The following is a 113,560-nucleotide window of genomic DNA, read 5'->3' on the forward strand; positions in this document are numbered from 1 at the left end:
CAGTGCAGCAGGAAGCTGTGAAGTTCCCCGGCCAGTGGGAGCAAGGATCCCAAACTCCCAGGCTCGGGATGGTGCAGGGACACTCACCCCAGGCTGCCCAGTCTCCAGAATTGAGGGCACAGACCAGCCCAAATCCCTGGAGACGGCCAAGCATGGCAGGAAGTCCAATTTCCTCTATTTCATTGTGCTCTGGACTTGTCTTGGATGAGCTGGGGTCTGGGATTGAATTTTGCTCCTGCATCTTGTCAATTTGTATTTTCTATATTGCTGTTTTTGTTGTAGTTTTCTGTGTTGATATTTGTTGATTTCCTATATTAGATAGCTTTATCACTAATACCAAGTTTCCCTGGGAAATATCTGTTCCTCAGAAATATCTTCTAAATGTAGCTGATTCTTAATCTTTACATCTATCACAAGAACCTGCCTTCCTGCCATCTTTATTAAGGTTGAAAATTTGCTATTTGGTTTACCATCTAGTCCTTTGGGCTGTGGCCCCATACAATCATAGTGCTATCATATAAGGACAAAAACTGGTTATAGGGCTCTATTTCATTGTGCTCTGGACTTGTCTTGGATGAGCTGGGGTCTGGGATTGAATTTTGCTAGATGGTAAACCAAATAGCAAATTTTCAACCTTAATAAAGATGGCAGGAAGGCAGGTTCTTGTGATAGATGTAAAGATCAAGAATCAGCTACATTTAGAAGATATTTCTGAGGAACAGATATTTATCAGTACTAGCAACATCTTTGAGGGGTTTAGTTCAGCAGCACAAATGCCTGCTTGGCAAGCACAAGGTCATGAGTTTGATCCTCACTACCAAAAAAGAAAGAAAAGCTGATTATAACATATATGATATCCTGGCTAGTTTAATATTTAGCAGTAACAGTAGTCTCAAGTACAGCCTAGCTGCTCACAAACTGTGGTAACTATTAACCTGATACGTTTAATGACAGGAGCAAAGTCTACAGTTATATAATGAATTCCAACATACACAATATATATCAGGAACTTGTATGCAATGAATTCTCCCTCAGTGGAGTGATTTTACCCTATGGGGGGTGGAGACATTTAGAGGAAAGGGAGACAAATTAGAGAGTCAAAAGTGGTCAAATATAATAGGAGCAAGGCTGGAGAGCAAGGGATGATCACTCAAAGACTGACCCAGTTGCAAAACTGGAGGACACAGGAGAGAAAGAATGAAGGAGAAATGTAGTATTGAAGTGAACCTGAAAGAGAAGAAACAGTGTTTACTCACATGAAAAACAATAAGATATAATTGAAGAGAGAATGAATATAAGTAGATGAAACCCAGAAGAAAGGTAAGAAACTCAAATAGTGAAAAATAAAGAATATAATAATGAAAAAAGTAAAAGAGAAAACAAAAATAATCACCAAAAAACCCAAAGCCCCCAACCAGGCAGAAAAAGAATAACCAATCAGACAAACATGAAAATAAAAGTAGTAGAGTCCTTTGGTGTCCCCTGTTCTATGGTAGTGTCCACGTTAGATCCCAGAAATGTGCTATGTACTCCAGGCAACTTGGTATTTGTGTTGGGTATGGTGCTGATCTTGGCCTCTAGAGATAGGTGCTGAGACTGGTCTTCTAATGCACGAGCTCTCCCAGAGCCCTTTGATATAAAGTGGCATCCCCTTCCTGCTTCTGTTCCACATGCTTCTGGGCCAGAGCACAACACTGGCTCACCTACTTTACCAGCTGCTGGCTTCTCATTGATGCTTTGGACTTTTCCACAGTTCCTGCATAGGCCAGTGTGCCTGCACCACGACCTGCTGTCTCTGTTCCTGCCTAGCTTGGTGTATATGCCTGCACCAGGATGGGCTGTCCCTGTTCCCCCAAAATATTCTTTAATTTGTTCAGAAGTATCTGGGTCCAATCCATCCACTAACATGTTTTTAGGGGGTTCTTTCTCTTTTAAAACTTTGGCCTTTCTGGGCCACTTAGTTTGTGGACTTTTAGTTCCAAAACTTTATCAGTACTAGCAACATCTTTGAAAAGCACAAATCCAAGTCCTCTTGGTCTTCCAGTTGAAGAGACCAAGAAAGCTCGTTCCATCTGCTGCTTCCCCTCCCCTTCTCCCTTCAAATCTAACTAGGTTAAGTTTTAACTTCCTAAAGGCCATAAAACAAAGGCCTGAGGTAATAGCTCCTGACAACCCGGGTCTTCCCTACCCGGTAGCCCTGTCACAAATTGTGTTAATTGCATCAGATTGTATTAGATTGTACCTTCTTCACAAAAGTAGCTTCATTTATATCATAGCAATACCTGTAACTTGGCCTTACTGTAAATGTGTGTCTTCCTTTTCCTCTGGGCAAAGGATTGATATGTTAATCAATGCTCTCCTCTGTAAAGAATTGTAAAATCTTACCTAATTGATATGCTAACCATTGTTGCTCTCTACAAATAGAATGGTTGTGGTGCTAAAGTAAGGTAATTAAGGGTGTTAATTGCTGTTAGACTTTTCTATTCAGGAGGCCTCGTGGTGTGAGTTTCAAAACTATGTGCAGCTCCACCCCCACAGGACCCAGTGTTTCTGGGCCATTTGAGATAAACAGGCTGTTTTCTCAGTCATGGGACAAACGCCCGTTCCTAAGAAGTGCCACCCCTTCTCGGGAGACACCCCCCTCGCCCCACAAAGAAACCCAATCCCTTAAGGACAGCTCACAATCAGCCCAGCTCTAATCGCTATGATTGGCTTCTGTAACAATGCTTGCTTGCTTTGCGGTTTTAGGCCTTAAAAGACACAGCCCTGCTCGAGTACGGGGTTCTCCATTCCCACTTGTTTGGAGGACCCCGTGCGCACGGAAAATAAAACCCCTTTGTTCTTACATGAGAGCTGAGTCCTTGGGGTCTTCTTCGCGACACCAGTCTTACACAGTGACTGGGTCTGTTTTAATTGTGAGGTCTACAACTTCCCCAAATCAAGAGGAACATTCAGTCAGATATTTCTTGCTTGTATTCCAGCTCAAGTTTCCAGTAAACACCTTACTGTCATCCTGCTAGTTCTTGCTTGCATTGACCTTAGACCCCTTGGTGAACTCTTCTATAATGCTGTACTTGTTCATGTCCTCCATAGTGGCAGGGATGAGCAGGCAAGAGGTCCAGGTCGCAAGGGTGCTGGCAGTGGCCGAGTGTTGCATGGAACACTCCATGTGGCTGAAGATTTAAAATTGTGGCTGAAGAGAACAAATTTCCATTAAAATTGCAAGAGTTGGGAAACAGGGATATAACTCAGCAGCATAAGCACCTGCCTGGCAAGCACAAGATCCTGAGTTTGTTCCCGGTACCAAAAAAAAAAAAAAAAAAAAAAAAAAAAAATGCAGGAAGTCTCTACAGAAAGTGTAGTTTAGAAAGCCAAGTTTGTTGATACTATTTTTAGACTTTCTGTTACGAATATAGTACAAATCCTAGACAACAAAGTAAAAAATAATGTCTTTACACACACACAATAATTTTGTAAACATTATTTAATAATCTTTCACTCTATTTTTTTCCTGGTCAAGTTACATGACTTAAAATTCCATATAAGTCTTTCAGAGTAAAGATATGATAGAAAAATAGTTCAACATTAATTTGGAAAATAAATATCAAATGCATATGAAGTATTCTAATTTCCCCTTAAAAACAAAGTACAAGATAACTTCAGACAGACTTAGTTTTTTTTTAATTTAAAAAAAAGCAAAACAGAAAAAAGGTCTTAGTTTTTAAAATACATACATTTCTCAAAAAGAAACTTGTTCTTCATCTTTATTTTTGAAGTTAAAAATTAAGAATTTTTAAGTTTTATAATTTTTTGTTTTATTGTTGATGTTAATCTTTTTTTTTTTGCAAATAAGCTATTATATCTGGACACAATGGCACACCTACTATAACCCCAACACTCTGAGAAATTGAAATAGAAGTTCTTGTGGTCCAAAACGAGCCCCCCCCCCCAATGGTGTCCAAAAATAGGGCAAGACATGTTTTTTTAAAAAAAGCATCGCTGATTTATTTTACCTGATACCAGGGACACAGGGCAGTTGGAGTTCACAAAGCTGTGTAACTGGCTCAAAACTTTCACAGACTTTTTTAAGAAAGAGCAATTACAAAGTGAATGGCTTATGGGCGTAGATCAGGAAATAAGGAAGTCCTTGACCCGCTAAGGAATGAGGAAGACCTGTGTTTCCCTTTGCAGAGGACAGAGAGGTCTATCAGGAATTTACAATCGTCTGTCAACTAATTTTAGCACTCAATTTTAGATAACATCTGTCCTTTGCAGAGGGCAGCAATGATTAACATATCAATTAGTTCAGATTCCCAGGAATTTACAGTCCTTTGCAGAGGGGAGCAATGGTTAACATATCAATTAGGTCACCCAGGAAGATGGCTCATACAGAACAGTGTGACAGTGCTACAGGTAATTTGGTCATATAACTTGGACATTGGCAAACATAACACAAACATAACGAAGCTCTTTTTGTTAGTGTATAACAGAAGAATTGCAAGTTCAAGAGCAACCTGGCCAATTTAGCAACTTGATGAGACACTGAATCAAAATAAAATATAAAAAATAAAAATAGATGGAGATATTGCTCACTGAGAAGGCCCATGGTTCAATCTCCAGTAACAAAGCAGTAGTTACAACAACTAATGAAAAGGCAGCTTTTTCTTCTGTTCAAACAGAAAGCCAGGATTTTTCTTGGCTTCTTTTTACACCTTTAAATCTTGGTTACTTATGGGGGAACTTACATTTTACCACTGAGCTCTGTACTCCAAAATCATCCCAAGTCTTTCAGGATTTAGTGCCTCTCGCCAGGATTCTTCATCCCTCTGCTGTAGGCAGTGGAGCTTAATGGTTAAGCACACAAGGACCACTGTCAGACGCACTTAAGCTCAAATGTCTCACTTCCTGGGTGACTCCTTCAACAGCTGTCTACTTCTCCATGAACTCATTTTTAACTTGAAAATGATGACAGTCCTTACTGCCAGGGTTCCTGTGAGAGCTACATGAGCTCAAGTGGTGAAGCATTTACTACTGACTCTGACCTGCTAACCGCCGCCATAATGTTCATCATGATGACAACCATGATGTGCTCCTGAGCTGTGCAGACAGCCCTGCCCTATTATTTTGGGTCCACGGGGCATGGTTGGCAAGCCTCTCTCTCCTCCTATCCCACCAGAAAAGTGGTTCCTGAATCTTCCCCTACCCCTGTGGAAGAAGGAAGCAGCAGAACTTCTTCCCAAAGCCCCAGTCCCTTTCTCCTTCCCTTCTCTCATAAGCAAAAAGTACAATGACTTGAGTCCCACTCCCCCAACCAGTTACCCTCACCCATGAACCTGAGAGCAGAGGGTCTCCTGGATCTAGCACCCCAAAGCCTGCATTTATGTTTGCCCTTTTCCTCTTTGCAGAGTTAGGGGCTACTCCACATGATGTCTGTAGTACATTAGGCAAATTCACAGTCCACTGACTGCCCTGCATGTCATGATATAACAAAAGAAAAATAAAATTAGCTTAAAAGCCTTAGAAAATAAAAGCTGTTAAATTCAGATATGCACCGAATCCAATTCATCTTAATTCCCAATTTTCAAAGTTCTATTAAATTTATTTCTCATTTGTTGCCTCCTGCCCATTATTTCTATTGAGCAAATGCAAAGCAAATTAATTAGTTTTTTATCTTTTGGCAGGTTTCACAGTACTGAAGGAAAATAAAAGTTTTTTATTGATTTGAAGGTGAATCTGAAGGCTTTCAGATCTATCCTTAAGTCAGTGGATGCTCTAAGGGTTTAGATCATTAAAAATAAAATAAAATAAAGGACTGAAAAAAATTAAAGGTAAAGAACAGCTATCATGTCACTGGAGTCCTCTGGAAAGGAAAATTGAAGTGCTAAAGCTACCAGTACATTGATAGCAGAGTGTAATATAGTGCAAACAGCCTCAGAGAGGGAAGGAGCTGGCTGAGTTCAGGGAAGAGAGAAACACCTTTCCCCAGGTGGCGTGGGGTGGGGTTGCAGTGAGAGTTGAAAAAGGGGATGGTGAAATGAATTTCCTCCTCCCCTTCCTCCCCTTTCTCCTCCTCTTCTTCCTCTCTCTCTCTCTCTCTCTCTCTCTCTCTCTCATCCTTTTACATTTTATAATACTTTTCATGAATTAGGGAGTGTATTACGCATCCATGGACTTTGAGTTTCTCATGATATTTTCTTTGATGGAAAGAACATTAGGAGATGTGACCCAGAATTGTGCTCAAAGTCTTGAGTACAGCCTCTGATGCTCTGCTACTTATTGCTGGCAACTGGTTCCCAAGAAAAGAATGAGAGACACATGGAACAGAATTAAAGCACACAATGAACCTGGGAAGAACAGGAATGAACACTATAGAAAGCCCTTCCCAGACCTCATCACGGTTGGTGAAGCTTTCATTTGTAATCCCAAGGAAAAGTTATTGATATTCTAGCAACTTAATTCCAATCTACCACTTCCAGTGCAACCCATGACACAAATACATATCCAAGATGCTGGGGGAGCCAAGGGAGTCTTAGAGCCAGACAGAATAATGACTAATTGGTACAAAGGTCTTGACCTAGGGCCAAAACGGGATTCGTGAGGAAGGGAGTGGCTCAGGGGTGAGTGACCCGAGAGCAGCATGAAGTACATAAGTGCTGTGAGCTGGGCCAGGGAGGAAGGCCAGAATTCACCTCTGCAATATGCAGAGAAAAAGATATGCAGAAGGTGTAATCTACATGTCACAAATTGGGACAGTAGTGTTGGGGCCAGTGCTTCAGTTTTGATGTATAATTGCAAGTCCTGAGAAGTCATGGCTTTTCTTGAGGCTCATTCTCTGCCAACAGCATGGGATCACTCAGCCTTGCTCACACAATTACTTGAGAGCTACAAGCTGCACTGACCTTTGCACTGTTTTAACAACTACATATCAGCATCTGACTAGACCCATTTGCATTGATTAAAGCCAATTGAGGGGATAAAGACAAAATTTAACCAGCTCTGTACATATCAATACATGGAAATAGGGCCAGGTTTGGCTAAAATGGAGACAATTACTTTTCTTTCAAGAGTCATTCAGGTGGTCCTCTACAAAGCAGGATCCTTCTTAATGATGCTTTCCTGCATTTCTATTGATTAAGAGTCATGAGAACAGAAAGTATTCAGATCTGACTTTGTTCAAAAGTGCAATGTAACATTAGTAAGCATTCAGTTATTTATGACTTAACCTTGCTGTTTCTCAATATAATATTTCATAACCTAAATGTCCACATATGGAGGACTAGTTAATAAAATTATACCTGTATAAGACACCACACAACATATCTGCTTAAAAATCAGGTGTTACTAAGTAAACAGAGACCCTGCAAGCACATGTGAGGGGGAGATAGATAGTTTTAATTTTCTCAGGGTTACTCCTGGAGGGCTAAAATGTTGAATATTCTACTTTTAAGTTTCTGCGGTCTTTCAGTCTTTTTTACAGTGTTCAATGGTAGTACAGATGAGTAAAGGTTAAACAAAAAAGAACCTTATTTATCAAGGCCAGCATAAAATCTCAAAGTTCAATTAAAAAATTTTTACTGCTTCTGGGTGAATTCCATTTGAACTTTAAGCTTGACTTTAAAACTCACCATTGCACTGATTTGTATATTTCTCTATTGACTTACATTTCCAATTTTTCATGTAAAACTGCATCTGCACACAATGTCCTGGGTCAAAGTAGATTGTAATTTACAGACTTGGTGACCTAGTGACCTTTGGAGAAATCACTCTGAATGATCATCATAAAGAGTGACAGAACTGTGGGGAAGGACCGGTGGCGGCTGAAAAGATAAGAAGTATGAAATATAAATGACCTTTATTTTGAGAATGCAGGGAGAGACACCCCAATCCCCTGGGGCATGGCATCTCCACCCCGGGGTCAGCGATCTCCGTGGAACACATGGAGTGAGGCACATAAGTAGCCTCGGTTTGGGGTGGAACCTAAGGGAGGCATTAGGGATACACAGGTAGCCCATTGGTCCTAGGTTTGGTGCCATAGGTAAATTCCCAGGGGCGGGAAGATGGTGTCACAGGTAAATTCCTAGGGGCGGGGGAGAGAGGGGCTTCCTGCTTCCGGTTGAGGCTTTCCTGACTACAGAGTCCGGCCTGGGCCAAAACTCTTTCATATCCCATCTTATGATTATTATTATGAAAAGGGGCAAAGATTTCTCTCTTTAACTACTTACTACTGGCTGAGGGCACTGTACTGGGGTCTAGGGGAGTTGACAGGATGATGGTTAATGCCCAGATAGAAGCTGGTGCCAGGTGTTTTAGCCAGGACAACTTCACTGGTGAATGTATGTATGTTAGACTGGAAAAACAAAGAGACAAGATGTTATGAGGAGACATGGCACTGTCATATTTAAGACCCAGGTGAGGTAGAGGGAAAGGTGCCTTTGATTTAGACATGTTCCACGGTAAGGCAGAATTCTGAAAATTAAGTGTGAGGTTAGGAGAAATGTTGTTATGAGAGGTGATTACTCCCCCATCTGAAAGCATAAAACTTAAGAGGGTAGGTGTGTAAAACTTGTCTCTGGTTTAAGAGTTGAACTGGAAAAAATAAGGGGAGTAGGAAGGTGGTGGCTCTACCAGTATAGGGAAAGTAAGGGCTTAGGCTTTTAGGGATGTCACGTTTAACCAGACAGCTGAGGTAGAAAGAACTACGACAGTCATCACATAGAACATTATGAAGATTATCTTACGCATGATGTGGGAGTCTTTGGGAAAGACTGTCAAGAGTCCTGCTGCAAAAATGATCATTAATAGAACGTAAGAAATTAGGAACCAAAGTGGATAACAAAACATGACTTAGCCTGTTAACTGTGGCTGCAAGGCCTTCATGAAATGGAGACAGGTGGGTGACAGAAGATGAGATGACCACTCAGAGTGATCAGATTTAGGGCTGGAAGGGCACCTCTTAGCCTGAGTGATATGAAACCAGATGGCAGCCTAGCAGCTTTGATTTAGGCATGGGTCGCTGTAATCCGGTTGTATCAGCAGTTTACCTGGTTGTGGGAAAGGCTTTTATGTGTCCTGAAAAAGTATAAACAAAGTGAGAAGACAAAATGTATCTGTCAGTCTTGACCAGGGTTACCTGAGAAATTGGTGAATAAGAAAGGAAGGGGGTGGTCTTATATCACTGAGGAGAGGTCCACCAGTGAAAACAGGTGGAAGCTGCTGAGGACTCAGTGTGTCTAAGTGAGCCTGCATAAAAACAAGGGAGTGAAAGCATTTTAAGATTTAGGACTGGGACCTGCACGAAATAAGCCCTGTTTATAAATGGCATAGGTTGACATCAATAACCCATCATAGAGATTGAGGACTTAATATAGCAGCCTGAAAACTCAGGAAGAACTCTGTATATATGGCCTCTATGTCCACAAATATAGAAAATGTCTTACCTGGGAGTTTTAGTGGAACTTGAACTCTGAGACGGACACCCACAAAGGGGGCTGCTGGCCCTGAGCTCTCTCAGTCTTCGGCAGCAATTTTCTGTCAGTGATGAATCTGGCAGTGTCGACATTTCCTGTGAGGGCTACAAGTTAGGATGGCTTACCCACTCTCTGGTGGCTAGGACAGTTCAGTAGCTCTGGAGTAAGGTCTCAAAGAATGCCAGGATGGGGCACTCTCTTGGTCCAATGCCCTCTGCTGCATTTGAGTGTGGTCCATGGGGCAGGGGGAGCCCAGGCAGCTCTACCTTGTGTAGGTTTACCTGTCTCAGAACTGCAAGTGTTATAAGTTTTAAAATATGAAAAACCATATCAAGATCTCTCTAAGGTTTGAAGGTCAAGTTTTGCCTTTTAATTTGGGATTTAGACTACAGTAAAAGGTATCTGTAGAATTAAATAAGTATGTAGGAGTTTAATATTGGCATTTTAGATTAGAGAGCAGGCTTTATCTGGATGGCATATCGCTTTTAGGGTGTTGCGTGGAATTACATATTTAACAAAAAGGCTTTAGTCTGCCCAAAAAAGGCTTTAGTCTGCCTTTTGTCTTTTGAAGTAAAATCTTAATGGAAACATTTTGCAGTAAAGGTTTACCAATCTTATGAATAAATCTATCAAAATTGATCTAATACTGTCAAGTTTTGAACACATTTAGTTTTTAAAGTTGTTATTTGCAGTAGTATGAACCAAGACAAATAAAGTTTACATCTTCTTGAGCTTTTTACAACTTTTATCTTTCTCTTGAGCCTTTTACAACTTACTATATATCCTCAAGTCCTACATCCTCTCAAGCCTTCTACAACTTTCTGTATACCCTCAAGTAAAATTTACATCTCTTGAGCTTCCTCTCGAGCCTTTTACAACTTTTTATATACCCTCAAGTTTTCTTCTATAACTTACATCCTCTCAAGCCTTCTACAACTTTCTATATATACCCTCAAGTTGAGCTTTCTTTCCTATCTTCTTTCTTTTCAAGCTTTTCTACAACTTTTTATCTTACCAATTACCTTTTTTTTTTTTTTTGGTTTTCAGACAACAGTAAAACTTTCAACAAAACCCTTGTCTTGGAACAGAGCTAGTGGTTTGCAGCAAAAAGGAATTTATAACCTTAGTTGTTAAACAGGAGATCGGTGACAACACAGTATAATACAGGCAATAAGTTTAACATATAACATTACTGGTGGTCTACAGCAAAAGAAATTGATAAATATCTCTTAATTTTAGTTGTTAAAATAGGAGATTAGTCAAGGCTTTGATTGATAAACAAGGCTGGTAAAATTATCAGGTGGCCAGTAACCTTGATTAAATGGTTTGAGAATTGTAATAAAAAAAATAGCCTCTCTTGAGCGGAGCTGAATTGTAAAAAAAAGCATGCCTTGAGCGGAGCTGCCGATCTGCTGCCTATCTGTGCCTGTGTTTAAAGCGGCACTTGTGTTTGGCAGAGGCCTGCCTGGGAAAGGCGCCTGCCTGGGAGATGGAACTCTGAGACAGACAGAGGGTGCTTGTAGAGAGCCGCACCCGCGTTTGGGGGTGGGGGCTGAGATCTCTCTGGCATGCAGCGAGTAGGTGGAACATGCAGAGTGGGCAGGGTGAGCACTGGGACGCAGTGCGCAGCGGCGGGCTAGACTCCCCCAGGAAAGTGTAAGGTGGTGGCAACAATGGTGCACAGGGGAGGGGCTGGGATGGCGCCCAGAAACAAGCAAGGTGGAGGCAACGGTGGCGGGGGCAGTGCTGGCCGCAACGGCGGGCAGGCTCATGGTGGCCACGATGGTGGGCTCACGGCGCAGGGGCTGGCTCATAGCAGCAGTGGGGCTGGGAGGCAGCCCAAGGCCGGGGTTGCTCTTAGAGGCACATGGCCATCAGCCAGACCGATGTGGAGCTGAGTCACCACGTGTAGCCTGAACTGCTTGTGGGGCACATGGATTAGGGTGCGGCATTAAAGCCAAACATGTGCTTGGACCTGAATTGTGGCACGAGAGCCAAAACACCATGCGAAGTTGGGAGGTGGCACACAGGAGCCCAAAGCTGCTTAAAAAGCAGCTTAAAACAGTCCCATGCATATGTCTCAACACTGTCTGGGCTCGCCCTCTACCCCGGTGGAGAATGGGCCAGCATAGAATGGGTCTGCACGGCAGGGAATGGGTTGGCACACACAGGAAACAAAGGGACGCTGGCAGCATGGCGGGGGGGAGGGGAAGCAGGGAGGAAAGGAGACACTGAGAAAGCTCCCAAAAGGCTGCAAGGGAAGACGCTGTTATCTCTTTAAATGTGGGGAGGAGGAGGGATCCTGGAGGAGCCGGAAAGGACACACATTCCCAAAACAAAGATAAGAGAGTTTTGTAAGCTTGTGGGCAGTATGATAAGCCATAGATAGGTATGGTTTCTGGGGAGGGGGACAGGAAGTGGTCACCGAGATAAAACTGGGTGTGGGGTTTAGCTCACAGGGTTACAATCAGATGAGGCAATGGGCTGTGGTCTGCCAAGCTTAAAGTCGTCACTTTGCACCTCAGACCGACAGGTTATATTGGCTCCAAGACTCCTAATAATTGGCCATCACCAATATTATGAGTGGACTTTATGTGGGTAAAGTAACAACTCTGCCATGAGAACTTAAAAAGCTCTAAAGAACGTGAGGGTCTCTCAGTGTGGGCGGTCCAGAGTGGACACAGGTTTGCCCAGAAAGACCCAGCCTTGGGCTGTCCAAAGGACATGAGAGCATCACGAACCCATGCAAAGCGGGGAGAAAATCCACCTGGGCCTGCCCCAGTGGCTATCTCCAGGAGTTGCTCACCTGTGGTAAATTTGGTTGGTGTTGTTTGTGAACTGGTAGTGACAAACTTACAGCTCCTGAGTGTAGAAGTGAGGAATTAATGCAGGATGCAGTCCGGTCCTGGTCCTGAACAGCAGGGGACCCAAAACTGAGAACCAGCCCCAGGAGTCTCTCGTCTGCTGTTCCTGGTCAGGGAACCATATGATAGAACTGTGGGGGAGGACTGGCAGTGACTGAAAAGATAAGAAGTATGAAATATAAATAACCTTTATTTTGAGAATGTGGGGAGAGACACCCCAACCCCCCAGGGCATGGCATCTCCACCCCGGGGTTGTCAATCTCTCCTTGGAACACGTGAAGTGAGGCATGTAAGTAGCCTCGGTTTGGGGTGGAACCTAAGGGGGGCATTAGGGATGCACAGTAGCCCATTGGTCCTAGGTTTGGTGCCATAGGTAAATTCCCAGGGGTGAGAAGATGGCGTCACAGGTAAATTCCTAGGGGTGGGGGAGATAGGAGCTTCCTGGTTCTGGTTGAGGCTTTCCTGGCTACAGAATCCTGCCTGGGCCAAAACCCTTTCAAAGAGCACCTACTTTTAATGAAGGAAAATCTTTCCTATTATAAGGTGACAGGGAAAGTGGACCTAAAGGGGACAAATGAATGAGATAGAGTTTGTTCCCTGCACAGTCTAAGGCTTTGGTTTTAGCTCAGGATGAAGAGAAGATTGAATCATAAACCTGAAGGGCATGAAGGAGAAGCCCCCCAATCCCACAGCAAACCAAAGGATCATAGTATAGCACTAACACTATGCCAAGAGGCATTCTTTAGGTAGCCAAAGGAGTTTAGGAAAAGGCAATAGTGGGGAAAAGTTGTGCAAATAAGGTTCTGAGTACAAGTAAACACCACTTTGGAGATCCTTTGAATAAAAAGGGAGAGTCCAGATAGGAGATAAAGTTGAGATCAGGAGCTGTGGTGGTCTGGGCATCAGTGTTAATAGTGCTGCATTTGTACCCAAGGCTTGGGGAGAGCCACACAGGGCTCATATGCACACTGTCACATGTGGTAGCCGGAATTGCTCTGTGAATCATGATCTACATCTGCTCCTCTGGCTACATATTCTTTATTTCCATTTCAGGTTCCATGGAAAACAGCCATTCACTATGCCTGTAGGACTATTGTCTTGGTCCATTTTGTGTTAATATGAATAGAATATCTGACACTGGGAAGTTTATAAAGAAAGGAAATTAATTTCCCAAAGTTCTGGAGGCTGAGGAGTCTAGATCAAAGAACTACATCTGGTAACAGTCCTTTTGCTGTATCACATGGCAGGAGAGATAGTGACAATGGGGGACAGTACAAACCAAGTCTCTCCCTCTTCTTCTTATAAAGCCACTAACCCCACTGTGAGGCCTCACCCTTCTGACTTCATCTGACCTCACCTCCAAATACTATCAAAGGAACTTAAGGGTTATACATGAACTTTTGGGAGTCATGTTTAAACCATAGCAACTACATCAGAATTTAAGTCATGACTTCCTTGAATATATTGAAATAGTTGGTTTCTTTTTTTAAACTCAAATTACTCTTTGCTAATATTACAAAAATTAAGGGAATCTTCAATTTATCTTTGAATTTTGGTCAATTTTTACATGATTTATCTTCACTTGACATTGCAAAAGCAAAACTTGCCCTCCTTGGCCATTTAATCAAACATTAATCACATAAGAATTCATTTTCAAAAACAAACCCATGCACCAAGAACTCCTGAAAATGGACTTAATTTTAAATTAAATGCCTAACTGACTAAGAACAGTGGCTTTTTTTAAAGAACAGAAGTTCAGAGTGGGCGGAGCAAAGATTGCGGATAGATAACAGCCGGCTACAGAGACTCCCTGAGAGTCAACTTAGAACGCAACATAATACAACATAGGGAGCCCTGAACAGATGTTGGGAGCCGCAGCCCCGAGCCCGGTCGCCTTACTTGGCGGACATGAGGCCTGTAGGAAAGAGCAAAGCCTGAGCTAGATTACCCCTCCCATCAAGTGTGCTAAGATGGCGCTTATCTCCTGCTTCCTGCTTGGTAAACAACCTGCCCTGTAAGATCTCCTGCTTCCTGCTTGGTAAACAACCTGCCCTGTAAGATCTCCTGCTTCCTGCTTGGTAAACAACCCGCCCTGTAAGATCTCCTGCTTCACAACCCGCCCTGTAAGATAGTCTGCCTAGCAACAACTGATGTTAGCCAATCAGCCCGCATCGCGCGCTTTGAACTGATTGGCCACTGTAACCCTATAAAAGTGAGTGCCTCTCCCGCCACGAAAGAAGAAGCAGAAGAAGCACGCAAGGAGCCGCGGAGAGCGGACCGGTAGAGGCTTCGGGACAGACTGTAGGGAGAAGCACGCAAGGAGCCGTGGAGAGCGGACCGGTAGAGGCTTCGGGACAGACTGTAGGGAGAAGCACGCAAGGAGCCGCGGGGAGCGGACCAACAGAGGCTTCGGCCGGGAGGATTCCCGGGGCAGGCTGTACGGAGAAGGAAAATAAAAGAAAAGGTTGTCCACTGCCAGACTTTGTTGTGTGTCCTTCCTGCCGGCCGGGAGTGACACCGACATCTGGTGGCCCGTACGGGGAGCTGATCACCCCCGAGACGTGGCAGTGGACAACGCTCCAACGCAGAGCTGCAAGACAGGTGAGTAGAGGATAAACCTGGGCCCTGGGTGGCGCGCACCTACAGGGTTTGTAGACTCCTCTCAGGCTCACGCGTAAGTGGCGGATTCCTTGGGCCTCACGCGGTGAGTAACATATTAAAAAATGGGAAACATGCTAGGTAGCGGCACTAAGAGTGAGGGTGGTTGCGGGGAAAGCTCTCAAGAGCTTACAAAAGTACGCAGGGTATTTGAGCAGGCCCAGTCAGGGAGCTCCCGAGAGGGGTCCGTCAAGGGGAACAAAGATGCTAAGGAGGAGGACGGGGCTCAAGCCTCGGAGTCGTCCAACTCCGAGGACGAGGGAAGGTTGAATGGTGAGGAGGCCAAAGAGACCAGCTGTCAGGGGCCTAAGTCGCTTGATGGGGAGACGCAAGGCTCTTTCGCTGCGTTGCGCCACGAATTGCGCTCCGCTCAGCTAGGCTTACGAAAAAGCAGAGAGCTTCTGAGAGCCCCCTGGCAGGGGAGGGAGACAGAACCTTCTGCTCCGCCCTGGAACTCGTTCCCGGAAGCGGTCCCTCGCCGCGATGCCGCCGCATGGGAACTCCCCCCTCTTCCGTCAGTACAGGAAATAACGCACAGGCCGCCATTTTCTGTTCAGCCACGGCCGCCATCTTACGATGCTCCGCCACCGGCGGGACGTTATTTCCACAGACAGCTGTGGCATGGGGGTCGTGTGTCTAATGAAGACCACCCGTTCCCAGGGATAGATAGCGGCCCCTATGGGATATATCCTGTACAGATGGCCATGGGTCAGGGACGTAATGTGTGGGAACCCTTTGAAATAAAGCAGATTAGAGAACTTAAAAATGCAGTTACAACCTTTGGGCCGACTGCGCCTTACACCATTGCCATGCTGGAGAACCTGTCTTCTGGGCCCCTCACCCCCGCGGACTGGACTCAGCTGGCAAAGGCGTGTCTGCCCTCGGGTAGTTACCTGGATTGGCGAGCCTGGTACGCCGAGTTCGCTGCCGAACAGGCGGAAAGAAACGCTAACCGAGGGAACCGGGGGTGGAATAGAGACATGCTTATGGGGGAAGGCCAACACGCTGATAATCAGACTCAGTTCCCTGGTGCAGTTTATGAGCAGATCAATACCATTGGGCTTCGCGCCTGGAAGCAGGTGAGTGGTGCCGGAACGGCATCCTTGTGCCTTTCTAAAATAGTCCAGGGCACAACAGAGCCATTCGTTGATTTTGTGGCTCGGATGCAAGATGCCGCCGATAAGATCTTTTCCGATAGGGAAGTGGCTCAACCGCTGGTTAGGCAGTTGATTTTCGAACAATGCACAAAGGAATGTAAGGCAGCAATAGCCCCACATAAGAATAAGGATCTTAACGCCTGGATCAGAATATGCAGAGAAATAGGGGGGCCGCTTTCTAATTCGGGAGTTGCAGCTCTTCTGGCTGCGGCAGTGCAACAAAGGGGACCTCGCGGGCCTAGAGAGGAACATAAAGCCAAGGGGTGCTTCAGCTGCGGGGACCCAGGACACATTAAACGCAACTGCCCAAATAGTGCAGACGCCAAGCCTCGCCTTAAAAATGAAGGATCGTATAACGTCTGTGGGCGATGCAGAAAGGGTCCACATAAGGCAGAGGATTGCAGGTCAGTTTATGATGCTCAAGGAAATCGTATTTGTGGCCGAGGACAGGATAGCACAGCTCCTGCTGCTCCCCAGCCTCCATAAGAGGTTCCAGTACTCCACATGACTCTTGACAAGAGGCCCATGCTTTTGCTTAAGATCAATGGCAGACAATTAAAACATGGTATCCCATACAATCCTCAAGGTCAAGGAATTATTGAGAGAGCTCACAAAAGCCTCAAAGAAGTTTTATATAAACAAAAAGGGGGAGTAAGCCAAGGCCTGCCTCCAAAGGCACGGTTATCTATGGCACTGTTCACATACAATTTTTTAAATTTAAACAATAATAACCGCTCACCAGCTATGGAGCATTCTAGTCCATCCCCTAGCAATAAGGGATGGGTGAAATGGAAAGATGTCCTAACAGGACAATGGATGGGCCCGGATCCGGTAATCAGCTGGAACCGAGGCGCGGTTTGTGTTTTCCCACAGGCACCGGGACGAGAACCACTGTGGGTACCGGAGAGACTGACACGGGCAACAAAGCCCTCGACTGAAGATCAAACCTGCCCTACCGGAGATCCATCACAGACCAACCAACAAGATGAATAGAAATAGCGGTAGCCCAAAATGGACAAAAAGATCCTCAGGCATATGCATGGCTCGCTCGCCTAGCCTACGACCGAGTCTAGGGGCGGTGAGCTTCCCACACTCCTCCTCTAAAAAATTATGACATAGCTGGGTAGGAGAGTCAATGACGGGTAAGAGCGTACTCCCCCGGTGCGACTCAACCTAAGCCAGGCCCTACCCCATCCTGCACGTAAGCCGCTGGACTGTTAGATGCTGCCCAGGTCTAAATTTCTCTCTGAGGGGATTTCTTTACGGAGAGGAAATGAGTGCAAGCTTGTGTGCATCCAGGTTCCGTCCAGTTTGTGCCTGGCCCTAGAAAAAGGACGAGGGCCTCAGGGCCTTGGCAGACCATGGGACGGCCGACCAGGGTCTAAGCCAAGGACCTACGGTGGGCCTACGCATAGGGCATAAGCCTCTGCACCCAGTCCAGGAAGGGCTACGATGCGCACATTCATAAAAAATAAAAAAGGGGGAGATGTTGGGAGCCGCAGCCCCGAGCCCGGTCGCCTTACTTGGCGGACGTGAGGCCTGTAGGAAAGAGCAAAGCCTGAGCTAGATTACCCCTCCCATCAAGTGTGCTAAGATGGCGCTTATCTCCTGCTTCCTGCTTGGTAAACAACCCGCCCTGTAAGATCTCCTGCTTCCTGCTTGGTAAACAACCCGCCCTGTAAGATCTCCTGCTTCCTGCTTGTAAACAACCCGCCCTGTAAGATCTCCTGCTTCACAACCCGCCCTGTAAGATAGTCTGCCTAGCAACAACTGATGTTAGCCAATCAGCCCGCATCGCGCGCTTTGAACTGATTGGCCACTGTAACCCTATGAAAGTGAGTGCCTCTCCCGCCACGAAAGAAGAAGCAGAAGAAGCACGCAAGGAGCCGCGGAGAGCGGACCGGTAGAGGCTTCGGGACAGACTGTAGGGAGAAGCACGCAAGGAGCCGCGGGGAGCGGACCAACAGAGGCTTCGGCCGGGAGGATTCCCGGGGCAGGCTGTACGGAGAAGGAAAATAAAAGAAAAGGTTGTCCACTGCCAGACTTTGTTGTGTGTCCTTCCTGCCGGCCGGGAGTGACACCGACAAACAGAGGAAGAGGAATTCTCTCATCCCAAGAAGAAACTAAGGTGAGAAAAACCAATCAAACATACACTGCCAGCCGGCTGCGCCATCGTGCAGCCCTGAGCACCTTCGGGCCGCCAGCAAGACAGGCCATCCCCACACCCCTGCGCTCCAGGTGCCACCTCCAACTCTGTCGCCAAGGGCCTGCTGGAGGCTGGGGGAGTGGAAAGACTCGGTGCCCACCGGCTGCCCCGGCCCCTGCCACCACCACTGCTGCTGCCTCCCCAGATCCGGGCTGCGTCCTATAGGGCATGAGGAGGAGGGCATGTTGCAGCGTCTTGGGCACCAAACTGGACCTGCTGGGATGCATCACCACCTTTGCACTTGCCACTTGCACAAGGACCCGAGCTCATGGCACCTGTGCTGAGTGGGCCCCCACCACCGGATGCCCCTGAGATCCTTGGGCGGGCATGTGTGTCTTTGATGCTGCCAGGCCCGCATGACGTGAGCCCCACGGAGCTGTCGACACAAACTGAGCCTAGAGAATCTGCTTCTGAAAACACCTCCTCAGACAATAATCAAAAAAAACAGAACCAGAGCTTTACAGTTTCCTCCCATGATTGACCAGCTTCGAGGAATTGGGCCTGCCTGCCTGTACTCTGAAGTCTGGACTGGGCAGCCTGAGATGAGTATCCCCACACCATCCCAAGCCCCTGGGAGGGAGTTTAAGATACCTCAGATAACAGCCAATTGGGGAGGGCAGCAAAACCCCAGTCAGCATGCTTCAGAAAGATGCTAAGCAACACAGAGAGGGCCAGAGACCCCCCCCTCCCTGGACACACCTGTCTAAAAGAAACCAGAAACATGACAAGAGATAGAAATTTTTAAAAACCCACCAGCCACTGACCCTGGAAAAATAAGCCCAAGAGAGATAAATACAGAAGAGAAACAGTGCAGTAATCATGCAATATTAGATACAGCATCAGTGGACATAAAGAAATACCTTCATATATGAATTTAAAACTGTACTTCTGATCCAAGTGAGGCAAGATATAAAAAAGAAGTGGAAGAACAGAGGAACTCAGAAAAGGAAGAGAAGCCTTTGGTGAAGAATATAAACAAAATCTAGAATACATGAAACAGATCCAAAGAGATTACCAGGAAACTAAAAACTCCATTGAAAGCTGGCAAAATGCCTTGACAGAAACTAAAGTTAGCCTTTTGAAACTTGAAGAGAGATTTATGGTGTGTGATCATGAAAGAAAAGATCTCTTAAAAATAACAAGGAACCAGGAAGAAACAATTCAAAGGCTAGAAGATGACAAGAGGATTTATAACTTAAGAATAAAAAAATTGAGCAAAGAAGCAGGAGTAACTACAAATGAACTACAAAGAATATTCACAGATATAATTAAGGAAAGCTTCCCAAGCATAGGAAAAAGAAATCATATCCAGATAAAAGAAGCATACAGTACTCCAGCCACCTACAACCAAAACAGATCTACACCCAGATATATAATAATCAAGATTCCAAGAATCCACTACAAGAAAAGAATATTAAAAGCGGCCAGAGAAAAGAAGCAGATTACCTACAATGGAAAAATTATCAAAATAACAACAGACTTATCAACACAAACGCTTAAATTGAGAAAATCCTGGGGGGAAATAGTCCAAGGCCTGAAAGAAAATAACCTCCAACCAAGACTGATGTACCCAGAAAAACTCTCTCAAAATTAATGGAGAAACAAGGTATTTCCAAGACAAGGAGGAACTATGAGAGTTCATGGCCACCAACCCAACCCTACAAAAAATACTGAAAGACATTCCAGAAAGAGAGAGAGGAAAAAATACCAGGATTTCAGCAACAGTGACAGAGAGACCTCAATATACAGGTCAGACAGTGGAACAGAGTAAAGTGGACAAATAATGGCAGAAGAATAGAATAGCAGAGATGAGGCAGAGACGGTAAGCTATAATCTTTAGTATAGATAGCTCTGATACACTAACAAAAAAAGAAACACAGGCAGAGTAGATCAGGAGACAGGATCCATCAAGATGCTCTGAATAGGAGATATACTCAACCTAAAAGAGGGTTAATAAACTGAGAGTCAAAGATGAGAAAACAATGCTATATGTGACAGGAAACCAGAGAGAAATAGGGGTGACTCGTCCAGCAGCCGCAGATAGATTGAAAAGCTATGACACTTTTGGGCAGTGTAGAGCTACATGGCTGGACGGAAGAACAAGCTTGTGACTTTAGTAAGTAAAGGAGTACAGCTCAAGATCAAGCTCAGGGGTAAAAAGGTTTAGCAACACTCAGATAACATGCTGGCCCCCTAATCTAAAAACTAAAAGAGTTAGTGGGACCCAAAATATACAAAGTGACAGAATTTTTCAGCATGGAAGGGAACCATCTGATAGGATTTTGGTGTGGCTGAAAAAATAAGAAGTATGAAATTAAAATGGACCTTTATTTTAAGAATGCAGGGAGAGACCCCGTGACACTCCAGGGTCTGGCATTACCAGGGTCTGGCATTCTCTCCAGGGTCTGGCATTGTCTCCACCAGACACGTGGTGTGGGGGCATACATGTAGCTTAGGTTTGGGGCATTAGTGATGCACAGGTAGCCCATTGGTATTCATTTCATGCCACAGGTAAATTCCTAGGGGCGGGGAAGATGACCTCAAGATAGAGCCCCTTGGTTCTGCCTCCAAGGCTTTACCAGCTACAGTGTCCCATCTGGGGCAAAATCCTTTCACAAAGCACCCTTAAAAAGGGAAAAGGGAAGAAATGTCTAAAAAAGGAAGGCAGAGGACATTGTTAATAGTGTACAGGATTTAAAAGTCACAGTAATCTTATCACTCTGTTTAGTTTGATTATATTTTGTTCCAATCTGTCTACTCAGATTTGAGGGCACAGACAGCTAACCCAAAAATAGCAGGTTATACCACAGTAACTATCCTTAATTTCCTATTAACTTACACTGAAACCCTGTATTACTTACATTGTCTTACTATGACTGATGTTATTTGAAGCTGGTTTGTTAGACCGCTGTTTAGCCTTGACTGATTTCATTTGAATTTGGTATGCTTGATAGTATCAAGTCTGGGAGTGGAGACAACTACTCTGAAGATGACAAGATGTAAAAGATATCCATTCTGGTTTTGATTATTAACTGCTTTCAAGTCCTACAATATCTTCAAAGTTGTGTTTTTATTAAAATAGCTATGTAATGTTATGTTCAATTATATTATGCCTGATGATGTGGACAATTCTACTGAAAATAACAAGAGTAAGTATAGCTACTATAGATCACCTAATATTATGGTTCTATATGTCTTTTTCATTTCATGTTTTTCTAGGAATTTATTTTGTTGTCTTGTTTTGATATGTTTTTCCCTATAATACAGAAAGGATAGATATACATGTAGAGATTCACACATAGGAAGAATTTCTAAACTACATATGGGAACAGATTATATAATACACGATGTAATGAACGGATGCTCTGAAGAAGAAGAGACACTAAGAAACCCAGTGCTAATTCTGTAGCATTATGATATGAAATCTAGCAATACCATCATTCATTGTTAAGACTGATATTAGTCTAGTCTCTTATGTTCAATTTCAGCATACATAAAGATAAAGACAGCTACTACGAAGAGACTGAGAAACATTATGGTAGACATTATTGACTTCCCCAAAATCAGGTCTTGAAGACCTAAAAAGCCTTCATCATCCTATAATGATCTGATTAGTTCTATAATGTTCAGTATATATTCAATATGTGTGAAGATGGGTATAACTATTTGGAAGAAAACTAGAGAAAAGAAGACAGTGAAGATCTCCAGTGGACTTGCTTTGAAATCTATGTTTCTTTAAATTGTTTCCTTATAAACTGTTTCGTTCTGTTTAATCTTACCTTCTTTAAGATAAAAAACAAGTGTGTAGGGTTGATAACCATATTACTAAGTTCTAGTTGGATCACTGAGCAGAACTGTTTGCAGCGTCATTGTTTGAATATCACTTTGTAAGCTTAATTTTGTAACTCAAGCAACTATTTCTAAGATGCCGGTATATAACTTATCGACTGGTGATTTCTTACTGTTTATTTTTCTGAAATTCTATATTGTTTCTACCCTTCTTATCTGTTTTTTTTATTTAAATAAAAAATAAAACAGAAGGTCAGCAAGGTGTGGTCATTCCTACCTATAATCTCAGCTTCTCAGGAGGCTGAGACAGAAGGAACACAAATTTGAGGCCAGCTCAGGCAACTTAGTGAGATTCTGTCTCAAAAAACAAACAGGGCGCCACACTATCAGCCTAGCCCAGCCTGTTTAGCTGCCGCGCCTGGCCATAGGTCTGCAGAGGAGGAGCTGGGCAGATCTGGGGTGCCCTCACCGGCCTCTCTGCGTGTCTGGAGGACTCTGGATATCTCCGCCCAGACTGCTGGAGTTCCCCCAGGCTTCCAGGTGCAGTGAAGGGGAGAGGTGGGTTTGAGGCTTCCACATCAGCCTCCCCATTCCGGCTTCACTTGGAGACCTGCTGAGCTCCCGATAGGTGGGCTGGCCCACACTACCAGCCTAGCCCAGCCTGTTTAGCTGCCGCGCCTGGCCATAGGTCTGCAGAGGAGGAGCTGGGCAGATCTGGGGTGCCCTCACCGGCCTCTCTGCGTGTCTGGAGGACTCTGGATATCTCCGCCCAGACTGCTGGAGTTCCCCCAGGCTTCCAGGTGCAGTGAAGGGGAGAGGTGGGTTTGAGGCTTCCACATCAGCCTCCCCATTCCGGCTTCACTTGGAGACCTGCTGAGCTCCCGATAGGTGGGCTGGCCCACACTACCAGCCTAGCCCAGCCTGTTTAGCTGCCGCGCCTGGCCATAGGTCTGCAGAGGAGGAGCTGGGCAGATCTGGGGTGCCCTCACCGGCCTCTCTGCGTGTCTGGAGGACTCTGGATATCTCCGCCCAGACTGCTGGAGTTCCCCCAGGCTTCCAGGTGCAGTGAAGGGGAGAGGTGAGTTTGAGGCTTCCACATCAGCCTCCCCATTCTGGTTACACTTGGAGAATTGCTGAGCTACCGACGGGTGGGCGGGCCCACACCATCAGCCTAGCCCAGCCTGTTTAGCTGCCGCACCTGGCCATTGGTCTGCAGAGGAGGAGCTGGGCAGATTTGGGGTACCTGCATCGGCCTCTCCATGTGTCTGGAGGACTGTGGATATCTCTGCAACCAGGGAGGGTCCACAGGTTCCTGAAGCACTGTGGCCTGTGGTGAGTACCCTAACCCGGCTGCGATTGAAGAACTGTGGAGCTTCCAAGGGGCAGGTGGGCGCACAGTGTCCCTGAGGCCCAGCCTGTCTGGAACTGCGGAGTTCTGAGCAGGCAGAGGAGGGCCACTGGTTCTGTAGGCCCAATGGCTTGGGGTAGTGCGGTGCCAGAGTCTCAGTAGCTCCAAACATAGAAGGGGATTTTCAACAGATCCTGAGGAAGCTTTCAAATAACACTTGAAACACAGAAATATAGGAAAATGACAAAATGAAAGACCAAATTACAACCTCAAACCTCCAGCCCATCTCAAGAAACCCTAGGAGCAATGTATATAGAAGAAAATATATCCCATCCACCTCATATATCGGACACAATAGCCACTGAAATTGACAAGCAACTCCAGGAAGCTTTAAAGAAATTCAAACTCGAAATAATCTCCCAGATAAAAGAAGAAATGATAAAAGAAATGAAAGAGATTCTAAATATATCTAAAGAAAACACAGATAAAAAATTGGAGGAACTAAACAAAAAGATAGAATCCCTAGACAAGCAATATAAGAAACAAACAGAATACATAATGCAGATGCACAGAGATATACAGGAAATAAAAAACTCCACTGAAAGTTGTAAAAACCACCTTAATGAAAGCGAAGATAGAATTTCAGACCTTGAAGACAGGATTGCAGCTAGTGAACAGGAAAGGAAAGATCTTTTGAAAATAACAAGGAATCAGGAAACAACAATTCAACAACTGCAAGACGATGCAAAGAAGAATAACATAAGAATGATAGGGATTAATGAAAGAGAGGGAGACAACATGAAGGATGTCAGGAGGATATTTAGAGAAGTAATAGCTGAAAATTTCCCAAGCATGAGATCAGAAACTGACATCAGGATCAGTGAAGCATATAGAACTCCAAACAGCCATAACCAAAATAAAACTACACCCAGACATATAATAATCACCATCCCAGAAATCCAACACAAGAATAGATTATTAAAAGCTGTCAGAGAGAAAAGACAGATCACTTATAAAGGAAAACCTATCAGAATCACAGCAGACTTCTCAGCACAAATGATAAAGTCAAGAAGAGCATGGAGTGAAGTATTCCAGATCCTAAAGCAAAATGATTTCCAACCAAGACTGATATATCCTGCAAAACTATCATTCAAAATAGATGGTGCAATACGATACTTCCATGACAAAGAACAGCTGAAGAACTTCATGAACACCAAACCAACCCTGCAAAAAATATTGAAAGACAGTTTAGATACACAAAGGAAAAAACCACTAAGCAAAGCAAAATAATTAAACAGAACAGAAAGATAAAGATGCAACAGCAGAGAGATAACATTCCTACAATTAACCAGCATTTAACAGTAATAACCATTAATGTAAATGGTCTCAATGCACCAATCAAAAGAAACAGACTAGCAGAATGGATCAAGAAACAAAATCCAACCATATGCTGTTTACAGGAAACCCATCTAACCCAGAAGGATACTCACAGACTGAAAGTCAAAGGATGGAAAACAATTCTTCATGCAGCAGGAATCCAAAAAAAGGCAGGAGTAGCCATTCTGTTTGCAGACAACGTGAACTTTAAACCAACAATGACCATAAAGGACAAAGAAGGTCACTACATACTCGTAAGGGGAAAACTCCAAGAGGAAGAGATAACTATCTTAAATATATACGCACCAAACTCCAGAGCACCCAGTTATATAAAACAATTATTAACAGAAATGAAAACTCAAATTATCAGTAACACAATTGTAACAGGAGACCTTAATACACCATTGACACCAAGGGACAGATCAACCAGACAGAAAATGAGAAAAGAAATAACAGAACTGAATCACACCTGTGAACAAATGGGTTTGATAGACATATACAGAATGTTCCACCCAACAACATCAGAATACACATTCTTCTCAGCAGTACATGGATCATTTTCTAAAATAGACCATATATTAGCTCACAGAACATATTTAAGCAAATGCAAAAGAGTTGAAATCATCCCTTGCATATTATCGGATCATAGCGCTCTGAAATTAGAAATTAATGACAAAAGATACTGCAAAAATTCCGCAAACACATGGAAACTAAATAACACACTCTTGAGTAATCAGTGGGTCACAGAAGAAATTAAAGAAGAAATTAAACAATACCTAAAAGAAAATGAAAATGCAGATACAACTTACCGGAATCTGTGGGATGCAATGAAAGCCATTCTGAGAGGAAAATTTATTGCACTGAGTTCCCACATCAGGAAAACAGAACGAATACAAATAAACAACTTGATGCTACACCTCAAACAGCTAGAAAAAGAAGAGCAAGTCAAGCCCAAAGCCAAAAGAAGAGAGGAAATTATAAAAATCAGAGCAGAAATCAATGCAATAGAGACTAAGAAAACAATCCAAAGAATCAACGAATCAAAGAGTTGATTCTTTGAAAGAATAAATAAAATCGATAAGCCCCTAGCCAACCTTATTTTAAAAAGGGAAGAAAAAGCTCAAATTCATGCAATAAGAAATGAAAAAGGAGAAATGACTACAGACCCAATAGAAATACAGAGGATCATCAACACCTATTTCGAAAACCTCTACTCTCAAAAGTTTGATAACACAGAAGAAATAGACAGATTCTTAGAAGCATATGAAGTACCAAAGCTAGATCAAGAGGATATAAAACTGTTGAATAACCCAATCTCTGCTAATGAAATTGAAAATGTAATTAAGGCCTTACCCACCAAGAAGAGCCCAGGCCCAGATGGATTCACTGCAGAATTCTACAAGAAATATAAAGAAGACCTAATGCCGACACTCCTCAAACTATTCAATGAAATTGAAAGGGAAGCAATCCTTCCTAAGTCATTCCTGGAAGCAAATATTACTCTAGTACCAAAACCTGAGAAAGACCCAACTATAAAAGAGAACTATAGACCGATCTCCCTAATGAACACAGATGCAAAAATCCTCAATAAAATATTGGCAAATAGGATCCAGCAAATCATCAAGAAGATCATACACCATGACCAAGTGGGATTCATCCCAGGAATGCAAAGATGGTTCAACATACGCAAATCAATAAATGTAATCCACCATATCAATAAAGCCAAAAATAAGAATCACATGATCATTTCTATAGATGCAGAAAAAGCCTTCGATAAGGTCCAACACTTATTCATGATAAGAACTTTACAGAAAATTGGAATAAATGGTCTTTACCTCAATATAATAAAGGCCATTTATGACAAATCAACAGCCAGCATCATACTAAATGGCCAAAAATTGAAAGCCTTTACTTTAAAATCGGGCACAAGACAAGGATGTCCTTTATCACCACTCCTATTTAATATAGTACTGGAAGTACTAGCCAGAGCAATTAGGCAAGAAAGAGAAATAAAAGGGGTAAAGATAGGAAAAGAAGAAGTTAAATTATCATTGTTTGCAGATGACATGATACTCTACATAGAAGACCCCCTAAACTCCATTGAAATACTCTTAGATACAATAAATAAATTCAGTAATGTGGCTGGATACAAAATCAATACTCAGAAATCAATAGCATTCCTATACACGAACAACAAAATTACAGAGAGGGAAATAAGAGAAACTGCACTCTTCACATTAGCAAGCAAAAAAATGAAATATTTAGGAATTACTCTTACGAAAGAAGTGAAAGACTTATACAGTGAAAATTATAATACACTGAAAAAGGAAATTGAAGATGATCTCAGAAAATGGAAAGACATCCCTTGCTCATGGATAGGAAGAACAAACATTGTGAAAATGGCCATTCTCCCAAAACTGTTATACAGATTCAATGCAATCCCAACAGAAATACCATCAACATACCTTATAGATCTAGAGAAATCACTCCTAAATTTCATCTGGAACCAGAAGAGACCTAGAATCGCAAAGGCAATTCTAAGCAGCAAAGACAAAGCAGGAGGCATCACAATCCCTGACTTGAAGTTATACTACAAAGCAACAGTAGTAAAATCAACATGGTATTGGAATCAAAACAGAGCCGAAGATCAGTGGAATAGATTAGAAGATACAACCACAACTACGAACACACTCAACCACCTTATCTTTGATAAAGGAGCCAAGCAGGTTCATTGGAAGAACGACAGTCTCTTTAATAAATGGTGCTGGAAAAACTGGCTCTCCACTTGCCGAAAACTAAAGCTAGACCCATGTCTATCACCATGTACTAAATTAAAATCTAAATGGGTCAAAGATCTGAATATTAAAACAGAAACACTAAATCTATTGCAAGACAAATTAGGTAGAAACCTTGGAGACATAGGAGTAGGTAAAGAATTCATGAACAGGACTCAAACCGCACGGGAAATACTTCCCAGAATCAATAACTGGGACCACTTCTTATTAAAAAGTTTCTGCATGTCAAAAGAAATCTCCAGCATAGTGAAAAGAAAACCCACAAACTGGGAAAAGATTTTAGTGAACTCTCTCTCAGACAAGGGCCTCTTGTCTAAAACATATAAAGAATTAAAGAAACTCAGACCTCCAAAATTCAAAGATCCAATCCAAAAATGGGCATCTGAGATGAATACGCAATTCTCAGATGAAGAAATGCAAATGGCAAATAAATACATGAAAAAATGCTCATCATCATTGGTCATTAGAGAAATGCAAATTAAAACCACACTGAGATACCATCTCACTCCTGAAAGAATGGCCAGGATCAAGAAAACCGACAACAAATGCTGGAGAGGCTGTGGGGAAAAAGGAACTCTCCTGCACTGCTGGTGGGAGTGTAGACTGGTACAGCCTTTGTGGAGATCTGTCTGGAGATTTCTCAAAAAGTTGGGACTGGAAATCCCATTTATTCCAGCTATTCCACTTCTAGGCATATTCCCAGAAGAACTGAAAGCATCATACCACAGTGATATATGTGCACCTATGTTTATAGCAGCACAATTTGTAATCGCCAGATCTTGGAAACAACCCAAGTGTCCATCAACTGAGGAATGGATAAAAAAGTTGTGGTATTTCTATACAATGGAGTATTATTCAGCTATAAAGAAGGATCACATTGAGATATTTATCAATAAATGGGCGCAGCTTGAGACCATACTCATAAGTGAAATAAATCAATCTTGCATGTGTGAATACCGAATAGTTTCCCTAATGTAAGTAATGATTCAAATATATAAAAATATGTGGTAATCATGATTCCCCATTAGGTGGCCTTGGAGCCTTATAAAGTTTTCACTCATTAATTAGAAAGGCTTTATTCTGGGCTTCTTGATATGAAAATATTTGAAGCTAGAGTATATGAAGTTTTATCCAAATATTTCAAGGAAAAAGACACTATGGTAACTACTATTAAGTCAGGTTATATGGTGGTGAAGTACTAGGTTGTTGAAACAGTCATGCTGTGACCTCTATTGCTATATTGTTATGTCCTGTTTTATCTCAATCTCCCCCTTATTGTTTTAAAAAAATTATTTAGTCATTTCTTATGTTTGTCTTAATTAAAGAAAAAATTCAAAAAATTAGGATATATAAATAGTAACTCTTTTTGATTTCCTATTAACTTGTTTTGAAGTCCTGTAGTACTCCCACGATCTTGTTTTGACTGATTAGACTCTGTTCCATTCTATATGATAGTATCAAGTTTGAAGACATAGGCAACTACTTTGAAGACAATAAGATTCACTAAGATACCCATTCTGGTTTGACTATTGTCTTCTTTGGAAGCCCTGTAATGTTTACAATGCCTAAGTTTTATTGGTCTTGTTCTCTACTGTTTTGTCCAACTTTATAATATCCAATGAGATAGACAATTCTTTTTAAGGAAACAAGGGACAACGTTGATAACCATTGTTGATAAACTTGTACTCTGTTCTACACCATGTGCTATGTCTATCCTTGGTATTGACTGACAGCTTTGTTTTGCCATATTTGACTGTATTCTTCCCCCCCCCCCAAAAAAAAAGTAATAAGCACTAAGGAGTAATAAAATCCAAAATGTGTAAATTTTGTTATAAAAAAGAGAGGGAAAAAAAAAGAAAAAGAGCTCTAACGGATATAACAGCAAGTGTGTTTAGGGGTGTTAAATAGCTGACTATATCAATGTTTTTGGATCATTGAACACAGCTGTTTGCAGTCTCCCTGTTTGAATGTCCACCTTGTATTCTTTGATACTGTGATTTGAGGAACTATTTTCAAGATGATAATATGTAATCTACTAACAGGTGATTTCTTACTGTTATGTTTTTTTTGTTTGTTTGTTTTGATTTGTTTTGTTTTGTTTTGTTTTTTTGTAGTTCTGTATTACGTGTACCCTTACACCACTTTGGTTTGTTTTGTGTTTTTCTCCTTTTCCTCTTAAATAAATTAAAAAAAAAAAAAACAGGGCTTGGACATGGCTCAGGGTTCCTCAGGTTTAATCCCCAATGCCTTCTTCCCCTAAAGGAGGTTCAATGACATTTGCCACATGTCTCCAATCAGGTCCTGGACTGTACTTTCAGCAAAACTGTCTTTAATTTCAGAGTGTGCCACAGGCTTCATTGGAAAGGATATAAATAATGGAAATGGAGTCTGGAAAACGGCAAGCTGGCTCAACCCTGGGAGCAGCATTCATCAGATCCAACTGCAAAGCTAGGACTTATAAAAAATGCATGCAGGGTTTCTTTTTAAGCATTAACACACCACCACTTTAAATGTTGGTTCTGACTGAGAAATTCTTCTCTGCAGGTGCTTTTTACCCCCATAACCTTAGCAAGTTGCCAGGGCCTCCAGAGACTAAACAAATTGCTAACTTAAAAATTCATTGTAGCATCTGCTCCCTTTCCAAGACATAAAATGTGCTCTATTACGTTTGCTCTTCTGAATCCTGGGACCTTAATCTTTATGGCCTTGTGTGCTCACATGGTGCCATCTCTTGTCCATTATTAATCTACTGGATAGAATTTTTAAAAACACATTACACTCATAAGTCTTCAAATGGGAAATAAAAGTGCCACTAACCAACACATTAATTTCCCAGAAATAAGCAGTATCAGTAGTGATGAAGGATAATATTAATGCACTAGGTTCTTGGGAGGGAATGTGAAGCATTAAACTCTGTAGCTGGCATTTAGCAATAGAGGACAACAAATGGACAGATGATAAGATCCAGCGGCATGAAGTCACTAATAAAAGTCCAAGAACAAGAACAAAAGAAATTCAGTTTCATACAGCTATGCAGATAACATGAAATTATCAAGGATATAGTATAAAGTTGTGATGTTTAGGTAGTACTTTGAACACATAAAAATGATCCATCTGGACAAAGGCCCAGACTTAGTACGATAAAACAAACTGTGGCTTAACTTATCATAAATTTCAAACAGTCAGATAAAGAGAGCTCAGGGACTCAACAGACTAGAACTTAAACAGTCCTAATCAAGATTTCTGATCCTGGGGGCTGGGGATTTAGCTCAGCAGCATAAGCACCTGCCTTGCAAGTGTGCGGTCATGAGTTCAATCCCTGGTACCGATAAAAACGAAAAAAAAAAAAAATTGTGATCTCACTGGGCATGGTGGCACATGCCTGTCATCCCAGCAGCTGGGAGGCTGAGACAAGAGGACCGTTGTGCGTGCAAGCTGCAAAGTGAGCTCCAGGCCAGCCTGAACTGCACAGAGAGACCCTGTCTCAAAATAAAACAAACCAAACCGAAACAGATTTCTACTCTCTCAAATGGGCGTATGGAGAAAGGAAAGAAACTAGTATCAGGGGAAGTAATCAAGCCAGAGAGCAAAGAGGGACGCCTTGAAGGTGATGGAAGAGTACAGATGGAGGTAATTGACACTAATTTATTGTCTAGGTTATGATTAAGAACCATATTTTCTTTTTCTGATTCCTTCAGCCTTGAATGCTTAACCGAATTTTTATCTCAAAGTATTTGTCTCAAATTTAGGGTACTCAGCAGTAAGCAGGAACACTGAAATGACACCCAGGCTTTGGAGGCAGATTTATACTGATGGGCACTGATCGGGATCATATCTAGAATATCAGGCCTTGCTCTCTGGTGGTCTTGGGCCTATACTGGATAAACAAGCAGGAGGTACAGCAGCAAAGTGGTTTGTCAGTTGGAGATCGGTTTGTACAACATGCATCTTAATGACCAGCTATGCATCACAGTGGCCAGCTATTTCTCAGAAACAGGAGCAACCAGAACTGGGACAGGAACTATATTACCTGGGCAACTAAGAAACTGAAATATACTGGCTGGCAGGAAAGGGGAGCATTTTCTGTTACATTTCTCGCCTCTTAGTTTCCTTGGCAAATCTTTGATGGGCACGTTATATGTGATCTGAGAAAAGTCCCACCTAGAATTTAGGTCTGTGTGTAACATTGTTCTGAAAGGGTAATGAGGGAGTTAAATCTGATCTAGAAGAGTATCCATTGTGCCTTGGACACTCACCAAATCTTGGTCAAGTATTTGATTGATTATCCTATTTTCTTGGGGCAACTGTCCATAGATTTTAAGGCAAAAAAAAAAAAAAAAGAAAGAAAGAAAGAAAGAAAAGAAAAAACACAGCTAGCAGAGGACTTCATTCCTAACATAGCTACCTCTACCTGTAAACAGGGTGCACTCAGCATCTGTCAGGAGGACCATTTTTAGAACAGTTTATCCCAGTACAGCACCTGACACCTGGACAGTTAGGTCTTAGTCTAAAGTGAGTAGGTCAGCTTTCTTGATCAAAAAGGACAGTAGCTATTGGAGCATGGAGGCAAAGTGGTGAGGCTATTGGGTGCTGCCAGGGACTGCCAGTCTGAATAAGCAGCAGCCAGCAGCTCCAAGAAATTTGCAGAGTTTCTGCCAGATCTTGTAGCAGAACTTCTGTGCCTTTGCAGCAACTTGAATGTCACTTATAGAAGTGCTTTTTTAAAGAGGAAATAAGTTTTTGAATCTCTGATAGGGTGAGTCCAGGCCAGTTGGCTTTTGAGTCCAGAACTGAGTTTTATCTATTTAAAGGTGAACAGGGGTTGACTGACAGGAGCCAATCAAAGGCAGAAGGCATTTTTTAAGGTCAGGAGGTAGAGCACCAGGTTGTGGGTAGCAGCAGACTGAGGCAACATATACAGAGGGCAATCACAATGGCATTGGCAGCTGGAGATCGTGAACTGGCTTTACAGGCAGAAAAAGTGCACTGTTTGATGCAAGTGGGGTTTTCCTAGGGACAGAGCTCAGTCACCAAAGGCTCAAGCACTGGGGGTGAATCCTTAGTTCATACTTTTGGAAAAGAGTCTCAAAATTTCAGGGTTATGATGAGCAGGCATTTCAGGCTGATGTAGGCACTATTATTCCTCCTGAGGTACAGTCACAGTCAATATCAAGTCCAGGACAGTGGGCCCAAGTGTGGGGGAGGCCTGGTCATGTCACAGGAGAGGTATGGGGCACTCAAGCATGTACAGGAATTCATGTTTGATAAAGTGTCCATCAATCTCACGGTATCTGCATTGGCCGAATTTCTTTCTAGTGAGGGCTCCAGTGGGTAACTTTAGACATGGTTACTGGCTTCTTGCCTCCCTCTTTGAAGTGTGCCAGGAGAGCAGGGTAGTACTGAGCTAAGCCCTCATGGTCCTCTGCCAAATTATGCCTCATTTGGACATACTTAGGGAAGGACTATGTTCACCCAAGCACATAATCAACTACTATGGTGGGGACTTTTGACTTTAACCAGGCTTTGTCCCCATCTAAATTACAGTGATGTTCCTCATTCCTAAACAGGGTCAGGAGTTGCTGACAGCAGACCCTGAGGCTGTGGTGCAGGAGACAAATGAATGTAAGGAGGAGGCAGGTCACACTTGGGGTCCTCAGGAAGAACATAGTAAAGCTTTTCTGTCTTGGGAAGAGCCTGAGAGCCTCTCAGATGGCCTTGTGGGTCTGTTTTCATGACTGAGAGAGCTTTTTGTTGTGCAGGACAGAGGTGCAGAACCCAGGTAAGAGAGTTTTTAATCCCTTATGGCAATTGAATCCAAGTGAGCTGGCTGTTTACCTCAAGATTTTCCCATTGGAAGGGGCAAAAAAAGAGTGTATGGGTTGGGAACTGCAAATTGCAAGGTGATGGTTGCATTGTTGGTGGCAAGGAGATCTTGCCAAAGGGGATTAAGATTCCATCAGGTTGATGTATGGATGGCTTCCTATGATATCTGACAGCAATGGAGGTTGCAGCAAGGCAGCATGGTTGATGGCTAGGCCTGAAGATGAGTCTTTAGTTCATACTTCTAGGAGGACAGTTTTTAGAACTTCAGAATTGCAGTTATCTGTCTCAGACTGATGCAGGTATCATCTTTTTCTTGAGAAACAGTCAAAATTGAAAGTGAAGGGTTAAACAAGAAGCAAGTTGACTGGCTTGGTGACAGGAATTTATATTTGGTGAAACATTCTGCCAGGCTGCAAGTTTGTGCCTGGCAGAAGGGGTGAGAGGCAAGAGTTTCTGCTGCCCTAGTGATGGAAATTTTTTCACAGAGGTAATTTGAAGGCAGAGAGCTCTGTTCCATTGTCTACCAGAAAAGTCACAGGTTTGACCCTGCCTTTTGCAATAACCACAGGCTCTTGGGGGCCCAATTTGATAGAATTCATTCTGTCATATCTATTGAGGTGAGACAGGACACACCTCATTTGTCCAGGCTGACTGTCCAATTTTTCTTCAGTCAAATGTGGAACTCAGAAGGAATTGCTGTCGTCTTGGCTGGGTGTCAGATAATGCCATCTTACCAGGATAGGCATGTAAGCAGAAGACTCTGGAGAGAGGGCCTCTGTGTCCAAAAGCAGGCAGTGGCTAACTGGAACCAGTTCAGTTGGCTGGCAGTAGATGAATTGAGAACCGAGAGTGAAGCTCTAGGTGTTGGCAGTACCTGGGGTGGTTGATGAGAGAGCCAAGGAACTCTAAGGAAGAATAGGCATCTTTTCTTAATGCAAGGAGTGGCTTGGTTTCATTTCTAACTCTATAAAAGAATTTTTGTGCAGTCAGGGACTGTGGGTTTTAACGAATTAGTTTCCATTCTATCTCCCTATAGTGTTGTGTTGTGTACCTTTGAATGATGGCACCACAGATAAAGGACGGGTGCCCCTCAGAGAGAGACTACTCAGATGCCCACCTAGCTGCTTGCCTCAGGGACTTAGGTCTGACTTAGCTAAGGAGGGTGTGAAGCCTCTGTTATGCCATGTGTAGTTCACCATGGAACCACAGGTGAGGACTAATCAGCCACCACGACCAGTAGTTCCCAGTCTTGTTGCATAAACAAAGTAGCCTATCCACTGTCTATTCCACTCACTCACACATTCATTCAGCAGGGACTCATTCCAACCTCTCTTCCCTTGAAGGTGGCCTTAATTAACAAGCACTGACTGAGTTCTTCTTCTGCTCAAACTGAGCAGGACTGACAGACAGATTGCATCCTCCTTCCTTTTGGGTGTGATTCAAATCACTCAAGTGAGGAGCCAGGAACGCTCCTTCAGATTTCCAAGGGACTCAAGAAACCTCAAAGGCACAACTTCCCATCAGGATATGGAGAGGTCCTTGCTCCATCCATAAGGGCCATGACTGGTGGCCACAGAGGTCAGAACAGTTGGTCTTCTGGGCTGGACACATCAGATGCAATGGCAAGTAGAAACATCAAAACAACACTCAGGATGTGGAGACAAATGTATTTACATTGGTGGTCACTAATCAGGATGATTCCCAGAATATCAGATTCTGATCTCTGGTGGTCAAGAGTTTACACTGGAGAGGGAAATAGGAAGTACACAGGTAAAATGGCTTATCCATTGGATTGGTTTATACCACGTGTATCATAGTGACCAGCCACGCATCACTATGACCAGCCATTTCTAAGAAACAGGAGCAACCAGAACAGGACCTATTACCTGGGCAACTAAGAAACTGAAGTATACTGGCTGGGTAAATGTAATACATGTGCATTAAATGGCTGAAGGTTTTGGAAGGGCTAACTCTCCCAAAAATTCATGGATTTTTTAATGGATGTTCTGTTCTAAAGAAATACAACACTTTTTTTGTGCTGGAGACTGATCTTAGGACCTCATACATTCTAAGTAATGCCATACCACTGAGCTATACCTCCATCCCTTTTTTACTTTTTATTTGGAGACAGAGATTTGGTAAATTGTCCAGGCTGGATCAAAATTGTGACCCTCCTGCCTCATCCTGCAGGGATTACAACATCACACCCAGCCCCTTAGCAATTTTTTATTTTATTTTTTTCTTAGCACTTTTTAAAATGCATTCATAGATGAAGGAGAAGATAACAATTTGATTAGATGAGGGTAAAAGACAACTTCTACAACTCTAAGAATTTGGCTACTAACCATAATCCATTATGGATTAAATCAGAAATATGCAGTCACTCCCAAAAGATAATATGATCTACTCTAATTTAATCTTGATATTAGTATATCTGCTGAGAGAATGTGTCACTCAGAATAATAATCACCCTAACACAGGAAATGGAAGCTCCACATTAGCAGTAAGTACACAGCACTGGTGAGACACAAAATCTGGGAACAAGATTGGATCACTATAGAGGTCCTCTTGGCCACATGGTTTAGATTTACACCAGGTATCCCCTTAGCCTGAATAAGAGATCCCTTGGAACCTCTTACATAACTTTACTTCAATTCTGTCTTCACTTAGCAATTCTCTGACTGTTAATTCAGTCTCACAGGCACAGTGAGACTGGAAGGATTCATTAGATGATTAAAATAAATATTTCAGTGACTGGAAAGACATATTCTCCCATCAAAATTAATAAATCAATAATCAGATTTATACACTATTCTCTCCTAAGTTAATATGAGCCATTCCTTCCTTCTTGTCTCTGGAGGTATCCTGTGAAACACTGGCACAGAAGCTTCTAGAACTAAAAATCTAAAATAAGAATCAGATAATGGCAGTTCCACCACCTGGTACTTCAGCTTGGCAGCCAGTCGGTCGGCCCCTTTCACATGCTATCATAAAAAAATCTTGTACAAGTATAAATATCCTGTGAACTTCACATTAGATGATTATGTGAATCAGAAAGCAACTCCATAAGTCAGAAACAAACAGTAAATACATTAAAGCTAAACAAGGCAGACATCATATATATCTTGCTTTTGTCAACTCTAACATAATATCTAATATATTGCAAGAACTTAATAATTTTAATACAAGGAGCATTTTTAAATAAAATTTTAGAAAGGAAAAGATTTTATTGAGATAGCAGGAGGCATTATGGTAACCATTGTTGATCACCTTGTATTATGTTTTTACATTATTTATTATGTCCACCCTTTTGATTTAACTGACTCTGTTCTGTTATGTCACATTTGGTTTTACTCTCTTCCAAAAAAAGTAATAAGAACTGTGGGAGTAATAAAACCCAAAATGTGTAATAGCCATTGTACAAAAGAGAGGAAAAGAAAGTGCTCTAAATGATATAACTGCTTGTATATTTAAGTGTGTAAGATAGACAATGATATTAACTGAGTTTTGTTGGCTCATTGAACAGAACTGTTTGCAGTCTCACTGTTTGAATGTCCACTTTATATGCTTTAATTTTGTAACTTGAACAAATATTTCTAACATGACAATATGTAATCCATTAACTAGTGATTTCCTACTGTTTATTTTTTTTCTGAAATTCTGTATAACTTGTACCCTTTTTCTGCTTTTTTTTTCTTTTTCTCCTTAAATAAAATTTTAAAAAAGATAAAAAAGATTTTTAAAGAAAAAGAATCCAGTGTCTTTCTAAGATTAAGCTACTGATGAAATGTGATGACTTTTCATAAGACAACTACGTCAAGTGATTTCCATCCTTTTGAAGAACTACTCATAAAAACTTCTCGTGAACAGAGAGAACTATGAAAATAGATTGGTCATGAAACTGACCTGTTCATCACAGTAAAAAGCTGTAAAGATACAACCTGTTCCTGCTTATGTTAGCGTCCTACTGCAATGAAACACCTGAGGTAATTGGCTTGAACAGAGGAAAAGTCTATTTTGGCTCTTAGTTTTAGAGGTTTCAGTCCATGGTCGGTTGGTCCTATTGCTTTTGTGCCTATGGCCCATGATGGAACAAAACTGCTCACCTTATGGCTAGAAAGTAAAAGAGAAAAGAGACCATCCTACCACAAATCCCCTGTAAGGTTACTCCATAGTGACCAGAAACCTCCCAACAATCCCTGCTACTTACAGTTTCCAACATCACCCAGTAACACCAAGCAGAGGTTGTGCACCGGGGAACATTCCTGATCCATAGTCCTGCTTTAATATAAACTGACACTAGGTTAAATATCATTATTCTATATGTTTATTATCCTGCCTGGAAGAAAGAAACATCTGAAAATCACACAATCTACAGAACAAAGTTGCAACATAAAATCATATAAAGAGAAAGTGAAAAAAGTAATCCATGAAAAGATAATAAATAGCTACCTTTATGTTGGTCTTACATTGTCTGAAGGAACAGAATGGGAAACTGTAGTAGATAGTTTGGACTCTAAAAGTATCTGTCTCAGAGACGCAGCAAACCTTTCCCACACATGGTAGACACTGCAGGATCATCCGGTATTGCACTCTGTTGACATACCTCAGGCTCCTAGTGGCAAGCTACTCGTAGGTTGTTCTAACTGCAGAGAGTAGAGTTGAAGAACAGCACCTACTAAAATCTAATGAGGATCTTATGCTGTGTGAAAGAACCCAGTCCAAATGCTGTAGGATTCCACTTATCTGCATTACCTAGAGAAGACAGATTTAGGCAAGAGAATGGAGATTACCAGGACTGGGGAGACACCAAGAGTCATTATTTGGTGGCTACTGAAGGCTAACAAAAAAATCCTAGATGGATGGTGGGAAGGGTTATAAACACTGTGAATGTGCTAAATGCCTCTGAACTGTACACTTAAAACATGCCTAAGATGCCCTGTTTTACACTATATGTATTTATGACCACAAAGTGTCTGGTGGGCGACCATTTTCTGGCTAGACTCCGCAGGCTTGGTTTGGATGGGGTGAAACCCACAATCCAAAGACAGCGGCCTCTTCTGTCATCACGTAGGACTGGTGCCTCACAAGTTCTGAGAATTCTTCCTTTATTCCCCATGAACGTACTCTGAATGCCATTCCTTCCTATAGTCGATGATTCTAAAAACTCAAGCAACCATTACAGGTAGGCATTATTGTTTACCAAGCCCTGCTGTGTGCAGCTCTGATATCATGTAAGCCACTACCTCGGAATGAAATTCCAGCTCCTTTTGTTGTGTCCCTGGCTTGACTTTTCTATCTCTCTCTTCTCCAGCCTCAAACTCAGCCCTTGCAATTCTCCATATTGTCCATATCCTTTTCCCCTGCAGCTCTAAACTTAGTGACTCACTCATGCCTGTGCACACAGGTGCGTGTGCAAATACAAACAGCTTTGTTTCACAGCCAACTCTGTCATATTCACCAAGCTTCAGCTCAAGATTCTAGCTTTATCTGATGAACTTTCCTGACCATAGTTTAAATCAGAGTTTCTCAAAGAAGGTTCCACATTAGAATCCCCTAAGGACTGTAAATTCCACAATTTAACTGTCTGTGACCAAGACCAAGGTGTTTTGTTTTTGTTTTGTTTTGTTTTGTTTTGTTTTGTTGCTTTTTAGGGAACCTGTTCAATAGTAAATGAAGACAGCTTCTGGCCTAAAGTGGCTTAATTACCTTTTCCTTAAGCACTGAGGCCCCTAAATGCTTCTTCATGTCTTAATCTGTGCCAGCTTTTATTAGCATTTTTTGTTAACCTGCTCCTCCTCTTTAAAGCTCAAGAGTACTATGGTATCCACAAGGCCTAGAACAATCTATGGAGTAAGGGCTCCATAATGACCTGAACTGTACCATAATTTTGCACCTACTGTTTATGACAGAGACTATTATCCCCCTTTATAAATGAGTCAGCCAAGGTCGAGGTGCTGAGTCAGTTACTCAGTCACACAGCAAGTGAGTAGCCAAGTCAGACCTAGAATCTGGCTCTCTCTGCCCACAAAACTCTACTCACCATGCTATACTGTTTTCAGACTACTGACTACATTGCTTATATACTACTGAACAAATTTGAAATAAAAGCAAGATGAAAAACTAGATGTGTACTCTGCATAACACATGCGAAGATCACTAAATTTCCTAAGTACTCTTGGGGGACAAAGTTTTGTAAGTCTGCACCTCAGATGAATAATCAACAACACACTGCTGAAGAGGCTTAACAACTGTTCTTAGTGGGATATTTATTTCTTGGGACTAGGAACTCTTCTTTTCTTTCCTGTTTACTTATGTTCGGAGACAAGATATCTCTAAATTGGCTGGGTTGGAATCCTCTCATCTCAATCTCCCCAGTATCTGTGTTTACAGCAGTATGCTGCTATGCCCAACCAAGGCTCTCTCTTCCAGATCCAACAGAACCTAAAGTGGGAAACATTTTCAAGGTATTAGGTTTCTAAGAAAACAACAGAAAAAGAAAGTTATGAAAGTTACCCTGTAACTTTCTTGGACAACCATGCCAACGTAGTTGATATTCACCTATCCACTGTAGATACAACCTATAATGCTAGTGTTCAAAATACAGAGAGAGGGCTTCAGACTCCATGTGGCTACTTGTTTTCTACCATGGTACTCACTCTCCCTAAAGGTAATCACAGTGAGCCCACTCCATGGTTCACTAGAACACAGCAGCCACTACAGCCCGGATGCACCATCATGAAACCACCTCCAAGGGTGGAGCTGCATTGCCACCTGCCGCTTGCTAATGTCCTGAGATGAACTTTCCTTACTGCTCAGGAGGGAGCTTGGCTGCCAAGTGCCAGGTGGCATGGGAGTGCCAGATGCTTTCTTCTCAGTTCCCAGCTCCACCTTTCCCTATGGAAAAGGCCAACACTTCTACCCGTGCTTGAACTAGATGGCAAGCACAGAGAGTATGAATCTGTGTTTAAGATTGTGAGTCAGGACACAGATCAAGGTTTTTACAAATGTTCTGATGCCATACTGTAGGATGGGTGACTAGAAAATAAGTCTTTGCATGAATGAATCAAGAGGCTTTTTTATTATTAAAAGTCAGGAACTTTCACAACTATCTCTCCAACTTTGGCAGGATAGTCTTTTGGAAACTTATGGGGATGTGGCATCATTCCCTGGGAACAATGTAACAGACAGGAAGTCAGAATGACTAGCAGCAGTTTTATCCAGGTACCTTGGGTGTGAGCCTACCATTTATTAATCCTGGAAACTTGAACAACTTGTTTAACGTATCTCACCTTTATTTCCTTAATCCAAGAAGGGGAGCGGGGAGTATTTCATCAGGTGAGAGTTAAATGTAAATACAATCTTTATCATGACCCAATTTTAAAGTGTTCAGTAAATCACAGTGTTCGCTGCAACAACCCGCAGTTGTGTTGGTTCCTCTCATTTATCCTGTTCCCAGTAGCCAGCTCCCTGCGTCCCACGGATTCCATGACCTTCACCACTTGCTTACATCTCCTCCACTAATATTCTAAGAGTCTGCGAATGATGAGGGCAGCTGTATAATCAAAATAGTTCTGAAGAAGGAGGGTAGTGAAGTTATTCATGCCTGAAGTTATGTGTGTATTGTTTCAGGACAGAGAAATTTTAGTTATTTAATTTACCTCTTACCTTGATACTAGATATTTGTGGAATTTGTTCAAAATGCACATAATACTGTACAATGTTGAAAATAAGTAGATGAAAGAGTGAGAGACAGAGAGAGAGAGACAGAGAGAGAGAGACAGACAGACAGAGAGAGACAGAGAGAGAGAGAGAGAGAGAGAGAGAGAGAGAGAGAGAGAGAGAAGAGTGCAGATAAAGAGAGAGAACAAGGGACACATCAGCGAGCAAACCCATCCTGGGAACCAGTGCCATGCATGAACCCCTGCAGGACTGGAGCAGCCAGACCCCAACCCCTTCTGGGGCATAGGCTGGCAAACAAGAAGTACCATCCCACAGTGCCACCCACCATGAGCAACTGGCTTATCCAGAGAAACTCAGGTTGTGATGATAGCTATGGAGGTGAAATGCAATTGGATGCCTGTGGTGCTTTGGTGTTTCACTAACATGGCAGGTCTGGGGTCAGTGGTCTGACCATGGGTTCAGAGAATAGCAGTATGCAGTGTGGCATCTAGGAGGGATCTCCTTCTGAGGGTTGTAGGCATTGTTGACTCCCTATGGTCTTGTTTGAGAAGTGCTATATCATTTCCATTGTTCTATTCGGTTGGGTTTTATTCGCTTTTGTTTTGTTTGATTATGTCAAATCCTATGGCAGGAGCAGCTATTTCAAAGATAGCAAGATATATTATGATAGCAATTTTGGATTTACTATTGGCTTGTTTTGATGTCCTTTACTGCATTCAATGTCTTGTTTTTATTGTTTCTATTCTATTCTGTCCTGTTTGATTTTTACTATGCCCAAAGTTATCTGTAGTTATTTTGAAAACATCAAAAGGCATTATGCTAACTATTTTTGATTTTGTGATGTTTTTAGGTCTGTATCTCTTATTCTGGCTTCTTTTGATTGGTTTTATTCTGTTTTATCTTCTTTAAAATAAATTAAAAATTAAAAAAAATTTTAAAAGTGTGCAGGTTCCATTACCAACACAGAAAAGCAATATGTAATCAAGTGCCAAAATCGTATGTCAATATAAATCTTACACACCACCCACTCTTCTAAGCATTTTCTATGTATAGCTGTCTTAATGGTCACCATAAACCCCCCTATTGATTCTGCTGTTGTTACTTTTTACTCATATGGGAAACTGTGGCTCCAAAGAGTTAAATACCTGGCCCAGTGCTTCCTGTGGTAGCACTGACATTTGAACCCTCCTTGCCTGCATTAGCAGCTGCTCTAAGAACTAAGTAATTCTACAGACATCATAGTGAGGCAGCAGGGTAGAGGAAGCATCTCTAACACTGAGATCTGAGTTCTCACAAAGACACAGCAGTGCAATAAAGCACACCAGTTTACAGATTTTCTGATTTCCCTGATCAATTAAACATGCTTTTAAATGGTAGAGGTAGAAGAATATGACATAGAGCTGGCCACTCTTTTTTTTTTTTTTTCCTTTTCTTGTATGTGCCAAGCAAGGACAACAAAGCAACAGAAACTACCCAGAATGTCAGCATAATTTAATAAAATAAATCAACTTAACACCAAAAAAAGTATACACATAAAGGACCTTGTTTATAAACGTAAATAAATTAAACTTTGTGAAAAATACACTGTCCATATTGTTCTCACTCTGCCCAAGATTGGTGAAGACCAACGAAGAATATCAGTGATGCAGGAACTAGCATTTCAGAACCACTCATAACTTCCCCCTGGGATCTGTCCAGGACCTCAATTCATTCATGATCTTTCAGCAGAACTAAGACTCCATTTTTCTTCTCCCTGCAAGGTCTCCAAATTAGTCTCTTGGAAACCTGATGATGTGACCAAATTAGAGACCTCAGAAGGTCAACGAAGAGGGGGCCCAGGCACATGCTCAGGATTTTACCCAAGACATTCACAAATATGCACATATCACTGCAGTGATTGAGATTCAACTCAGTGACATTCATGAGACTGTGATCTCAGTCTCAAATGAAACTGATGAGTGTTACTTTAAAATAACATGAAGTATGTATAGAAGGTTAACAACAGGATGGAAACAACTGGGTAGCATTTTTTTCAAAGACTTGATTTGCTTATAAATGCATGCTTCATCCAAATCCATTGGATGCCTTCAGAGGCAGAAGTGAGCAACCCAACATGTTCAGGGTGTTATATTTACAATAGCTACTGTTTCTATATTTCCATTAGAATGCAATTATCCTGCTTCAGAAAAAAAAAAATAAAGGTCACTAGGTTAATGGAGCTCACCTTTCTTCTGAGCTCATAAATAATAAATCAAATATAATATTTAAAATGAAACCACATCCTATGTATCATTTCTGGTGCTTTTTTCATAGGACCTTTGAGTATATAGCACTTATATATAGTCATAATAGTTGCAGTCCATCAAGTTCACTGGCTCAGTGAGGTACATATCTATTAAGTTGATATCCATCGATACTAAAATATTCAAGAAACTTCTCATGACATTTCCAAATCAGATTACTCTGAATTTGAGAAGTGTATCACAGAATGATTTATATACAGAAAGTCTCATGCCCATTTAAAAAAGACAGATTCAAAAAAATTCCTTTGCTTCCTGAATGGCTTATCAATGGTACTAGTAGGTAGACAGTGGATAATATTTATGTCTACACCGATAACAAAAAAAATATGTCAGGCAAGACACTGCTGTGACTAATTTTTCTAATGAAAAAAACAAAGAATTTCCTACCAGCTAAACAGCTGAACAGGGCTCTCAGGCCAAAAGAATCTAATCAATGCTTTCATGTCAGTCTTCCCAAGGAACCAACTAAGCAATCACTCCACTACCTGGCACATTGAAACTTACAAGGCAGAGAGGGAGTACATGGCCTAAACAGCTCCAGAAAGCAGAAAGCCATTTGTCTTGAGTAATAATAATAATAATAATAACAATAGCTTAGAGTAGCTGCTGTTAGGTCACCATTAACCTCACACTGAGCTTGTGTGTCTAGTGAGATTTATCTGATAAGTATTTTTAAGTAAAAAACTGTTTCCTAAACAATGCAGCACTTACACTGACTTGACATTTTCTTTTAATTTGAAAGACATGTTTGTCATCAACTGAAAGTGATTGTTTTTTATTTAATAACAAAACAGTTACTATGAATTATTCAGTTTTATTCTATCAGGTACTGATCTAACAGGTTGAATTTAATCCTTCAAAACAACTCACAAGCTGTGGGAATTTGTTGTCTTAATCAAGGCCACTGATCTATCAGCCAAAACATCAAGATCTAACATTATTCTACGGGTACAGGTTTCATTAGTATTTATTCTCAAAGTAAAGATATTTGGCTTTGAAATGTATCTAGACTTACTGTAAGATACTTCTTTACTTATTACCAGAAATTTTACATCTGTTCCACATAAAATTGAAGTAGGCCAATTAGCAATCATTAGAAGAGATTTCCTAAAAAATAAAAGCCAATGTGTCTCTTCTAGACAGAGGACTTAATGTCCTCCATTTAACACTGACTCTCACAGATTTTAGTCAAGATTTTAGAGTCCCCCAAGGCTCTTACGGTTGTAAGGTACTTTAAGCTCCTCAACTACTATAATGCCCAACTCCTAACTGATCCCTTATCAAAGACTCACAGCTCAATCTATCACAAAAATTTGGACCCACCTACAGTTCTACATAATTTACAGAGTAAATGCTATGGAAAAATGTTTGAATTTTTTGCAAGTTGTTAAAAATAGGTGGGATTTTGTTGTTGTTTTGATTTTTTTTTTTTTTTTTGGTTTATTTGGGTTTTTTTCTTACTTTACCTTTCCTTTGAATTGGTTACCAGCAAAACATCTGGAATCATCTCTTGTTTGGCATTTCTATGTGCCCTAGTCCAGGGTTACTGATCAGTCTCTCAACCATTCTCTAATTCTACTGTGTTTATTTCTGCAAATATAGTCCCGCCATCATGTTTATATAAATGACAACCCAGTGTATCTCCTCCCTACTTAAAAACCCTCAGAGTTCCAAGCTCATAGAATTAAGTCCAGACTCTTACATACTGTTTCTGATACCATAACTCAGCTCAAGGAACAGTTTCAAATCAGCCTCTATAAATGCTCACATCTCCTAAGACCTGTATACTTAGGGTCTCAGAGTCAGAGCTCTCCAAATCCAATCTGGCCTTCATTAAATACAGAAATGAGTAAGTTTGATCACTAAGCATAAACTGCTTTCTCAGCTTAAATTTTATCCCTTTTGCATATAATCTTTTGCAAGTGTTAATTTCTTTAAAGAATCAAAAGAGTTCTTTCATCCAATAACTGATTACACTTTCATTATTTGTTAATATCACTTCACTTCCAAAGCTGCATCATTGTAACTCATTCTCTAGGTAGTCAATCATTCAAATAAGAATCATTTATTAATCTTATTATTCCTCACATGTTGACAAAAACATATATGTGTCTGTGTGTATACAGAGACAGACTACTATGAACATATGTGCTTTTTCTGAGCATTTTAGCTACTGAAATTCTTAATACTTCAGCAAAATACTATAGCATATTTTGTTATTAACATGACTATATATATGCCATATGTTCCTGTCTTAGAACTGTACTTGTAGCTTCAAATCTGGAGAGAGGGATATTAAAAACATTTTTCCTGAAAAAATGGCTAATTTAAAGCCATTGGTGTCAAACAACCAAAACTTGGGATGCTTTTGCATGTTTTTGGTTTTTGTTTTGAATTTTTTTTTTTTTTTTTTTTTTTTTTGGTACTTGGGATTGAACCCAGGTCCTCAGGTACACTAAGCACACACACTCTACCACTGAGTTACATGTCTAACCCAGAGTACACAATAAAAAAAATTTGTAAACGAAAAAGATAAGATAATATTTATCCCTTCTTCAAGCTCACATAAAATATCAGAGTTGGAATTTTTTTCACACTCATATTATTTGATATGACCTTTAAACAGCTAGCAAGAATCAAATAACATTGAAGTGGTATATGCTTCTGTCTTAGAATTGTGCTTCTAGCTTCAAATCTGGTGAGAGGGAATATTAAAAACATTTTCCCTGAAGAAAATGGCTAATTTGAAGTCATTGGTGGCAAACACCCAAAACCTGCCATCTTGTCCATAAAGACATTTATGTTTTGTTAAGAGGCAAATACCATCCTTTTCTGTACTGACCCCAAGGCAGGGAGGGAACTTAGCTACCTTACCCACTATTGCAGCATCAGTGCCTAGACGGCACTGGGACCAGGAAGCAGGTACTCAATGGATAGAGACTAAGTAAATTTATGAATAAGCCAGAGAAGGCGTTACACACCACAGAACAGAAGGTCTTCACAAAAATGAAGTCCTTAGGTGAGTCCTATTTTACTAACACAAGTATTTTTTTAAGCCACTACTGCTGAACTCATGATATACAACAAGGTTTTAGGATTCGGGGAGAATAATTTAGTGATGATTTGCACACCTATTGAGACATTTTAAAAGACATACACTTGGGGACAGTTTTTTAAATCTTCCACTTCTTCTATTTGTAGGTGTTTACCAGATGGTAGTTAGCCATCTGTTTTATGAAAACAGTGAATTAAAGCATGATGTCATGGTTAAGTTTGACTCTGCCAATTTGATTGGCTTGGGAGCTTCCCACGGAGTTGACTGGTAGAGCATGTTTCTGGGCATGTCCAGGGGGCTCACGGAGATTTGACCTTGGCTACCATGTTGGACCGCTTACCGTACCCTTTGCCTGTTGCACTGTTCCTCTGCTCTGCCTCTCATCCCCCAGGAACTAAGTGGCTTTGCTTTGCTATGAATTTTTGCCATGATGTTCCTGTCTCACAGTCAGACAACCATGGACCAAATCTCTCGAAACCATGAACCAAATTAAGCCTCTCTTAGATTGTGGGTATCCAGTACTGTGTCACAGTGATGACAAAGATGACCAATGCACATGGTACGCTTTATCAGACACAAAAGGCCACCTGAAGCATTTTATTAAAAGCGGATTCTTTTGTACCCCAGAAATACTGATTGGGTAGGTCTAGGGTAGAATCCAAAGATCAATTCTTAAAAACTCTCCAGATTATTTCAAGAGAACTACAATTGAAGAACACTATTTGAGGCTAAGAATGAACATCACTGATTTTATTTTACTTTTGTTGTATTAGTTTCATTTTTGTGAAGACCAGATCAGAATATACTCTGTTGAAATATTGGGAAGTCTGTATAATTTCAGAGTTTCTATTAGTAATTATGCTACCTGCAGTCCTTTCCTAGAAAAACAGCATTTATAATTTCTACACTGCAAAGTAAGCAGTGTTATTGCAGAGAATATCAGCGAGAGAGAAGGTGGCAGGTTTTCACAGTAAGATACCTCATGGCTGTGTGATCAGTGAGAAGGCCAGAATGCTAACGCTTTATCTGTTATGAATTAACTATGATCTGCTATGATCTTGAGAGTTACTTAACTTCTCTTTCCAATTCTGCATTTATAAAATGGTTATAAACTTAGACTTGTATACTTCACAGAGTTTTAGGGGAAAATATGGAACACTTAACAGTAATTTGAATTCTTCAAAAGAAAACTACTTTACAAATGAAGTGTTGGTATTTTGCCCAATTTTGTATAAGTTGAGCAGTATGGAGGAGAGTTGGAAGCAGAAAACTCCAGACTAACTATATCTGTGAAGAAGTTAGCCAGCCACAGTTCCATCAATATATTGAGCCAGAGACAAAGAATTCTGTTATCAACAGAAGGACCAGTAACAGAAGAACCAGCACAACTACAATAGTTCCCAAGTCCCAAGTCCTACAGGGCCAGAGAAGCCTGCGTATGTAGCAAAGTGAGCCACAAGAGACCTGAACGCAGGGCTCCCAGGCTTTTATAACAAGCAGTAAGCAAACCTGTCTTTTGAAAGGAGTCCAGTTGTAATCAAAAGCTCAGTACACTCTCATCTCAGGATTACCAGGAGCTTAAACAACCCTTACAAGTGGCCCAGGGAAAAATAATGGCCAAAGTCCTAGAAATTTTGGCACATGTAGCAAGATGTGTAGGAGCACAAGACATGTAAGTGCACAAGAGATCCATGGGCAACTGTACCCCAACATACTGAGCAGCACAGTGCAAATAAATAAAATTTTAAGATAAACTATGGCTACTTAAAGAGCTATCATGTTCCAAAGGAACTATTTTCCAAATAAGATATAAGACGCAAAATTTCAGTGTTATTTTCACTGCCTCTAGGACGAAAAATCACAAGACTAAAATATGAAGTCTGCTAGCTTTCCATAGTTAACTATAAAATTAATCGATACTAGTTTTTAAGTGATTTCTTACTGTATATTTTTTCTTGAAATTCTGTATTACTTGTGCCCTTTTACTGCTTTGTTTTGTTTTGTTTTGTTTCTCTTTAAATTAAAAAAATAGATACTAGTTTTTAAAAGCCTTTATTGGAACTCCATAGACTTGAAAAATTTTAAAAGTAATGGCCACATTACAGAAATATCATCAAGATAATGGCTGATTTCTGTGAACCACAAATGGAGTATCACAGCTGGATCACTGTGGAATCACAGGAATGAGGCCAGTGATAACTCTGTGATGGAAAACAAAGGAAGAGAGGATTGTGAGAAGGCAAAATCACAGAAGGAGGAGCTCACACGTGGAAGACAAGCACTCCAGGGGCAAACAGTTTGGTTTTCAGGACTCAGATGGATTAAAATAATTACAGAAAATACAAGAGGGGGATTCCACATCCTGTTTTCATTCCTCTGTATTTTGAAAGCATGGAGGAGCCAATCAGTCTCAGCCAGGTTTTGAAGTGCATCGTTTGGTTGCAGATGCCTCTTACACTAATTGGATCACCAGACTCCTCTACATCTCATTGACACAAGGATTACAGGGTTGCTGCTCATTTATTATGCACCACTGTAAGAGATCCATCCATATAATTAACCATAAAATATTCACATGGACCCGTACTCTACTTTTGTATTACACTGTAATCCCAGAACAATTCTTCAATAGCCTATTTAGTAATGGGAACACATGCCAACACTAAGGATGTTTCTTGTGTTTAAACATTTAATTTTGTACTTCCAGACCATCTGAAACACTTGTGAATAGCATCATCCTCTTCCTTAAGATTTTTTCTTGTTAAGTCTATAGACACAACAGCTCCCGTACAACTAACGCAGAAAATGAGTATTTTTTTTTAGATTACAAGAAGAAAGACTTAATATAGTCACATGCAAGAATCATAATGTTTACATAAAAATGCATATAGCTATATAGGTAAATTTTATATTGAACTGCAAGAAGAGGATATGAACATCATTAATTATTCATAAACATATTGATTCATTTTGGTTTTCAGTCTCCATTTAAAAGGATAAACTTTAATAAATATTAATGTCAATTTTCATTGAATGAACTGATGCTTAATGAAAGTAACTCTGAACTAAAATTTCTAAGTATCTATAATTTTTAAGATGGAGCTTCATGTTAATTTAACACTGTTAAACTTTATCCAAAAAGAATCACATACTCAAGGATCTTATATTATTTCTGAGTTGTCCAGAATCTACTAAGAGTGGTTTGAGAAAGAAAAGATTTATTCCAGATATTAGGTAACTTACAAAGTTTCTGAAAAAGTGCATCTGTCAGGTTTTATGAGAGAAACAGATATAACACAAGATAGATAACTGTGGTGTATAAGAAATCACAAGATTGGCTTATGGTGGTTAGCCACAGAGCCTGAGAGGGAGCATGCAGAAGGTGTCTGCAAGCTGGAGGCTGAAGGGTCCACCCCTAGGTTTGGAGCTCCATACAGGGCTCTGCACAAGTCTGCATGAGGAGGCTGATGGGTCTGCAATGGAACCCTGATGAATCTACAGACCCAGAAGGCTGTAGGGTCTGTGCTGGAACGCTGAAGAGTCCCAAGTGAAAGTCTCCCTAGAAGCCAGGCAATGACATCCCAGCTGAAGGCAAAGACTGGAGCTCCTCCAAAGAACCAGCAATCAGTCCTTCCTCGTTTGCCTTTTATTGTACGCAGGTTATTCCTCTCAGGTGGGTGTAACACTCCCACTCATGCCCTCTCTGTGCTCTCTGTGCACAGGCTGAGGATGTCACAAAGTAAGGACCCTGGCCCTCTGCTGAATCACTTTAAACTTCCGACCTTCTCAAGCTAATGCAATGTATCCACCATTACAGTTAGTGAAATTTTTTCTCCTTCAAACTTCCAACAGCTCTGGCAAAGGGCTTGCGCAAACCTCAGAACCACGTTGTCTCCACCAAAATTAGGACATGGGAAACCCCACATCTGAGCAGAGTCACGCAATCTTTGCTCATACCTGTAACAGAAACATTGCTGCCTGTGTCCTACTTTTCCCTGCACATTAATATCAAGTCATGATTTAACTATCAGAATCTCAATCATTATTGCACTGTGTTAACGAGGAGACTGGAACTGGTACCTTTTTTTGTTCAGTTTTGTTTGTAGTCTACACTGAGATGGTGGGGCGATGTTACGAAGAACATAAAAATGTCAGAGTGTGTTCAAAAGATTTTTCTTCACCTAATACATTTTACATCTCTTCCTTATTCTAATGACACATAGATGGATTGTTCAAGTAGTCTTGTCATTTTTATTGTTTTGCATATTGTTTTTAAAAATTTTGTGTCTTTGTCTTATTTTCAGTTCTAGGGACTTTCAGGTTCAGTTGAAAATTCATCACCAAATTACAAAGTTGAAAGCAGAAAGTCTAAATTGTGACCTTTTTGGGGGGTCAATATTCAATTTTTAACAAGTCTTTGTCTCTGAAGTTTTGGAAACTATTCATCATCTACCACTACCTTTCATAGGGGACAGCCAAGACCCAAAAAGGAATTTTTTTGTGTCACTTAGATGGCAGTCTGGCAAAGTTGGAGCTGTACTTCATTTGGCAAACTATGAAATGACCTATTCTTTACATAGTTGAATCTTTAAAGAAATAATTGCTTAGAAAAGGGATAAAGGAAAATTACTATGATGCTCTGCTATTAGCTCAGACTCTTCAATATTTCCGATAATCAAAACAAGAATAGGTCTTATGTGTTCTCCAAATGCTAGCCATTCCTTCACATGATGAATGTTGCAAAATAAGATCTTTTCACAATCATGAGGCTCTGATATGATCCTAATAAAGCAAAAGCTTCTCTGGGGAAGGGAAGGACATCATATACAGCAAGAAGTTGGTCTGTCCCACACTCTCAAACTTCTACTGTGTCAGGCCAAGCTCCAAGATGATAGGGAATTGTTTCAAACCTGGCTTGCCCAATAGAACAGTCAGGATAATCCAAGGGCTATAAAAATGAAATCTGATGGGGTCCAGGAGTCTTGCTTTGAAGGACACTAGAGGTAAAAAGTTCAAATATGCCTTTCTTTTTTCAAAGTAGTAGATTTTGATATGCATTAATATTGCATCGGCCTGCTATTTTTGAGAATGAACTATGATGTGGCTACTAAATCTTTAAAACCTTTGCATTTTTAAAAGTCTAAAAAGGTGGCTCATAACTCATAAAACGTACCTATTTGTGCTGTTACCATTCCACACTGTCTTGGAACCAGCAACACTGATAGAGTGCATACCACCCAAGGGGTGGGTAGTCATCCCCCTCTGCCCATCCTTCAGGCTCAGCCCTATTACTCCATACCCATCCTGTAGAACACTGCCTCTGGTCACAGTTGCTGCCATGCCCCATGCTTTAGGTTGAAGCTTCCACAAAGCCACTGCATCCTCCCTACTCAATACCTGGAGCACTCTCCCTTTATGGCCAAAGTTGGTGCCCTTCTCCTTAAACACAGAACTTTGAAAAACTGGAGCAGTCACACCACTAGCTTCATACCCCAGTGCTTCATCCCCCAGAGACCTGAGACCTCCTGCACAGTGGAACAATCACTCCTGCTCTCTATCCACAGTATCACAGCAGAGACAGTGCCCTACCCTCAGAGACCTCAGGACCCCTGCATTCCACAGCAGTCTCTCTCCCTCCTTTCTGTCCACACTATAGGTGGGGCAACCTCCAATCTGGGCACTCCAAGCCCACAGCACACCACAGCAGCTGTACCTCCTAGCACTTCAGTTGATGTGGCATCTCTCCCCCAAGGAACCCAAAACTCTATTGATCCATACAAAAGCACTTCCTGAGACTGCATAGACATGGTTGCTTTCCTTCCCAGGGCATCATAACCTTCGCTGAACTTTGATACTCTGCCCTCAAAGAGAAACACAGAACCTCCCTTCCTAGGACTGGGCTAGACTGCCAGAATTTGAACTGTGGAGATACCTCTAAAGAATGGAGTTACCACCAACCTGTTCCCTGCCCCAAGAGGCCCAAACCACAGAATTTCCAAGCCTTTCCTGGGTTCCTGCTGCTGCTGTATAGATAGCACTTGGCCTCACAGAACACGGGCAGCTTTCATATTGCACGTCTCAGGATCCAGAATCACAACCACATGGTAACTCATTCTCTGGAGCCTAAGATGTTTACTATGTCCCATTGTTTCTGGGACCCAGGTTACATCTGTGCCCTATTCTCTAGAGCTTGAGCATCTGGAGCACTATTTATGCCACGCCAGTGCTGTGCCTGCGCACCAGGGTCAGAACCACAACCCATCTCAGTTCTCTGAGTTCAGGCTGCTGGGTTGGACCTCAGAGAAGCAAACCCCAGCTTCACAGGGGAACGGCATTTATGCATACTTTAGTGTTATGGCTGCTCCGAAATGTCCATCAAAACTCATATACTACAGGCTCGGTCGCCAGCTAATGAGACTTTCGAGGAAGGAAGTGATTGGATCATGAAGGCTCTAACTTCATCAAGTGAATTAATCCGTCAGAGTGATCATAATTTTATGGCATTATTAGAAACAGGAGATAAGACCTAGTTCGAGTAAAGGATCGTGGGGAGTGATTTTGTCAATTAGATCTGGTTCGTAGCCTTGTCTTCTCTGGCTCTTTTTTTAAAATCTGACTCTGGCTGCCATGACAGTAGCTTTGCTCTCCAGTGCCATTCTGCCATTATGTTGCATCTTACATCAGGCTCACAACAGTGGAACTAGCCGACTATAAACTATGAGCCAAGTAAATGTGTCTTAATTTGTTTATGTTGGATCTTTTGTCATAATGAAAAGAATCTGACTTTGAGAGTGAACCTATGTTTCCATTCCCAGTTGCTACACAAGACCCAGGCCCAAAATTCTGGTGCCACACCTTCTCTGAACACCAGAAACACTGGCTACCAGTGCTACTATGGTTGCCTGTGAGCTACATCAGATACCATATTAAGAGACATTCATTCTACTCTGACTCCCCAGTGTGAGAAAAACAAGAACAGAATGATCTCTAATGTCCTTGCCCTAACAGCCTATGTGGCCACTATCACAATATCATACTCTTGAGACCGAAATCACTGAAGCGCTTATAGTCAGTGCCTGTCGTGATCACAGCAAGCTGCACAGAGACTACACTGCTGTGCCCACTGAGAATCAGTCACAATATCCTGGCCACTTGGTACCCTCAGATCCACGTGCACTTGAAAGTCTTTTATGAAAGTCACTCTGTACAGTTTGGAAGAGATAAACACACCCCCAGATATGAAGATATCCATGCAAGTACTCAAAAAACATGAAAAAGAAAGAAAACATGTTACCACTAAAGGAATACAGTAATTCTCCAGTAACTGACTCCCAACAAACAAAAATTTATGAATCATCTGAAAGAGAATTCAAAATAATAATCTTACAGAAATTCCATGAGATACGAGAGAATGCAAATGGATAATGAAATTATGGGAGGTGACAGAAACAGGAGATGGGACCTAATTAGGAAAACTAAAAGGCAATTCATGGTCTGAATGGCAAACATAACAGAAATAGATATCATTAAAAAGAACCAAACAGAAGTGTTAGAACTAAAAATCCAGTGTATCATGAAAAATAAAATTTAGAGCTTCAATAATGCTGTATATGAAGCAGAAGAAAGAATCTGTGAAGTTGAAGATAGGTCTTTTGAAAAATGACTGAAGTGGGTGGTGGGAAGAATGAAGAAGGCTAAAGATAGCCTGCGGAGCTTGTGAGACATTATTCAGTTAATAAGTATTTGTATTGTGGGAGTATTAGAAGGAGAGAGAGAGAGAGAGAGAGAGAGAGAGAGAGAGAGAGAGCTTATTTAAGGAAATAATTGCTGAAAATATCCCAAGTCTTAGGAAAGATATGGACACCCAAACCCATGAGGCTCAAAGGTCCTCAAATACATTCAATCCAAAAAAGTGCTCTCTGAGGCACACTGTAATCAAACTGCCAAAAGTTAAAGATAGAGCAAAGAAAGCACCAAGTCATATAAAAGAAAATTCTCACTAGACAGTTAAGAAATATCTCACCAGGAACCTTACAAGCCAGGAGAGAATGGGTGACATAGTCAAAGGGCTGAAAGAAAAAAACCTACCAGCCAAAACCAAATACCCAGCCAAGCTGTCATTCAGAAATGAGTAAGAAATAAACTTTTTCATAGGCAAGAAAAGGTGAGAGAACTCAGGACCACTGAACACATCTTATGAGAAATGCTAAAGGAACTTTCCAAGCAGAAATGAAAGAACGGCTATTACTAACATGAAGACATGAAATTACAAAACTCACTGGGAAAGTCAAATATATATTTGAATCCGGAATACTTCAGAACTGTAATGGTGGTATATGAATCATACATATCTCTAATTTGAAAGTTAAAAAACAAAACAGCCAAAATAACTACTCCTATAATCACTGAAATACCCAGTGTAAAATATGTAAATTGTGACATCAAAAACATAAATTGTGAAGAGTAAGGGTAAGGTAAAAGTCTAGTTTCTGTATGTGACACAAATCATTACTAGCTTAAAATACATTATAACTATAAAATATTTTTATAAATCTCATGTGATCATAAAACAAAAACCAACAGCAGATGTACAAACAACAAAGAAAAAGAATCAAAACTTAGCACAACAGAAAATTATCACACCACAAAAAGGTAGAAAAGAAGAAAGAAAGAAAGAAACTATTAAACAACCAGAAAACAATAACACTGAATATGAACAGATTAAGTCTTCAGTCAAAAAACACAGAGCATCTGAATAAACTGAGAAAAAAAGCCAGTCTCCAACTACACTTTGCCTGCAAGAAACCTGTTTAAATTTTAAGGACATTCATAAGCTGAAAGTGACAAGAGAAAAGATAGTCCATGTAAACAGTAAACAAAGAAAACAGGGATGGCCATACTTATATCTGACAAAACAGACTTCAAGTCAGAAGTTGTTGCAAGAGATAAAGATCATTATTTAATAGCAAATAACAAGAGAACATAATCATTATAGATATACATGCTGCCAAGATTGTAGCACCCCACTGCATAATAAAATAAATATTAATGGATGTGAAGGAAGAAATAGATGGCACTACAGTAATGGCAGGAGACTCCAACACTCCACTTTCAACAGTGGTTAGATAATCTAAGTGAATGAACAGGAAATAAATAAAGAAATATTGGGCTTAGCTGTACTTCTGATCAAATGGCTCTCACAGACATATAAAGGACTTTCTATCCAACAATAGCAGAATGAATACTTTTCCCATGCACATGGGACACTCTCCAAACTAGATCATATGTTGGGCCAACAATTCTTGACAAATTTTAGAAGGTTAAAATGATGTCTAATATTGTTTCAGGCCACAGCAGTATGAAATTAGCTAGCAGGTGAAACTCCAAGATAATTTACCTAAGTGTGGAAATTGGACACTACACTTCTGAACAACCACTGAGTCAAAAAAAGAAATCAAAAGAGAAATTTAAAAATACATTTATACAAAGGAAATACAAATATCTAGAACAGTTCTAAGAAGTTTAGAACAATAATTTGCTACAGTGAAAAAAGAATTTAACATTATGCATCAAAGGAACTGAAAAAAATATAAAATTAGACCCCAAATTAGCTAAAAACCAGAAATCAAATAGAAAATCTATAGCATCAATGAAACTTACAATTTTTTGAGCAAAAAATTGATAAGCACTTAGCTAGTCAAGATAAAAGGAGAGAAAACTCAAATAAAATAAAAAATGAAAATAAATTACAACAGTTGCCTCAGAAATGAAAACAATCACAAGGGACTATTATGAACAGTTATGTGCCAACAAATTGGATAACCTAGAGGGAATGAAATAAATTCCTATAAAAACACAATTTAATTTTTTTTAAAATTTTATTTAAGGAGAAAAAGCAGAAAAAAGGTACAAGTTATACAGAATTTCAGAAAAAAATAAACAGTAGGAAATCACTAGATAATGGATACATATTGTCATCTTAGAAATATTTGTTCAAGTTACAAAATTAAAGCATATAAAGTGGACATTCAAACAGTGAGACTGCAAACAGCTCTGTTTAATGATCCAACAAAACTCAGTAATATCATTGTCTATCTTATACACTTAAATATACATGCAGTTATATCGTTTAGAGCACTTTCCTTTCCTCTCTTTTGTAAAATGACTATTACACATTTTGGGTTTTATTAGTCCCACAGTTCTTATTAATTTTTTTGGAAGAGAGTAAAACCAAATGTGACTTAACAGAACAGAGTCAATCAAATCAAAAGGGTGGACATAATAGATTATGTAAAAGCATAATACAAGGTGATCAACAATGGTTACCATAATGCCTCCCGCTATCTCAAATAGAATTGCCTATATCATCAGTTATAATAAAATTGAACAAAACAGTAAAGAACGAAACCAACAAAACCAAAGCATTGGAGACATTACAGGTCTTCAAAAGTAGATAATAGTCAACCAGAATGGGTGTCATAATGAATCCCACTATCTTCACAGCTGTTGCCTAAACTTTCGAACCTGGTACTATCAAGCAAAACAGAATAGAGGAACATCAGTCAAAACAAGATGGTGAGAGCAATACAGGGCTTCAAATCAAGTTAATAGAAAATCAAAGTGGGTTACTATAATATATCCTGCTATTCTTTCATTTATTTTTCCCTTAAATGGATAAAAATAAAAAAGTAAATAATAAAATGGAGATTGAGATAAAAGAGGACATAACAACAAAACAGCGCAGATCCCAAAAAAAAAAAAAAAAAAAAAAACCCACAATTTAATTAACTGAGTTGGGAAAAAATACCAAAGCATGAAAGATCAATAACAAATAAAGAGATTCAAGAAAAAAACTTCCCTACAAAAGAACTCTCAGCTCAGATGGCTTCACAGGCGAACTCTTCCAACATACAGAAAATGACTTCCAATACTACAGCTCTGTCAAAAATCAAAAGTAAAGCGAATACTTCCAAATGTTTTATGAGGTCAGCATCATTGATCTAAGTCAGACAAAGATATCAAACAAAAAAGGAAACTATAAGCCAATTTCCCCAGTGAATATTGATATAGAAGTCCTCAATAAAATATTAACAACTGAACTCAACTACACATCAAAAAGATTATAGATCATGATCAATTTGGATTTATCTTTGGCATTCAAGGCTGGTTTAACATATACCGATCAATGTGACACATCACATTAACAGAATGAAAGATATAAATCATAAGAACATCTCAATTGACACAAAATGCATTCATAAAGCCCAACATCTTTTCTTAATAAAAATCTCCATAGTTTAGGTATATGAGAAAAGTTACTCCATATTTTTAAAAATGCACATATGAAAACCTCACAGGTAACACCATGAAGGGGAATACTTAAAGCTTTCCCACTAAATCTGCTATAAGATAAGGATCCTATTCTCACTATTTCTACAGAGCACAGTACTGGGAATGCTACCAAAAGCAATCAGACAAGAAAAAGAAAAGCTATCTAAATTGGAAAGGAAGAATTAAAATTATTACCATGTTGCAGTAATTTATTTTAAAATTCTCCAAAATTTCATTTAAAAAAACCATTAGAAGTCAGGTGTGGTGGCACACATCTATAACCCCAGCACTTTAGAAGAGCGAGGAGAGAGACTGCAAGTTGGGTTCAACCTTGGCAACTTACTGGCTTACCAACATCTTGTCTCAAAATGAAAAATGAAAAAGAGCTGGCCTGTAGCTCTGGGGGGGCTCTGGGCTCAAGCTCCAGTAATGCAGAAAACAAAACCCATTATAGCAAATAAATAAATGAAATAAAGGCACAGAGTACAAAATGAACATACAAAAATCAGTCACCTTGAATACACAGATAATGAATAATGATCTAACTGAAAAAGAAAATTTCTAAACTGTTGGGAGCCGCAGCCCCGAGCCCGGTCGCCTCACTTGGCGGACGTGAGGCCTGTAGTAAAGAGTAAAGCCTGAGGTAGATTACCCCTCCCATCGAGCACGTTAGTTTCCTGCTTACCGCGTAAGCAACCTGCTCAACAATATAGTCTGCCTGGCAACTGATGATGTTAGCCAATCAGCTTGCCTTGCTCACTTTAACATGATTGGACACTGTATCCGTATATATACTGGTGCCACCCCTGGGGGAGAAGAAGAAGCCCGGAAGTAGAAGCCCAGAAGGAGCCGCGGGGAGCGGACCAAAGGAGGCTTCGGCTGGGAGCTATCCCAGGGCAGGCTGTACGGAGAAGGAAAATAAAAGAAAAGGTTGTCCACTGCCAGACTTTGTCGTGTGTCCTTCCTGCCGGCCGGGAGCGGACATCGACATTTGGTGGCCCGCACGGGGACTGATCACCCCCGAGACGTGACAGCGGACAACGCTCCAGTACAGAGCTGCGAGACAGGTGAGTTGGGGATAAGCCTGGGCTCTGGGTGGTGCGCACCTACAGGGCTTTTAGACTCCCCTCAGGCTCACGCGTAAGTGGCGGATTCCTTGGGCCTCACGCGGTGAGTAACATATTAAAAGATGGGAAACATGCTAGGTAGCAACACTAAGAGCGAGGGTGGTTGTGGAGAAAGCTCTCAAGAGCTTACAAAAGTACGCAGGGTATTTGAGCAGGCCCAGTCAGGGAGCTCCCGAGAGGGGCCCGTCAAGGGGAACAAAGATGCTAAGGAGAAGGACGGGGCTCTAGCCTCGGAGTCGTCTGACTCCGAGGACGAGGGAAAGTTGAATGGCAAGGAGGCCAAAGAGACCAGCTGTCAGGAGCCTAAGTCGCTCGATAAGGAGTCGCAGGGTTCTTTCCCAGTAATTCAGGGTACCACAGAGCCATTTGTTGACTTTGTGGCCCGAATGCAAGATGCTGCCGATAAGATATTTTCTGATCCGGGAGTGGCTCGACCGCTGGTAAGGCAGCTGATTTTTGAGCAATGTACAAAGGAGTGCAAGGCAGCGATAGCTCCTCATAAGAACAAGGACCTCAACGCCTGGATTAGGATATGTAGAGAGATAGGGGGGCCGCTCTCCAACTCGGGAGTGGCTGCTCTCCTGGCCGCGGCTGTACAGCAGAGGGGACCTCGCGGGTTAGAAGGGGAATGTAAGGCTAAAGGGTGTTTTGCCTGCGGGGAGCCAGGACACATTAAACGTCATTGCCCAAACAATGCAGATGCTAGGCCTCGCCCTAGGAATGAAGAACCATATGTTTGTGGGCGATGCAAGAGGGGATCACACAAAGCTGAGGAGTGTAGGTCGGTCTTTGATGCTCAGGGCAACCGTATTTGTGGACGAGATGTTAGAGGGCCAAAAAACGGCCAGAGGGGGCCCCCTTCACAGGCGGGCCCCCGCCCCAGAGACAGGACAGCTCAGGATGGCAGCCTTCAACAAGGGCCACCCCTGGGTCAGCAGGTGTGGACCTCAGTGTCGCCTCCAGACTTATATTAGTGCCTGATATGGGTGTTCAAGTGGTTGAAACCACCTTTAAGGGACCGTTACCCGAAAATTCCGTGGGTCTGGTGATCGGGAGATCCTCCACGGCCCTTCGGGGTCTCATAGTAGTCCCGGGGGTCATAGACTCAGACTACACAGGACATATTAAAATTATGGTTCAATCTCTTGTGGGTACTATGGTAATCAATAAAGGAGACAAGATAGCGCAGCTCTTGCTGCTCCCCAGTCTCCACAAGAGATTCCCCTCAAAGCAGAAAATTAGAGAAAGTCAAGGTTTCGGTTCCTCAGGGGAAGTCTTCGAGGGACTCCATATAATACTTGATAAAAGGCCCATGCTCTCACTTAAGGTCAATGGCAAGAATATAACAGGGCTCCTAGACACAGGAGCTGACCGTTCCATTATCTCTAGAAAGGATTGTCCCTCCAACTGGCCCACCAACACTGCAGATAACACGCTGCAGGGCCTGGGGATGGTGTCAGCTCCTCAGGTTAGTGCTTCAACCCTGCTCTGGTGTGATGAGGAGGGTCATCAGGGCCATTTCCAACCATTTGTGTTACAGTTGCCAGTGTCTCTATGGGGAAGGGACATCCTCACTCAGATGGATGTCACGCTTACGTCAAACTGCTCCCCCCAGGCTAAGGATATACTCAGGAACCAGGGATATACCCCCGGCAAAGGCTTGGGCAATGCCCTACAGGGTCGGACATCCCCAATACCAGTAGAGAACAAAAAAGGTAGGCAAGGGCTGGGTTTTTCTTAGGGGCCGCTGAAGAAGCTCTCCTACCCACTTCGATCAAAATCACCTGGAGGTCAAATGATCCGGTTTGGGTACCTCAGTGGCCCCTGCCTAAGGAGAAGCTATTAGCCTTGTCAGAAATAGTCAGTACACAACTTAGATTAGGACACATTAAGCCGTCAACCTCCCCATGGAACACCCCCATTTTTATAATTAAGAAAAAGTCTGGCAAGTGGAGGCTGCTCCATGATCTAAGGGCGGTCAACGCGCAGATGCAGTCCCTGGGGGCGGTCCAGAGGGGGCTGCCAGCTCTCTCAGCCATCCCTCAGTCCTGGCCAGTTTATGTTATAGATCTTAGAGACTGTTTCTTCTCAATCCCTCTGCATCCAGAGGACACTCATAGGTTCGCCTTTACTTTACCCACCATTAACCAAAAAAGCCCTGATCTCAGATACGAGTGGATAACGCTGCCCCAAGGTATGGCCAACAGTCCCACTATGTGTCAGATTTACCTTGATTCCCTACTGGCCCCCCTACGGAAATCCTTTCCCAAGATAAGATGTGTGCATTACATGGACGACCTTTTGCTCAGCGGCAGGGACCCAGACATGCTAAATAATATGCTCGGCCAGTTGGTCGAGGCCCTGAGACAAGCTAATCTGCATGTTGCCCCCGACAAGATTCAGGGAGGAGAAATGGTGACCTACTTAGGCGCGAAAATCTCCCCTATGCTAGTCTCTCCACAGAAGGTCACCATTAGGACGGATGGCGTTAGGACCCTAAATGACATGCAAAAGCTATTGGGAGACATTAATTGGATTAGGCCATATTTACATATACCAAATTCAGATCTCAAACCCCTGTTCGACCTTCTAAAGGGAGACCCAGATATAGCCTCCCACAGGAGGCTCACTCCTGAGGCAAGAGCTGCCTTACAGAGAGTGGAAAAAGCCTTAGGTGGGGCTACCTTACACAGAATTGAACCAGGGCGACCCTTTGATGTCTGTTTGCTACAGACTAGTCTACAGCCCACAGCGGTGATTTGGCAGAAAGGACCATTACTGTGGATACACCCTAAGGTCTCACCTGCAAAAGTCATAGAGCATTACCCGGAGGCAGTCGCTTCATTGGCCCTTGAAGCGCATGATAGAGCTGTCCAACATTTTGGCTCAGGACCACAAGCCATCCGAGTACCCTATACCGCCAGCCAGATCAAGACCCTGGCTGCCTGCATAGATACATGGGCCATTCTGAGATGTGTTTTCCATGGGGATATAAACAATCAATACCCTAAAGACCCTATCTTGTCATTTGTCACTCAGCACCCTATAATTTTTCCAAAGGTTACTGCCTCTGAGCCATTAGTCCCAGCAACTACAATATATACAGATGGCTCCAAGACGGGGATAGGCGCCTATGTGATCCTAGGCAAGCCCCCGGTTACCATACAATTTGAACCTGATCAGCCTCAGGTGGTAGAACTACAGATCGTTAAAATGATTCTTGAACGGTTCTCAGAAGCCATTAATATTGTCTCCGATTCTAGGTATGTGGTCAATGCTATGCAAGTGCTTGAGACTGCCGGTTTAATTAGATCCACTTCCACAGTGGCTGGGCTGTTCCTGTCTATCCAGACATTGCTTCAGAACAGACACCATAAGGTCTTCACCACCCACATAAGAGCACATACATCCCTGCCGGGGCCCATGGCACAGGGGAATGCGGCTGCTGATACTGCCACTCGCCCATTATGGATTTTTACCTTACTAATACCAATCGAGCGAGCCCGTGCCTTCCATGATAAGTTTCATGTCAATGCCAGGACACTAGCAAACCATTTCCATGTTTCCAGAACAGATGCACGAGATATCGTGCGACTATGTGACTCCTGTGCCACATACAAACCTGCCATACCGATGGGAGTAAACCCTCGAGGTTTGATCCCTGGTGATGTTTGGCAGATGGACATCACACATATACAGGAGTTTGGGACTCTTAAATATGTTCATGTTTCCACAGACACCTGTTCTCACGTCATATTCGCAACAGCAGAAACAGGTGAAAAAGTGTCTAATGTGATCAATCATTGCCTGGCGGCTTGGGCCGCATGGGGCAAACCAAAAATATTAAAAACTGATAATGGACCAGCCTATATAGGCAAAGCCTTCAATGAGTTCTGCAAAATGATGGAGGTTCAATTAAAACATGGTATCCCATACAATCCCCAAGGTCAAGGAATCATTGAGAGGGCTCATAGAAGCCTCAAAGAAATTTTACAAAAACAAAAAGGGGGAGTAGGCCAAGGCCTGGCCCCAAAGGCACGATTATCCATGGCACTATTCACACACAATTTTTTAAATTTAAATAATGATAATTGCTCCCCAGCCGTGGAGCACTGCAACCCTTCCCCCAACCATAAAGGGTGGGTGAAGTGGAAAGATGTCCTGACAGGACAATGGATGGGCCCGGATCCAGTGGTCAGCTGGAACCGAGGCGCGGTTTGTGTTTTCCCACAGGAATCGGGACGAGAACCACTGTGGGTACCGGAGAGACTGACACGGGCGACAAAGCCCTCGACTGAAGATCAGACCTGCCCTACCGGAGATCCATCACAGACCAACCAACAAGATGAATAGAAATAGCGGTAGCCCGAAATGGACAAGAAGATCCTCAGGCATATGCATGGCTCGCTCGCCTAGCCTACGACCGAGTCTAGGGGTGGTGAGCTTCCCACACTCCTCCTCTAAAAAATTATGACATAGCTGGGTAGGAGAGTCAATGACGGGTAAGAGCGTATTCCCCCGGTGCGACTCAACCTAAGCCAGGCCCTACCCCATCCTGCACGTAAGCCGCTGGACTGTTAGATGCTGCCCAGGTCTGAATTTCTCTCCGAGGGGATTTCTTTACGGAGAGGAAATGAGTGCAAGCTTGTGTGCATCCAGGTTCCGTCCAGTTTGTGCCTGGCCCTAGAAAAAGGACGAGGGCCTCAGGGCCTTGGCAGACCATGGGACGGCTGACCAGGGTCTAAGCCAAGGACCTACGGTGAGCCTACACATAGGGCATAAGCCTCTGCACCCAGTCCAGGAAGGGCTACGATGCGCACATTCATAAAAAATAAAAAAGGGGGAGATGTTGGGAGCCGCAGCCCCGAGCCCGTTCGCCTCACTTGGCGGACGTGAGGCCTGTAGTAAAGAGTAAAGCCTGAGGTAGATTACCCCTCCCATCGAGCACGTTAGTTTCCTGCTTACCGCGTAAGCAACCCGCTCAACAATATAGTCTGCCTGGCAACTGATGATGTTAGCCAATCAGCCTGCCTTGCTCACTTTAACATGATTGGACACTGTATCCGTATATATACTGGTGCCACCCCTGGGGGAGAAGAAGAAGCCCGGAAGTAGAAGCCCAGAAGGAGCCGCGGGGAGCGGACCAAAGGAGGCTTCGGCTGGGAGCGATCCCAGGGCAGGCTGTACGGAGAAGAAAAATAAAAGAAAAGGTTGTCCACTGCCAGACTTTGTCGTGTGTCCTTCCTGCCGGCCGGGAGCGGACATCGACACTAAACAATCTTACTTATGATGGCATTAAAATTTTTAGGAATAAATTTGATCAGAGATAGAAGACTTGTACATTAAAACTTCAAAAACAGGGCTGAGGATTTAGCTCAGCAAGCATAAGCACCTGTCCAGCAAGGGCGAGATCATGAGTTTGATCCCTGGTACCAAAAAAAAAATTTTTTTTTCAAAAACATTGATAAAAGAAATGAAAGCTACAAATAAAGGGGCAGGTATAATATGTGATGGATCAGAAGAGTTAATATTATTTAAATGTATCAAATCAATTTGTAGATTGAATACCGTCTCTACCAAAATCTCAATAGCATTATTGGTGGAAATGGAAGACAATTTTAAAATCCATGTGGAATCACAAAATACCCTTAATAACCAAATTATGAGAAATAAAGTTGGAAGCATCACATTTTCTGATTTAAACATATAACAAAACTACAGTGATCAAAATAGTATCTTATTGGTATAAAACACAGACATCTAGACCAGTGAAACAGAACAGGGAGCCAAAAATAAGTCCAAATGTATGTGGTCAACTAATTTTCAACAGTGACAACATGAAGACATCATGGAGAAAGGGCAGTGTTCAATAAATGGTGCTGGAAATGCTACAACAAATGATACTCAGAGTTTGGAGGCAGATTTATTTATGTTGATGGGCAGTGATCAGGATCTTTCCCAAAATATAAGCCTCCTCTCTGATGGTCTAGAACTTATATGGCATAAACAAGCAGAAAGTACAGAGGCGGAATGGATGGTCTACTGGGGATTGGTTCTTACAGTATGCATCATAATGACCAGTTTTGCCTCACAGTATCCAGCTATTTCTAAGAAATAAAAGTAACAGGAACTGTAACTAGAACTATTACTGGGCAACCAACAAATTGAAGTACACTGGCAGGGGGTGGGGTGGTGATCTTCAGAGATAGGAAACCTAGATATCCACATGTGAAAGAATGAAATTGGACCCTTATTTTACACTACGTACAAAAATCAGCCTAACATGGATGCATGACCTAAATATAGTATCATAAAATGTAAAATTCTTAAAAGAGAACATAAAGACCTCTTGGTCCTTGGCCATGGCATAATGTTTGGGAAATCACACCAGAAGTTAAGGCCACAAAAGCAAAAGTAAATAAATAGGCTAACATCAAACTAAAAAAAGCTTCTGCACAACAAAGGAAGCAATCAAAATGAAATGGCAGCCTGTAAATTGGAAACAGTATTTGCAAACTATATTTCTGATAGAGATTAATAATCAGAATTTATGAAGAACTCATACAATTCAAATAGTGAAGAAACAGTCCGATTTTAAAATGGGTTAGATATCCAAAAAGACATTTCTTTTAAGAAAACAGAAAAATCACTTACAGGTATATGAAAAGGTGCTCAACCTCACTGATCATCAGGGAAATAAAATAAAAATCACTATATCACTTCACACCTGTTAGGATGGCTATTACCAAAACATGAGAGGGTAACCAATGTAGGAAATGATGTCAATAAAAGAGAATTGTTATATATATTGTTGGTGAAAATAGATCCTGGCATCAGCCATTGTGGAAAACAATATAGAAATTTCCAAAGAGACTGAACACAGAGCTACTATATGACTCAGCAATCCCTCTTCTGGTCATATAACCAAAGGACATGAAATCACATAATGACATCTGCATTTCCATGTTCATTATGACATAATTCACAACTGGTATCATGTACCCCAAATCTATGACCTTAGCCTAGTCATAAGAAAACATCAGACAATTTTAAAGAAAGAAGTTTAAAAACATTTAACCATTCCTATCCTAAAGTGTCTAGGTAATGAAAGACAAAGAGATAAACTGTCGGGGACAGATGGCTGACTAATGGAGGAATGTCAGCTAAAGAGTTAGTATACTGAGCTGGATCCTGAAACAAAAACATGAAGTGGAGATACTGGAAAAATCTAAATAGTCCATAGTTCAATCAATAGTATTTGTGGAAGTAATCTTAAATATTGAATTTGATCATTGTGCCTTGACTTGTGAGATGCTTACATCAGGGGACGCTGGATAAAGTCATCTAGGAACTACCTGCACTGTCTTTGCAACTCTTTGTAAGTCAAAAATTAATCAAAAGTTTAAATAACTTTATTTTATGAAAAAGCAAAGCAAAATTTCATCATAGTAGTTAATGTATTGTGTATCATTATCTTCAAAGTAGTCAGAGTACAAGACGGATCAAAAAGATATCTTCAAAGAAGAAACATAACAGAAAACTTTAGTTTCAACACACAAGATAAACCAATGGCATAAATAACATAAATTAACATACGTAGTAAAATAAAAGTCTTTTAAAAACCCTGCTGAATAGAAGAGTGATACTCTCTACCAAAGACAAAAAGGTCTCAATCTGTGGAGAATGAAGCCAAAAATAAAAACAACTCAGCTTGGTACATTTGCACCAAGCTATCTGAAGCAGGCTCTAGAGTGGTCAAGGGGGAATCAAGCCCCAGTCCAACCTTTTTCTCCTCCTAATCCCCACATCATAGGTGAGGCTTATCTTGGGGAGGAGGGTTGGCTGGAACATTTAAGATGTCAGAGGTGAGATGAAACAAATTGTGTCTCCATGGACAAAATTCCTTCTAAAAATCTGGAAAGGATTTACAGCCTGGGGAACATAAAGTGTTATGTTTGCATAATATTGACTTTTAATTCTTCACATAAACTTTGTTGAGATAGCATGGAGAAATAGATGTACTTGAAGCACTAGGATGGAATTTGAGTTGTACTAAAATGCTAAAAAACTAAAATGCAAAGTTAAAAACATTGACTGGAGCACGGACCACGCAGTTAAAGATTAACTGACGCATCATTATACTGTTCTGCATGAGTCGTCACCCTAGAAACCTGTTTGCTGTGTCAACCTTTGTTCATTTTATGAGAAACAAATGTTCCTGGAATTAGCAGACCAAGGGCAGTAAATTAAGGAAAGAAAGAGGTAACCACCAACTGCGAAATGTCTCTGACCCCAAGCAAAAAGGAACAAAGGCCTTCCGCATTCTTGCTAACTTCGTATCACTCCTTACTTTGGGGCTTAATCACTATAAAAATCTGTCAAAATTCTAACCCAGTTACACAGCTTTGCAAACTCCATCTGCACTGTGTCGCTGGTGCCAGCTTAAATAAAAGTGCTCTTTTTCTTTTTAAAATAAGACGTCTTTTTCTTGAATAACATCTTGGGGCCTTGTTTGGGGGGGGACAACAATTTGCCAGTCATGTTACAGACAAGTTTGTTTATAACTAAGACAAACAGGACCAATACAGTAAACTGAGTGGTTTGCACATGAAATGCTATTTCTGGAGTTATGGCTATGACTCACTTGAGGAATGTACCTTAATCGCAGGTCAACTGACTTCACCAACAGATTTCATGCACTTACAAAAAAATGGTCCATAGTAGTTACAGCTCCCCTCTAAGCTGTGGGAGATTTCTTCCAAGATCTCAATAGATGTATGAAAATTCAGGTAGCACAGAACTCTAAATATATTGTGTTCTCCTATACATGCATACTTGTGGTAAAGTTTAATTTGTAAAGTGAGAGTTTAACAGTTAATAATAAACGTAAGCTATGTGAATATAGGGACCATCAATTTCTGGTTGGTACAGACCTCTATCTAAAAGAGTATCCAGTATCCAAAAGAGGCAGACTGTTGAAATATAATTTTTTAAAACTTATAAACAACAATTAAATGAGCATTTTTGAGTATACAAGTTTGTACATTTAGTCATTTATATTCTTGGGGTAAATTTCTAAAACTGGTCTTGCCAAGAAAAACAGCATAGCTAGCACAACATATGCTCCTCCATAAGCCAAGGAATGGGGCCTGGAAACTTAGAATTTTAATGCATATTTCCAAATTCCCTTCCAAATCCCTCTCAGAATTTAGTCTCATCAGCAGTGGATAAAGTATACATTTCTCCATGTCCTTGAAAACTAAATATTGTTATCTTTTAAAAAAAAACTTTCCCAAAAATTATGGTCATCATGTTTATAAATAGAAAAATATTAAATATATTATAGATTTTGCTAGTCTAAAAACTAGAGAGCTATTAACTAGAAGGAAAATAAAAATGCCAACCAAATTATAGTTAGATATTGCCTTTGCTAAACAGCAATTCATTAGCCGAATGAGTCTTCATTTTCAAGTAAAATAGCGCCCAATTTTTTTGGTTGACTTTTCAGTATACCTAAGAGAAAGATAATTTAAGTAGAAATAAAATTATGTAGAAAAATATATACAATAAGCGTGTGCTTGATGACAAGCTAATTTAGAGATCCATCTACTGGCACAGGACATGCTCAGATTAGATACAAGCCAGAATCTGGAGGATGAACCCTATGGCTCGGATGCAAACAACCAAGAGTTCTGGGACAACACCCTGCCCCCACACTGGAGCAACGCTGGGAACCCAGTCCTAGGGGTCGGGTCCCTGCCTCCTGCGGACATGGGACACCCCAGACTCTTCCTCAGTTCTGTCCCGCAGTGTGGAGGACCAAAGCGGCCTCCCCAATGCACACACGGCTGGAGAAGGAGGCCGATTTCCCACGCCAGGGAAGCAGCCACCGCGGGGCAGCCGCGGGGCGGCCTCGGGCGCTGCAAGCTCGCAGGGATCGGGGGACAGGAAGGGGCGCAGCAGGCGGGGCGCTGGGGCCTGGCCTGGGAGTCCCCGCGCGCCTCGGACTTGGGGTTCGCTCCCGCTGGGCGTGGGCCCCCCCTACTCCCCCACCCTGGCCCTTTCCCTGAATACCCGCCCCGCCCCGCCCCGCCCTCCCGATTGCTTTACCCTGGCTCCCCAAAGTTCTTCCCCACTGGGACCCCAGGGTGGCACCAGCTGGAACCGACAAGCGGGTGCGCCAAAGTGGAGCATTTGAACTTTTAAAAAACTAATAAAGCCAAGTTGCGGAGATAGACTGCAGCATGTGCATGTGTTTGCACAGGAACACAGGACTTACACGTAGTGGGACGAGAAGGAGCGGGAGGGGCCTCCCGGCGCCTCGCACCCGCCTGCGGAGAGCCGCCAGGGACCCGCCCCGCGCGCCGAAACGCGCTCCACCCGCGCGCTCCGGGTCTGCGGGGAGGCGCCCCCCAGCGGCGGCGGGCGGCACTGGCGGACCCCGCGCTGCTCCGCGCCCACTCGAGACTGCATCTGGCCAGAGCGTGGGGGGCCGGGACAGGGGACAGGGCATCAAAACGCCATCAGCAGAGCCGCCCTGTGTGGACGAAAGACCCAAAGGGCTCCAGAAGTTCTTTTATTCGATTGACTCCTAAGTGCTGCTAGGGGGGGTCATCTTAACACTAGCAAAAGTAGTGCTTTGTATTTACAGTGTCACTTAGCCACGAGATGAGCTAATCATTAAGGATTTAATGCCCTCTAATTTTACTTTTGTTTTACTAGAAAGCCCTCTGACTGTAATTATGCTAGGAAGACAGGGAATCATACCGTAATTGGTTTTAAAGGCAACTCGCCTAAAAACAGCAAAATCTATGAAAGCCACTGATGTTTGTATAAATCTGTTCAATTTTTTAAAAAAGCATGTGACAATTTGTACATTTGGAAGAAAATATAAATGTAGAAGGAGGTTGCCTATCTGTATTTTCTTACAGAGATGAGTAGCAAACTTAAAGGTTTGGGAAGAATTATGCTATCGTTTGAAAGACACATGGATGCTAAACACCTTAACAACAGAGAAACACAAGCTGTCGTTTAGATGGTAAATGATACATCCCATATACTGAATATTCCGTTTTTAAAGAAAGTCTACTGTTTTATTTTCAATAAAAAATTAAAGAATCAGAGATGTGCTGTTTTATGTGGTTTCAGATCATTTGTTGAAACAGTATATTGTATGAGGCAAGATTAATTCAAGAAGCTTTTCACCTGTTTTTTAATTAATAAAAATACAAATTTTCATTCTCATGATAACAGAAATATACTCTTTAGAACATACAATGTTAAATGTATAAGATACATAGCTCTTAAAGTGGTTTATAGTTTACCAACATTCAACAAGAAATTAGATTATTAGTGTGGAAATTGTGGTTAAGCAAATAATAGCTAGTTTGCAAACATCCTGAGCCTTACAGATGTTTAATGGTAGTGATTTCTCTTGCAACACTGTGGTGTTTTTAGTTGGTTTCCATTTTCAAATCCTACAAGCCAGTACCCATATGTACATGTATATTATCAGCACCTAGTATACATATTATGATCAGCACCTTTAATGTAAAGTTAATCCATGCTACTGTTTTCCCAAAGCAACTTCAGAGAAATCTCATTACACCTAAAAAATATGACACCAGTAATATACTTAAGATACTCTCTACAAAGTTAATATTTTTTATTAAATTGAAAGAATATGACTATCAGCTTCTTTTCATGGAACAGTGTTGCAGTATAATGTATTGTTTTAGAAATAACTATCTGAGGACCAATTTCTTCAACCACAATAAGGGCCAAATTCAATTATCTAAATTTCTCTCCAGCTCTAAAATTTTATCATTTTAAATATTGTATGTTTTATATGGTGCAACAGTCACATCTTCTTAAACTCATAAATATTGAAAGGAATCAATGAGTAAAGATACTGCACCAGATGACATTTTCTTTATCAGGCACTCATTTTAAAAGATATACTTAGCAATTTCACAGCTCCTTAAGTTTTGTAAAGTTTTAGTAATTACCAGTGCCTAGGAAAAGCACAAATCTGCCTGTATAAATACCCATTTTAAAGACTCAAATAGTTATTACCTTTTCATAAAGAAACTTGCCTCAAGTAGTAAATCTATGAAAACTGCCATTGCTTGCATAAATCAATTTCACTTTTCCTTAACTAATTAAGATTTTAAACTGGATAATGAGTACAAGGAGGCCCTTTACTTAATTTCTTAAGATTTAAGATGTTCTGAATCTGTTATGAATAATTATAACAAATGTAAGATCTATCCAGTTCTAACCATTATACTGATTTTTCTTTTTCAAAATTAGTTCTAATCAATCAAGTCACCCCATATATACTGTGACAGGCTTTTTTTTTAAACACTGTTCCCTGTCTTGGTGAAGGGCATCCTCTCTATTTGCTTATACAAGACAGAGACCTGAGAACTTTTCTGACCTCTTTCCCACCCAGCACCATTCAATTCCATTCCTTTGGCCACTATAAGAATGATCTGTGAAAAATGCAAAATTGTACATATTTCAATCCCTTGCTAAAAATATTTACATGGCTCCCTATGAGCCTGGGCATAGTCCTATTCCCTGTTCCCCAATTTAGATTTTAAAGGTTTTTTTGGTCTGCCTCCTCCACCCCCTCCACTAACTTCAGTCTTGCCTCCTTTTATCCTCCTGCACCTCCAGCCAAGCCTCCCTCCCAGTGGCACTCATTGTTAAATCACTTTGATTTCCCCAAGGGATAGGAATGTGTCTTTGATCATTTAGCCGAAAACATTCTTCAGTCCTTTCTCTAGCCAGCTCCTGCTATTCCACTGAGTCCTGATTAGATGATTTCCTGAAGCTGGCTTCTAATAGCCTCCTCCTATGGGTTCTCTAATTTCAACTCTTACCTTCCATAGGCCCTGGCACACACTGTCGTAATTACCTATTCCCCTTTATTTCACCACTAGATTAAGCAGCTGACCTATGTCCAAGAGGAGCTGCAAATGAAAAGAATCTGGCCTTTCGACTCAGAGATGCTTGGGTTCCAAACTCAGTTTCTGCATTTATAGTGCTTTTCAGCATCTTTCCCAGCTTCTTTGTATCTCAGCTTCTATCCTGTAAAGAAAGATCGTAATTTAATGAGAAAATATGTATCGAGCATTTTTTCATATGGCTAGGGATGGTGATTGAGTTTAACTGTCAAGTTGACTCACTCAGGAGCCACCTAGGGGTTTAGTAAAGCACACTTGTAAGTGTGTTTGGGTGGGTCATGGAGGTGTGATCTTGAGGTCTATGCCTGGCTCCTTGCTCTCTGGTGCTGTTCCCCTGATCTCCTTCCTGGCTGTTAGGAACTGAGTTCCAGAAGTCTCTGGAATTTGCAGCTCCAGATAACCCAGAATCTAAGGATGAAGCAGAGCAGTTGAAGGGTTGGATGATGTTTAAGAAGGAGTTAAATCCAGTGTCTCTCCACCACCCCAGTCAAACATTGGAGGCTTAGTCCCAGAAAAAAGTTTCTGGACTGGAGGGTATTAGCCGCAGTTGAGGATTGTACTGAACCCAGAGAAATTAACAGAGCATTACATACTGAAAGTCAAGAACACACCCCATCATTACCCAATTTCTTATCTTGTGCTCCAAAATGAAGGATCCAGGGGTACAGCTTTCAAGCAAGAAATTGGAAAATAATTCTCTAGGGAACAGAAGTAGCCCTATAATAGTTGTAAAGATTTGCAAAATGTTCCTGGAAAACCACTCTCTGATGAATCTCAGCGTCTACACACACAACTTCCAAACAGCTCAGAGATCCTAAATATGAAGAAATGGCCAAAGGTTGCAAAATAAATGAGGGAAGCATACAGGGCAGAAATTAAAGCAAAAAAGTGAAAGAGACAGTAACTTGGAGAAACAGAGACCGTGGTAGGCAAACTAAGGCTTTAAGTAACTAAAATTAATGTATTCAGGTAGGTGGGAAATGTTATTTTCTCCATAAAGAAGAAAGATTAAGATGTTCTCTTTAAAAGCACATTCTGGGGCCGGGGATTTAGCTCAGCAGCATAAGTGCCTGCCTTGCAAGCACATGGTCATGAGTTTGATCTCTGATACCAAAAAAAAAAAAAAAAAAAAAAAAAAAAGCACATTCTGGAAACCAAAAGTTCTTGGGGATTGTATGTATAATAGCAGAAATTAAAACTCAATGGATGGGAAGGAATGCAAAGTTAAGGAAATCTTTCAGAAAGAAGAAGAAAATAACACAGTATGTGCTTTGGCAGTATATATATTAAGTTAGAACTATACAGAGATTAGCACGTCCCCCCATGAGAACCAGGAGTCTAAGTTAATATATCTAAAGTTAAAATGAATATATCTAAAGGTATCCATAAAATGTTCCTGTGTATTCTGATGCAATAATTCTTCTTTTTACCCAACAATTCCATTTGTGAGTACTGTATATATTCACAATAGTTCACGTGCTTGAATTCACAAAATATTCCATCTTTTAAAACACAACAGAAAAAAAAAGAAACTAATGCAAAATGGTACAGCCACTATGGGAAACATACAACAATTTCTCAAAGCAAACAAACAGTTACCCCATCCAAGCATTGCACTTCTGATTATGTACTCAAGAGAATTGAAAACAGGACATAAACAGGTTATTTGTACACTCATGTTCATAATAAGTTTATGTGCAACAACCAAAAGGTACAAGTGACCCAAATACTCAATGATGGATAATGAATAAGCAAAATCGAGTATTCACATACGCTGAAATATTATTCAGCCTTCAAAAGGAAAGAAACTCTGACATAACACTATGATGCTGATGAACCTGTAAGACATTCTTAATGTCACAAAAGACAAATGTATAAATATGAGATACATAAATTATTTAAATGGAGAGAGACAGAAAGGAGAAAATGGCTACTAAGGACTGGGGCTGGGCCTGGAGACAATGAAGATTTACTGTTTAAAGACTCAGAGTTTCAATTTGGCATGCAGAAGAGTTGAGATGAATGGCAGCTATACCTAGAAATACTCAATTCCACTTAATTAAAACTCCAAAAAACCCCACCATTTAAGCATGTAAAATAAGCGATTCAGAAGCAAGTATTTAAGGAAATAACTCAGGTAGAAGCAGTTTCCTCTGAGGATAAAGGACATCATGGGAAGCACAGCTGCTTTTCAAAGAAGCTTTGTAAAATATTTATCTCTTGAATACACACACAAGTGAAATTTTGATGTAATCAAATGACAATAACAATAAATTCAGGAGAGCTTTAAGTCGCCCTGTTTTTGTAGACAACCCATGATGGAGAGGCCAAAGAAATTCAGGTGAGTAAGAGGCTGGTTGGGGCCTTGAACCAACAGGTTTTAAACTAAGATTCAGCACTATGAACACAGCGGAGCTTACAATAGCACTTTCCTGCATACCCTAAAATAAACTTTCCTGGGAGGCCTGCCGTAAGCCTTCTTAAATTAGTTTTCTTCATGTTTTATTAAATGCCTAATACTGCAGATTTCTCCATATTGTTCAGCATTATTTGTTACTGACATTTCTTCTAATCCAAACATACTTTTAAAATAATGTGCTTTTCCTCATTTTCTTCTCCACCTCCATAATTCAGATTGAATGGGATTTTGGGGGTCCTGCATTTGGTGTTGCTCCCTAAATGTTGGAGAGACTTTGCTATTGATGAGTAAGACATACTCTTTATTTCTTGGGTACAGTATCTTACACTAACTGATTCCAAAACTTACCCATGATCACCTGGATGGCAATAGAAACATTTCCATTTCAACTCATCAGTCTAATATTAATTTTAATGTTAATATTTCCATTAGAAATATGATATTATACAGAGCCGTTAGACTAAGGAATGATATATAATTTACTATGCTCCAGACTTTAGAAGGAAACCCTTATGGGCACAGCGCTTCCAACAATATCCCATTAGTTATCAGTTAAAGATATACTAATGGGCAGTTACAAAATAATTTTTGAAAGAACAATAAGGACCTGTCATCAGCATATCCTCCAACACGGCCAGAGTGCTTTTCCTCAGAATAGTGCTTGAAAAGTCATCAATCTTAGAACTCTAAACAAAAATTACTATGCTTTTAAGGTACCAGCCATTATCACAGTAGTGCAGATGACTGCGTGTGGTTTCTCATCCCAAGGGACTGTCACAGCCAGGTTGTGAGCTTCTTGGGGGCCAGGAGCACCTGAACCATGAGTGCTCTTCAAGCATTCATAATAAAGTAATCAAGGCAGAATCATGGGATATTAAATTTGAAATAGGTTTTATGGTCTACGGCTCTATATCTTTTTATAATCAAAGAATACTAATAAACATTGAATGTTTATAAAAGACACTTCATACGCATTCACTTACCACAGCCCTAAACATGGTAGGTAGCATAAGGCAAAATTTTGGTCAAGGAGATCAAGGAACATGCCCAAGGTCACAGGGCTCGACAGTGCTTACACACGGGTGGCACCCGAGGTCACTGGGGTCAGAGCTGTTCTTGGCAGCAGCCCAGAGATAGGTGTCTACCGCCTCACATGTGTGATCACTGCGGTCATGGTCAGGCCCACAGTTCAAACTGTTTGCCTTTCTAGATAAGTAGTTTATGGTGGTACCCACTGGTGCAATTTAAAGATAGAAATAAGCTTCTTTCTGGGGATACTCTTAACTATAATTCCTTATTTTTATAGATTACAAAAATCTAAGAGACTATATGTAAATTACTCCCTATAAAACTGCTTCACTGCAACATATATTTCCCTTAAAACTAAAAGAATATTTAAAAACACCTAAAAGAATTAGCATCACTTGTCCGTTATTTCTTAAGTAAGGTAAAAGAGTCTTAGGGTGATGAAAAGACAAATGCTAAACACTGCCTGCAGCTAAGTGAAGGGGACAGTTTCCCGCTCCTGGAGCAGAGCTGCCTCCACGATGGTCTGGTTCAGGTGTTAAGAGGCCTCCCCGTCCCATCCCTGGAAATCATACCCAGACGTATCCTTCTGTTACAGTACTTTCCATTGCCCTAATCTGATTTGTATTTGCAAATGTTTTTAGCCTGTGATTTTCTCCTTGCTGTCCATTTCAGATTCAGTTGATTCACACCCCCACATTCATTCTGTGCCCCCGGCACTGTGCTGCTCCATGGAAAGCTCTGCTCCCCACTGTCTTCCCAGTCTGCTGACGGTTTCTTCCTTCTGCAGGGAAGACCAGAGGCTGCATGGCCCTGCTCACGCCCCACATGGTAGCAACCACAGCGGTTCCAACACCAGCTCCAGCCTGCCAGACCACAAAGGCTCTGTGCTGAGAGCTTGGGATATAGCTGTCCCATCACCTGTCCAGAGAGCAAAGATCACGACATAAAGGAGGCAGACTGACCACTGGGGGCCACAAGGCAGGAAGAAATCAAGAGGTGAATTCATTTCATTTCTTTCTCCTGATCGACTGCTTTGAAGCACAGTGATTCCTTATGGTTGTATCTAGAGACTTTCCAGTGCAGCTGTGTTTCCCTGGCACTGTTTTCAGAGCAGGAGTGTTCTGCCTGCCCTTCCGGTCATCCCCTTTCTTGCCATCTTGAGGTTGCACACTCCCCCCAATACAGCATTAGCAAGAATGCTTTGCTCCTCTTGAGCTCGTATTGTGAAGGTTTCACAGCAATAGGTGAATTTTGGAAAAATCAGTATCGTTTCCTGAACTCAGTTGGCAGTTGTGGATGGGTGTTCTTTTTTGACCAGGGAGAGGAAGTGTGTCCAGGAGGTGTCACACGAGAGGAAGAAGTCTCTGACACTCTTCATGGATACTCATCTCTTCCTCCAGTTTAAAAGGCAATTCACCATGTCAGCTATCAACAGATAGTCAATGGACCTAGGAGGGAACGTCCTCAGTGATGTGATGTGAATGTTCTTCTAGAATACATAAACAGTCACTGAACTCAGATTCTTTGGATTGCTGTTAAGTTCAATGCTAAGGCCAGAAACTTCCTCACTTTGAAAACAAGGTGTTAGCTGTCTACCACATAACCTGGAGGTTAAAACAGATTTCCTGATGGAAGAAATGCTCAGGAAGGCAGTAGATAGCCCTGGAGATTGAACTGGAAATATACTGCTCTGGTAACTTTGTAGGATACCTGAATGGGAACCTGACTCTGAGGCATCTGATTTGGGTACTTTTGATGAGATTAAAACTGTTAATTACTATCCACTTTACCTATTAAACACCACTTTAAATGTTTTATTCTATTGCTACTTCACCTTCACCGTGACCTATAAGGCAGGTCACTTTATCTACGTTTACAGGTAGGGAAACACAGGTGCATTAACTTGCCCAAGCTGCTCGGCTTGAAAGGGTCAAAGTTAGGATACAAACCCAGTCAAACTGACTCCAGAATCTGCTCTCTGAAACACTGTGACACCGTGCTGGGTTTAGAACACCCAGTATGTGGAGAGGACAGTGTACCCTTCACTGTTATCAAGCTATTTTTTATTATTATTTTAAAGAGAGTAAAACAAAACAAAAGAAGGCCAGAACAAAATAACACAAGCAACACAGGATTTCAAAACAAGACGACAGGAAATCAGCAGTGGCTACCATTATGTCTCTTGTTTGCTTTGAAATAGTTGTCCATATCTTTACATACAGTAAACTGAAACAAAACAAAATAGTATAAAGCTAATTAAAGCAAAAGAATGAAAGCATTACAGGCGTTCAAAAGCAGATACAAGGAAAATCAGTAATGATTACCATGTCTCTTGTTCGCTTCAAAATAGCTGTCCATACCCTCACACATATTGAAATTAAATAATGTAAAACAGACTAAAATCAATCAAAACAAAGAATAAAAGTATTACTGGACTTCCAAACAAAATGATAGAAAACCAGCAATAAATACCATAATCTCTCATTTTCTCAAAGTAGCTCTTCATACCATCACACATAATAAAATCAATTCTTGTAAACTCTTTAGAAGTTCTAGGCATATATAAGCCTATATATGTGTACATCTATCCTTTCTGTAGCAGAGAGGGAAAAAAAAAGAAAAACAAGAAACAAAATAGACAAATAAATAACAATAACAAAAAGCCCAAAACAATAACAACATAAGCTTTTAAAACTTGGTGATAGCCTGGCCCTGAATCAAGGCCGGCAGCTTCCTGACGCTGTTGATTTCAAGCAGGAGCCTAAAGAGATGTCTTTCTATGGTCTGTTGGCCATTTCAGAACTTGGGCAGTGAAATGGTCAATTCATTAGAAAGAAACAACCCTCCTCCCCCCCAGTGAGCAGCTGTGAGCATAGCAGGCTCCAGTGGCCCAGGACTGGAGCCACCAGTATTTACCGGGACCCATACCATGCTGGGACTTTCAGCACTGAGAAACCAAGCAACCCCTCCCCACCCCGTGAGCAGCTGTGAGCATGGCAGCCCAGGATGGAAGCCACCAGCGTTTACTGGGACCCATGCCATGCTGGGACCTGGAGCACTGGGAAACCAAGCAATCCCTTCCCCACTGCCTGTTTCGTTTTGTTGAACTTCAATATACATGAAGGTATGGACAGCTATTTTGAAGAGAACAAGAGACTACAACAGCCATTAGTGACTTCCCAGTTGTCTAGTTTTGAAGACCTAAAACACCTTCCTCATTCTGTTTGGATCAATTTTATACTATGTTGTTTTGTATGAATTCTCTATATGCAAAGACATGGATAACTATTTGGAAAAAACAAGAGACAATTGATAGACGGTGAAGATCTCAAGTCTAGCTTTGAAATTTATATCTCTTACATTGCTTTCTTATGTCCTATTTTGTTCTGTTTTGTTGTGTTTAATTTTACCCCCTTTAAAATAAAAATTAAAAAAAAATTTTAAAAAACAGTAAAAAATAAAACGGTGACAGGAATATAAGTAAGATTGATATTTTGCACAGTTATCTTCAAAAGAGTACTCAGTTTACCAGATATAAACATACAAAATTGATCTAATCCTATGAATGTTAACTGTTTTGTTCCAAGAACTAATAGAATTAGTAGTACATTCATCTTAGCTATCTTAAGTGTATACATATAAAATTATATCTTTTTTCTTTTCTGTTCTTTTTTTTCTCCTTTTCCCTTTCTGAGTTATTTTTCCCTTTGAGCAGTTGCTTGCCCTTTCACAATATTTATTGAAGATTTTGTATCTTCATTACTCTTTCAGTTTCTTACACTAGGGAGATAATACAGTATTTACACATGTGAGTTTGATTTATTTCACTCATGACTATGGTCTCAAGTCGAATCTATTTACCTATAAAAGCCTCAATGTGATCCTACTTTATAGCTGAGTAGTACTCCATTGTATAAAAATACTACATCTTTTTTAATCCATTCCTCAGCTGATGGGCATTTAGGTTGTTTCCAAGATTTGGCTATACAAATTGTGCTGCTATAAACATGTACACATATATTTTTGTGATAGGATGATTTCAGTTCTTCTGGAAATATGCCAAGAAGTGGGATAGCTGGGTCAAATGGGACCACTGTGATTTCCACAGTGTTGTGCCAGTCTACACTCCCACCAACAGTGCAGGAGAATTCCTTTTTCCCCACAGCCTCTCCATCATATGTTATTGGTAGTTTTCTTGATCCTGACCATTCTTTCAAGAGTGAGATGGAATCTCAGTGTGGTTTTAATTTGCATTTCTCTAATGACCAATGATGCTGAACATTTTTTCATATATTTACTTCCATTTGTATTTCTTCAGCTGAGAAGTGTGTATTCATCTCAGATGCCCATTTTTGGATTCTGTCTTTGAATTTCAAGGGCCTAATTTTTTAAAAATTCTTTATATGTTCCATATAGAATTCCTTTGTCTGAGGGACAGTGGATTAAGATTTCTTTTTCCAATTTGTGGGTATTCTTTTCACCCTGTTGGAGATTTCTTTTGACATGCAGAAACTTTTTAATAAGATAAAATCCCAATTGTTGATTCTGGGAGGCATTTCTTGTGCAATTTGAGTTTCATTCATGAATTCTCTGTTGACCACAAAGTTTTTCATGATTTCTGCGTGCTTTGTCTCCCAGCAGATTTAGTGATTTTGTTTTCAATATTTAGATCTTTGATCCATGTTGACTTTAGTTTAGCTTGGTGATAGGCAGGGGTCTAGTTTTAGTTTTTAGCATATAGAGAGCCAGTTTTTCCAGCACCACTTATGAAAGACACTACCCTTCTTCCAGTGAACATGTTTGGCCCCTTCATCAAAGATAAAGTATCTGAGTGTATTTGTAGTTGTGGTCATATCTTCTAATCTATTCCATTAATCTTCAGGTCTGTTTTTATTCTAGCACCTTGCTGATTTAACATGGTAGCTTTCTAGTATAACCTCGTTAGGGATTGTGATGCCTCCTGCCTTGCCTTTGTTGCCTAGAATTGCCTTTGCTATTCTAGGTCTCTTCTGGTTCCAGATGAATTTTAGGAATGATTTCCTTAGATCTGTGAGGTATGTTAATGTTATTTTGATTGGAATTGCATTAAATCTGTGTAACAGTTTTGGAGAATGACCTTTTCACAATGTTTGTTCTTCCTATCCATGAAGAAGGGATGTCTTCCCATTTCCTGAGATCCTCTTTGATTTCTTTTTTCAGAGTATTGTAATTTTCACTGAATAGATCTTTTATTTTCTTTGTTAGATTTATCCCTAAGTATTTCATTTTTTGGATGCTGTTGCGAAGGGTGTGGCTTCTCTTATTTCTCTCTCGATGAGTTTGTTGTTTGTATACAGGAATGCTATTGATTTCTGAGTGTTCACTACATTAGTGCTACATTACTGAATCTGGTTATTACATCTAGAAGTTCAAGCTATTCTTTCTTAGTTTCATACTCAGTCTCCCATACCTGGCAATGTGGTGCTGAGGACAGGATTGTACAAATTGTGTTTTTGTTCAGAGGGCTCATTCTGAGCCTTTTTCATAGGGGGCTCTTCCGGAGACCTGAAAGGCTGAAAGAGGAAGAAGGTGCCATCTGTGTCCTGGCAGCTTCCTCTTCCTCTTTGGCTTCTTGCTCCAGGAAGTGATATGGCAGCAGTCCTCCCCCAACCCCACCACCCCTGGCGGGGGCAGCACCTTCCTGTAGCAGTTTGTAATCTTTCTAGTACTAAAAAAAACAACTTTATTATGTCCCATCAGCACCCACTAGGTAAATGGTCCAGTCTCCAAGCTCCTCCTGAAACCTCAGAAACACTAGCCCTGTCGGGCCCTTCCACTAGATCTCTAAGTTTTAATCACTGTGGCTTTTTCATTTGTGTCCCCTGTCCACGGGTAGTCATAATCTTAATGCAGAGTTTGCTTTTTTTTCTTTTCTATTAAAAGTTTTTCATACCTAGCTAATAACTCTTTATTTTAAAACTTCTCTGTCAAAAGAATGGTTGTGCTTTCTGCCTCTTGATTAGACTGACAAATACACCAGCTATGGCCAGTCCCTGGCACTTGGCTTGAATCAGAGTTTAATAATGTATCAATAGCTCATGAGAAATTGCCAAGGTTGGTGGGGAGGTAGGTGTGGAATGAGTCCAGCCAGTAAAATTTCTGGGCAAACAAAGAGATTCAGATCAACTTACGATGTGTCATTCTCAAGAAAATAATGCTCAATTCCTCTCACCTGCCAATTGCTTATCTTACATAGCAATTATATTCTAAGTCTTCATCTTTTATCAAGTCAGTACTGGAGACACATCCAAGTATCTGTTGTCAATAAAGGTCATAATACATTTCTAATCTTATGAAATTGAGAGGGTTTCAAAACAAGTATACACAATGGAGAGCGTGATCTTGCTGCGTGAGAATGTCCTTTCCCAATGACCTCTTTATTTTCCTACCATAGAAGGGTGACTCGGTTAAGCCAGGCATTTTTGTGATGGGTGTACTAGGGCAGAATACTCTGGAGAAGGTGACAAAGTTCTAATCTCAGCTCTTATACATCTGAATCACGGTTTCCTTATCTGACAAATAGGGTGATTGATACTACTTATTTTGGTTGCTTTACAGGCTTTCTTGATTCATTAAATATTTTTTTGATCACCTGTAGGCAAGATCATGTGTAAGTATCCCAGAAAATACAAAGAGAAATAAAACAGTTCCTGTGCTAAAAGATTCTATCATCTAGTATCTTTCTCTGCATCCAACAGTTCATGGAACATCACCTATCAGACTTAGTGTTGGAGTAGTGTCTAAAGTTTGATTCTTTTCTTTAAGGAGGACACAGATAATACTTAGAATCAGAGGCAGAATGTGCAAGAAGAGGGTGAATTGAGGCATTAGAAGTTTGTGGTTCTACTCCTGAACTGAGCATGAGCAAAAATTTAAAGAGGAAAAATAAAAAGAACAACTCCAAGTTGAGCCTGGCTAGCTACCCTAAGAGCCTGCAGTGCAATGCAGTGAAATTACAGAGAAGGGCTGGATGTGACAATAGATGAGGAATGCTGGGCAGTCCCTGTGGGGCGATTAGGAGCCTGAGTGACTGAGGAGGGCTCAGAGGCGAAAGGCAGACATGGTAGTCTGTTTCCAGGCAGCTTGAGATTGGTTGGGACTGGGGGGGAAAATGAAAGTTTCCTTAGTTTGGTCTCTATTTTAAAAGGTAAGTATTGCTCTAAAATGGTAGATTGAGTGAGGCCAAGAGATCAGGAGACAGCGGCCATGGGAAAGATGGTTTGTTTACTCTGCTCCCAACACCAGGGGCTGTGGTGCCGTGCACTGGGGCATGGGGCTACAGGGAGGTGATATGGTTGTTCAGGAGGCTGAGAAGGGGGAAACTATTGGCAGGCACTTTTATTTTGGTTTCTGTGGCAGGGTGACCAGGCTTAGGACTGGCTAGTTTGGGTACCTTCAGTGGGCTCTAAGCACAGAGAGTGTCCCTGGTTATCTAGGACTTGGTCCTGAGCTTAGGGTAGGGTTGGGGCAGGTGGTGGAGTGTGCAGAGTGTGGACTGGATGGGTTGGTTTGCATATGAAAGGTGTTCTCACTGGTACATCCTTTCCTACCTCTAGGAATTCCTGGGCTTTGGTCAACTTCTCCAGGTTCAGCAAGGCCTTAAATATCAAAGCATTCAGTTACAGAAATAAAAGATACGGTTAATACAGTTCCTTTAAAAGCGGAGTTTTTCCAGTTTTGCATCCCGAACACCCCCATAATATTTTGTGCGTACGTACAGGGAGCACACAGCAGCTGTTGGATGATGATTCAGTTCCTAGAGTCCCTCTTTGAGTTTAACTGTGAGGACTGAACAGATCCAAGCCATCCTTCATTATCAGCGGGGTGGCCATCTTCCCAAGGAAGCCTGACTCTTCAGACCCGGTTAGGTACCACCACAGTGGACACTTCCCCAAGCTCAGCAGACTTCCTTTTCGGAAGCAGGCCGACAGCAGATGGCCTTCTGAGATTGCCTTCAGTAAACTGCAAATAAAAGTGATGATCTTTTAAAAAATTAAAGGTACTGGGGCTGGGGATTTAGCTCAGCGGCATAAGCACCTGCCTTGCAAGTGCGGTCATGAGTTCAATCCCTGGTATCGATTAAAAAAAAAATTAAAGGTACCATTAAAAACAAAAATGAAAAGTGTATGAGTGGTTGTTTCTCTGCAGCATGGCTGCTTTATATCACAATTCATATCCCTAAAATTTCAAGAAAAAGAAAGTCAACACTAACTTTCTTAAGAAAAAGAGAACAGTAGCTCCATTTGTGTGACTCCATGGAGGGCTGTCTTCAGGCACAGCTGGATCCAGGGTGTCACATGATGTTTTCAGCAATTTCTCCATCTTCATCCCTCCCGAATCCACTTCCCTCTTTTTGTGTGACCTCACCTTCTCTTTCTTTCTTTTAACTGAAAATAGCCTCTCTATTTCAGGGAACAATGGCCTCATACAACCCCAAGTTTCCTTCCACTCAAAGTTCTTATCTAGCAAGAAGAAAAAGATTCTCAACTATTTTATTCCAGAATCTATGAAAATTTTTAAAGAAGAAACTGATAGGCCTTTATATTGGTCAAGACCCACATTGGTTATTTAAACAAGGGAACTGTAACATAATCTCCAATTAGGGCAGTAGAAAGTAGTTGACTAAGCATATTTTTAAATAAAAGTGACTAAAAAGAGTAACAGTAACAAAATAATATGAACACTAATGGGCTCAGAAATAGCAAGAGCAAAAGAGCTGCTAATAATTCTAGGATTAAGATGAGTAAACAAGAAAGGAATTAAGGACTAAAATACTCCTCTATCTCCCCAGGATGAGTTGGAGACCACTTCAAAGATCTTTTAAGCTAATGTAGGATGCAGAATCCCGCAGGGAGTAGGGATTTGCCACAGCCACAGGCTAGAGTCTTTCTGTAGAAGCAGCTTGCCCTTGGGAAGGCAGGCACAGGCTCCGGAAGTAGCTCACCTTTGCCAGGCATGTGATTGAGCAGAACCGTTGGGAAATGGCTACTGATGGAGTGCAAGTCACGTTGCTTCATCCAACTAATAAAAACCAATTCTTAACAATAGCTACAGATATTTAGTGCCATTTGGAGCTGTTCGAAGTCTTCCTGAGCTGAAAGCATGGCCTCAGGACTCAGCTATAGCTCCCCTGTGCAGCCCCTGGCCGTCTAGTCTAAAAATAATGGTTGCCACAGATCTTAGAAAGCAAGTACCTGCCTGCTGCTATGGCCCACACCTCACTCAGCTGCCCATTTTTGATGATTTCTGACATTCTGCTATAGAGAGCTGTCTGTAGTGCTCAGTTCCAAGATCACAAGGCAAGGCAAAGAAGGGTGGACTTGGCACTAAGAGAGAATAAGTTATGCATAATCCTGCTTGGGTCACATGCAGAGCCCTGATTAAGTCACTGTGACCAGGGGAAAGAGGTGGATTGTGATTAGCAAAACCCAAGCTAGGTTCATGTGCTCATTCCTGTGGTCCAGCTAAGAGCAGGGTGAGTGACTCCGTATCTTCTAAGATTAATTCTTCTACCAGAAAGATTAATTCTTCTACTAGAAGAAAAGGAACATTCTAGGCAAAGAAACATGACAGATATTCTTTATGTGTTATATGTTGACTTCAAAATGTCTAGTTGCTTTTGAGGTAGTAAGTAAAGGAAAATTAAGCCTTTTTGAAAACTACTAACCCTGCATTCCCTCATCCATTAATTTATTCAAGGGATGCTTATTAAGCAACTTCTATGAAAGGAGTTTGTTCTCACCAGCCCTGGTCTATTCACATCTTCCTGGACGCAGGCAAATTTGAAAGATCTAACAGTAAAAAGGTTCAAGATGAGAAAATGGTATCTTTGTGTACAGGTTAAAATGTTCTAAAACTATGTCTACAATTTTGTAACTAAGTTTTGAATGTCACCCATAGTCAAATTGGAAAAAGGCAGCACAGTCTGGTGGTGTTGAGTACAAACTATAGCGTAAAACTGGCCACATTAGACTTCAGCTGCACCACAGTGTGGCATGGGCAGGTCGCCAGCAACTTGTGCCTAAGCCTCTTCCTATGTGAAGTTGAGCAGTAATACTTACATCATTGAACCCTGAGGAAGATTTGATAATCTAACATTTGCAAAGCTCTTTGAACCTGGCATATGGTTGGCACTATGAGCCCATTACTAGTATGATGGATTGTTTATAATAAATGTTATCAGAAATTGTTAGTTGCACATCAAGTAATGCAACTTTTTCTCCACTAGCTAATTTGAAATTCCCTTATATTTAAAAATGTCTGCCTAACTGCTCTAATATATAATAGTACCCACAAACAAAGCCATTCTGTATAAATAATTCTATTTTCATTACCTTACAGTTTTGAAGTGGTTTCTTTTTTCTTTTTTTTTTTTTTTTGGTCTTTTTCCTTTTTATCAGTACCAGGGATCGAACTCAGGACCGCCTGCTTGCAAGGCAGATGCTTATGCCGCTGAGCTAAATCCCCAGCCCCCTTGAAGTAGTTTCTTTATGAACATAAATCATATATAACATGGAACCACAGTAAAACAAAACAAAAGTTGTTCTTGATGTTATTCTATAGCACGAAGAAGAAAATATAAACCTTTCTACATCATTTTTCTTTCAATATTTATAAAATTTTATAAAAGCTGTTTCTTGAAATATGCTTTGTTAAGAGAATTTTTCTTCATAGAATATTCTTAGGTTTTCTTTTGGTTTTCCTGTTAAAAAGAAACTGGCTCTATATGTTTTAAAATCACACCAGAACATTCCAAGCAAGGGAGTCCTCTGTCTCCAGCTGATTCAGAGAGGCCTCCCTTCCTAATGGGAGCTCTGGGATGTTCTGTGAACCTCTGAGGCCCTTCTCTGTGACACATTCTGGAATGTTCTGGTCCCACCGTAACAGTCAGATGTTGCTGAGCTCAGCAAGTCCAAATCTGACTGTTACGGAGATGCGGCAAAGAGTGGTCACAGAAAAAAGGAATGTCCTTCCTTCCCTTTCTGGCATAAGACTGTGTTCTCTAAACTCAACAGTAATCCAAGTTCTTGGACTCTACAGGATGTTTATAACTGGAGCAAAACACACAGAAGCAAGAGAGCACCTCAAAAAGTGCAGCTGGCCCAATTCCACAGCATGGCTTCAGCCATCCACAAACTGAAAATATTTTTTAAAACTGAATGTGCATTGAATATTTTATTATAATGTATTATAATTTTATACATATTTTATTATAATTATTCCCTAACAACTGGCTACATATCATTGACTTTGAATAACATGTTATAAGGAATCGAGAGACAATTTAAGGTTTACAGAAGGATATGCATAGATTATAAACAAATTGCATACCATTTTTATAAAAGACTTAGGTATCTATGGGTTTTGGTGTCTTACAAAAGATCCTGGAAGATAGTCTTACAAGACACTATGACAAAATTGTATACCTAATTGGAACTTAACCTAAATCATCTTACTGTGCACACGTGCATTATCATACGCACACACTCACATACATGTACATACGCCAAACTAGAAACACCAAAGAAGTACTGAATTAAGTAAAAGAATCATGTTATGATACAATAATAAAGTTTTGTGTGTCATTAATTAAGGATATTAATTCTTTTGGTGTGTTTTTTGATGCTTGATTCCTACTAACAAGTTTAAGAAATACAACACAGAAGTGGCACTTTTCAATCTAGCATATAGTCACTGAAGATGTGTCAGGTTCAGGAATCAGTTAATTAAAAAATTAAGTGACAGTAACATTTTATTCATTTTATTGCTAAAGACATTATCACCAAAGGTCTAAGCAACAAAATGTGGGACAGAGATTATCCTCCTTGTCAGACTTTAATGAGGGCCATCATTCTCCCACAGAACACTTTATCTTCTCATAAATAAAATGAGGACAATGCTAACTCCCTCCCAAGTTTTGGCAGAAGGGTACATGAAACGATGGATATTTCAAAAGCCAGTACGCGGAAGCTGGCATTTCTCTGCTGTCTGGAAGGTCACTCAAGTACGTTATGATGTGAAGCCATTGACACAATCACAGTCTTGTGTTTAGTAAAAGAGTTTCTAGGTCTGGGTCTGAAAAAAGACACAGATGCCCGGGCCCAGCTTGTTTGCACAGTGCCACGCACCTGCAGAGCGGCTCTGAGAACTCTGCTGGCAGCCTCCATGTAGGCGACCCCGTGACAGCAGCATCAGCTACCTTGGCCCCAAACTCTGTGGGCAGCCATCATTCCGTAATTTGTAATTGTGCAAAAGAAATTTATCTTACATTCTCACACAGGATCACCCCATTATTTAGATACAACTAGGGTGCCTGCTCCTCAGCAAACAAATCATTCTGTGGTTGGAAAAGAATGTCAAAGCTTTAGACTAAGTTGGGTGGTGATTAAAGCATGATTCCAAACTGAAAATCATCCCTAAGCCTCTGCAGACAAAAGTAATAAGAATAAAATAGATTTATATTATTTTTAGACTTAGACATTACAGCTGACTCTTCAAGTTTTGGGTTTTTTAGAACTTGGGCTTCCATTCCGCAATTGACATAAAGACCAATCCACAGGTCTTTTGTCCAAGGAGCTCTTTCCTCCTGTCTGTATCTATCCTGGACGGGCTCTATCTGCACATATACATATTTCACTGCTTTTCCTGGCATATTGGACTACTTGTGGGTCATTAGTGCAAAACTAGCTATTAAAAATTCCTTCCCTTTAGGAAACACATTAGAGGGGACTGGGGGTTTAGCTCAGCGGCATAAGCGCCTGCCTTGAAAGTAGGCAGTCGTGAGTTCCATCCCCGGTACTGATAAAAAGGAAAAAGACAAAAAAAAAAAAAAAAAAAAAAGGAAACACATTAGAGGAATTTGGGAATTTGCAAAGTAAGTCTTTCCAGAAAATGATATTTTCTCACAGTTTTGCCCTTATCTCCACTGACAATTCTATAGCATTTCAGGAAATAGACTAGGATAATCTTCAACTATGAACAAAAATGTTTTAGTAACTCTTCAATATTTGCTAATATGAATGAGTGTTGTTTTTATTTTTTATAACTTTTTAATTTTTATTTTAAAGAAAATAAAACCAAGTAAAACAAGACAGAACAAAGCCAATCAAAACAAATCCACATAAGTGACACAGGACTTCAAAACAATATGAAATCAAAATGGTTACCACGATGCCTCCTGCTGTCTTCTAAATAGCTGCAGATACCTTCAGACATAGTAAAAATCAAACAAAACAGAACAGAATAGAACCGATGAAAACAAAACAATGAATGCAATAAAAGACTTCAACTTATTTTGGTAACTTATTGGTAATAGGAAATCAACAATGGCTACATAATATACCTTATCCTTCAGTAGCTGCCCATGCCATCAGATACAATAAAATCAAACAAAACAATACAAAATAAAACCTAACCCAACAAAGCAATAAAAATGATAGAGGACTTCAAAACAAGACAATGGGGAATCAACAATGGCCACCACCCTCAGAAGGAGATGCCCCATAGATGCTACAGTGCGCATTGCCATCCTCTGAACAGATGATCAGACTACTGGTTTTAGACCTGCAAAGTCAGTGAAACACAAACACTACAAGCATTAAATTGTATTTCGTCTCAGTAGTCATCGTTACAGTCTGTGCTTCTCTGGATCAGCCAGTTGCTTATGGTGGGCGACGGGGTGGACTTTTCTTGATTCCTAGCCCATGTACCAGAAGGAGCTGGCATCTGGCTCTGCCCACAGCAGCCTGTATAAGCTCTTTTTTGGCGTTAGTTTCCAAAGGTCTAGTGTTTTGTTCCTCTATATTAAGAAGTATTAATTAATCCATTAAGCATCCTTGATGAAATTAAAGATGAAAGTTTTTTCTTATTTTCACTTGTAATGAGTTGTCATTTGTAGTTCTTTTAAAGCTTAATCCTTTGAATTCTTTAATTTAGATAATATTTGATAGAGTGTTCTTATAGAATTATTTAGAAACTAAAAGACACTTATTAGCATACAACTTTGACTTTTCCTCTATGACTGTAAGTCAAACTAATGCCATAAAAATATTCAACACAATAATAGTTTCTGAACATTGGTAGTTAACAGTAAACATTTCATTCTGAATTTGGAAATTACAGTGTTACCATGTAACTTCTTGACCTTCCCTTTCAGTGTTACTTAAGAGCAGACTGGAATACATAGCCTCACTTTCTTTGATTTGTTCCTCATCTAAAGACCATGTTTTCAAGGCAACAAAACTAATGCATATTGATACAGGATAGGAAAACAGTTGTCCACTCTGTTTCTGAGGCTACATCACTGCAAAATCAGCTTTGCAAAGAAATTTTTAAAGTCATTATTTTTTGATTCACTTATTTGTTGGTTAGTAAATATTTATAACTAAATTCATGGTTAAATAAATGAATGCAAGAATGTCCATGAAGGTCCTGCAGATTACATGTTTTGGAAATATAGTGAATCCAGAACACATGGTTTCTGCTCTCGTGAAACTTACAAGGGAACAAAGCATAACGTTATTCAAACAGGGCTGGGGATTTAGTTTAGTGGCATGAGTGCCTGTCTGGCAAGTGTGAGGTTGTGAGTTCGATCCCCGGTACCACAAAAAAAAGTTATTCAAACAAATAAATTAGTTATTATTTCAATGAACACATTGATAAGTTTCTATGACTGCTATTAGTCTATTTTTCTCCATATGAAAAATAAAATGTCCAAAAAATTAAAATAACCTGAATATACAAGCTGGAAATAATGTCACTTTCGGCTGCTGTCATAGGAAGATTTTCCTCTGGAAAACTACGTCCTGTAAGGTAGTTTGACCCCACCTTCCACATCTTATTGAGTGTCATAGCTTCCAGATTACTCACCCAGGTATGTGTTATATGTATTCCCTGTCTTCTATCCTTCTGCTCCTCTTACTGAATTAGTTTAGTAGATTTTCAAAATCACAGACAGAATCGGAGAATATGAAAGCAGGAAAAGAGCCCAGACAGTATTCTTCTGATGACACAACTAAGCCTCCTGAAAGTAAATGTTCTCACCCACAGTTTAACCTGGCCATGCCCTGGTCATTAATTTTTCTTGGGAGCAACCACAGAAAACATTATCAGTAGCCTGCTCACAGTCATTCCCATCCCTTCCTCTTTGTTAGAAAAACCCCACCTTCCATGACAGCAACCAAAAGGGACAAGCACTTCCTGTTCAGAGATGCCCGTGTGACCCAGTTATGGCTATTGAGATGTGAACAGAAATCTGCTGCTGGTTTCTGAGAAACGTTTTGCTTCCTGAAAAAGAAGTGAGAGAGAGAGAGAAGAGAGAGAGAGAGAGAGAGAGAGAGAGAACCACGTCCTGTCTGCCTTCCTTCCTTGTTTCCTTCATTGTTTCTTTCTTTTGAGCCAAGCACAGCAGCCTGAGGATTATCCCCTTTCCCCCCAAAAAGCAGCCCACATCTGAGGACAGATCGGCAGAGTGGAAAGCACTCACAGTTGTGCGCTTTGAACTGACCGTGGCCGGAGTGCCTACCTGTAGACCTCTTGACACAGGAGACTACTTACACTTTACGTCACGTATCTTCTTACCTGCAGCTGTGTACACACTGAATGTTCTGGTCCTTTATTACTATGCTTCCCAGCTACCCCACTGAGCTTCAGAGTGCAGGATTTGACTTTCTTCAGGGACATTCCCCTAGTTCTTAGAGCCTGCCTGGCACACAGCCAATCCTTGATAAAAATGTGCTAAACTAATTACTGAGTGAATGAATGTCCCCCAATCTTCATCAGCTCTCTTCCTTTACAGAGTGAAGTCCAAAGGATCAGCATGGCATGTATGGCCTTCACGATGCGACCCCAAGTTTTCTGACATTACTGTTTCAGTTCACATGTCCTGCCATGCAGGAAAATAAGGCAATTTCTTGTCCTTTCCAACCCCATCTTAGTTATTTGTATTGTTATAACAAAGTACCACACACTAGGTAACTTACAAAGAGCAGAAGTCTTTCCTTGCAGTTCTCAAAGCTGGGGAGCACGAGATCAAGGCGCCATGAAGTGGTGTGGCAGGAGCTGCCTTCTCCAGAAGGCGGAGTGCTGTGCTCTATGGCAGAAGGCACAAGGACAAGCCAGCCAGAGGCCTCAGGAAGCCTCTATCACCGCGGCCTTAATGCTGTCCATAAGGGAGAAGCCCACTGGCCTAATCACCTTTAGCAACCCCAGCCCTTGATGCCATGCCACTGGCTACCCCTGAGTTTTGCAGGGCACCCATTCATACAGAGCAGGCCCTTAGGCATAGGTTGTAGGGCTGTGGCCATGCAATCCTAATTCTTAAGGGCTATACACACCTCCTCTCCCACCCGTCTACATTTCTCTCATTCCTCCAGCTCCAGAAGACTCTCACTGACTGCTTCAGACTCTTCCAGCCATGTACAGACCTTTTCTATGTTGTGATCCCTTCTCTTACATGCTGCAGAGCACTTCTGTAAGTTGGTGATAATTACTCAGAGTATTCTGCTAGTACTAACCTCTAAACTCCTTGATAGCAGGTTCACCCAAGAAGCAAACATACTGCTTTATCCTAGCAGATGCCTAATATATCTGTGTTTGTGAGTGGAGAAATAATTAGGATTAAAATGGGTCCATTAGAATTTCCATTTTAAAAGTAATTTAGACCCAGAAATGGGTGATGCTGCTCATGGATGCAAAGATCTGAATGCATTGCAGGAGGGGAAAGAGACTTGTTGGAAGTGTTAGGAGCAAGCACGGGTGTCTTTTCTCTTGGCAGTGAGAGCAAAGTTCTTAATGGAAGCGGATCCCAATCAATAGAGGCAGACAGCTGATCTATATAATGGCATTAAGCTGAAGCAGTGGTCTTTCTCTGCATAGTGCTGCTGTGAAAGGGGAAAGGAGATTCCACAAGTAGATCTGTGATGTTCCCCCATCAGGGAGCCACGGGAGAGCTCCCCAGAGCAACCTTCTTGAGGCTGAATGCTGAGCTTTGACTGCGGGGCCAGCGCCGCTGCTGTTTTGACTGCTGCAGCCGGGCTGCCACTGGGCAGACACTGCAGCGAGGGGCCGGCTGAGCGCGGTGCTCAAGCTTGTGTTCGCTACCAATGAGAAGTTAAAGAGCTTGAGGGTGGGGAGCCTTGCAAATCCGAGCAAGACCTCTAAGAGCGAAGGAAAGCGTGAGCTTGAGCCAAAAATCAGGCCAAGTGGAGCCGAAGGAAATGTCATCATTGGTAAAGGAGGACTTGCAGAAGAAACTGTTCAAGCCACTCTCGCAGAGTCTGTACGAGTTTATAGAAATAGAGTTCTCGGTCCAAGACAGGTATTACCTCTGTGTGTCAGGTAATCTGCTCTTTCTTTACCATCTCAAAAACCGAATCACCCAAAGATGTTTGGATGTACAGATGAATTTTCTTTTGCATTTATCTTCTATACATGTATGCATCTTCCTGAAATAGAGCTTAAGTATGCTGTTTAAGAATTTGAATTCTTTTTTTAATTTTAATTGCTAATTGTATTAGAATACTTTAATTGTTCAGAAATGAAATTGGACATATACTTCTGTCCCTAACGTTTTATTAAATTCACTCACATGGCATACAGTTTTATTGCATAAGAGCTCATTTTAAAAATTCAATAGAGAATTCTCAGTTTATGTTTAAATATATTGGAGAATTGAGTTATTCAGCTCTTATTTTTAACCACATTGGACAAGGTTTCTCCTTTTTCATCCTAAGACTGAAACAAAATCTTGGGCTTTTATTCTTAAGATTTATTTAGACATGTGCTAATTTATTTTGGAGAAATGATCTTTTAAAATTTGTTTCTCTTGTGAGAAAAGCAATACTTTAATGGTAGAAATTAGTTCGAGAAGACAGAACTTTAAAGATAAGGCAATGTTCTCTAAATTATTTAAGTAAAATAAATGTTTTGTCATGTTCTTGAAATTCATGAAAAACAGCATGAATAGGTTTTTTCCCTTAATTAAGGTTTGCCTAAAATTGTGATTTTTGTGCTGAATTTAGATAGAAATGTTTGTACCATTAGTGAAATTGATATGTAGACCTCTCTCTTCTGGACCCTTGCTCTTTAATATTTTTCTGAACCTTAGGAGGAAAGAATTTATAAATTTTAAGTGTTCACTGCATACTTACCTTATTAAGATATACACTTATAACTGTGAATTGTAATTCTCTTCTTGCTAATCAACTTAAACTTCCCAAAGATGTCAAGAGGGAGTACTATAAGGGAAGTATGACATCTTTAAAGAAAGTGCTAAGAATTCTCTAAAATCATATCATTTTAAAAATTATTTTTTGCATGTTTTCTTTATTCTAGTGTATTAGTTATGTAGCACATAATGTTTACAGCCCTTGTGGGAAGTTGGTACGTGGATCTGACAGATCTTAATTCTTTTTTGTTCCCTCTCCTTTCCTCTTTCCCCTCCACCCCGATCCTCTTCCCTTTTCTTAATCCATAATGATACATTCCTGTGTGGAGCTGGTACCTGTACATAACGTTTCCTAACTCCTTTTTTTCATCCTTTATTCTTTCCCTCCCTCTATCTCTTGACCCCCTGCCCCTTTGAGAACAATCTGTCTCCCCACTTCTATGATCTAACTTTTATTTTGCTCTTTGTTTTTATTCTGGGTTTCTCGTATGTGAAAAACCACATGATATTTAAATGTGTGTGTCTGATTTATTTCACTTAACATTGTCTCAAGGTGCAAATCTTGCTATTTCTAATAAACAATAATATGAACCCAAGTATAAAAGTAAAAATAGTAATATTTTTATAACACATACTTTGCTTTGCATATAGTGGTGAGCCTTGGTATAGCAAACAAATATAATCAATTAAGACAAATAAAGAAATTCTACTGTGGAAAAATTTCAATTAAAATCAGTAAAAGACCATATTGTGTCCTAATAACCAAATCAATGTATTATTAAGTACTTTTATTTAATTAGAGAAGATACTAATTTTGACAAAACTTAATAATTTTGTTCCTCTTTTATAAAGTGAACTTCTCATTGTATAGCACTAGGATACAAATACTTTTAAAGAAAAAAATCAGATAATCAGAATAATTTATGTATCTAGTTTACCAAATACACCTTAGTGTTTCCCTCCAAATTATGTAACTAACAAATGTTATTCTAGTGGAATTTTTTTAATTTCTTTTAAAAATGAAATGTTTAGGGCTGGGGAGTTAGCTCAGTGGCATAAGTGCCTGCCTGGCAGCATGAGGTCATGAGTTCGATCCTTGGTACCAAAAAAAAAGAATTAAATATTTAGAAATAATTCCATTTTGTATAAGGAAAAATCAAGGCCTTCTCAAAAATGAATGAAAGAAGAAAAGAAGACACTATTATGATACTCCAGGTAGAAGATCATAATACATATGTCATATCGATTCACTAACACTTCATAGCTGTCCTCTATATCACATCCACTAATACGAGAGCACGTTCCCCAGTGTAATACCTTTTTATGACTGTTGTAAAACAGTTTTGATCCAACAGCTATTTACTTGATGCCATGTTTACTCAGAACATTTCCATTGATAGGAACAAAGTAATGCCATCATTTTTGAGGTAGGTCTCTATACCTTGAGAGCTGTCTACCTTCAGGGAGGAGCATCACAAAGGTCCCCGTTTCCTCTTCACACCTCAATCCAGCAGTGCCACATCTTTGAGCCTCGTAAATCTAGAGCAGTCAAATTCCATTATGCATTTTTGCAATTCAAGAAAATATGTGTTGGGTGGGAGGTGAAGCTCAGTGGTGTAGCGCATGCTTAGCCTGTGAAAGGTCATGTATCTCTACCTATCTACTTACCTACCTACCTATCACGCAGTTTGTCTTCTTATAAGAGTCTGGCAACCGGGCTATTGTCACTTGTTAAATCGTGAGGATTTTCTGAGCAGTGTCAAAATCAGATGTCATAAACTCAATTTTCTTCTCTATGTTGGCTAAGATGGACTTTGGAGATTTCCTGGAATCTCAGTTCCCTCCACCTCAGAAGATGCGTGGTCATCTTCCCCTGAGACTGGTTTCCCCAGCCAGTATCACTCATAGTTCAAAGCAGCATCTTCGGATGAAGGGAGGAGCTCGGTTATATGCAGGTTCTAGGAAAGGATAAGTACAGTGAGTACAAATGAGTTAAAGAAATTCAGAAAGACTGGAAACAGCATATGGGAGCGTTAGCCAAAACTGAACAGGAAATAGCAAGTATTCAAACCTCAGAAGGGTCAGAGTCAGATGATTCTGGTTATAAAATTTGGCTGTGCTTTTTCACCTACCAGTTATGAAACTAGGATCAAGATAATTAACCTCTCTGGTCTCAGTGTTCACAATCTCTGAAATTAGAATAAAAACCCTTCTACCTGTGTAAAGTAATACTCTATTAAATCCTTGGTAGGGAAAAACCAAACCTGATAAATTATATTCCAAAAAAAAAGATTTTTTAAGTAGGGTTAAACTTTTAAAATACACATCTTTACTATAAAAATATATGGTGAAATATGAATGACTATATACATTTACAGTGAAAGTAAAATATACAGTGTAAAAATATATTTATTTAGCAAATAATGAAGAATTGATACAGTATAGTATATTATGTTTTAAATTTTATGCATACTCATACATAGATTATTTAAGTATGCTCATATCTTTGGAAAAGTATTTCCCTTCATAGATATTAGTTTGAAAATAAGTGACATTTTCTAGACTTATTAAAAGTGTGCAAAGTTTTTCTATACCTATTGATTTTTGATATCAGGACAGAACTTTGTCAAATCAGTTACAAGAATGCTAACTAAGAATAAAATAACAGTCAAAGGAGGGGACTAACAGTAATTTTTAAGCCTTTATTTGGAATTACTGTTGCTAAATTTGTGAATTCCCAGTATCTTATAAACAGAAAGTATAAAACTAAAGAATTTTTTTGGCAGCACTGTATTGAACCCAGGGTTTTGCATTTGCCAAGCAAGCACTCTACAACCATTTTATTTTATGCCTCCAGACATTTTATTTTATTTATTTTATTCTGAGACAAAATGTCACTAAACTTCCCGTCTTAGGGATGCTCCATCACCAACCTATAGCCCCAGGCCTTTTTATTTTATATTTTGAGACAGACTCTCACTGAGTTGTGCAAGCTTCTGCCTCCTTACTAGCTGGGATTACAGGTATGTGACACCCTGCCATACTGCAGCAGTTCTTAGAGAACAATCTGGAAGCCGGCATGCCACTACATGTCCGGGGAACACCTCAGCCCTTGGGTTCTATCTCCAGCACTGAGGGGCAGAAAACGTAGTGCAAGAATTTTAAAGCATAAAATCTACTTTGCTATTTAAGGTTTATGCCCTGTCTCACAGTTGCAAGTTCTGTCCAAACCTGGACAATTTAATGACTTAGCAAGTCTGTCTAAAATAAGTTATAAAAGGGCTTGGGAGTAAAGCTCAGTACAGAGGCCCTGATCAATCCCAGTACCACCAGAATGCAACAAAAAGATTCCTTAGTTACCATCAGGACTGTGAGATGGGGAATAAGCTTGAATATTAAAGTAGATTTTAGGCTTTAAAATTCTTGCACTACTCCCCCCTCCAAGGCTAGAACTCATGGGTTCAGGTATTACAGGCAACTGCTGTACCACTGAGGTACATCCATGAAGTCTCTGTTTGTCTCTGAATCCCTGTGTCTGTCTCTTTCTTTTTCTGCTTCGCTCTCTCGTGTACACACACATATGAACACACACACTTATGCACACACACACATGCACACAGCCAGAGTCTTTTGTGGAATATCACCACATGTCTGTATATAGAAATATAAAGAAAATATTCTGACTCTCCAAATCAGGGTAATTATAGGTAGGGAGCACAATACTGCAATAGTGATACTTCTACTTGGGTCTTTTTGTTACCATGAATTTTATTTTGACTTATTTTTTAGTTCTAAAATCTGGTAGCTCAGATTTTAGAGGTGGCGATATTATCTCAAAACTCAACAATACACAATGTCTTCATCTATTAGTTACTCCTATTCCCAGCAGCTAATTTACTATTTTGGAAATACAAATGTGAAATCAACATGGTCCTACGTCACGTCATTTATATAGTGAGTGAGCACTTTGTAGCAGAGCTTTGAAAAGGACAAAGTACTTTAAATTTCTCATTATCGTAATAATATTATTGATAACAAGCTAAAAGAAAAGAGGTAGCTCAAAGCACACCGACTAACTGTCAGACATAAGTTTATTCAGTGCCATTTAAATGCATTGTTCCTTTTTATCTTCATGACACTTAGGAGTGTGGAGAAATTCCTGTTTTGTAGATGAAGAAACTATTCTCACATGAACATAAGTAAATAGCCAAAGGTCACAGATAGTAAATCTGATTATAAAACCCAAGTTCTTTCCAGTGTGGCACACCACGTCTCACCAGTAAGAATAGCTGCATTTCTTACTCATGTGCCAAAGATATCACACTCTAATAGAGAGTTTGCCTGTATTATGGTATCTGCTGTCTGTATGTATTTTTGCATACGTATACTGATACATTCTGCCACTTTGCAATATCCTTATCTTATTTATTTGGTTTTAAGACAGCGTCTCACTAAGATACCCAGACAGTTTAAACCCTCTTTCTTCAGTCTTCCAAATTATGGATGATAATACTGAGACATACAGTGACTAATTCACCCAGGTCACCAACCAGTAAGTGACAAATAAAGGCTTTAAATTTAGGTCCACTCCCACCTAACCACTCTGCTATACTGATTTCAGTAGGTGCCTGCTAATGGGTCAGATTGGACCCCTGAAAACCTACCTTCCCTGAGCCCTGCTGCGTGGTTTGTCGTTTTGGAGCCCTGTCTCCTTCCCTTCCACTGCCTCTCCCAGTTCTGTAAATACATCAGTAACACCTTGTCTAACTTGCTTACAGCTAGTCACTTTCGTATTTTAATATAGTCCAAAGATTGATTTTGTAAAAATATTCCTAGAAAAATATTATTTGAAAATTACTATTTTGATGAAATGAATGATAGTCTTCTCAAAAACCCCAAAGCATTATCAACATACTGTAACATTTCCATGAGGCTTCTTTCTTCAATATCTTATTGTAAGTTTTCCTGTTTTTTGGCTTAAATGATAAAAATAAATATTTAATATTAAGGTTACAAAATTAAAAATAATTTATTTATTTACAATATTTATATGGAACTTACTTATAAACTACTGTTTTTCCTTTTCTTCCAAATTATATTTAATCAACTGATCAGTTTTCTTTCCTTTTAGCCTAATGAATGATACTATTTTGCCAATGTAAAAGAGGCATTTATTAATGACAAAGATTATTTTTAAATTTAAAAAATTATGCTATAAAGTTAAGGTTGGAATTCCACAATTTTCAACTAAAATATTTAAACTGGATGAAGTTAAAATTCTGAAGTTTTCTGTTTCTATAGATACCATTGTTGAGAACTTAACTGAAGTTCTGGTGGTAATGAAACCAACTCCTTCATATTCACTATAACACCTTTCTTTCTTAAAACAACAGTAAGTTTCCACTTTGCCACAGCCTTAATGTGGAGATGCCATTTAATTTCAGCTGGCTGCAGAGCACAAATATGGAAATCAGAGATTGGGTCAGCTCCAGGCTGAGCAGGCCTTTTGGCTCTTGGCTAACGTGAACGTCTGAAGCCTCCTTCACTTCAAAGGAGGCTCCTGTGTCAAATGAAGGAGCTGTACTCTTTGGGTGCTGTGTCGTTTGATTAAAGACTAACTTTTAAAGCATGGTTTTTCTTAGTTTGGTGTTAGTTGGACAGTCCTATCTCCAATACATCCTTTGTGGAACTGCCCAAGAGAATTTTTCAAAAATTTAAATGTAAGAATGTAAGCCTGTCCATTCAATTAAAATTCTACACACATGCACACACGCACGCACACACACGCTCACACATAGAGCATTCCAGACCCTTCAGGGACTAACTCCTGCCTTCCGCACTCCCTACCACCTGTCCACAGTCACAGATTTTGTAACAAATACTTATAATGACTCCGAAGTGTGGAGCACGCCGTATCTTTGTCCCCATGACCCTCTAGGGTGTCCATCAGGCCTTTCTTCTTTCTCCTAACCCCTACTTCCCTGCACTGCTCAGATGATCTTCCTCAGAATTCCTCCCAAAGTCCAGTAGATGAGCACGTCCCTCCTCTGCGTCCCTCCTCTCCCTGTCCCTCCCTTAGTCACAGCGCACTGAATGCTGTGTTCTGCTTGGGGGCCTCTCCCTGCAGTCTAGGGGAAGTGGAATGGTACACTACAGGAATTTGGGTTTTCAGTTCCTAGCACGGAGCTTGGTACAAATGGGTGCTTGAACATTTAGTACTCTAACAAGTTGAATGAATGGCTTTCTAGTTACTCAGGTGATTATCGGAATGTAAATGAGGCGGTGGAATTGGTTCCCTGAAAAATTATATTTTCATACCATATCCACTTATGTCTCCATATTTCCTCATTACAATTCTCTTTCTCTTTTCAAAGTAACTAGTGAGATATAAGGTTTGTAGCTAGAATAAGTACATTGTGCTTAGTGGGTGTTTTTCTTTAAAGAAGATTCTTTTAACACTGGAGATGGAACCCAGGGTCTTTCCACTTACTTATAAACTACTGGGTTCCATCCCCAGCCCATTTTTAAATTTTGAGACAAGGTCTCACTAAGTTGCCAAAGCCAGACTCAGACTTACAATCCTCCTGCCTCAGCCTCCCAGAGTGATAGGATTCCAGCCATGCACTGTCACACTCAGTTTATCCTTAGGTTTTGAGGCGGAGGTTTTGTCTACACAAAAACCAATGCCTCCTAGTAGGAGGAACTGCCTCCAAGCTCTTGCCTTAAGTGTGACAAAATCAGCCTAATGGCTTCTCTTCTAATTCTTTCCGCTTCCCAAAGCAAAAATGTAGACTTGTGCAGATTAACCATATTTCGGGCTAAGAAGTGGGCAAGTAGCTCCCACCAACTTCTGCACGTCTGAGCTGAAATTCGTTGACCCCAGGTCATCTTCTGCCCGAGACCTCCAAACGTGCCCCTCCATCACTCTTCTGTCCCCAGAATGTGTCATCTCTCCTCTTCCAAACTCATGGAATGTATGACCAAAGCCATAGTCTTTATCCTCCTTTCTTAAATCTCTGTTTATAAATCTTTCCTAACCCAGGGCCCACATGCAACATGCACTCAGTCAGTACTAGTGAGTGAGGGAGTCCTGCACACCAGTCTCTGCCCTCAGCATCGTAGAGAAATTGCCTTCACAGCAGAAATCACAGATGTTCCTGAGATCCGTGTCCACGTCACAGCTGAGCTCTGCCTTACGTAACAGAAATGACTTCACAGGAAGGTCTCCAAACCTTTGGAATATTTCATTCCCTCGATTTCAGAGCGCCATCCCATTGAGCGGGTCTCCTTCCTAACGCCCTTCTCCAACCTTCTTGCTGGCATCCTTTGTTTCTTCACTTTGTCTTACCTCTTTCCTCTGCTCTTTTCCCTCTAAACTTGGTCTTGGAAACCTCACTACACACAAAACTCTTAAAATCTATATACTCATTCCTAATCTACAAAACCTCCTGTCTCATTCTCTTCTGAGACCATTTGTTTATACCTCACCTATGTCAATAGCATTCACCCCACCAGCTCACCTTCCATATTCTCATATTTGGGTTTTTTATCCAATGTTAGCTTTTCAGCCAGTGCTGCCAACCCTCATCTGCAACCTTCCTTGGATATGCCACTTCTGGTACTATTACCCAGGTCCATGCCTCCGTTACACTATATCCGTTACACTATACACTATATCACTATAATTTTCTTGTATAGTGCTTTAGATCTACACAAGTAGAAGGGCATGGGTCTTTTTGTGCTGCTGTAACAGAATGCCTGAGGCTGGTAATTTAAGAGCAGAGATTATTTCTTAAAGTTCTGGGGGCAGGTCACATTTTTGCAGTGTCACCCTATAGTGGAAGGCAGAAGGATGAGTGTGTGAAAGAATGAGAAAGGGGTAAGGAAGGCAAAACTCCGTTCAGCAGGACCTGGCTCCCACAGTTACTACCCTACTCCAGTGACAACAGTCAATCCATTCTTGAAGGCGACTCTCATGACCTAATCACCTGTCAAAGGTGCCACCTCCTAAAACTATTACACAAAAGGTTAAGTTTCCCACATAAAAACTTCAGAGAAAACATTCAAACCACAGCAGTACACTGAAGTGGTACTTGCCAGAGTAAAGAGAAAGTCCTCCCCAAAATCAAACTTGTCTTGCTCTTAAAAGATCAACCTGCTGTAAAGACAATAAGATTCATTATGATGCCCATTCCGGTTGACTATTATCTTCTTTTAAAGCCCTGTAATGTCTCCAATGTTCTGGTTTTATTCTTTACTGTTTTGTTCAATTTTATTACAACTGATGATATAGGCAATTCTTTTGAAGATAGCAAGAGGCAGTATGGTAACCATTGTTGATCACCTTGTATTTTGTTTTTACATTATCTATTACGTCCATCCTTCTGATTTGACTGACTCTGTTCTGTTATGTCACATTTGGTTTTACTCTCTTCAAAAAAAAGTAATAAGAACTGTGGGAGTAATAAAACCCAAAATGTGTAATTGTCATTGTACAAAAGAGAGGAAAAGAAAATGCTCTAAAGGATGTAACTGCATGTATATTTAAGTGTATAAGACAGATAACCATATTACTGAGTTTTGTTGGATCATTGAACAAAACTGTTTCCAGTCTCACTGTTTGAATGTCCACTTTATATGCTTTAATTTTGTAACTTGAACAACTATTTCTAAGATAACAATATGTAATCTATTAACTACTGATTTCCTGTTGTTTATTTTTTCTGAAATTCTGTATAACTTGTACCCTATTTCTGTTTTTTGTTTCTTTTTCTCCATAATTTAAAAAAAAGATCAATCTGCAATTCTTTACGTAACATTATTAATTTGGAAAAAAATAGGTAGGCATTTGATTCCCACCTGCCACCGCTTAGTAATAAGCATTAGATGTGACTCATGTGTGTTAGCCTTGTCCTTAATGAAACATTGAATTTCTAGAGAGCAGGGGCCATGTCTGTTACTTACCTCCCTTGTGGTACTAATAATCTAATAAGCAAATAGTAACTATTAGTTTATTATTAATAGTAACTACTCCTTTATTAACTCAGTTGTAATTTTCAGTGCAGAAGCTCTGGGCTCAAATGTTGGTTCTTCAGATGTGTTTATCAGAGACCAAAGACAAGTGATTTTAAGACCAGGAAATATTTTCCTTTATTTTGTTTATATAAAATAAACAAAGATTTTCCACATCTTTCAAAGACATTACTAAAACCTTCAGTGCTGGTGGCACATTTTGAACACTAGAATTTCAGAGACATGCTTGAAAGAATTAAAAATCCCTAACAGGTCAATGGTAGTTGGAATACAGGCATGTCTGCATTCTAATAGAGGACCACTGCAAATTTAGAAAAAGCATCTGAATTCTGCAGTGCTATATGGTCACTTTCCAATTCTGTGTTGCCCTGCAAACAAAACTATTTACTTTTCTTACCTCACAAATTAAACTTACAAATTGCTCTGGTAAACACTTTGGTACTGACTATGTGCTAATGCTAAGCCTTTATTTCTTTACCCCAAATTGAGCTCCATTCAGTGCTCAGAGCACATAGCTTGATGTTCTGACAGATATTACTGTGGCTGTAGCAAAATCAAGTTAATACAGCAAGCTGATCTGGAGGCACGTCCATAAAAGTTTATATTTCTGAAGGCTCAAATTTGGAAAGCAACTATAATACAGGTTTGAAAGCATTAAATAAAAAGGATATGCATAAGTACTAAAAATATGACTTGAATAATTTATCATCTTTGAAGAGCTTATGTAAACTAAGTACTTTTCTGTCCTACAGTGACCAAAAATGAAGAAGTTAAAATAATTATGGTGAAACACTACAGAATAGGTTTAGATGAAAAATATGAAGTAACAAAAAAGTGGTCTTTGAACGATCTGCAGATGATTGATGGAAAAGAAGCAGATACTGTAAGTGTTACATTTTATAAAGGAGATATTGGATCTATATGCTGGGGCTCTTTTTGTTCAATATCCTATTTTATATACTCTTGGCATGTGCTAAGTGTTAAGATGACATATTATCTTAAGACTGATACAGATTAATTTTCTGAGATGATTTACTGGCCTTTGTTGTTCTGCTTTCATGACCTTAATTTTGAATTTTGCATATTAAATTTGAAAATATCTTTCTCAGGTTCTCTTAACAGGTTAGAAGCAATCTAGCGGGCAATTCTGAAACTTTGAATGCCGTTTTCATAAACATATGGCCCTCTTACCGACACTTTCTATCCCAGTTTCTTCTGTAAGTTTTAGAGACACCTTCCGTCAGCAACCCCACTTTATCTGCCAGACGAATATCCCTTGAAATTCCTACAGCCTGAATTTTTTATTCTTATTTTAGCCTTCTGCCTCTGATACAATAGGTACTCGATAAATACTTGTAGTACAATTATTGAATGAATTAGAACTTTATTGCATTTATTTGTAATGCTAATAAGTCTCATATTAATAGTTTGACCTATCAACTCTTCTAATATCTTGATTTTTGATAGATCTATAGTTTGATACGTCATATAGATTTAATGAACAGAACATTTAAGATTTCATCCATGTCAACAGTAAAAATCGATAAAACAATAAGACCAAGTACATATCTCTGAGCAATTGATGGTTATCATTACAACTACTATTAGTATCCTGCCTGCTACTATCCCACACTTAGTAAAATCTTAAGAGGTGCCAGGAAACAAACTAAGCTCCTTCCATATCTGATTTTAGATAATGATCACAAAATTTGTGAATTAGATTCTACTACATTCATTTTACAGATGACAGAAATAAAACTTAACAGAGATTTACTAAATGTCTCAAAATCCTTTTCTTATTAAACTCATTAGTGAACTTTACCCAGAAATGTATTAATTAGCCTTCTTAGATTACCTGTTTAACTTCCATAAAATCATATATTTATTCAAGTTTTTGTCCAGCCATTTGTTAATGATCTACATTATAAATTTTGTGGTCTACCAGGCTCTGAGGATGGAGTGAAGAATTAGGCATAAGCATTTAATTAGGTCTTAATTTATTAATCATATATTATGAATATCCAAAATTTGTCTTGTACTGAAGTACACATAAGTTTTTTGCTACTACTTGATCATATCTTAGGAATTCTACTTTTAAAACTTTACTGTATTGGCTGGACTCTGTTGAAAGAATACTGAATTTCATTATTTTGTACTCACATAATTTTCATTATTTTGTACTTATAAAATTTCATTATTTTGTACTCATATAATTTTTTCTGAAAATAAGCCTTAAACTTTACTTAGGAATTGGCTAAATATATTGCATAGCCCTAGGATGGAACAGGACACAACCATGACAAAAATGTGTTTTCAAGGGCTGGGGATTTAGCTCAGCAGCATAAGCGCCTGCCTTGTAAGCGCACAATCTTGAGGTTGATTCCAGGTACAAAAAAAAGTGTTTTCAAAAGAATACCTCAGAACACAATTACTCAGCATTTTATAAGGTTTCAAAACCTCAGCTAAATACAAAACTTTACTAAACAGTATGTCAAATCTACATACTTACTTTATCATATTATTGAAATCTACATCTTAAATTTTAATACAAAAATGTTTTAGGTGTATGCATGTGTATAAATACATGCATAAATGAAACAAACCAGTACTTTAATAATAGTTATGTGATAGTTACAAATTACAAATTTCTTCTTTATATTTTTCTGATTTATACTTTGCCCAATTTCTGTACTGCATTGAATTATATCAGTAATCCACATCAAGTTTACCAATGTATAGTTCAGGAATTAACTGTCTTTGCTCAATTTTTTCTTCCTCCTCCTTATACTCCTCCTCCTCTTCTTTTCTTTTCCTTGTCTTTTCCTTCTTCTCTTTTCCCGAATTTCTCGTCTTTACTGATGTCACAATTATTTTCTGTAATTTTGGCTGACGCCTGGAACGTGTCCATCAGGCCTGCCCACCCTGACTCATTTGAAGCCATCAGCTGAGTTCTATCATCTTTCTTACTTTCCTTGACCTCTAATTCTTTCAACATTACTTACTCCTCTGTTTGAAGATCCTGAGCTTTCAAAGTGGACTAAATACAAAAGAGAAGCTGAGTGATTTTATTTTTCTTACCACTTGAGGACCTTCAATATAAAATTGCTGGATGAAAAACTATCTATCCAACCAAAAAAAGTAGTTCTTTTAAAGATTTATTTTCTATAGATGAAGTAAAAATACCTCATCACCCTAAAAATTTCTACTTCTCTCTTGAAATTGAATCCTCAGGAATCAACATTTATTATATACTTTTTTTTCTCAATGGCAATGATACAGTTGTAAATAAAGCAATTCCAAGCCAGAAAATTGTCAACTAAAATGAAATGGAGCTGAAATTGAAGTCCATTTTTGAAGCAGAAATAAAAATGATGTGAGATTTGGAGCCTGATAGAATTGTGTTGCACAATATGGACTGAGCTGACTGGCATTTTGATTCTTGTCCTGGATCTGCCAATAACTATAAGTGCAGTCTGAATTTCCCTTCTCTGAAAACTACTACCCCAACTCTAAACAAGGGATTACTACACAGTCTGTGAGGTTCCCCTTTTAGCTCTATCATTCTATCAAAGGAAGAAAAGAGGAAGAGAGTGAGAGAGAGACAGAGAAAGGAAGGGACTTGCATTTTGTGTGCATGCGTTCTCAGCCTTCAGGTTCTTAATTTCTTTCTTTCTTTCTTTTTTTTTTTTTTTTTTCCGGTCTTTTTGAGACGGAGTTCCACTCTGTAGTTCAGGTTGGCTGTGAACTGACTTTGTAGCCCAGGTAGTTCTCAAACTTGCACACTCAGCCTCTGCCTCAGCCTCTGGAGTGCTGGGATTACAGGCGTGCACCACCAGATCTGTCCCCTCAGCCTTTAATTGGTACATGAAAGGAAAAGATTAACCCTTTCTAAGGATTTCAAAGACATGAAGGAAATTTTCTACATGATGAAGAGCAAAAGTTTGTGAGAGAAAACTACATAGGAATGTGTTACTATCTGGTAATAGAATGGATACGATTTTCTTTTATTGAGATTCCCTGCTGAATTATCTGTAAACCTGCAATTATGACATCTGTTTTTAAAACTATGAGGTGTGGCAAGGCAGGCACTGCCTTTCAAATCACATCAACCTTGTACATTCTTTTTTAAAACTTTGTTTTTAATTAGTGCTTTAAAACAAGACAGTATTAACCCCAATATCAATCTGAGGTACGGAAGTATAATTTATTAAGCTCCATACTAGGCAGTTCATATGATCAATCTTACGTAAATTTCATAGCAACTCTATTTGAAATTGGAAGAAAAGTGACAGTCTGCCGATTGTAGTGGTGCATGCCTGTAATCAAAGCACTCAGAATGCTGAAGCAAGAGGATCACTGCAAGCTAACGTCCAGCCTGCACTACAAAGTGAGACCCTGTTTCAAAACAAAACAAAACAACAGAAAATTGATGGCCAAATCAGACAAGTACAGTAGTTCATAGCTGGTTATATTAGAGAATCAAAAGGTTGTCTAACTTTAAGACCCATGTTCTTTTTCCAGGCTTTTGCAAAAATGCTCCTGTTTGAAAATACACAGATTGTTTGTGTGGAGGTTTGGTCCCTCCACATCTCTCTCTGTCATTTAGAGCAATGTTTACTTCTGTGTCTCCTTTTATGTAAGATTACGTCAGATCAGCTGGGTGTGGTGGCTCAGGCCTGCAATCCTAGCACTCAGGAAGCTAAGGCAGGAAGATTGTTACAAGTTCAAGACCAACCCGAGCTACAAAGTGAGCTCAAGGCCAGCTTGACCTGAACTGCATAGTGAGCCCCTGTCTCAAAAAAGACAAATAATAATAATAATAATATGATTACTTCAGCTCTGTCCAACACTTTATTGGGAACTTGGTAGTTGCCATGGGTTAACACAAGGAACACAAAGATAAATAATGCAGAATCTTTGCCCTCCAGAAGAGTTAAGAGTTAGGCAGATAATGAGTATAAAACCATTTTATAACAAAAATTCATTTTGTACATTGTATAAATGCAAAGCTCATTATCATTATGGTTAATAACAGTAGTAATGGTTATTGATTTAAGCTATAGGACATGGATTAGATATCTGCTTTTCTTGAAAGCACCTCCACTAGAAATATACCAGTCCAATTTATTTGGAAGCAATCTAGTAATTTGTCAGTTTCTGTCAAATAGCCTAATGGTCCTTACACTATTAATGTCACAGATAATTCTTTGCTGTTAATTTAAAAGTCATCAAGTTAGTGATCTGTAATATGCTAAAGGTTAATTAGCCATCTTGAATTTCCTCTACTTATCTTTAAAAATAGCATAAAGTACCCAAGTCCTAGTAAAGGTAGAGAAAAAGCATTTCTCCCTTCCAGAAATCTATCAGTAAATTTATTGTCTTCTTCCATTCTGACTCACACTCTGAAATTCACTGAGAAGAACTGATTACTCCACACTCTTAATTATAATTAAGAAGACATAAATATTTAAGAGTAATTTTTCTTTGTGTGTATGTGTGTGTGTGGTCCTGGGGATTGAACACAGGGCCTTCACACTGAGATATGTGCCTAGCCCTTTTGTATTTTATTTTAAAAAAACATCTAAGTTACTAAATTTCCCAGGCTGGGCTCAAATTTGCAATCATCCTGCTTTCAGCCTTTCAGAGTGCTGGGATAGCAAGCTTATTTCACCACGCTTGGCTTAATTTTTCTTATTATTTCTTTATTTAAAAACAATCATATTTGAAGCTTCAAAAAAGTCATTTGTCAGTTTCAGAAATACATTTTAACTCATACTTTACAATCAAAACATATATTCAAGAGAGTATGAAAGACTCCAGAAAACTACTTTCATGGCTACAAATTAAATTATGTCTCTCTTTCTCTTCTAGGACAATCCATTTTTTGATCTGCACTTCAAGAAAGTGTATAGTTTAGAAGCATACAGTTGTGCTTCTAAATATGCATTTGCTCGAACTGTAAATAAACTGAATCATGCATATCTTAAGAAAGACTTACAGATTGTGAACTTTGATTCTACTTACATTAATGACGATTCTATTTGGTCCTCCAACAACAAGGATTGCTTGGTCCTCATGAGAATATGCTTTTACGCTTTCAATCTTGTATGCTTATCCCTATGTCCCCTGCCACTTTGAAGATATATCTCATATTACTTCATCTATGCCCTAAAGAAATAGTTCTCCAAGTAAATATGAATGTTCAAAATGTTTTCCCTTCATCTGTGGCAAGTATTTATATGAAAATAAAGTGATACTTTGTGAATTTCATGAAATGTGTTTTAATGCTATCATTCAGCATTTAGAGCTTTTTGGTCAATGTCTTCCATGGTAACTTTAGAAGTTGCATGGTTCTCACCAAATTGGCATTGAAAAAAAATTGGCGTTGTATTAAATAGTATCAAGAAGTATAAAACCTAAATATATGTAAAGTTATCCTGTATTCATAGATACGATGACTTAGTAGTTTCAAGTTGTCGGTACGACCCAAGTCAGTCTGCACATTCAATTCATTAACTCTCAAAATTGCTATGCCTTTATTGCAGAAATGGAAAAGCCTCAAAATTAATGTGGAATTTTAAGGAACTCCAAACAGTAAAAGAGTCTTGGGAAAGTAGTACATAGTTAGAGGACTCATACTTTTTATTTCAAAATTCACTAAAAAGCTATTGTAATGAAAACAGTGTGGTGCTGGCATGTGAACAGACATAGAGATCTAAAGTATGAATAATGAAAAAATAGAAGAAAAGATAGACAATTGGACGTGGGATATAGATCTTTGGTAAATGAGAGGGGATCTTGAGCTGGAAGGAGGGAAAGGGAAGAAAGGGGAAGGACAAGAAAAAGAATTAAGATATGTGCAAGTATCCACTTTCACAATGCATATAATCATTATATACTACGAACATAATTACTTTATGTATGTAAAAATATATAAATAAAAATAAACCCATACAATGATGATTAACTGATTTTTGACAAGGATGCCAATTCTACTCAAATAGGAAAGAATAATCTTATATTTTAATTGGTACCAGGAATCAAATTCAGGACCTTGTGATTGCCACGCAGGCACAGTACCACTTAGCTGTATCTGCAGCTCCTAATCTCTTTAATAGCTAGTACTGAGATACAGGATAGCCACAAAAAATGAAGTTGGATTCCTACCTCACACCATATGCAAAAGTTAACTCAAACTGGATCAACAACCTAACTATATGAAATAAGAACATAAAATTTTTAGAATAAATGCAAAGGTTAATTTTAAGGACTTTGAGTTTGATAATGAATTTTTATCAAATCAAAAGCATGAAAAATCAAAGAAAAATAGATAAATTGGACTTCATTAAAAGTAAAAATCTTTTTATATCAAATGACATTTTCAAGAAAGTGAAAAAAATACAGAATGAGAGAACATATTTGCAGTTCATCCATTTGAAAAGGATTTAATATACTGAATACTTAGAGAATTCTTATAACTCACTGACAAAAAGACAACCCAATTTAAAAATAACTAAGGGCCTGACTAGAAATTTTTACAAAGAAGATATTTAAATGGCCAATAAGCACCAGAAAATGTGCTCATCATCCTAAGTCATTACAGAAATGCAAAGCAAAACCATAAATGTGACATGATACACCACTCCACATCTAGTAGGATGACTACTTTTATAAAAACTAGAAATGGAAAATAACAAGTACTAGTAAGGCCATGGAAAAATGGGATGTCTCTTAAACTGTTGGCAGGAATATAAAATGACGCAGTTACTGAGTAAAACAGATTGGCAGTGTTCCACACCAACCAGTTCCAGTTGGAAACCGGCCCCAAGTCATGGTAAGACCAAGGAAAAAAAGCAGACAGATGCAGAATTGCACAGAATACAATGTATTAGGGACTCACTGAGTATATCCCTGCATGTCAGTGAAAGTTAGGTCTCTGTGATTTGAATTAAAAGGAGGGTGTAATTTAATGGTCAAGGAAAACGGTACTTTATCCAAGCCCAAAATATACCTGGTTTATCTCAAGTTAAAATCAAAGACTTCTGGCACGTGTCTGGTGCTAAAAGTACCGTGGTCCAGTCAGAGTCCAGCCATAAAGCTCCACATGCCACTCTAATTGTTCTATTTACAGTGTGCTAGTAAACTATCCAGGGAACTATCATCAGGGTCTCTCACTAGTGGTCATGTCAAGACTGCAGCAGTCTGGACAAGATGAACCCTATATGGCAGTTCCTCAAAAAGCTAAACAGTTATCAAACAGCCCATCAATTCACTTCTAAGTATCCAAAGGAGTTCAAAAGAACCAAAAGAACAAAAAACAAGGACACCAATAGATATTTGTACACCAGTGTTCATAGTAGACTAGGCTCCTGGGATGTTCATAGTTTTATTTCTGATATTTAGACATGGGAAAACACGCATCCATCAACCAATAAATTAATAAGCAAAATGTGGTGTGGCCATACAGTGGAATGCCACTTAGTCTTAAAAAGAGTAACATTTTGATATATGCTACAGTATACATAAACTTTGAAAACATGGAAGTTTTCAAACATGGAAAGGCATTAAAAGAAAAATATTATGATACTATTTATATGACATTTCTGGAATAAGCAATGTCAGAGGCAAAATAGAAGTTAGCAGAGACCTGAAGGAGAAAAAAATGGGGAGTTCTTAATAACTATAGAGTTTCTATTTGGGAGTAATGAAAAAGTTTTGGAAATGGTGATGGTTGTACAACATGATGAATGAATGTAGCTAATGCCATCAAATTGTACATTTAAAGTGGTAAAAATGGCAAATTTATTGTTTTATATATATGTATATATATAATCATGACCAGGACAGTAATGCAATAAATCAAGTACCATGAAACTTTAATGGGTAAATTTTATATGTGAAATCTATTTTAATAAAACTTTTAAAAACATAAAGAGGATGACTTAAGTTTAGTAGAAAATATGCATGAATTTTTAATAAACTGAGATTGGGGAAACTTTCCAGTTCCTCAAAATTCATAAACAAAAGGTGAAATACTATTCAATTATCTAAAATATTAAGAAACACACATAAACAATATATTAAGACAAAAAGCTGAAACAAAACAAAAAGCTGAAAACTAGAATCCTGTAACACACATAAAGATATGCTAATATCTCTCATATATAATATGCTCCTAAATCTGAAGTATTCTTAAAAAGACAAGCAGCCTAATCAGCAAAACATATGAACAGAGAGTTAATAGAAAAAATTGCAAATATCACTTAAACATATAAAAGATGCTCACCCTTGCCCATGATGAGAGAAATTCAGAATAAAACCATAGGGTAATCTAATTTTTTACCTACTGGATTAACAAAAATCCAAAAATTTGACAACGTTCCATTGGATATGGAAAGTAAATCTTCTTATTCATTGCTGTTGAGCGTGGAAAAGGTAGGAGAAAAATCTGACAATATTTTCAAAATTATATATACACTTACTCTTTGGCCCAGCAATTCAATTTTATTTCTAAGACTTTATACCGTGGCACATGCACAGCGCATGTATTTGTTTACAAAAGCAAATATTTTTAAAATATAAGGATTATAGGTGTGGTGGTTTATACCTATAATCCCAGCACTCAGAGACTGAGGCAGGAGGATTGTCACAAATTGGAGGACAGCCTGAACTCTATATTAAGAAGTCTGTCTCAAAAAGACAACAAAACGAAACAAAATAAAAAGCTCAAATGTCCATCAGTTGAAGGTTAACTGAATAAGTATGGTCATAAAACAATAAAGTGCATACACCTATGAAAAGCAGAAAATGGAAAGGGTTCTGGTAGACCTTGGTTGGTGGTTATTTGCATGGAGAAGTTAAGGTACCTTTTGTGATTGGTTGAGTATATATATATGACTTGTTTAGCTTGGCTGTAAGTTATAAGGAGGTGCCAAAAATCAAGATAGCTGTCAATTATTAATCTTGGCCATTTGGATTTGGTGTCCATTACATCAGTGAAACTTGTTTGACTCTCTGAACTAGTTGCTACAAATAGTACAGTTCCAGTCTGTCCTTGTTGAAAATGCATACTGGAAAATTTTCATAATAATACATTTAAAAACACATCTATTATTATGAAAGAAGAGAAAAGCTGAAGATCATTTTGAAATCTCTCTGCTAGAAAAGGACCTAGATTCCTTTGGGAAGGCCTGGAGCAGGAGAAATACTAGATGAACCCAGAACTTCTGGGCCAGAGGACAAAGAAGTGCTTAAAAAATAAAAAATAAAAATAAGTAGAAAATATGACTGATCAGAAAGACAACTGAAATAGTTCCCAATGGCTAGCACTGGAATAATCTGGGCAACACAACAAATAATGATAGTATTAGAATACAACCAAAAGAGTAAAATAAGTTCCAGTCCCTACTGATAGAAATGAGTGACTGAATAAAGAGACAACATTTTCTTACAATAGAATTTCAAGTAACAAAAAAGGGAAACTAATAATTGCAGACAAAATGAAGAAAATGGAAAATCAGATGCCAGAGAAGTTGCTGCTCCAGGAAAGACCAACAAATGAAAGCTAAAATTAGTGGGTGAAAAGATAACGAGAAACAGACTATTTTCATCATCTCAGAGTGTCCCCCCCTTAAATGTTTGTTGACTAAAAAGGAAAAAAGCCCAGTAATTTTACAATGACAGATAGCTGGTAGACATCACCTTACCCAGGGGATTGAAACTGGCATGCTGAGTAATGGAACATCACGGTGCTGTGTGCCACCCACTGCAGTGTACCAAGACAGGCACATCACTTCTTAATACTTCCTCAAGTCCTTTACCTTGAACTAACCATGAAACAACAACAGACAAGTTCAAACTGAGGGACATTCTACAAAGTGCCTGTTATGGCTGTCTCTAGATGCCCCCTAAAGCTCACAG

The 113,560-nt window shown here is 40.0% G+C and overlaps 1 protein-coding gene, 1 long non-coding RNA gene and 1 other non-coding gene across 3 annotated transcripts; 2 read left to right on the plus strand and 1 right to left on the minus strand.

Annotated features, from left to right (window-relative positions):
• Window positions 1-839: 839 nt before the first annotated feature.
• On the minus strand, window positions 840-69,399 carry LOC134474049 (uncharacterized). The gene is made up of 4 exons (XR_010044624.1): window positions 69,263-69,399; window positions 12,274-12,485; window positions 4,014-9,571; window positions 840-3,193 (listed from the first exon to the last, which is right to left on the minus strand). It is a non-coding gene; the product is annotated as an uncharacterized LOC134474049 (long non-coding RNA).
• An 8,709-nt stretch (window positions 69,400-78,108) lies between these two features.
• LOC111757343 (small nucleolar RNA SNORA2/SNORA34 family) lies at window positions 78,109-78,245 on the plus strand. Its single transcript, XR_002791714.2, has one exon. It is a non-coding gene; the product is annotated as a small nucleolar RNA SNORA2/SNORA34 family (small nucleolar RNA).
• Window positions 78,246-92,422: 14,177 nt separating this feature from the next.
• Exoc1l (exocyst complex component 1 like) lies at window positions 92,423-108,905 on the plus strand. Its single transcript, XM_023565797.2, has 3 exons — window positions 92,423-92,778; window positions 103,393-103,523; window positions 108,512-108,905. Exons 1-3 carry the CDS (start codon window positions 92,658-92,660, stop codon window positions 108,776-108,778), a joined length of 519 nt encoding a protein of 172 aa, XP_023421565.1. The 5' UTR covers window positions 92,423-92,657; the 3' UTR covers window positions 108,779-108,905.
• The last annotated feature ends 4,655 nt before the right edge of the window (window positions 108,906-113,560 follow it).

Source organism: Cavia porcellus, unplaced genomic scaffold, assembly GCF_034190915.1.
Source record: "Cavia porcellus strain 051 isolate PalLab524CR breed Dunkin Hartley unplaced genomic scaffold, mCavPor4.1 scaffold_30, whole genome shotgun sequence".
In the NCBI taxonomy this organism is placed as follows: domain Eukaryota; kingdom Metazoa; phylum Chordata; class Mammalia; order Rodentia; family Caviidae; genus Cavia; species Cavia porcellus.

What these genes read in the sequence shown, in the direction of transcription:
- Exoc1l (XM_023565797.2), top strand. Translation starts at nt 92,658, where the DNA reads ATGTCATCATTGGTAAAGGAGGACTTGCAGAAGAAACTGTTCAAGCCA. An exon ending in GTATTACCTCTGTGTGTCAG is followed by an intron (nt 92,779 to 103,392) that starts GTAATCTGCTCT and finishes TCTGTCCTACAG; the next exon opens with TGACCAAAAATGAAGAAGTT. An exon ending in ATGGAAAAGAAGCAGATACT is followed by an intron (nt 103,524 to 108,511) that starts GTAAGTGTTACA and finishes TTTCTCTTCTAG; the next exon opens with GACAATCCATTTTTTGATCT.